The 144,179-nt window shown below is 34.0% G+C and overlaps 4 protein-coding genes across 10 annotated transcripts; 3 read left to right on the plus strand and 1 right to left on the minus strand.

The window, feature by feature from the left end:
• The first annotated feature begins 21,495 nt into the window (after positions 1-21,495).
• Positions 21,496-39,276, plus strand: LOC113500678 (cyclic nucleotide-gated cation channel subunit A-like). 3 transcript variants are annotated; one of them, XM_026881582.1, is made up of 9 exons: positions 21,496-22,388; positions 22,665-22,872; positions 30,209-30,448; positions 33,025-33,184; positions 35,384-35,529; positions 35,680-35,802; positions 35,875-36,780; positions 36,914-37,095; positions 37,390-39,276. In XM_026881582.1, the coding sequence occupies exons 1-9, from the start codon at positions 22,291-22,293 to the stop codon at positions 37,673-37,675; spliced, it is 2,349 nt and encodes a 782-aa protein (XP_026737383.1). In that variant the 5' UTR covers positions 21,496-22,290; the 3' UTR covers positions 37,676-39,276. The 3 variants fall into 3 exon arrangements, with proteins under 3 accessions (XP_026737383.1, XP_026737455.1, XP_026737524.1); XM_026881723.1 differs by lacking the exons at positions 21,496-22,388; positions 22,665-22,872 and adding an exon at positions 23,527-24,425; XM_026881654.1 differs by lacking the exons at positions 21,496-22,388; positions 22,665-22,872 and adding an exon at positions 23,526-24,425 and having other exon boundaries at positions 35,384-35,802.
• Positions 38,241-80,921, minus strand: LOC113500879 (forkhead box protein L2-like). Of its 3 annotated transcripts, none has more exons than XM_026881913.1 (11): positions 79,959-80,921; positions 75,973-76,148; positions 65,288-65,399; positions 53,578-53,731; positions 53,136-53,467; positions 52,611-52,830; positions 50,741-50,897; positions 49,223-49,295; positions 48,012-48,134; positions 39,963-40,082; positions 38,241-39,814 (listed from the first exon to the last, which is right to left on the minus strand). In XM_026881913.1, coding segments are annotated over exons 1-11 (1,539 nt in total). In that variant the 5' UTR covers positions 79,960-80,921; the 3' UTR covers positions 38,241-39,743. The 3 variants fall into 3 exon arrangements, with proteins under 3 accessions (XP_026737714.1, XP_026737634.1, XP_026737793.1); XM_026881833.1 differs by having other exon boundaries at positions 53,136-53,470; XM_026881992.1 differs by having other exon boundaries at positions 53,136-53,470; positions 79,955-80,921.
• Positions 80,922-89,968: 9,047 nt separating this feature from the next.
• On the plus strand, positions 89,969-101,847 carry LOC113501258 (major facilitator superfamily domain-containing protein 6). The gene is made up of 14 exons (XM_026882381.1): positions 89,969-90,258; positions 91,367-91,446; positions 91,896-92,034; positions 92,393-92,615; positions 93,002-93,176; positions 93,599-93,816; positions 94,187-94,412; positions 94,819-94,916; positions 95,056-95,212; positions 95,606-95,790; positions 96,113-96,368; positions 96,622-96,833; positions 97,009-97,201; positions 99,276-101,847. The coding sequence occupies exons 2-14, from the start codon at positions 91,374-91,376 to the stop codon at positions 99,341-99,343; spliced, it is 2,223 nt and encodes a 740-aa protein (XP_026738182.1). The 5' UTR covers positions 89,969-90,258; positions 91,367-91,373; the 3' UTR covers positions 99,344-101,847.
• Positions 101,848-105,690: 3,843 nt separating this feature from the next.
• LOC113501072 (DENN domain-containing protein 1A-like) lies at positions 105,691-120,039 on the plus strand. Of its 3 annotated transcripts, XM_026882112.1 has the most exons (14): positions 105,691-105,971; positions 106,899-107,054; positions 107,245-107,382; positions 108,426-108,609; positions 108,702-108,959; positions 109,077-109,178; positions 109,384-109,496; positions 109,780-109,888; positions 110,065-110,253; positions 112,164-112,196; positions 113,797-113,903; positions 114,480-114,690; positions 115,364-115,786; positions 118,113-120,039. In XM_026882112.1, exons 1-14 carry the CDS (start codon positions 105,955-105,957, stop codon positions 118,356-118,358), a joined length of 2,286 nt encoding a protein of 761 aa, XP_026737913.1. In that variant the 5' UTR covers positions 105,691-105,954; the 3' UTR covers positions 118,359-120,039. The 3 variants fall into 3 exon arrangements, with proteins under 3 accessions (XP_026737913.1, XP_026737988.1, XP_026738065.1); XM_026882187.1 differs by lacking the exon at positions 112,164-112,196; XM_026882264.1 differs by lacking the exon at positions 115,364-115,786 and having other exon boundaries at positions 105,693-105,971.
• Positions 120,040-144,179: the final 24,140 nt, after the last annotated feature.

A 144,179-nucleotide genomic window follows, 5' to 3' on the forward strand; every position in this document is an offset into this window, starting at 1 on the left:
AATAATTTATTTGAAACTTACTGCATTCCAATCCGTTCACACTAGTGACACGTATTTATGAAATAAATGTGATATTTTTAAATATTTACATCAGTATTCAATTTTTCATCAACAATTAAGTGCCTTAGAATAGTCTATTATCAATTAAATTAAAGTTAAGATAATAATTATTATGTATATATAGGTGCTTATGTTTTAATTCGATATTTTTGATTTGTACTGGAATTTCATTAAATCAACTGCTGTATTTTTTTTTGTTTACCTATTGTTTTACTTATTGTATTTTTTTAACATTAAAATATTGTAAATAACGGGTTTTAGTTTTATTCCTCTGCATAGGATTTAAAGTATTAAATTTCGCCTTTCGATACGAATTTGGATACCCTGTGGGTGTCCACTCTTGTCAGAAAGGGGTGGTGTACCAGTGAATTTTAACCCAGCCAATGCCCACATTTTTAATTAATTTGGCTGCCAAATTGAAGACTAAAGTTTTATAACTCGACAATAGTACCCTAGAGTGTCGCGTAGATGATAAATAAATTCTATTGTCCTTGTGAACTTAACTTCTCAAAACAATATTTTTCTGACAGTTCAGACCAACTACTACTAACAAAATTTAATGCTTGCTTGGTTTATATCTTTTCAATTCTACCGGCTTTTATTGGCCGAGACAAAGAAAGCCTAAAAATAATATTATTCAACCTGACCGTGCCCAAAGGCCAAACGAAACTCGCCTAAGGTTACGCTATCTACCAACCCTGCTGACCCATTGATGCGATCTTCAAAAGGAGTGCATGCGATTAGGTAGAGAGCATTGCTCAACACTCCTGTCCTAAGGCCGCTACTACCTCGCTATGGTACTAAAATACCCACACAACACAAAAACAAAATCGAACTTAAGGCCGCCTTGCCTTAAATTTGGTGCTCTCAAGATATTTCGAGAGGACTAAAGGCCTTTGTGACGCGCACTTGCTCTTGATTTCGGAAAAGCGGAAACACTCGCCCATGGGACAACCGTCAAAGCACTTTAACTTAAATTAAGAAAATTTAATGTTAAAAAAGAATCAGATCAGTATTTAACAATCTGAACAAGATAAAATTGATACTAGGCATATTTGTAAAGCGGGCGTTTTGTGTAAATGTTAATCTTTACTGCCCAAGTTACGGAGCGCATTGACTTAATCAAAAGGTTAATGGCTGGTCAAGCCTACTCGATGGTATAAGACTATGGTCATTCTATTCAACCAGAGCCGAATGTTTCAAACAGACTATAATTGGGTTTTCAGATCTTCTCCAAAGGCAAATTGAAAATAATTTGGCCCGAACGGACTGCATAACTTTTACCTGCCACGTACTTGGGTATGTCAAAGACGTTAAGCAGCAAAATTGCTGCCATAAAACAATCTGTCCGAAAAAGTTACTGAAAAGTTTCTTATCAGGCACTATAAGGTTCGCGTGCTTGCAATGGCTAGTTGTCAGCAATATTGTACTCGTTTGGTATACTCAACTCGACTCGAACTGGATTAGACGCTTGGATAGGAAAGTTCGTACACTGCTCTCGGTGAATCGAATGCATCGGGTCCACCCACCCTAGCAGAACTTTTACGTCATAATTTTATTTTGCATAGCAACGGATAGCATAAACCTCTTTTACCATACACCGAAACCCACAATTTTGTAAGACAATCATTTTTATAGGTATACATTTAATATACATGTAAACAAAGTGCATGACACTTTGTTTAGTATATGTACTGCCGAAGCAAGTACACACTTTGTTTAGTAATTTTGTATTTGACGCACATAGACTTTTACATAATTATTTTTAATCTATGGAGTGATGACTCGTGACATCGTATGAAAAGAGGATGTTTTAAGAAGCATAGGACAATCCGCAATATGGAAAGAGTATGTTTAATAATAAGTATGTTTGTGTACAAGTTCTGTTAACAATAATGTTTAAGTAAAAGCTCCACTCTTTTCAGAACAACTCAATTCGGATGTAGTTTTACTGTTCACTAATCATCATCACCATCATCATTCCCCTGGCCTTAGGTATCCCAATTATTATTTGGGGTCGGCGCAACATGGTCTTCTGCTTCCATACCTTTCTATCTGACGTCATCTCACAAGAAACATTCTTTGCAGCCATATCATCTTTCACACAATCCATCCATCGTTTCCTTGGTCGTCCTCTCCCTCTATATCCATCCACATCCATACTTATCCGTTTTACTGGTCACTAATATCCAAGGATAATTATAACGAAATATGTAGCCATTTCGCTACATTCACATAGACGTAAGGCGAAAAATTTGTTCACTGTTCATTACTTTTGGGTTATACAATAGTTCTTGTAGTAACGAACGGCCAAGCCACATATTTTGACAAAGGTGTAGAGTTTGTGAAGTTAGTACTTGTGCAGTTAGGACGTGTAGTGTTAGAAGCTTGGCTCTACATGAGATCTGATAACTTTTTGACAGTGCGACTCATATGGGCTTGTCTTGGCTACATTTTACATGAAAGTGTTTTGGTGGATTTCACTTCTTTTTGTAAGTTGTTTTTAAAAACAAAATTTTTCTTCTTTTACTGGGATTGCTATTTCTTGCACATTTTTTATTATCAAGTTTTCGATTAGATTAGACCTCTAGCGTCAAAATTGAATATTACTGGTCTCATAAAAACTCCCATCCTCTAGTTTAAACGGTTGGGAGATGTAAGTTACAAGTTTTATAATTTGTTTGTTGTTTGTGTGCTAATACTAGCTTACCTACATACAAAATTTCAGCTTTCTAGGACATTAGGAAATACCCTAAGAATTTTGATGATCAGTCAGTGACGAAATCGGCGTCTTTCGGATATAAATAAAATCTTAAGTATAAAAACTAGGGAGGTAATAAAAACTTTATATGTTCAATAAGTAAGCTATTGACAAATATCCCGAAAATTTTGTTGATCTAGCATAATCCAAACCCAAGTTATGAGTTTTCAAAAAAACGACGAAGCGCTTCGAGAAAAAGTAGGTAGTGCCCGTGCGCTTCGGTTGGCTCGTCTTGGCGGGGGCACTACCGTGTCCTCAGATGCCAAGTGAGTTATGCCAAATAGGTTTCGGAGCAATAAGTTTCTGCGAGATAGAGGGACAGATACCCGAAGGCATTGCCCATGATCATCTGTAATGAGCTTATTATATTTCGCGAAATCGTGGTGGGTTGTTACTTCGTCTTTACACCAGGAGTTTGGACCCTGACTCTAATAGATGTGAGTTTTTTTATGTTTAATTTGATTTGTAAAAAAATTACAATTTAGCTTTAACAGGTTTCGCTTCTGTAACTAATCGTAGGTATTTTTAGAATTAATTAGGTATAATTTTACTGGAACAAGGTGATCTGTTTTTTAGGTTAGCACTTATCTAAGCTCTAGAGCGTTTTCACCGCGGCTCATCTTTTGTAACAAAACGCCCACTTGGGTCTACGGCCGTATAGGAAAGAAACGCGATTGATTCAAACTTATTTCAGGAAGAAACGGTGGAAATGAATTTCTCTAGACTGAAAAATAAAAGGAAAGAAAAGAATGCGAGAAGATTTTTCCTCGGAGAATAACTAAAAAACGATCAGAAGACTCAAAGTAGGTCAAAAACCAGCACAAGCTTGGGAAGATGACAGCAAAAACAGTAAACCCAAAATTAAATTTATCTTGGCAAAACCATTTGGTTTAGAAATATGGTTACAGGAAAATAAGGAGCACATATTAATGATATTAATCAAGTTTATCTATAGGTAAATCGTATCATGTTAGTTACATTTAAAGGTGAATCTAGTGCAAATTGAATGAAGATTACCACAGTTTTGTTGAAGACTAGCTGTACCCCTGCAGTGTTACCCGCGTTTAAACTTAGAACTTTTATCATCAGTGATAACAATACCTACAGTCGAAATTTCATAAATAGTAATCTTGTCCACAGAATATTTTAATCGTACCTTCAAAATGTACTGACAATAACAACGGCATTCTGATAGTTGCTATGGTGTCAATTTTTGCTTATGTCTCGCTAAATGCCAAAATGTCTGTAGGCCCTCGTGCTGCAAATCGAACTATGACAACCCTTTCAGCTAAAAAGTAGGCTGTATCCTAAAATACTCCTTTAGAAGGATAGTCGTTTGGCATTATTAAAGATATTGATTGAGCTGGACTGGAACGAATAGTTGAAAAATAAAATTTCGTACGATTTTTACATTAAAGTCCTTAGTGTCGATTTGTATAAGATTTAAGGCAGTCAAATTAATCTTTTTTTTAAGTTCGATAGAGACTAATGCTAAAAGTTGGTATTGACAGTGTGCGGAAATCTAAAAAAATAAGCTAAAACATCTAAATAAAAAATGCCTCGAGGAGCTCGTAGCTGTGCTATAACCGCATAAGTGATTCGATCACAGGTTAAGCTATGCTTGACGCGGTTGGTCCGTAGATGGGTGACCATCTTTGTCATAGCGAGTTCCTCCGTGTTTCGGAAGGCACGTTAAATTGTGGGTCCCGGCTGTTATTCCTACATCTTTGATAGTCGTTACAGGTAGTCAGAAGCTTGAAAAAGTCTGACAGCCAGTCTAACCAAGGGGTGTCGTGTTGCCCAGGTTACTGGGTTGAGGAGGTCAGATAGGCAGTCGCTCCTTGTAAAACACTGGTACCCAGCTGAAACCGGTTGGACTGTTAGCCGACCCCAACATAGTTGGGAAAAGGCTAGGCCGATGATGAGTCATTAAATGCCTCAATTGTGGTCTCCTCGGACCCCTTAAGTTTTTGAACGACAAAAACGCGTCGGAGTTGCGACATTTATTAGGATTTTCTACAAACAGGCTAAATGGTCATTCATCAAATGTATGACAGTAAAAACCGAGGCTTAATCTCGATTTTTATTATTTCTCATAATAGCAGCAACGGTAATTAATTCATCTGTAAAACTGGAATAGAGCCTAGTGACCGACGAAAAAACAGCAGAGACTTTAATCGTTCCGTTTTGCTCTTCGGTATGGAACCCTATAAATGATAATTCCAAAGTGTCTGATTTCTCTTTCGTCTACTATACCAAAACGTCTACTGCCAAAACGATTATTATAATCAAGCGTTACAATGTTAACATCTCACATCTTCGTTAGTGTAAATCGATACATCGATAGTTCAATTATGTGTTTCATTTTTTTAATATTCTCGCGAGTAGCGGGATGCAGGGAGCGATATCGATCCACCCCATAGGCAGCCACCCGCTATGGCATGTGAGAGGGAGTTCAGCACGATACGGAGCCGCGCAGCTCAAATATCAACAGTAATACCATCAACGTCGTTATTTCTCGCCTTATCCAAAAGCCTTATTGGGAAGGACTTATAATAACTATAGTTACATACTCAACAGATACGAAACATTGGTTAAGAAGCTAAATGTATACATAACACATCAGTTTTTGCAGTAAAGCCCTCTTCCAACTAAAATTAAACTCTGTTTGCTGGGAAGCCCAGATTCTGATGATCGAAAGACAGCAAAAAAAAAAAATTGAATGTGAATGGAAAAATAAACCATTACTGGTTGAAATGGTTGTGTTAAATATTAAACAAGGAGTCATATGGGCCCCGCACGTAAAGTATAAGGTTATGCTGGGGAGTGTGCAAAAAACATTTTACTGCGCGGATAGCCGAGTGGCTGAGGTCACCACGCCAATCCCAATGAGCGCACCGTCTCCCGGGTTCGATCTCCGGATGGGGGCCTTTGTGCATATTTTAGATATTTGGAAAACCCCCGCGGCGCAATATATTTTATATAACATAATTGAACTCTTTTCACCTACTTTTTTTTTATAAACTGACGCACTTTATAAAAAAAAATAGATGCAAAGTATGTAGTAACAGGCTACATTATTTGATGTTGTTTAGTCAACGGAATTGGTTCCGCTACAAGAAATGACGAACAGAGGCAGCACATCATGTCTCATGCATGACATTTAGTTTCATATTTTTTTCCAATTTACGGAATGAAAGAATTTGTTTCAATCGGCGTGGTCTCTTCAGCATACACTGAAGCCTGCGGTCGGTGTATGAAGTGTTGCAACGCATTGCTATGCACAGGCACAAAAACCGCGGATGACGTAACACGGTGGTTCAGGTTTAGTCAGTAAGAGTCTGACACTACCCGGTCTCGCCCCCGAGTTGTCCATGAGGATTCCCCCGCTTTACTAAAAAAAACACTTTTATAGCCAATCAGATTGAACAGTAGTATAAAGGAATAATGATATATTCTTATTATTTAGGAGACAGATGTTTTTGCATATTCATTCCTTGCTTTGACTGGAAGGCAATATTTTCAGGTATTTTAAGAGTTATGCATGTGTAGATCGAAACTCATACAAAATCTGTTTGACGCCTTAAATAATTCATTCAGGTTTGTGTTTCTAAGTTTTGAGAAAAATAACAGAAACGAGAAAAGAATATAGTCACAAAATTACTTGCCGGTATTTGCTGGCTTATAAAATAAAACAATCGATGGTTTGCTACGCCGCCGGACCATATTCAGAGTACATAATGCGATGGGTGGATTGACGTTAAGTAACTCAAATTACAGCAAAGTGCTGAAAACACCCATCAGGGTGCTATTTTTCACTCATGAAAAGTGGTTCACGCCGATCGACATTAATGTCAACGAGTTTTAACGATGTTTGGCTAGTGAGAGCAAAATTTGGCGGTGCATTGAAAGGGTTAAAAGTTGATGTTGTTCACCGAATAATTAACGATAATTTAAATAACCAAAAACATGAAAACACAGAAACAGTAACTTTTAGCCCCTTTTTCGAAAACCAAATAATAATTCGGCTACAACAACAAACTATGCAATTTCTAATGATCGCGTTAAGATTTCGATACCAATTATGTTTTAAAAACTTTTTAAACATTATTTAAGTCCTTGTTTTTCAAGTTTAAACAATATAAGTCAATGTACCTACTCAAACATTTTAAAATTTATCATTACGTTATTCTTACAAATAAAGGTTATTTTTGCTACAGTGAGTCCGAAGTAGATTTACCTATCTCGTGGCCAAATAAACGGTATTTTTTGTACTTTATTTCTGTTTCCTTTTGTGTCATTTCTTCAGCTAACAGATTGAGGTAGTCTTCGTTAACCATCCAACAATTTAAAGATGACAACTTATTCGTCAATTAAAGTTGATTAGAATATTTATTACTATGACGATGACCGCCGCGTTGTATCAAGTTTATTTTCTGGGAATCACCGCCTTTAAACTTAGTGACAACAAAGACAGCATGTACCAAATGGGTATAAAATGGGAATGGCACCTGAATAAGGTTTGTCTACAGAGTCCTGGTATAAGTGCATCATGAACAGTAAGCCACCATCGATCACGACTGGTATTTGCTCGGGGGCCTAAGGATTAGACGTTAGAGGAATCAGTAGACTTATTCTTTACTATAAGTCTACCTCTTTTTGTATTCGATCACCGCCGTGAGAGATCGACGTCAATCATCGGTCTAGAGAAGAATATTTTCAGTGTTTTCGAGGAAGTCTTAGCTTATGGATGGATTCAGCAGCGATCGTTGTCCGGACATACAGCAGTCTTCTAAGGTCACTTAGCATTTCTACATTAGAGACATCATTGCAAACCATATTTTACGTTAGGTAGGATAGCATGCGGCAAAAATCGGAGTTATACGCGTTAATGCAGGGCCTCATTTAGAAGCCCAGGTTTAATGCACTCTGGACTGGCAATTATACTAAGATTTCGTCAGGATCGTGAGTTCAAAAAATTCGATGATTCTGGCAGGGTCCTCAGCTTTAGGCTCTAGGTTCTAATTTTGCTTTTAAATTATTGTCTGTTTAACGAATAAACCTCTATCATAACTAAAAACGACTGAAAAGCGAGTCCTAATCGTAATGTTCTCATTAATAATTAATTAATTGGCTAATCATGTAAAAATGCACTTTCTGTGTATCTCTGATAGTTGCCATCATTTGAGAAAATTGTATTAGAGTTGCAATAAGATCATCAATAATTAACAGATCGAATCTAAAAACATTACCGTCCGTACTCTGGAAATTCGCGTAACATATGACATAAAAAGGCTACTCGAACAGACGTGTAATAATCGACATTAAACATATAACTGCTGCTGCCGGTGAGTACGTTTGCGTCGGTATGATTTAGGTACATACATAGAAAAAAGTAGAAATTTTAAAAGTCAATCGAACAGCCGTTGTTGTTTGTTGCTGCCCAACAAAAAAATATGTTGGTGAGAAAGTATTTTCAAAGCAGTGATATCGCCAAAGATAGGTATAACCTAAAATAAAAGGCATTGGGCAAACGGGGGATATAAAAAGCCATCAAAACTAAACTTCTTTTTAAATCAATTTCCATAAAAATCGATATAGGGAGTCAACTTACAAAGATAGACATATGCTATTGCGGATTTCTAGAACTTTTTAAGACGAACAAAGACTTTATACATGATTTTACCCTAACTGTAGTAGTATTTTGGTCTGGTATTTGTTCAGTTTGGAGAAATTGCTGTCATATATAAGAGAAACAATGGCCGAAATTTTATACCCCCTAATGTACCATATTCCTACACGTATTGTATATTATAGCATCCATGCAGCGCATGCACAAAAGTAATAATTTCTCCCCGTTTTACACTCCTCATTGCTGCTCTGCTCCTATTGACTAAAGCGTGATAGTATATAGCCTCAATAAAGGGCTATCTAACATTGCAAGAATTTTTGAAATAAGACTTTTAGTACCTGAAGCTAGTACAAACAAAATCTTCAGCCCTGAAATCAAAGCGTTCAAAAACACAAATAAAATCTTCTGCTTTATTTACTTAGTAAGGATTAAACAGCGTAAATAACCGGTAGTAGTCCGTCATTTAATAAGACACGATTAAAATTCTTCAATTTTGGAATTATATTTACTTGTTGACCTATGGTAATTTCAGTTTAATACAATGGTCGTCTTCTTTTTCTTATTTAAAAGAGAATGCGAATGTCACCTCAAAAAATTCAACACGAAATTTTAGTGAATGAATAATTTTCAATCTGTAATAACCAAGTTCTATTGAATACGATGTCCAAAAGGTTTCACAATACTGATACAGACTTTACTTACATCAAACGCGTTTTTTATTTTTATTTACATCTGTACTGTAAATAAATAGCTATCTTCGTCCACCATATTTTACCAGAGTACCTACGTGGTTTTGCAGATTTTCATAGCGGGCTGTGACCTAACAAATCGATGACGTGGTGAAATCTAATTTGCCCATAATGTATTTATCTCAGGGCACGGCAGACGGCAGGGGGAACTGAAAAAAAAAACAGGCTGCTCACGCACACACCAAGCACTATTTACACGAACCGCTCTGAACGCTTTGACACCCCCCCAACACCCTCTCTACCTTCTCCCGTAACTGAAAGGTTCCTTATCTAATATCCTTATTTATAAAAGTTGCTCGAATTTATTTTAAATTCTGTTCCAGGACTTGACAGGATATGATTCAGACGCCACTTCAGGAAATAAACGGGTTTACAGTTTTTACTACAGCAATGAATAATTTGTTACAAGCTCTTCCTATTGATAATGAATAGGTACTGTGTTCTTTTATATATATAAATAATTTATTCAAGGCAAGTCAAATTCGCGGGAACCACGTGGCCGGAAATCGCAAAGGATAGAGTGGTCAGGAAGACAAAGGGGAAGGCCTTTGCCTAGCAGTGGGTTCTAAAACAGAAAAATATATATATTTTTAAATCCCAATAACAAAAAAAAGTTTATTTATAGGTCTCTTATAGTTTACATAATATATAATCTCAACGTTACTGGTCATAACAGATACAAATAAAAAATAGATAAAGACTATCGACTCTTTTCTCTAACAATTTTGTTTTGCTACGTACGTATTTTAAACCGTAAGTTAAATTGTATGCGAGTACTCACAACGCTACCGTTAAACGTTATTGTATATTTAAAGTAAAGATTTAAATAATGCACAAAATTAACTACTTGAGTTGTCCTTTAAACAAATTACCATAATCGAAAGCATAACAGAGACAGTTATCTTAAGACATTGAGTTCGGGGGTGGCGATGAGACGAGGCTTGCGACGTGGCCGCTCCGGCGAGCGCCGAGTGTACACATTAGAACACGGCAGAGCGGGCCAGATGACTCCCGCCCTTCATCCGGCACTGTCGCGCCGCCCGCCCGGCCGCCCGTCGCGACACACGCACTCGCCGGACATGTGCTCACTAATTACTTACTAACTCATCGCTTGATAAATTACTCCATCGCTCCGTGGGTGACTCAATATTTCGTGTTAAGGTGGAGTTTGGATTACAATATCGCTGCGGTAAGGACAATTCTATTTTTATTAATCTCAGATTGGAATTTAAGGTTTTAATGACGGATTGTTATCTATGTTTAATCGAGGCAAACAATATTTAACGTTTGTTCCTTGAAGCAACCATCGACTAAGAGAACAGCTGGGTTCGTGGTTGTGTTACTAGCACTCTTATGTTATCACAGAACTTTGCCCCATGGGTTTACTTGTATAGTAGTCTTTTCGTTCTATGAATACAGATTAAAAGAGTAAGCAAAATCCAATTGTTTTTAGTGAAGTAACAACATTCAAATGTATTAATTAAATAGTTCTATAATTTTGGTAACAAATATTGATGGAGCTACTCGTAGGTTTGAGGTATAATATCGTTCTGTTTTTCCTCTATCGGGAATAAAATTGTTTACCTTGACACGCAAAATAGATAAACTGTTCCCAGTGCGCAAATAGGAATACATTACCAAAAATATTAATTAAGTAGACATATTTTACTAAAACCCTTTTCATGTATGGGGTGATATCCATAAATTTTGTTTAATAGGTTAACTTACCACGTTTTATTTCCCACTAGGAATAACATTTTCAATTCAATGATCGAGTTTTGAAAAAGAACGCATACTTAATATTGTCGTACTTATTCTAAGGATTGAATCATTGAATAATAAACCTTTCGAATATTGTCCTCCTGTTTTTACATTTATGGTTTAGTTAAACCAAACTATTTATACTTTATCTTTATAATTAACTTAGGTTTTTTCAGAAAAAGTTACGGTATACAACAACAAAAGCCTTCCGTTAGAGCATTAAAAACAATAAACCCTTTGCAGTATCAATATTCTTATAATTTTTGACAGCAGCGAGGAATATTCAAAAAAGTACGATTATTTGTAGTTCACACTAAAACTATAATTATTACAACTAAATCAATAGAAATATCACTACATGATAATACACCGAACTACTTAAAATCATTAGTCGTTTTAACATTTAACTGTACCTAAATCATAGGTAAATACGAAAAATAGATACAGTCGTATGTATTTCCGGATTAGTGATCTCCATCAAAGTCCCTCTGCCTTATTCCCGTTCATGTTCAATCTTTAAATGATGTCCATCTTAAACCCCTAAGGGGTCGAACAAAGGACTTTTATTTTCGTACAGTTTAATCGAAAATGACAAGTAGATGGCAAAAGTCTTACTCCGAAGTGACCATGGAAAAAACACGAATGTTATTAAGCCTCTTACCTCCGTATTAAGGTTCATGATCAACAAGGTATCCTTCTTCATTAATAACCTACGCATAATCAAAACGTATTTCTGGTGAGCACGAAATCCTATTAATATTATTATTCTTCCACCCAAAAACACTGAACGAACCAAACCAGACAAACTTGGTTCAAGCTACTTTATAACCAGAATTAACACAAAGGAGGTTTTATCAAAATTTCGTGTTCCCGTGGGATCATTTTCCATTTCTACAGCTAGTTTACAATATGTCAAAGAAAATCTCCTAATGACGATTATAGGACTACGGAGATTACGCACGTCCGAATGTACCTACATTTACCATGTCCAAATAGTCTTAGTCTTGACATAGAGTAACCAGTAGCAAGATTAACAGAAAATACTTGAAAAACTTTTACTTTGATCTGCTGCGTGACCATCAGATGAAAAAAGGTTTTGGGTTGAGAGATTAATTCACATCACTTGAAAATTCCTACATTGCGGTAAACGACTTCGGGCTATTCACAAAAAGACTGACACGATCAGAAAATGTCGGTTAGTTTGACTGTAGAGACATTTATGACTCTTCTCAGGGTAGTCAGATAGGAAATGTCGACTCCAGCGTTCTCAAAAAAGACATGCAAAAGTGATGACATATTCTATTTGCAGAGTAAATGATTTCATTTTATTTCATTTCATAAAAAATCCATCTACGTTACCAACAAGTATGAGCCCATTTAGAAGATCCACTTGGAAGGTTACCAAGCGCCGAATTATTAATCTTCAGAGTCTAAAACAATTTGAAATACTATCACGTGGATTCTGTAATTACAATTGGTTGGTCAGTACACTTTGGGCAAATTACATGTTCGTAAGGGGTACTTACAACATAGGGTTGTGCTTTGTAATAAGAGTACCTTCACAATGATCTGCCCCTTTGGATGTTGTAAGTCAGTAGATTGATGGAAGACATAAAATCTTCTTATCCTGCAGCCCGTAATAGGAAAAAAAGCTTGATGTAGCACTGGAAGAGCATGAGTTTTTACATGTCAGATGTATTCAGGTAGTCAATTAGTCAGCTCAGTGAAACAAAAGGAGAAAAGCCAACAACTTAAATACCAACATTTAATTGAATAACGAGCACGAAATCAATTCCATACAATCAGTTTTTAGACAGTAACCTAGAAAATATGCAAATCGGGAAATATTCTCAAAAAACTTTTTTTTAAGTTTGTAAGCATTTGATAATACCACTAAATAGGTAATCGGGAAAATATTTTTGAAAATTGAGCTTCAATATGGTAATTTCTAAGGAGGAAGGATATACGCTAAACGTATTTTCAAACACATATACATATTATTTTCCATATTTGGAACCCTGTGTTCTAAACATTGCAACGTCACAGTTGAGGTATAAAAGAGAAAAATTCAACAAGACATCTATCTGTTAAAATATGACAAGGAAACCTGCACTGATAGCAGTTAATTAAATAACTACTTGACATAGACACACCTTCTCGACGATATTTCCAATTCAGAAGGAACAAACATTAATATACAAAAATTGACTACTGAAACTAAGAATAATCTAAGAACGATGTGTATGTTTGAGCGGCACTATTTGAACTCATCCTTTAAAACTGACTTATTAAAGCAACTACCAAAAAAAAAGGTATAAACCCTTTCTTTGATTCATACTTTTATCTCAATTATATATCTGGCATAGTAGTTGGCATTATGCGATGAAACGAATTTCGTTCCTTTTAATTAGTAGACAATCGAAGCTGTGCTTCACCCTCACCCTGAGAGATGAATTGAGCCGACAATTAAGGTAAATTACCTCAGCTGGAGGTTTCAACTGAATTAAATGGATTTTGCAATTTACCTTGTCTACAGGAATTCTAAAATCTAACACAACGTAAACAGATAAAGCAATTGAACTCTAATCCATGTGAGTAACGGCAACTATACTATGGATATTATTTTAGCCTCATCTAAAAACTATTAAATTGTTTGGCATAAAAGACTATTACAAAATTTGAGATTAAGATTCCTAATCTCATACCACTGCACCACATATTTACGAATCCAGACCCATTCTACTGTTATTTAATCCAGGTACACGAGTAAAGTAGAAACATGCATTACTAGTTTCTCTTTGACTATACTTCGCAAAAGCGAAATAGTTTAAAGGTACAAAATAAGCAATCTAATACCCGTTAGCGTTCCCCAGCATGCTCAAACAAAAAGACTCCTGCAATATAGAACCGACACCGCAAATCCCCTTTCCTTTTGACTCTCGTTTGGTCGTATCAATTATGCCATGTCAAACGACACAGGCGGATTTACGTGGACTCTGAAACAGAAGTTGTGGTGTGTGAAAAGCAAACTGCTATACAAAACCAGAGCGTAGCGTTCGCTCGCAGATTGAACGATCCGCGCCAGTGCCAATTAGCCCTGCGCGCCTAGTAAAAAGAGTCTATGTAACCAACTACGTACATGTGCCTAGCTAGCTGGTACCCTAGTGTAGATAACTATTTATTTTTATAAATCAATTTGTATTGCGTATTTTTTTTTAATATTCGATAATCTTGATAAACTACCAGATTTGAAGAAAACTTGAAAGTACTAAAAAAACCCATATCTTGAATAATATCAATACTTCTGGCACCAGACTACTGGTTTTTTAAAACAATCGGATGTTTCTTTACACCTCCCTTTATAATTTGTTTCATTGACCACTTGCGACAACTGCGCTGCAATCTTTTCCAATACTAACGAAAAGGTGGCTTTTTATTTTCGTCTTGAAGTGTTTTTAAAGATGCAGATAATTTTTTTAATCAGACGTTTGCTATTTTTTGTTATTTTCGTTTTTGTCTTGCATAAAATAACTGCGCAAAGCCCCCGTGCAGGTACCAATATTTTATACTGTTTTATTAATAACCGCGATTGTAAGCCTTTCATGATAACTGCACCATTTGTTCCATTTCTGCTTCTCGTAAGCAATTAGTAATTTACCTATCAAAGGGATTAAAGAGCTTTGTGAGATTTACTTATCGACATAAAAGCAAATTGCGCTCCAATTAATTTCTTGGTTGTCCTTTTATAGAATCCTTTTTCTATCGTTAATATTTCTCTTGCTGCTATTTCCTCGGATGTTCCATAAACGCGTTCCACTTATAAAAGGTTTCCAACGAATCACTCAGGTTTTGTAATAAACTTTGTGTTGCTATGTGTAACAATCGAGTGGCTGGTGGTTTTCCTATCTCGATAGTACAAACCATCACATGTCGATCACATGCTGTGTGTGACACAGGTGAAACAAGCCAATTCAATTACAATGCACTTGCTGAATTGAAATTGGCTTTGTAGCGTTTTAACATGACGTTTAATTTAAATTCTGCTATTTGTATAGCCTCATTTTGAAGCCTTTTCAATCATGATGAGATGTGGTGAACAGTTTTAATTATAATAGAAAATTACTAAACCACATTTATGGTTGCTGTTTACATACAAATTTGGAGTATGAAATGGTTTTTGATGGGTATGCGTAAAATTAAATGGTTTGAAATTTCAGGATTCAGATTTTAATATATTAAAAATACTAATGGTTGAGGTTTGATAAATATTATATTACAGTTAGGGAGAAGAATGAAGTTAACAACTACGGTTACTTTAATTTGTACATTGTGATGGGAAAAAGCCTCTCTTAACTCCCTCCCGTATGATTCATCTACTCGTATTTTGTCTGGAAAAAACAATTCTTATTGCAGCTGTTGGAGTTGTCGTTAGTGTTGTAGGTACTGTGTGGTGGTGGGATTTGTCAATCTCGAAACTCGATCTGAAGACAAGTTTGGTGTTTATTAAATAAAGTACTTGAAATTAAAAATAATATTGCCCATATACTGGCTTTGTCTAATTTCTGAACTTGAAGATAAGGAATGATACTTATAATAGTTAAATGAAAGTTATTTTCATTTAAAGCGAATTATAAATTACGAAGGGAAAAGAAACAATGAGTTGTTGAACACGTACACCGGTAATTGGAGGGAGACATTATCATGCGGTCCCTTGGTTCACTTAAAACGGTGTTTAAAATTCTAAGCAAACCTCAATTAGCATTAAGCACTACTCGGCACCTTTTCTATAAGAAGCAAAGATTTAGTTGCTTAGTAGATGCTCAACATCTGAATTTCCGTGGCAGGCAGGTGCATGTGACCTAAATGTTTGTGAAACCCGTCGCGATACAAAGATTAAATTCCTTACTTGTAAGTCGTTTTATTCAAAGAACAAAATAAGGATTTTATGCGACTTACTTTAATCTATCCTAATATTATTAAGATAATGTAGGTAGGTAGGATTTATACAACCTGGCTTAGAGACTGTTTTAACAAAAGTTCTAAAATTTAGATTAGTAAAAGTTTTTTTTATTAAGTGATAGCAAATTGGCCATTAAAAGATCACAAGCGACCAATACCTGATAACATCTTAACAATGGCCAATATAATAATTTACGGGAAATAAATAGTTTTCTATTAAGTTACAGATTTAAGTGATCAGAATAAAAACACTATTTCCATTTTACATTTTTAGAAAACCGGAAAATAAAACTTGATAATTGTAGGAAAGCGACTAGGTACATCCTACTATTGATGTTAAGTTTTAATACTGGGATAATTGTTAGCCTTCCCCTAATACTGTTTGGTGTATAGCACTCGGCATGCCGACGTTGACATGTAATTGGCCTTTGATATGAAACGCAGCGTCATTCCTAGCTCTTTGTGTTGGACAGAGCCATGAGGGACATAAATCCTGTGATGTTCAACTAGCGGCAATATAATGATTTAATTGGCAATTATATTTTCAACTACTACTTGATGTTGACTTGATACGAATATGCAACCTTGTTACACTTTTTTGTATTATTGATGTAGGTTTAGAGTTTTACTAGCTGACCCAGCAAACGTTGTTTTGACGAATATTTTTTTTTTCTATTTGTATGTATTTTTAATGCCACATTTAAAAAAAACCAAACAGTTTCGTCCAAAAATAAAATATTTTTTATGTGTGTTTACCCTTATCACTTAGGAGTATGAAAAATAGATGTTAGTCGATTCAATATTAGAGTACTCATATAAAATTTGGTAAAAATCAGTTGAGTCGTTTCGGAGGAGTACGGTAACTAACATCGTGACACGGGCATTTTATATACCAGATTTGAATTATTATTAATTGTTAAAACATATTACCATACATATAATTTGAAAAATCACACTTCAATTTTGTGTTTCTTATTAAATTATTGATAGGTGGCAATGTAACGGGTTAAAATATAATTGATAACAAATACAAATACATCAAAAACAAGGAAAAATCGCCAAGCGGAAAATTGTTTACAACAATCTGTAAGGAAGCATCGAAAGTAGGGCAAAGTGTTTAGATTGTTATAGTGGTGATCCTGAGTGACGTCATCGCAAACATATGAAACGCCTGTGAATATGCCAACATGGAAATTAATGAACTTCACATTTTCTTATGAAATTACTAGAAGCGTTTGGCCAGTATCTAAGTCAATTAGAAAATGAAACCTCTTTTAAAACTTTTATTTTATTTATATTAAAACGGTAGATATTCCAATCACATTAACATAGACGTGACATTTCAAATAGAAAAAAAAAACATGATATAAAATAGAAAAACCAACCAATTAAAGTATAAACATGAAAAACTTAGTTGCATTAAAGAATAAAATATTAATAAACAAAACAAAAGTAATATACAATTTATAACAATAACAAGATACAGATTAAACTATTCGCTCGCACAGGCTGAGACACAAACACATTATTATATAAAATCTTCAACAAATAGATCACAGTTCGGTTCAGCTTCCATGAGGTCATTGAGCATAGTTGTTAGGGACGTAAAGACGAATCAGCTCATTGTGCACATCAGGCACATCTGTTATCCCTCTAGATAATTTAAGCATGATGTTCAGCTGGTCAACTGGTCTGAAGTCTGGCAACATATTAAATCCTAGATGTCCAACAAGAAATTTGGTTGGATATAAATATGGATAATATCCAAACCGGAATTTATAAAGGAACCTCAAAAATGACTTTTGGACCTTCTCAAGTAAAAGTACATATTTAGCCTCATACGGATTCCAAACACAAGATCTTGACTCTAATTTGCTTCTGACAAGCGTGCCGTATAAAAGATGAGATTTTCAAAACGCGTATGTACTATACATGCGCGTTTTGAAAATCTCATGCTTTTCTTAGAACAAACCCTAGTCGCCTGAACGAGTCTTTAGCAACGGTAGAAAAACTTATCTACCATTATATCATTATCTATTCTTAATAAGGGATATTTCTATTTATATAATTTTGTCGAAATTACGAAAAAGCTATACGTACGTAAAAACACATCGCAATATCTATTTAGATTTACCTAGAACAAAGAATATTAGAAAAAAACCAGATAATTTAAATAAACAAAGGCAAGCATTATTATGACATGATCGGTTGATCTGCATTACAATATAAAAGGCAAACTCAAACATCTATTAATTAAAAAGTTTCTCTGTAGTCAACAACAACTCCCTGAAGGCCTCACGTTTTCTTATGCTAAGTAATTGATGTATTTGTTTTGGAGATTTCAAGTTATTTTTTGCCGTAGTCTGTAATAAACTCGCTGAGTCTAGCTCTCTCAGTTCCGTATTCTATAGCATATTTTTTTTTTACCTGAGAGCAAGATTAGATCATGAATAACGGAATAATGCCAGACAGTAACCAATTACCCTTTGATTACTTGAGCGGGTATGGTCCTCTTACAAAGTATACGAGTAATCTGAAGCCGCCTTTGTACCTAAGTGGCTTCAGTCTGTCTCGATTTTATGGAAATTGAAAAGAGACTTGAATGAAAGTTAACATTACGCAAGGCGTTATTACGTGTTTATTTACTATCATCGTATCTTTGCAATATATTTTCTGTTAGTATAATTTACAAAAAAGAAACGGTTTTATTAATTTAGCCGAAATAAACCATCATCATCATCAGTATCACCTTGCGACGATGATGTTGGGGTCTTCTAGTCTAACCGGAGTGTTTTATAAGGCGGCCTATCGGAGTTCCTCAACCGAGTTGCCTGAGCAACACGACGGCACTTAGTAACACTGGATGTGACTTTCTAGCATCTGATTACGGTGTGTTAATAACAGCCGGGACCCACAATTTAAGGTGCCTTCCGAAACCCGGAAGAACTCGTTACGAACATAAATGGTCACCCATCCACGGACCCACCGTATCCAATATCTAAATACGACACGACCAAATTTACTAAGAGACATTGTAAAAAGAAGCCAACATGTCAACCTGCTAATGATGAGATGAGAAAATTATTAAGAAAATTAAAAATTATTGGTCTCAAATCGAAGATTCCTTAGATCAGAAAATATTAATTATCATGAAAGAAATCAGCATGTTAACACAAGATACCAGTAATGAGCTGACCAACAAGTATTTAACGTTCGATTAAGTGGAGATGATATGTCCAACCCCTGGATGAATTGATATCTCTGTGTTTGTTAGGACCCAAGACTTGCATATACTTTAGCAAAGAATGCTAAAAACACTATTACTGAGATCGCCGTAGCATCATCTGACTTACAAACAATTACAGAATCTGCAATGGCTCAGCAAGAATCCTTTCAAAATTCTTTAGAACACCTTATATTGACTTGGAACAACATAATGTCAGGTATGTCATCATACATGGCCGAACTAGATAAGAAAACATTACATTTAAGCAATATTTCCACTAATTATAAATCCGAAACTCCGAAAGCTCCATCAACAACCTCCAGTCACACACCAGACGCTCAGATTGGCACTCGACTTTATATTACTCCTGACTTCACTTACAAATCCATGATGGGGAGTTTAAAATGCTCTAATGAGGGAAATATAGGATTAATTGCTTCCTCTCAAAGTGGAGTGTTGATCGGGAAACTAGTAGAAACCATTCGTAAACCTTAACCACTGGAAATTTTTAAAACATGGATTTGGAAGCTCATGTGGAATCTGAGCATGGAAACTGGAACCTTTCCCACAAGTTGGAAGACAGCTTACGCCTATTTACAAAAGTAGGACCAAAAACTCTCTTGATAGTTACAGGCCGATATCGCTGCTTTCTATGCTGTCTAAATTTTTAGAGAAACTGGTAAACAATCGTCTTGTAAACTTTCTAGAGAAGAACTCTTTACTTTCGGGGAGGCAGTTTGGATTTCGTCGAGTTAAGTCTACTGAGCAAGTCTACGGAAATTATTTCTGCAAACATAGACAGGGGCTTCCGCTCAGCTTGTGTGTCCCTACCCTCACCAAAGCCTTCAATACCGACTCAATTTGTACTTTACTTACAAAGCTTGAATCTTTTGGTGTCCGAGGCCTGTCTTTAGCTTGGTTCAACAGTAGCCTTTCAGGCAGACGTCAACTTGCTAAAATCGGGGATACCATCAGCGAGAGTCTCCCGGTAGCCTTCGGGATGCCACAGGGAAGCATATTCTGACCTACTCTCCTTATCATGTACATGGATGACATTTTGACAATTCTGAGGATTGACAGCGCTCAGTCAGACATCATCTGCTTTGCTGATGATACTGCTGTCATTTTCCACAGAGCCACTTGGGAAGTGGCTCCGTGGCACAATATATTTACACTCCTACACATGTACACCCCTCACTCACCTCAACTTTTATGTCTAATGTATTTGTATAATTTTTATTTTCATATTGTTTACATTCCATCAATCTTTATTAAGTCTGAATTAAGTAAGTGAAACTCAATCCTGTGCTAGCAGTACATGAAACCTGTTTCTACTATGTGCTCTGAATTGGGTCACCAAGATACAGGCTGTGCCTAGTTTGGGCCCCGCTGCTACATCTATCTTTGAACTGTCTTCTATTAGTTTAATATTATTGCATGTTACTGGTTCTGTAATCTTTGTGTATGCTAAATAAAGAATTTATTTATTACTAGCTTTTGCCCGCAACTTCTTCTACGTGGTTGATCTTGAAGCGCAGCGCAGCGCACGCAACGGAAGCCCTCAAAGATGAATAATTTTCCCTGTTTTTTATCATTTTCCATTGTATCTTCGCTCCTATTAGTAGCAGCGTTATGTTATATAGCCCTATAGCCTTCACTATAGCCTTCACTATAGCCTTCACTATAGCCTTCCTTGATAAATGGTCTATTCAACTCAAAAATATTTTTTCAATTTAAACCAGTAGTGGTGAGATTTGCGCGTTCAAACAAACAAACAATGAAACAAACTCTTCAGCTTTATATATTAGTATAGATATATAGTATAGATTTATAAGATAATCGAATGTATACAACTCAGTCGAGTGACACTCCCATAAAATGCAACACAATAAAATAGCGCTTTACGCGATAATCAATACCCGCAGCTCCTAAGCCCTCACCGTTACAAGTGGACGGGGCAGGAATACTAATAGACGTGAAATCTTCAAGTTTTACTTTTATCATATTTTGTATTTTGATGATGCTAAACAATAAAACGTTATCTGTAGAGTTATGTTCATTTGAGTACCTATATAGAGTCCCCCAATTAAAGAGGCGAGTGTTTTAATTTGTACAATCGTGCTGTAAAAAGCACTCGCAATTAGATTTGTATAAAAAATCTTCTTTATTAAAGATAAGTTTTATGCACACAGCTGGTAAGTCAAAGAATCTGTTATCTTAAAAAATAATGGTGAATGTAGATTATCAAGAATATTATAAATAACGTCACTCACCAATTTAAGGATATAAGAGCATAGAAATTCGAAAATTTTCAGTGGCATGAAACAAAATGTAAAATCAAATTAAATTCGTCCTGCCTCGATTCCTGAGCTGAAATCTGTTCAAATTATATTCTTCACGTACTTGCGACAAGAGGGTGGGTGTCATTGATATCTCTCCATAAGCTCAACCCACGCCAATTAATCGAGTACACGACTGATTGTAACTACTATTCGTTTACTATGGGAACTCGCAAGGCCCTAAGTTTTACAGCGGTCTCTTTTTAGGTCATGTTCGATCATGGATAAAAATCTGTTGGGCAATGTGTCAAAAATATAAAGCATTCAACTACCTTTGATATCAAAACATGCGCTCATACACACATTAGTTTATACCAGCTATGCTAGTCTTGTTTCGAAGGCCCAGATGTAAGAAGCTAACTTTTAAAATTGTACGAAGCAGCTGATACAAGTTTTATAGCAGTCGATGTTTTGTGTTTTTATAACAAATTCTTATCTGTTGATTCGGACTCGACTTTTCCTTAAAAGAGTTCCTTAATAACAGGCCTTGAAAAGCATTTAATTTGAATAGCACAAAATGTTAATGTACTCAAAAATTAACAGCTGACCGAAAATATATTTTTTTTCATTTTTGAATCTGAAGTATTCCTAAACTGATACATTTGAATCTACAGCAATCATTTATATAGAAAGCAGGGACAACAGAATATAGCACGAGACAAATCAGGCATTAAGTGTAAAGGCAAATATAGTGAATGTTTATAGGCACTTAAATGTGAAGAGACTTTCGGGCGAATTGCATTAAAGAAATACTTAATTCCAGATACTTTGGATGGTGGCAACCGCGCGTCAGAGCCTCTGCCATGTGGGCTTACATCATAGCAGCGGCTCGTGGCGACTCGCGACAAGCCATGCATAAACGAAATTCGTCAGATAACGCTTTAGACGATCATATTTACCCGTAAGTTATTTTTTTAAGCTACGATTTTAAATACTATAGAAAAATCGCACGCGGGAATAGTGTAAAGCAAGGCTATTCTGTCCAAAGATAGTGTCATAGTATAAAAAAAAATATATATAATATGTAGCAATTACAAAGATATTTATCATTTTTTAAGATTTTACGGGCAACGTTACGCCTAGTAAGGCTTGCTTAATTAATATCAATAGGAAATTTAAAGTGTAATACGTCATAATTACTACTTGACAGCAATTTTAACTAATCACTTATTTACAGATACCGCGACGGAAAACCGTTTACACTGACTGGGTCGAGTGGGCCTCACCCAGGACCTTCGGGATTGAGCAAACGAGACGCCATGCGTATATCCCCGCGATACTCGTACTCACGCTCAGAGAAATCATACTCACCGAAACAAATGAGCCCCATACATATGCGCCACTACAGACCAGGCATGGAGGAGGCTATCGAACCCTTTGACGAGGTAAGTCTGATGCTTGAACTTACATTCAAAGATAAATAATTGGAAGATCTAAAATCAAAGTAAGATTTGCAAATGTGGAACAGGGACGGGGCACTACAGGGAATAGAGTGCGGTCTCTCTTCTACAATTTCAACAGCCGTACTTTAAAGCTCCCTCTAAACATTTTACGAAAAACATGCACTGCTCGTTACAGGAGCCGTCCTTTGAACTACCCAACACAAAATACAAAACAGGAATTCGTTATAAGTTTAGATTGAAACTGTCAAAATTAGAAAATTTTAACTATGTGGCTGTGTAGTTGTTCATTCTGTAACAGTTGTACGAAGTTTCAAAAACGACAATAACAAGAGTGTTGTGTCAACGCGAGTTCCAGCTTGCATGTTGTGGTTCGAAACAATTGTTTCTATTTTCGACAGACGGAAACTCAACTAACTATTAATTAGCTTGCACGAATCGTTTGCACTACCATCCATGTTTACATATCAAATAAACAACTGTTGATCATTAAACCGAATTCGGATATTTTGTGTTTTTGTTATTGGTTTTTAAACAAATTTCAGCAATATTCTTTCTGCTATCTCAAATATTGTGTCAAAGTAGGTAAATTAATTCTGTGAGCTTTATACTTATCACACATCTTATTTTATTATCTATACAAAGTATAATTTATAAAGACCAAGTTGTCTCGAAATAATTACCGGCATGATAATGTAAATCTAAAAATACCGACCCATAGGTAACTTACCAGAGTTAGCTTAGATGATGGATGATGGTTGGCCACCTTAATTGAAGGTAAACGTTAAAATGACACTTTTACAAAGAAAATACAAACTCACTGGAAAAAGTATTAATTCACTTAAAACGTTTAGATCGCAAACACAGCCAGTGTAATTGTGATGAGGCATCGAAACATGATCAAGTTAATGCATTAACTTTTAAAGGGGCAATTAGAAGTATTACGTTCGGCGATGGTGGTCGGGCAATCAGTATTTACGACGGAGGCTACGGTGAACGCGTCATAAACGTGACATCGGGAAGTGGCTCGTGGTGTGGCGCGCTCCTCATGGCCTATTGTTTCGTTGCTGCTGCCTTGTACACGCACAGACTTCATATTAAATTTGGACTTAATGCTCATTCCCTTTTGAATTGTGGAAGCGGTGGACGTCTGAATTAACCCACCGCAAATTAATTGTAAATTAACAAATAAATAGACATTGTGTGGCCTAATCAAGTTCTTTTTACATGTGACCAAGGCATCTTTCTTAATTGAAGATACGTCGCCCCTCGTAACTATTAGTTGTGTTAACAAAATTTCTTTAATTGAAGTTCGTGTTAAGTCGGTATCGTGACCCAACCTTCTAACAATTACTTTGATACTGATCTACTATTTGTCCAGTCTTAATGACTCTATTTATTTTGAAGACATCGGTGTGGTGAATAAGAGTGGATGGTAAAATGAAATTACGTTTGTGACTGAAGTTGGGTGTGCCCCGCACCAAATCATGAGTCCTGTTTACACAATACATAAAATAGGTCTTAACAACATGGCCCCGGTAAGTAAACATTTCTTCATACTGATATCGCCTCGACTAACTTCTAAAAAATATTTTTTACACAAAAAAACGGCAAAAACGTTATTTAGTTAATTTTCTTTCAGGGACCTCGACTCTATTAGTTTTCTTTAAAATAATTTGGCATGGTGCTACCAATTATTCAAAACTCTACTAATTTAAAAGCCTGAAAAAACCTCCATTTAACTATAAATAGCTTGATTAATTAGAGATATGCAAGTCGTGATAATTTATTATTTACTTCCACGAAATTGTTTACTTTTTGTGCTCAATTATACCATAACAATTAATAAATATTATTGCGTGTGACATATAAAAAGTGCGACGCATACTCTTGTTTTATTACAATATTAACATTCAGTTATTTAGAAACAATATTTATTACCAATTATCTAAAATAATTTAAAGTATCATATGTTTACTATGTAAATTTCGAAGTTCATAATACGATACGGCCTTATGACCCAGTAAAGTCTACCTGAACAGAACTTTAATCAAAAATACTCTAGATTGTTTACAATTGTTTGTTTGAAGAACGTCTACCGCAGTACAGAATTTAATACTTGTGTCGTGGGGGTTGACTCCGAACAAGCATTCGTGGATCACACAAACGCTTGTCTAACGCGGGGTTCGAACCCGCGACACGTACACAGTGTATTTGGCGCGGTGACCTCAACCACTCGGCCATGCGTGAACTCAATTCACAATTATTAAAACTTTAATCTAGTTTTGAATAACGTCAAGCTTATTCTGTAGTAGTCTGTAGTTACTGTAGTCATTGACTAACTTAATGACTTACTAACAAATGAAAGGTTCGTGTCTAAGTTTCGTAGTTTACTGCCAGCGAAGCTATATTACGATCTAATGAACTTGACACTGTCTTTAAAGTCCTTTTAAGTACCTTGTGAGCAATTAAGTACAAAAAACAATAATAAAACCTGTTGTATATCATTTTTATTCCTTATATATTCATACTAGCTGACCTAGCAAACGTTTTGCCTGATAAATTATTTCTAGTTGTATTTTTTTTTAATGCTACATTAATTAAAACTAAAAATTTCATAAAAAAAATACTTTTTTCGAGTGTTCAAGTGAGCAACCCTTAGGGGTATGAAAAATAGATGTTCTATTCTCAGACCTACCCAATACGTATACCAAATTTCATAAAAATCGCTCGAACCGTTTCGGAGGAGTACGGTAACTAACATCGTGACACGGGATATTTCATTCTTTGTTAATTCTTCTGAATACTTTGGGCAGTATTCAGATAGTCGGAAACTTATGGTTCTTCTAATTCAGTCTCTCTTGGAGAGTACAACGACAAAGATAATAAAAAGACTTCACAGAAACGGAAAAACCTGACTTTTTATACTCGTACACAATCAGAACTTTAACAGGCGCCAGGCTTTTCATGAGCCAGTTTGACACTTTTCTTTGTTCCGAGATTTATTTTTATTGAGTGTCCTGTAAGGCACCGATGGTCTCTTTCTCTTTTTTTCTAAAACTTTTCAAAATCAGCGTCATATTTGAACTGCAAAATACGTCTTACAAGGGTATGTGCAACAGTTATCCGGCTGATCACTTAACCTATAGAGAAAAGTTAATTAATTAGTAGAGCGATTACGCTTAAAAGGAAATAAAATGTAAAACACTACGATCTTAAATCTTTACAATTCACTGAACTTAGGTACCTTATAATAACCTGGTGTTGTTTAAGGTATAGGCCGAGTTAATCGGTTTGTCGGTCGCATATATCAGTGAGTGTAATTTCATACGCAGCTTTTAGGATAACAGACTTGGACTATGTAGGTAAGTATTACATTAGCTTACCTTACCGACGTAAAACACTCAGACAGAAAACATCAAGTACCAACACGGATGATCGTCACCTACGGGTAAATGACGGACGAACGAACAATAGAAACCTTTCATATTGATCGGGCTGCAAATCGACGAGATACAATCGCGAGAGATTAATCTCACAGACCTGTACCTGCACATTATAACACACTTATTGCGTAGTGTTACTAGTAGATTATTATTTAAATTTTTAATGTCTGGAGTTCGACCATTTTTTGTTTCAAAAATTAAAGAATAACATCAAAACAAAAAAATAAGCCCGCGACTGTGCTCTCGAAAGTTATAATTAAATGTTACCATAAATGCATCACGTACGAAGTATAGCCGCCGTACCTGACGAAAGGCACATACGTAACTCTCAAATAACACTGCGTTAAATCATTCACGCGAAACCTTGTCATTTGGCGTTATTCCTCGTGGAATATTCAGCAACCCGGTTAGTAATCAATGTCACCGCATACCTATTGACAAGCATCATATATATTGGTCGAGATATCTATCATAAACACATTATCAAACAAAGTGATCTCAAATACTAAAAACGTTTATATTGTTCCAGTGATGATGATGATTTTGATCACAATTAATTAAGCAAGCATCTAGACCTGTAATCAAATTCAATAATTCTATGAAAAACAAGTTATTGTTAATGTTGTTATTGTTTATTTGATAAAAAAACTGTTAAACCTTATTAGTACCCTAAATATAAAATTCTCTTGTCGTTTGTTACCATACTCCCACAAAAAAGCTAGACTCATACTGATGAAATTTTATCTGCTTTAAACGGTCTGAGAATAGGCTACTGTCTATTTCAGTGTTTTCCATACCCTTGGTTATTCTCAATTCTCAATTCTTTCGTTCTTAAGTTTATCAAACTAACACGGGTAAACTGCAAAATGCGTTTGTCGTTACTGGTGACATTGAGAAAATGTACCGGCAAATTGAAGTGGACGAATCACAGCGACACTTGCAGTTAATAGTTTGGAGGGACAATGTAGATCAGCCACTAAAGGTTATGCAACTGAATACAATAACTTATGGAACAGCCTCGGCTCCATTACTAAGTACGCGATGTTTGTTAAAGTTGTCAGAAGAATGTAATAACCCGGATGTTGCGAATATTATTCAACACGATTTTTATATACATGACTTAAATACGGGTTTAAATTATCGAAAGGAGTTACAGCAGAACTTGAAAGAAGTGATCTGTAAACTTTCCGAAGCTAGCTTGCCGTTGCGCAAATTTCGTACTAATGTACCGGATATTTTCGATGATATGCCAATTACTAATCAAAGCCAGGATGTCTGTAAAGAATCTACGGTCTTAGGGTTAAAATGGTTTCCCCAAACTGATACTCTACGGTTTTGTTCTACACTTGAGGGTGATCCAAAGGTAACCAAACAGAAAATTCTGTCGACTTCGTCAAAATTATTTGATCCTCTCGGACTGTTGTCGGCCATTACATTCCTAAAGTGTTCTAGTAATGTCCACCCATAACTTATTTTTTCGTCGTAAGTAACGATTTTCTACGAATTTATACGGCACAACAACGCTTGCCGGTTCAGTTAATCCATATGAAAATAAGTAGCAGGTAAAAAAATTGCGCAACGACAGAAAAATTAACTGGGTCATATCTTTCTTCTTATCGACTTTTAATAACCAAATATTACGAAGTATAGGGAATTATTAATCAATAATCCCTATATTAATAGTCCCTATAATAATCCCTATAATAAACCCATCCCTATATAATACTTAGTATATCAATAATAATTTATTTTAGAAGAGCTGTTTTTCGTAATATTTGGTTATTAAAAGTTAAGTTAATTAATCAATAATTCCCTATCTTTTATTAATAAGTGAACTAGTTTTAAGATTTATTTAAACTTCAGTCCTCCATTAGATACAAACAGATGAACATCATAAAACTATCCAATTAAAATTGCTGACACTTGAGTCATTTTATGTCAATTGCTTTCATTAATCACGACTTTCTTTCACGAAAATAGCATTTTTGTAAAGCCATATTTGAATTTTCGCACACAACTCAATTAACAGCACAAACTCCACGTGACTGGCGTTATATATTTCGTAAATATTCCCTGACAATTGGAACCTTAATGACGGATCAATGAACTGTAAAATTTTAACAACGATTGCATCGTATCGCGAAAACGAATGTGCTTTTAAACGAATTCCCGACAAAGGTTAATTAAGCAAAATATGAATTGTACATTTCAATGATTCGTGCCCGTTGGTACATGACACTGACACATCACCTAGTAATGAGCCTGTTACTAATCACACAACGTAGATTCAATGGCTAAGTACATTGTTATAACCGATACAAACATCCATAGCACCCGATTCTGATGTCATAATTGCGAGTGTTTGCATTTTAATTACTAACTTAATAGTGGAAGTACTAAATATGAAACGATATGCTTTTATAACAATCTGTGTGTCAATATATCTCTATGAAAAGATAATAATATTAGCAGAGTCGCGTTTTGCAGGATACAAAACGTAATTTGATACTAAACCACAGATTAATTTAATCAAGTTCAGATTTAGACAAAGTGAATTAAAATTTCATCATTTTACCATGTATAGACAGTTTTCAATAACCTTGTCTTAAAACTGATTTTTTTTATCTAAGCATCTCCGTACGTTTAGAGAAAAAAAAAGCGCACCACTCCACTGCATGAAGCACGTCGCGTTCGTATTGGTGATTACGTTAGAGTACCCAATAAAATATTTTGATATGTACAACACTATGTTGTACGTATCAAAATATTTTCTTCGTATGTAGTCATACCAATTCAGTACTTCATCAAGACTCATCTCATAGGTGTGAACATTTTTAATCGTGTCAATCTATCCACATGCTTTGACTTGAAGAATATACACGATGTGTTGTCAAATGTGGAAGCTTCATGGACCAGTGAATTTGAAGTCTTTTTTTATTTCACTGTTATTGAAATGTGATACAAAATTTGTGTGGGTGAAGCGACAATTTGACGTTACTAGTATTGGTTCAATTAATAAAATAAAACTGTTTTCAAAACCAATTTCAAGTAAAGTTTCAAGTTACTTTTACAGAGTTAGACTAGTTTTAGAGTTTTTCACAATGACAAACCGATATAAACATATTATGTTTTTTAGATCTTCTGTCTTTGATGCTGTTACATCTTAATGCAAAAGAGACTGATCAAAGAGTGCAAGATTTCATTTCAAACCCCTTGATTAAAACTAGGTTAACAATGAAATATTAACCACACAACTTTTTACTGAAGCATGTTTACCGATCGCAAAAATAGGATAGCAGAGCCTATAAATAAATAAATGTAAAGCCTAACGAAACAACTTCCTAAATAGTTTTCAATGTCATGATACAGATTGACAAACACTAATTTAAATTCAACTGTCATTCTTCCACTGACACTTAGGTGCCTATGTCTACGGTACACGTAATGATGTAAGTGACCGATACTCGCGACAAATACTAAGCAGTGTCAATGTGTGGTTGATAAGGAAAGCCATTCTTTTAATAAGGAAGCTATTTTTAAATTATATCGTAATTGAACACACAAAGGTTATACCTACACAGACGGCCAAGGCACTAGTAACCTCTGAACTAAAATTTTATAAGAATAATAAGTTGGTATAATCTGAAAAAAAAATGTAATTTTACTAACCCAGTAATTCCTCTTGGATATACTTACACGTATTTTGAAGTGTTCATGCTTCCTAAATACAGTTATTTTGAATAATACTGTAATAACAACTTGTTTACTCTTTAAGTATATTGTACCTATTGATTTATTCTATGGATCCCACGATATTTGGAATAGCATAATTTCAAAAAATGCGCAAATAAATACCTACGCTTTTTTTCCAACAGGCCCCAAACGATGGAAATGGAAGCAACAGCTGGATGCAGAAACAATTCTCCAGATTAACTAGTAACTTGCGTTATCGAATCAGTGGGGAGGGTCATTCCAAGCCACCAGACTGGTTCCTGGACAAGTTCGCTGCGCAGACTTTTTCCGATCCTGAAGAACCTCTGTATCAAGCAAAGAGCTCCAAGCTGTTCTGTGGGCTGAAGCTTGCATTTGATCCTACGCTCCCAGCACATTACCACGTGAGTAGCTAATAATCCATCTGAAAAATACACATCGTCTTTTTTTAATCATTCCCTAGTACCTTAACTATTCATCGATTATCAAAACCCAAGAGAAAATACTTAAATTGTAGTAAGTTCTTAATAAATAAAACTGCTATTGTGCGTATCTTCTAGTTATATTAATGTCGTAACTCAAAGAAAAATTCTACTGATCAATAAAACTTACTATACGCTTAGTTACTTACGAAATATCGGGCTGAAGAAATGACGACAAAATCGCGAATATAAATACCTACGTTTTTAATCTAATGGTAAAAAAAAGCTTTTGAGGCGGGTAGGACCGAGATTTCATGTAGCCATATTTGTCATGATTGTATGAGACCAAGTTTTGTTTTCAATTTTCGAAACGTACACAAAGTTTCACATAACATTATAAAAATAGTTAACTGACTGACCATGAGTTTATGGGGATCATAATTGGTGCTATAAGCAAAAAAGTCAGCAAAGCCCTTGCCAAAGTAGTCGCCTACGTTGGTATTATCTGACTCTCTGACCGTACATACTCGTGATGTCTAACAGGGTTAAGGCCGACCTTCTAAAAGGTCCCATAGAATATTACTCATTCTCGACCGATGGCATTGATTACAAGGTGCCCATAGGTTTTCTTGCTGAGGACGTCCAAATGCTGGCAATATTGTTTCTAGTTAAAGGGAACAACTTGTTCAAGATCCTCAAGACAATTAGCAAAGAAACCAAAGTTGTGGTCTCAGCTAAGACATCAGGATATAAGATTAAAAGTGATGATGATTGGGAAGCAGCAGCCCGGAAGAGAAAAGAGAAGGTGATGCTGTCATCTAAAGATATTACTTTTACCATACATTATACTGACAGTAGCAAAGTCGTCAGGTATCCCTGGGAAAGCAGACTTGATTGCTATTAAGAAGCAGTTCTCCTTGATTTACCCAAAGGAGAAAGGATCAGTTACGCCTTCTGTCTTGCAGCATGGACTAATCCCTTTACTCTTGAAGAAATCTATGCCGAATGATGAGCCAAAACTCAGACAATTCTGCTACATGTTCAATTTAAAACAAACTAATTCCTCAGCTGCCTCATATCAAGAAAAAAATCATTAATGAACTGCTGGTGACACAAGTCATCATTGGCCTAGCCTTTTCCCAACTATGTTGGGGTCGGCTACCAGTCCAACCGGTTTCAGCTAAGTACCAGTGTTTTACAAGGAGCGACTGCCTATCTGACCTCCTTAACCCAGTTACCTGGGCAACACGATACCCCTTGGTTAGACTGGCTGTCAGACTTTTTCAAGCTTCTGACTACCTGTAACGACTGTCAAAGATGTAGGAATAACAGCCGGGACCCACAATTTAACGTGCCTTCCGAAACACGGAGGAACTCGTTATGACGAAGATGGTCACCCATCTACAGACCAACCGCGTCAAGCATAGCTTAACCTGTGATCGTATCACTTATGCGGTTATGGCATCAGTGAGCTCCTCAAGTAGAAAACAGTATTTATGAAGTTCGTTACTGCAGCTATGAATGCCCCACTAGGTTCTGATGAAGAGCGTTTTTCCTTCATAAGGGTCTGTTACCCTCAGATGAAGACGCCATCGGCAAATGGGTTAAAGATGGTGCTAAAGGCTGGACCCGAGCACACACAGCCACCACGTTTTATGGCGTAATGGCCAGCATTAGAGACGCTAAAGTCCTCACAGAACAGCAGGAAGAGAGAGACCTGGCCTATAACTGAGAGTGCGGAAGGTAGACTAGGTTATACGTTAGTTTTATGAGATTAAGTAGTTTAAGGTGTTGGGTAATTAATTAGGTTAAAGAAGATTATATTGGCCAATAAGTAGGTTACCAAAAACTGGCAGGGTTATGTCGTTCATTTTGGAACCGTTTAATAATAATAAACTATATTTCAAGAATATATATTCTGTATCTATAGGTATATATGTCATAACAGCTTTCGTCACAACCTTAAAACGCTTGATGGCCATTCTAGCTACGGTAATGGAATTCTTATATCAAATTTATTACTGCTGTGACAGACAACCATTAAACGACGTTAATAGTAAAAGATGCCAATAATATTAAGGCGAAATCACATTTATCTGCCTTTGAATAAGAGACATTTACTTCAGTAAATGTGAATATATTAAAATATACTTCACGCTACGTATTATTGTGTTCCCAAAAGAACATGTCAATAAAAGAAAAATGATGTAAAAATTGATGAATATTTGCATCATACATAAGAAAACGTGGACTGAAAAAAGGAAACTAATAAATATCACGGTTGATAGGGTAAAATTAAAAAAAATATATATAACTATCGATATAGACGGATGAGCATGTGTAAGAGGAAGATTTCGATTTTTAAGCTTAATCAATCACCTCGTTATCAGTAGCGTAAATTGAGCTTATTTGTCTAACCAATTATGCAAAATATAAATACAGTTTTTTTTACATAATACCACATTTGCTGCGTAAATCTGCAATCTCTTTTCAAAACGATGATTTAATACTTTTTAATATTCTATTGTATTTCTTAACAAGATTATGCTATTGTGTAGTGGCTGGCTGTGGTGTCCTTAGCGATTCTGTACAATGTGGTGTTCGTCATCGGCCGAGCTGTTTTCTGGAAATTGGACAACCTCACTCCGTTCTGGTTTGTGCTGGACTACCTATGTGATGCTATTTATCTCATCGACACCGTTGTACACGTCCACGAAGGTAAGTGTTGCAGAAGTATCACATTATGGAAGATTACAATTTCAATTTATGTTTTGGCAAAACTGGCTTCGCGAATTATAACTTAATATTGTTTAAGCGAATTACAGTGTACAGTCTGTGTGAATGTTGCAATTTATTTAGATGCGGATGCTTTTAACGTAATTATACCTATTTAAAATGTCCATTGGAAAAAAATGTACTACTGCTACTACTAAATAAAACACATACGTGTGCCCTAATAACATAACTTCTGAAACCCACAGAAAACAAACAAAACGACGCACCAATATTTCTTTACCTTATTTAAGTACCTCAAGAAGTAGAGTGTAGGAAATATGTTATTTTTATTATTGTAGATGATACAAATAAATATTTTTCCAAGCGTCACAAATTTTAACGTACAGTGCGGCGGAATCTGTCCGTTGCTCCGGAAATTAGGTAGGATTTTGTAATGGGACATGACTAACGTGACCATATATACCGTTTCGGGCCGGACAGTCTCGCTTTCAGACTGTCTACGAGTATTACTGTCGACAGCAACAGCGGAGCGAAGTTAAAAAAAATATTACGATTATCTCGTCACTGTTAGACAGACAAACGTTAAACCTTCTTTCCTTTTTAATATCTTATAACGGCTTACTTATTTGACAATATAATATATGGTCACGTAAGAAATGTCACACGTCGACACTGACGAAAACCTGGGGCTGCTCTGCTGGTGACGTCTACATGAAGAAAATACCTCCGCAATATCTGATAGGCCTTACAAAATTGTTCAAGGAAATGGTCTAGGTTCAATAATTCATAGATATTTTATTTAGAGTGCTGCAAAACACTCCGCGAATTGTTTCGCACACAATTGTTATTTTTGTACCAATTTTGTTCCAACAAAATCTCATAAATATGGAATAAAATGAACGGAACGATTCAATATTTAGTTTATAACAGGTATGACGATCATTAGAATTTGAACTTATTTTACAGATTGGTTTATGTTAACTGCAAAAATGGCAAGATCATTTCAAAAGGTTATTGTCCTAAGAATGAAGTCGTAAATAACAATAGGGTACTTTAAAACGGCACGTAACAACTAGACAAAACTATAAAACAGGTTGCTTCTAATTGCTATTTCGACTTTGAATATATTTTACGTAATACATACCCTCGGAAACAAGAATAAGTACCTCACAAAGCCCAACGCAATAGTCTAGTTTGTTTTTGCCAGATGGGATACTTACTTAGGCCCCAATTCAGGTACACGTTTATGCAATAGATTACCGAAAGTCTTTCTCAAGATCCGAAGCAAAAGAGGAAATATTTATTGGATGGATAAAGCCATGTGTGTGTGCAATCGCCCGGATCTTAGGCGCCATGACGTGTCCATGCAATCGTACGGAGCTACGAGGTTTACACGGTTTACACACTTGTAGCTGTATCTGTATAACCTATATTTTGAAAAGTTCCTTTTCTGGTATTTCATGTAGATTATTTTTTGAACAAATTCTCAGCACCTTCGTTACATATTACCGACTTTTTTAATACAAAATAGTTTTCTACACAAAAATATATTTAAGTATCTTTTAATTATTGGAAAAACAATCTGGACAGTTAAAAAAACTTTTTTTTTTATATTAGCTACTAAGAAGTTATTTTGCCATACAACACTTTAGTAATTTTATTGAAACTATTCATACTACATTTCACTTCCGACATTGTCAATGACAAGTATTATTTGGAGTGAACCGCAAATCAACAATTTGACACCCACACGCAGTGCCGCGCCTTGCGTCATCAAATTTAGCTAACGTGTGAACAAACATTCGACCCTGCCTAGTTGCTTTTTCCGCACAAATATTGCACTGCGCTTGTTCTGACACGATTTCGTGGGCATTGTGATTGATTGGGTATTTCCTTTAAGTTGTATTGAAAGACAAAGTACACCCTGATATGTAATACGACTTCAATTGGCCCTTGTTGATTTTTTAAGCATGTTAATTTGGTTAGTATGTTATCGTAATATTGGTATTAAATCTTCCCTGGCATTCCTAAACACATTTTCTTTTCTTGTTTAGCTATAGCTAAAGGCGAGTTTCCAAAACTTACTTTTCAACATATGTTGATGGTTTTCTTACAGATTAATAAAAATGATCTTCGCTGAGTCTTCATCGGTTGTTATTTATATTGGTTGTTATTTTACAGGCTATCTCGAACAAGGTCTTATGGTTAAGGATCCGAAAATGCTAAGACGGCATTATTTAAAATCAGTTTCATGGAGATATGATTTGATATCATCGATACCTACTGATATTGCTTACTATTGGTGGATTCCCGGAACTTGCGATCATGTTAGTATAAATACATATATCAAATACGTTAAGGTTATAAGGAAACCGCTTGCAAAATGCATCATAATCAAAACAGCAAATAGAAAATATTCCACTAAGACATTCCTTAACTCAGTTATTACCAAAGTGTCAATATTGGTTGTGTTCCAGAAATGTTTGCCATGCCCTGTTATTGTGCGACTCAATCGACTGTTTCGCCTGCCTCGAATGTGGGAGTGGTTTGATCGCACTGAAACCGCAACAAGTTATCCGAATGCTTTCCGGATATGCAAGGTTAGTAAAATAGGCAGTCAAAATAAATAGCTATTTAACTAACAACTAAAATGTATGAATTTTCTTTTTCAGGTTGTTATGGCGATACTCGTACTTATTCATTGGAACGCATGTCTTTATTTTGCTATAAGCTATGCTATTGGATTTGGAACAGATAATTGGGTTTACAATATTAATGGAACCCGCAATGAAACCTTGGCTCATCAGTACATTTATAGTTTTTATTGGTCCACTTTGACACTCACTACCATTGGAGAAACACCACAGCCAGAAATAGATTCTGAATACCTGTTTGTCGTCGCAGACTTTCTAGCTGGAGTATTAATATTTGCTACCATAGTGGGAAATATTGGATCTATGATTTCCAACATGAACGTTGCTAGAGTAGAATTCCAGAACAAAATGGACGGTGTGAAACAATACATGGCATTTAGAAAAGTAAGCGGTGAGCTTGAAGCCAGAGTTATTCGTTGGTTTGCTTACACTTGGGCGCAAAGCGGAGCACTAGACGAAGAGAACGTTTTATCTTCTCTGCCCGACAAATTAAAAGCTGAAATCGCTATTCGTGTTCATCTAGATACACTGCGCAAGGTACGAATATTTCAAGATTGTGAACCCGGCCTTCTTGAAGCTCTGGTATTGAAATTGAAACTACAAGTTTTTAGCCCTGGTGACTACATTTGTCGAAAAGGTGATGTTGGCAAAGAAATGTATATTGTGAAAAGAGGAAGACTTCAAGTCGTTGCTGATGACGGCAAAACTGTGTTGGCTACTCTGAGCGCTGGGTCTGTCTTTGGCGAAGTGAGTGTTCTGGAGATAGCTGGTAATCGTACCGGTAATAGAAGGACAGCTAATGTGCGAGCTTTGGGCTATTCAGACCTGTTTTGCTTGGCAAAAAGAGATCTTTGGGAAGCACTCGCTGATTATCCTGATGCAAGGGCTACACTAACTGAACGTGGCTGTCAATTATTGAGGAAGGTTTGTAAATAAATATGTCACAATAGAAGTGACACCAAACATCAATTATAAGTATAACATACATAAAGTAAACAATTACTCAAATAATATACCTACAAATATACACATATATACAATTCTTTTGAAACTACAGGATGGCTTGCTTGATGAAGCTGTTTTCGAAAATGCGCAAACTACTCAACAGAGCATGGAGGAAACTGTGCATAAATTGGAATCTACCGTTGATATGTTGAATAATCGCTTACAAGGACTACTTACCGACGTCGGTGAAGAACAGGCTAAAATAAAGCAAAGAATTTGCAAAATTGAATTGAGGTAACGTTGTCTTAGTTCAATTGTATCTTGATAGTCACAGGCGTGATTGGCGATGGTTTGATTAGTCAGGGTTCAAAGCTGTGTGCGTCAGGAGAATTGCAGTAATTTTAAGATTGTATTAATAACCAGACTTTGGCCTTTTCTGCAATTGATACATTGAGTTTTAATTATAAGATTAAATGCATATTAAAGCATTTGCGACCGTCGTTCCTAGTCCTAGCTGATGGCTCTGCGAATAAATTTTATATTTAGAGATTTATACTATTTGACAATTTAATGATGTGGAATTTTCAGGGTGTTGGATACGGACGAAGATACTGACTCCGACGATGTCACGTCGATAGGCGCTTCAGAACTACGAAGTGACATCGGGAGAGGTTGTGATGCCTCGGGCTATAGCGAACTACCGATGATCTCTGCTTACAATACATCAATGCATCTTCTTACGCACTCAGTACCAGTACGTGAACGTGGCCACTCGTTGAGCGTAGAGAGGTCGCCAGGACTCCTTCACCGTGCAGCGGAACCACGCAGTAAATCTCTTCGTTTAAAACGCATCCACAAGGATACATCAAAATAAAATGTTGGCTAAAGTAATTGAGTAGATAACTAAAAATGGAGGGGTTTTAACAACTTTAAGGAAATTTCAAAATTATACAGTGATTTTGAAATTTTTATATCCAACTTAAATTAAATATAAATTATTTTTGATACCTCATGGGAGTTTATAAAAATTTAATAATTGAATACGAAGAAAATGGGGTAAAATTACAGGAAAATTGATAGAATGGCGATTTAAAAATCCGAAAGTGGGACACTCAAAATTGTGTAGATATCGTTCGAACATATTTTTTTTATAGAAAATTAGTAGCTATTTTTTTAATAATTCTTAGATATATTTGCTTAAAATTCGATAACTTAAATATAATTTATTCGAAACCACGTAAACATAAACGAGTTTGATCAGTTTGGCTATAACTCAAAATCGAATACTTCGTTAATAAAATATTCTTAAAACGGTAAATGAATGAAAGTCTTGTCAATGGGAAGTCGCTTTAAAGTGTGAAAGCAAAATGTTTTTGTAAGGGAGAAACTAACGAGATTTTTAAGGTGCGGTGTTTATACGAAGAAATATGTTTAACATCAAAAGTTTAGTCTACATTTATTGTACCTATTTGTAACATAGGATTAAGACATTATGACAGTTTTCACATTCTCGATTGAGATTCACAGTATATCATGAAAAATTTACAATAAAAAAACATTTGTGACAGTATGCCATCCTCGTGTTTCAGATTTTAGTTGTGAGATCTAGAAGGATATATTTAAATCCTCTCAATATTAAGTAAATAGAATTGAAGTAGATTGACATATAAACATTAGCTATACTGTATTCTCTATATTAAATTTTTCATATCTAGTAGCATTTCTGATAACATATTAACATTATATCTAATATTGAATTATCATTATTATAACTCAAAAATGTATTGAATAGATGTAATAGTTGTAATAGTTGTACCTACATTGATAATATAATATTCCTGACATTTGACTTCAGACCCATAAGGTACAGAACGAGTGCAACACTGACTTGTAAGACTTTGGGAGACACTGACCGTGGTTAAAAAACGTCGCCTGTAAATGTGTTGTGCGGTACATACATATTTGTGGCCATACATTATCAAGTAAATGATGTTACAAATACGCAAACCCTTGCAACAAAATCACTGAACAACATTTTGTAAGTACTATCGTTTGCGATACACAACATTTTGGCAACTAAACACAGACAAGGCGTCACATGTTTTATCACAACTTTTGATTAACCCAATCGAGTGCCTCTCAAATGATATCACAATATTAGCATAGATTTGTTTTTATCATTGATTTCTCTCGTATATGTATTCAGTATATATATAAGCATGGTGAAAATACTATACATGTGACTTTAAAGGCACGCACTTTATTTCTCTGATGTTGTAGCTTTTTAATTAAATAAGACAATTTTGATGATATTATGAATACTTAGTTTTAATGAATTCGTGTACCAGTAAAGTTATATCGTTATTTTAAATCCGTAGCAGTGATGATAAGAATGTAAATAATTATTTCCACGATAAATATTTCAACAGTGTCCAAACTTGTTTCATGAACATTAAATCTTACTACTTACTTAAATCTGAGTTTTATTTGAAGGCCAATCCTAGCTTTCATTTTATTTAATGAGAAACCTACAGCTAGAACTACTAAATACAGAAACAAGATTCGAACAACACCTATTAACAAATATATTTTCACAATAATTGTACACTACAGATAATATTTACGCGAGTTCGTGTCGATACAATGTTTCTTGCTGTTGTTTATATAACTAAGAATAAAGAATTTCGTCTGAAACATTTCATGAGTAACCCAAGAACATGTTCAACTATCATTTATCATTGTGCATTTAATTTATTAAAAAATGTTTATACCATTGTCAAATAATTTAATGTGTAATAAAATTAAATGCACTTAAATCATACCTATAATTTGTGTACATTGATCACTACACGAACTTTTATATTACAGTCAATAATTCCATATAATTCACGCATGGTGCTTAAGATATTCTAGTCTTGTGTTTCCCTCCAACTTTGGCTTCTTTACATGAAACATTTCGAATAGGGTGCTGCATTAGATACGAGACTCGACGATGCTTCTTCCTTTACGCCAACTGCCAAAAATATTTTCTTTAAAGGTATAATAAAAAACTACATAGAAAAACGACCGTCCTGGCAATTTAGCTTTAGACGTATTTCAATTTTACAGAGCAAAATCATCAATCATATAATGATGTAGGTGAGTTTAAAATATTAATTTACCATCGGGCCAGAACGAAAAACGAGCACTTGTAGCATCTGACGAAGTGACAGCCTCATGGCGGCGAGTGGGTGAAAAACTGCTCGACGCCACATAATTCGGATTTGGACTTGGTGAACCACCTGCAATAAATAAACGACATACATAAATCTGAAAACCAATTTACCATGTTTCAATTTTCATAAGGGCTAACACAATACAGAAGAATTAAATAAACTGGCAAAGTTTCTGTTAAAGTCTTTAAAAGTGGCTAAAAATCCAATCCGGGCTTGACCAACTTTCTCGACTTTATAACGACTGAAACTGCTACATGACTCAGACCTCAAACCGAGAAAAAATAAAATTATCCGTCCGTTTTAGAGGTAAAGGAAAAAAAAATTAAAGCAAGTTGTGGCATTTTTTCCTTGAAAACAGTGAATGCTGAGAGACTTTTAAATATGTAAGTAATAAATAATATAAAATTAATGATATGTATAAAATAATTAAATAAAGTTATGTTAAAAAAGTAAAGTAATAACTTCATTTATAAATGCATATTCATTTCTAACAAGCTGTGCTGTGCGAAAGAGAAATAAATAATACAATAAAACAAACAAAAATAATAATTTTGTGCAGTCTAACGCACATAATTGCCGAGAACATAATATTGACGTCGCCTTCATGCCGCCCTTAAAAATTTGTTTTGCATTTTGCCTTTATCTACTAAAGATATACCAATTGGTCAATTTTTAAATAATTTCGCAAGAGTTTACTTTTGTGCCTAAAACCTTTTAATTGACTTAATAGAGTTTCTCGAATCAGGATTTTCTTCCAGTAAATGGTGTAACATTCGAGCATTCATGTGAGAAATCTAGACTCACCTAGACTATTATGGCAAGAAATTGAACATCTGAGATAACTTTAAAAACAAAAATCATTATTGGTATGTACTATATTCCTACTAATTTACCATTTAACCAAAGGCAGCAGATAGCAATGACTGAAAAGAGACGAACCGATCAGATAAATAAAAGAAAAGGAAGGTTAGGAAAATTTTTAACAGTGATTAAAATGTGCTTAAAGAAGCTATTTCCTGTAACATATCTGTTTTATTTTCTAATTAATTATCCTTAACGTGTTACAGACAAGTCACAAGCTAGTTTTTTAAAAAACTAATCCTCTACAAATAAAAAATAATCCCACAGGAACCTAAAATCGAGATAAAAATCCTATGTTTTAATGCAGGTTATAAACCATCTGGATACCAAGTTTCGTCTAAATCCGTTCAGGGTTTTTTGCATGAAAGATGTGCAAAGAAGAGCAAACTTTCAAGGTACTGTTTGACAGAATTAATCGAAAACAAAAAATACTTTTTATGAATTTATGATGCATGCAAATGTGTTTCAATATTGTATAAAATAATCATAACTTGCAAGTTATCTTAAAAATATATTATCAGTATGATAAAATCGGTAGGGTAATAAATGATAAGGCAATTGGATTTCGGCCATAAATTAAAATATGCACTGTGATATCAATCTCAGTAACGTTAACCTTTTATACTATAACATTTTTTTTATTTTAACAACCAAATAAGTCAGCTGCCAGTATTTCATTTGGTATTATTTACCCTTACTGTACCTATTTTGTAAACCACCTATCGAAAATCGCTCTATAAAGAAGAGAGCTCACGTAAATAAAAAAATAAAAGTAATTTAAATCCGACATAAGATACGCTGCACACAAGCAAACTCCCGTGTCCTTAAACATGTATATATCAACTTGTACAAATGTTGGTTAAAAGCATTGATTAGTTTCGTTAGTTACTAGCTTTTGTATACGCATGTGGGGAGCTTGGTCAGACAACGTGAATTGAAGCTTTTGATAAGCAACATAAAGTCGCTTGACATGCTTCTTTTCTTAAGGTTTGGTGTAAGAGATCCCAGTTCTGGGTTAGCTCGCCTTTGTACATGACTTTCCAAGAACATAATTGTTCAAGGTTGAATTTATGTGCAACAAAGTATAAATAAATAATAATAAGAACGGCAACTGAGTTGAACGTTGAACCTACATTGCCATCTATCGGTGTATCAAGAAACTAAATTTGGTGTAAATACTTTGTCCAACCGTAGAATGCACCCATGGAACTTAACTTTTACCACTGATCAAAGATGGCGGTATTGAATGTTTTTAAAGTCCAAGAATATAATTGCTTATCGTTGAATATATAAAAATTAATTAGGTACTGTTTGTTAGTCTCGCTAAAATTCGAGAACGGCTGAACCGATTTTGCTTATTTTAGTCTTGAAATATTCGTAGAGGTCCAGAGATGTTTTAAACGGTGATAAAATATTGAAATATTGCAAAAAGAAAAATATATTTTGTCTGCACTGTTATCATCAACTATTAGGGGATTTGTATTAGTTCGCGGGGACAGCTAGTCGTTAAATATTATTAACTTTTTCTTCAAATACATAAACTACATTTTTATACCTCTCTTCTTCGCAGTCTCATTGTCCTTGCATTGAAGTAACACTTATAATAGAATTTATTTTAAGAATAGTTAGAGGTTGGCAAGGAATTGTTACCTAAACAAGACTTTAACAGTGGAAGCGGTGTGATACGATTAAAGTTAAAGAGGAAAAGGCAAAAGAAGTCAGAATTATATCTATGAGTGAGAGCGGGCTAAGACACATGTACTAAAATGTTTCAGTTTGTGGGGCTAATACAATTAACCACATAACTTTAAAAATTCAGAATCGATTCAACATTTCATTCATTTTCACTTTTTTTTTACGGCTTGTTCAAAAACGTTATTCTTGCAAATTCTAATTTATCTACTAGATGCGCTTATTATCCGTCTTATACTAAAATATTTAATATGTATTACAGTAACCATAGCAGAATGAAAATATCTTACGCAAGTCGGCATTCCCTTCAAAACAGTCAAAAAGTAGAATTAAGTACCTACTCGAAAACTTATAAAGTGTCAATACTAAGTGTCTTCATCAATAGTTACCGGTCGACACAATACTGCAATCGGGAACAAATTAGTCACAGGTTATATTTCTATGTCAATAGGAGGTGATTTGTGGTCTTTGGCAGCGTTACGGTTTTTGAAATTCATAGGAAGGATAGAAATTTCCTCACTTCTAATAAAGCTGATTGAAGCACCCAACTTTCGTATGACCTATTGTGTTAGTTCGAAAAGGTCGAAAATGTTAGTTAAATTTCGTAAATACGGTTTTTACCAATTTGCACTACTTTCGGCTCATCGCCCACAACTCGGAGGACCAGAGAGCACTAGGAAATATAAAACATTCGTGTATCGCTATCAAGCATGTGGGGATGAAAGGACTAAGTGTCAAGGTAGTAAACTGAGTTAGAGCAGGGTAGTGTGAGAGAGAGGGGTAAATGGGAGAAATGGCGGAAGACGAATAAAAGAAAGACATATGAAGAAGTTAAGAAATTGTTTTATTACGAAAAGAAACGCATCTGCAAGACTAGACTTTTGATTTCCCACAAGCATATATAGATTATGCTCTAGGAACGAGCTCTAGATAACCTAAATGGAACTGTCGAAAACACAACAACCGAAAGAATTCTGAAAATTTAATTGCGAGAGACTGACACCAAGGTGTGGTGTCAGTGCTGTGGGTCCCGACGCCAATTCTTTTGTGAGCGTGGATTCGATCCTCCTTCCCTCTCCGATACCAAGGTTAAATTCCTTACTGCGGGAGTAGATTTTTTAAAGATAACCTTTTGGCGGACATATTTTACCATATAGAAAACAAGAAATTGCTCTAAGACAAACTTAAAATCTCGAGAAACCATGCCTCAGATATTGCTTAACGAATATGTAGTCTGGTTCGAGTGTGTAATCAGTAATTTCCTTTTCAGTAGCATTTACATGTTCCTATAATTTGTAAATCTTGTGCAAGTGAATTTTGTATTCGGTACAATGGGGTTGACGTATCCATGTAGAAAAAAAACCCTTAAGCCCTTAAATTTACAATCTCAGAACATCAATGATTGCTAAACCAATGTGATTACTTGTATAAAGATGGCAACGGTAAGTTGAAGTCAAGAGCAGGTGTCTTAATCTCACCTAATTACAATAGCATACAGCTTACATATAATAGCACTTATAATTCATTCAGAAACCTCCACTTGAATGCAGAAGGTCGAAAAGGAATAATTAATGCTATATATTTCTCCCAAAGCATTACATAAAATAATTGTAATTCTGATGACTTTTTTAGCATTAAGGCTAGAGGTGATTGAAACGCAAATCACGTACACTGACCCTCTAAACTTAAAAACGCAAAAGAGAGCAAGAGCTCATTAATGAGATCAAAGAAAAAAAAACAATGGCCAACAAGCCGCGTCAGTTTAAGAATAAGGACTGAGGTTGAGTCCGAAACTAGAAATATGCGTGAGTAAACCGTTACGTCATTTAATTAATAATAACCTGACTACCAACTTTCTTAAGAAATAAGACCTGCTTGGATCAAAATTTTGTTGTGTTTGTTGTGTTGTGATTGTAATCTTGAATATTGGTACTACTGTGTTGTCCACAACAATTGCACGGTCGAAATCAATATCAAATGTTATTATGATGAATGTTACTTTTATTTTAAGTAAGCCGTTTCCAGGTACTTAGAAACGTAAGAAAGAGGATTTTATATTGACTCTAAGAGCACGGGTCCAAAATGTAATTCCTATCGAGAAGAACCGGCATAAAACTCCATGTCTGAAATGTCTTTTAGGAAGCCTTCATGGAACCTTTAATTTGGTCTTGATTTCGTACTTCATAAAATCAAGTCGTACGTTGATCACAGACTATGTGATAACTAACGCCTACCATCCTAGAGAAGTAATGGGTTTATACAATGGAAGACAACTACCTCCTTCCTCCTCACAGCAAAACATTAACAAAACATTCTATCACATATAACAGAAGACAATCGAAAGAAGAAAATAGTTCTAGTATGGCAATCACACTATAAAAATAATTGAACAAGGCCATTAGAGATCTGAAAGGGTGGTAATGATTTTAATGATGCTGTCCAATCGTTACGGAAAGCCTGCTAAAATCGTGATAAATCGTTTAAAGACCAGTCAACACTTGAACGTACACATGATTGCAAAAGAATTATAATAGCTCGTGACAAAATGGATGCCTCCGCAAAACATTTCATTTGAGTATTTACCCCAAACGACTCTGCACTAAACGTGGATGAAACTTAGCGTCTCGAATTAGAATAAGGACTTATAACTAGATACCTCTGAAACTGCTGTCACCGAGAAAAGTAATTTAAAGCCTCAAGTCACTCAAAAATTATAAAGTAAAAGAAGGAATTTAAAAATGTTCAATGCTTTCGTGAGGATCAACAAGTCCGAGAAATCTGTTTACGAAGTCTCATGCCGATGATGTCCAAGCTGTTTGAGAAGTGACTCCTGCACGGAAAGATAAATTTAGATCCAATTTATTTTTAAGGATAGCACTTGCGGCAGTTAAACAAGTACATAGTGTGTACAGTAATTACGAAGGAAAAAAAGATTACTGTTCGGCAGTATTTTTTAACATCCAGCAAGACTTTGACCAGGTACAGTTGTACAAAAAACATAAGCGTTGCCATGTCTTCTTTATTTATTTTACAGGTTACGTATAACTGAAAAAAATTAGAACAAAAGTCTAAATTTCTTTGGCAAACATCTTTTCTTCGCAGACGATTCGCCTGAAAATGTGCAAATAAATGCCTTCTTTACAACGCTTGCCACTTATAATTAAGTAAACTACGATAATACGGTACTGCGACCAATGTAATTTGAACACAACACAACAACACAAATCAAACTTTTACAACTCAAAACAAATTATTTTCTTCTTAATAATATTTTTTTTTGAACGTTGATAAAGAAGTTGAAGAACTGTTGTCCTTATTGTTGGTGAAGGTGTCAGTTTGTTTCGTGCTTTCTCTCGTTTAATGTATGGAATTCAAGATAGAGCGATAGAGTTGCGTTCAGAAATCGTCAGATATGCGGTTAATAGAAAGTTTTCAATTACGACCCAGGATAGTTAAAGATAATAATTACGTAACACATAACGAATATTTCGCTGATAAAATGATAAATGTTACTTATCGCGGGTATATGTGAGTTAATAGTAGCAGGAATCAGGATATATATTTCAGTTTGAAGTTTATAAAAACGGTCTTATACATATATCCGGAACCTGGAAGTAAAGGCTATCCGGTAAGGTGTTTACGATTCAGACAAGTCTTGTCTAATGTCTTTTCATGCCTATCCTCCCGTTGCAGCACAGAAATTTACTCGGCCTCTTATGGAAGTAGCAGAAGAACATGATTCTGAAATTGATTCGCCTTTGCATAATAGGGTTGTCAGGAGGTACTTGTTTTAGAGCGTGAACATTCACCAATTGTATCTTGAAATAAATTATGTTTAAAATTTACTAATAAATTTATTATCTCAATCTGAATCTATGACATTAATAGAACACCATTGTACACCATTGTACCAACAAACCAATGTTTCCGAGAACCAATATATTTTTAAAATATTAATAGGGATTATGATTGGGTATAAAAAGAAAAAAATCTTATTAGTCCCTCAGATAATTGAAAAGTATGAGACACGTATTTTTCCTTTTTCAGAAAAACTAGAATTGACAAAGATTAACTGCTTTAAAGTTTAGGAGAGGGGGCTTATGACGTAACGATATGGTAAAATTTATACTCAATCGTGAAGTCACGCGTAAGTTTCATTCACTGTAATTTGGTCAATTTATACAAAAAACTACAAGTTGGACACTGCAAAAAAAAATCTCGTCATCCCTATTTACTTGCTAATTTCTGTGCGAATTCCAAATAAGAGTCCGTGAAACGGGCAATAATTAGAAACACACATGCACCATGGTTTTAAGGATCTGTTAAGTACTTGTTTGAAGCCCCTAAAAAGTAGACATATAAATAAAATGAGATTCAGTTTCAAACATGTGCCAAAATAAAAAGGGCGAAGAGTTCCTCCGCGCGGAAAAAGTGAAACTTCGTTATGCGAAAATGAATTCGAGGATATGAAAACTGCCCAGGAGCGTTGAACGTTTAACGCAATAGTGCTCATGGTAGCGTTAACGTTTAACGCTTCCATATTGGAAGTTTTTTTAGAATTTTCACTACAAAATGTATCTTAAGCCAGAAGCACCCAAAAACCTGGATTCATTATATAAACTTCGAATCACATCTTCCAAATTACCAATTAAAAAAACAAAATGCCAGTGCCGATTCGGGCTTAAACTTTGAAAACAAAAAGGAATTCTTAATTGAAAACTAAAAGGAAATCCACTAAACAAGGTTTTTAGTTGCTCGATATAGTTACAAAATACTTGTACATATTAACGTCAAAATGTAATTTCAACGAATGGTTGCTTCATCGTTTTGACAGTTGCTATGGTTACAACAACCTCTTTGAATTCAATGTTTTTACTAATTTACTACTCCTTATCTTTTAAAAATAGAGTTTGTCTTTTCTCAGACTCTAAAATATCTCTGTACTAAATTCCATTTCAAAAAGTTCAGTATTTTTTTGCGTTCAAGCATAACAGACATACAGACAACTTTGCGTTTATATCATTAGTAAGGACAAAGTCTTGACGAGTTACAGAGTTAGGCGCAAGTAGTAGAATCAGTAAGTACTGTGGGAGTGGAAGGTAAACGTTTATTATGATGAATATTATCACACAAGATTCAACTTTAACCAAAAAAAAACAAAGTTTTGAAAAAACATATTTTCTCCACACTGAAACGAAAAGGTTTTCAAGTCACTTTTTAATATTTTTTGTTAAGTGCGTTGATATATAGACAGAACTATGAGCTATTGATGAACAATGTTGAAATTTAATTAGATATACTTGCAATAATACTTTAAAGACTCGTCTCCTTTCCCCTTTTTTCACCTTTAACTTACTTTCTTCACGCACTAAACGATTGAACAACATCAAGGTGGTTAATTTATATTATTGTAATGGTTAATTAATAATTTACAATATTTACCTTCTGGCCAAAACGGGAATCGAGTAACCGCTGCATCCGATGACGTGACAATGTCGTGATGCCGGTTTGGTGAAAAGCCACCTGTAGAAGGAGCATAACCAGGACCAGGGCTCGGGGACCCGTCTGCAACAGAACAACAATAAATTATAAAATGTTTCTCGTTATCAAAAGTTAATCTGATCAAAGACTTTTTAGAAATTAATATGTTCTCGAGGAAAGTCATCATTTTCAATGCGAACATTTGCAACGGTGTCAAAAAGGTGAGCTCAATCTGGTCGTCTTCATAAGGATAGAAACACAACTATTAAGTAAAGACATAAGGGAAATATATTCGAAAAAAAAATTGGCCGGAGTAAAACTAAAAATAAAGTAAATGACAAATGGTATTAAGAAGGTAACAACGAGTAGAGATTGAGTATATTGCAATAAGGTTATGTCACGTGTGTTGTGGGCTAAGAAGGTCGTAGTGTATAAGCTTTTACTGATGGACAAATCTTTCTCATTCTGATCTCTACGGCCAACAACAAAATATTAAGAAGATAGTGCCTACAATAGGGATGTGACCAAGAATCAAAAATGGAAAAAAAGTTCGCCTTCGCAAAATCTACAAACAGTTGTGATGTTAGATTAGATGTAAGTTTTATTCCCTGCTATTTGAACAATTGATGTATCCGGGACAAATAAAAAATACGTATCCATTATTATTATTACTACAAGACGGAAATTAGAAAAAAATGTCATCATCCTTACGATAAAAGAATTATGCAACCACCGGATAGTCCTGACCTTGCAAACTCATATATATGTATGTAGGCCTATTTAAAATTTTTTGGGTTCAGTAAAAGCTACTTATGGCGCGCGTCGTTGGCCCGAACACTAGTTTTGTTTGTCACGGACGAAATTTTCTAAAACTTCGATTTTGTCACCTTAACGAAGACCCTCTTGAATTTGCATTGAAAATCGAAAAGCACCGTTTCCTCGCCGTATTATTTTTTAAAAGTTTCTTGTAACTATTTAAACACCTTTGTGCAACAATATTTGAGAGAACGACGACAAGGCAAAACAGAGTCAAAAATAAACCATCATATTTTATAGATTTACATTCTTGGCATTTTCTAATTTAAACCTTCAATCCGCCTTTCCTCTTCTGAGGGCGCGACTATGAATAAATTTGATATTAGAGTTATTTTAAAATGCAAACTAAATCTTACCCAAAGCACTGACTCCAATAGCATTATAGGTGTTCATCGACATGGATTGCATAGGCTGCAATGGACTCTGGAGCTAAAACCAAGAAGAATAACATTCAGACACTTTTCTTAAAAAAAATATCATTACACATAAATCAAGTTTATATGGTACTAGCTGTTGCCCGCGACTTCGTCCGCTTGGTTAGAAGATATAAGTTATAATTTATACCTGCCTTCTATCTATCTATCTGCCTTCTATTATCTTGTAGGATTCAGTCAGCGTTTGCAATGTAAGCGCAAAAAATGTGTTTTTTTACGACCTCACATTAGAAACCTCAAAAATTGTAGCTTATGTGTTATTCTGATGTATAAGCTATATTGTGGTAAAATTTCATTCAAATCCATTCAGTAGTTTTTACGTGAAAGAGTAACAAACATCCATACATCCATACTTACAAACTTTCGCCTTTATTTTAGTAGTAGGATGGCTCATTCTTAATTTTTGCTTAATTAACTAATTTTTAAGTATTCCGGTGAACTCCGATGCTAAGAAGAGGTTATCGTCAGGACGTACTTTTTACCCGTTCGCATACATTTTGGTTTTATGATTATCAACACAAAATTAAAGTTCTCCAACATTTTATATTATTGCCCTATAGTAAAATAAGTTATGCCTATTTTTATCTCACCAGTTCCCTGAGTTATTTCTTCGATAAAGTCGATTATTGAACAGTCATAGCGCCAATTGGCGAACATACAGTTTTACTGCTTTTTGATACGCTACTCAAATTTTAATCTCGATTTAATTACTGAAATGAAATTAGCCTCTTAACACGCCATCGGAGTTCATAGGAGCATTACAACACTTGTTTACTGTAATAATTTGTTTCATCATTCTAAATACAATAATTTTGTGGGAAACTTCAGGAAAAAAAAATGTAATAAATATTAACTAACGGTTGACGGGGATGGCTACTAAACAGTAGTATTTTATTTTGATCCGCACTTCATTTTAACTATGCATTATTGCACTGAAAGGGACTAAAATCTTCCAATCTATTTTTGTAATACCACCAACTTTTCTTGTTACGTGATACTTCTGTTGTGGGTGGCGGCTGCTACTTTACAAGTATTAGTTAAACGCATACATCTAATAATAAGTATATAAGTATCTTTTCATGTTATAAATTAAACATTTCATTTATGAGATATTCAAATCAAAATCATGTTTTTAAACTGAAACTTCGCAAACTATTATCTATTTCATATAGAAATAAAATAAAATTCTATTGCAGTGGACAATCAGAGTTTTTAATCAAGACCATTATATCAATCATCTATAATCTCTTTAATCATCGTTTGCATTACGGTTTAATTAAATATGAGATTACATTTAAAACTTTGGTAAACATTAAAACTTGTGAAATTAATTGTAAAGTATTGCATTTATATTTACTACATGTACCTACTTCTAAATCAATATTACGTATCATATTCGTGTGATAACGTGTGGTGTTATTTTTTTGTGATATTTGTTACCTGTCCTTGTATTTGATGTGTGGCAAATGGATTGACAGCGACTGGCGACGACTGGTGGGGCAGCGCGCTGTGTGGCGAACACCCGGGCGGACTGCGACCCATACTTCCGCACGCGCCCGCGTACCCTAGCCCGCTCGGCGACTGCGTTAGCCATGTACTGGAAACATTTAAATACAACTAAACACAAGCTTCTCTTAACACCACATGCGTTGAAGCGACAGCCACTTCTGAACATTACCGTTACGTTTGACTAAGTTTAGACAGATGTTTATTCTTAACGAGTGAAAAAGACATTTTTTTATTCACCATGTTGTTATAGTTATTCATCTATATCTCCAATTCAATCCTCGAGAATGTATGGTGATTACTTTTGGTGTGCATGTTGATTAAAATCAAAGGAAATGCAGACTTAAATAAAAACCTATATAACGAGGAAATGGATGTGAGACTTGCCTAAATTATTCAAAATATTTTTCAGACAATTGCCTAGCTTCCTTTCAGCGCGTTTCTAGGCAAATATCGCATGCAAGAAACCAACGAGGATGTCGTTAAAACAAAAACCTTGAACGGTCTCTTAAGTCGCCGTGGCATAGGCAGAGATAAAGCGCACAAACTCCGCCCATCTTACCTGCCTTCGACCAATAGCACATCAGTACCTTTTAACAATTGGTTTCCATTATTAGAACTCATGTCTTAACCAACGAGTTTATTACGTGATGTCCAACATGCGTTCCCATATATTCAAATAAATCAGAACAGCTTATTACGTATATGCCTCGAGTCATAAAACCTCATGCTATCTTAACTTATCAACCTAGTTTGTCGTTAGACTGTAGGACGTAGGTGCATTGTCATTAAGCTGATAGTCACGATTCTTTGCAAAGCCTTTCGAGGCAGATGGCGTAAAACAAGCATAAAGATTCAATTTTTACACCATTCGTCAGTCAAACCTATGAAATAAATCAACTAACTGATTTTCGATCAGCCAAATGAACGCTAACACAACCAGATACACTTTCGGCGACCATTATTAAACCCAATAACATTACAATATTATCTCTTGACCCTACTTACATATTTTGCATAATTGTATAATATTGTTAATTTAAACAAATGTAACGAAGATGCTTCGGTACAAAGTAACCGATATTAAATCGGGTAACACTAGAGATATCGCGTGAGTTATATAAGATAGGTGGTACCTTGCTTATCAAATAAACGACCACATTTGATAAACTTTCAAAAGTTCGAATTTTCAACCAATTAAATGTGTTATCGTTAAATTTGTATTTAGTTGTACGCATATTGTTTATTAAATTTGGAATAATTTGCCTTTATCGTCTTAGTTATTTAAGGTCAGACTTGACACCTGTTGAGCTCGTTACTTACTATGACATTCATTGATAATTGTGTAATTGAAAAGGTCACATAAATCGGAATTAAAATTCTTCAATAACGTATCAGCAAATTATTAGATTTTGTTTTGTAAACACTGGCAGAAAACGTAAATATTTATTATAATTAATATGTAATAATAATGTCTTAGTATTAAGAATCTTTGCTTGTCATTTAAACAGTATATAGCAGTTGATTGATCAATTTCTAATGATATTGATCGTCATTAAAGCGATCTAACATATAGTAAACATAGCTGTACTATTTTAAAACTAATTTGTTTTGATAATTTGGGCATTCCCTCGTAAACATGTTGACTTTCGACGTTAATTACGTTTTTTACGACACATTTTTCTAATTCTGTTTTATAAATATTCAACCTATTTAATAATCGTTAGGTCTGACTTTGAGTCCAATTTAAATTTCGTAACTATCAGAAAATATAGAGGGACTAAAAACTTGTAAACACACTCACGTGTCATATCGTGGGTATGAGGGTGGATGGTACGGGGAAGCCGGTCCGAAGTAATTCCTGGCTCCCAGCGGCAGTGGTTGCATGTGAGGCGGGACATGTTGCCCCACATGAGTCACGTGGTAACCGTACGGCTTGGAGTATGGGGTGGCTCGGAAAGGTCTCTTCATTCTCCGTCGCCGCCTGAAGTTCCCATTCTCGAACATTTCGCCGCATTGAGGATCTACAACAATACTACACTCACCACCCAAGAGTCTATGAACATGGGAGCAGCTTCATATCGCAAGCAATTCGCTTCTAAGGTATGCTATGTAAAATGATAGTGAATGATCGCATAGCTATCAGCGGGAATTCGCATGGCTTTAACAATAACACATATTATTATGCAACCCATTCAGAATTAACATCCTTGTAGGGCATTCAAGGGTAGTTGTAAAGATTTGACATCGATAATAAAATAAACATTATGTCGACTGCTACCATAAAATCACCATATACATTATTCAATGTGACTAAGTAGTAACTTACCAAGAGTCCAGTAATTGCCTTTACGCTCACCGCCTCCCTCTCTAGGTACTTTTATAAAACACTCGTTTAGACTTAAATTGTGCCGAATTGAATTTTGCCATCCTTTTTTATTCTTTTCGAAGAATGGGAATTCCTTGGTGATATAAGCGTAAATTTCACTTAGCGTAGCGCGTTTTGTTTCGCTGTTCTGTATAGCCATCGTTATGAGAGCTACGTAAGAGTATGGTGGTTTAGTTAGAGCCTGGGACGTCGGTGTGGTGGACTGCGGCTTCATTTCAGAATTTCCTGGGCTGGTTGGGGCCGATGACTTAGATTTACTCTTTGTTTCATTGCTGCTGGATTGACAAACCATTTCTTTAAAATACGTGACAAAAGCAAGAAAATTTCTGAAGAAGGATTAATTGCAGTTGTATTAAATAATTGAATAATAATAAGTACGCACTTGTTGTTTGAATTGCTATCATCCCTCGGAAGAGCAGGTAACGATAAAGTCTGGTAGACTCTTGACAATTCTTCTTCCCCTTTTACAGCTTGGGAATTAGACGCGTCCGTGTTGCTTTCTTGAAGACAAATTCGGCTGTCGTAGGGCGATGCACCTGCACGCAAAACATTACAATTTAAACATGTATACTTGGCACTCAACAATTGATATTGTCTATAACTATTGTAACTATCAGATTTGGTCATTGATAATTATGATTCTTAAATTTAAGTATCTGAGACTACATGATACATTTCAATAAAAAAAACTTTTAAAAAGGCGTCCGCTTTCATGACACGTAATATATAGCAAAGTCGGCAAGATCATACAAAAACTAACGAAACGCATTTTCATAACTGCGCGTTCCTGTAAGTTTCGCATAGTCGTATAGTTTAACACATTGTCTCTAACACAAACAAATTTACACAAATATGTTTGTTTAAATCCAATAAAAAGGGTGAACAGTTTTACACATCGTTTTTTTTTAACTGCGATCAGATCATTCGGTTCAAACGCGAATTGAAGTATAATAATCATTCATATAGAAACAAATAACAAAATTAACTACAAAAACTGAGATAATTTTAAATTTATTACGTTCCTAAAAACCGGTAAAATGCTCTATAAGAAGAATTGTATATTGTCCTTTCATTTTCTATAAAGATAGATAAACAACAATACAACTATAGATAATTCTCTAAAACCGTTTTAAACAACTTCCTGTTGTGTCAAATGATAATCGTGGTTCCAAATAAATACAAATACTGTAGAAAATTCTTATTTCGCAAGTAATTTGAGTTGATTTTCAGCCATAATTACTTTGATTTAATTGCTGTAACCTCTCATGAAGATAAAGTTAGTGACTTAGATTTAGCTTTAGGACAGGTTTAATTGAACATTACGAAATAAAACTGACGGCATAAATAGTCGCAGTATCTCTTTAAATTGATAACTTCAACGAACGTCTGTTACCGTCGCGTTGTTCGGAGGGCTTCATATCATATTTCACCTAGTTGTAGTTTAGTTAGTACTTTAAGTAACTAAAGTACGACATTGGCATTTTGAGTTTTTCTCGATATTTTACGTTCGGAGCTTTTAGTCATGACATCATCGTTACACTTTTTGTGCGTTAATGCCGAGGATAGCGCAGCATTGAGAATTAATTTGCAGCTAACGGCCATTATATACATTTCCTAATTGCTATTTACAAAAGCAGCGTGCTAGTGTATAAGTAACAGGAGTTCTGTTTAAAGTACCTACAATATACATTATTGTTATTATGTTGTAACATTTAACACTTGAGATTTAGCCAATCTTACGCGTACGTGCCTCCCGATACGGGTTTCTTGGAATTCGTCGCTTAACGTTGTAGGTAGCTAAACATGCTCGCTACATACTTTTATAGGTACCTACCCATGTGGCCATGGTAACTGAGCTACTACTATTTGAACGCAGATTTAGATGAAAATATTCATTATTCACATGTTATTACGTAGATATTTTCTGATTTCTAATTGGCATTGCAGACACATAGCGTCGACGTCTAAAAGAATGATTTATAGTAAACCATAATACTTCTGCAGTAATTATCAATATGGCATAAAGAGTATTAAGTTAACTCTAAAGGAGGCAAAGCAAAGAGGTATATTTCCACAATTTGTGTGTGTAGAAGAATGCGTCAGACAGACGCCGCAGGCCGATGTAGTTGCATATCGGATTCGAGCCGAGCCGCGAACACCGCAAGGTATTGTGTCGCTTATAGAACAATGCGTCGTATTTATAAAACATTAAAAGCCGGCGTATCGTTCGTGAAATTAATAACAAATAACAATTGTGAAACGTTAGTTCGGGAGCAGTGCGAATTACCCATGCCGTTGAATAACTGGCTTCTGAATGTTCACCGAGTTGTGGGACTTATCTCGTACACAAAGCAATAAAAACAGGCCGAGCGATGAGCGAGTTAATAACGAATATCTATTAAAACTTAATGATAATTATAGATAATTGAACTAATGATAATTATATGCATATTTTCAGATGCTATGAATCTGTAATTTTCATTTCTAAACTACGACGCCATTTTCAGGTTTTCACGACCGCTACTACTTCTAATCGAAACTGAAAGGTCAAAATGTGAGAAAATAGATAAAATGGACGGAATTTCGTATTAACAGTTGTACATTTGTGTCGTTCACAGCCATCAAACTGTATCGATAAGAGTTATCAAAGCTAGTAAAAAAAAAACAAGTTATGCACCTGTCGAGGTGTTGCATAATATTGATTGATATAGGTATTTTTACGCTAAATCTAACGAATGAATTAATCAAAGATACCACTCTTTTACACATAATTATCTAAGTTTGATTAAAACTGGAATAGATGTTTGCACTGTAATCAAATGAGTTTTGCAATCATGCTTTAAATGATGTATTTTTATCTATTTAGATATTCAGAATATGCTTCGCGACTCCTAGCCCTAACCAAAACTAATGTTCATAAAATCGGTGACAGATTTGAGCCCAAACACTACATTTCTGTTATAAAAAACATACTCTCAGCGTAAATGGTATTTTTTTGTAGATGATGATGGAGATGACGACAAGAGTTTAGCTTTAGGTAGCACCTACAAAGCAAAATTTGTAATTAAAAATACTATTGTGATAACTAGTCGAAAACATGATAATAATAGTTCTGGATCCATCATCATGAGCGCAGTATTCTCGGGTAAATCTTATCGTCAGTTGATAATATTTTGAAGCCTAAATAAAGATCGTAACAATCAATATTTTTCTTCCGCGAGAGAGAATAACGTGTCTGAGCTCATTCCATGATTTAATAGCTGAGGAAACTAATATTGACGTCGCACACGGAGAATGCGACCGTCTCACATTGCCTTTTCTTGTTATAATACAAATATGTAGCCTGTAACGTCTTGTGAGAAATAGATTTCAAAGACAATCTTACAACACAGAAATGATTGAAGATACGAGCGATTTCAACAATTTTAATACATGTTTTACGTACGTAAATTACATAATTTGCCATCAGGGTGCCTAATAAGACTTATAAAGGTGTTGAATGTGTCCGTTTTTGAAGCCACCTTTTGACAGATCCTCAAGTTATCCAGAAGGCAACCCAGGTGCCCAAAAGGTAGTGTAACTTGGGCAACACTTTACCGATTCGAAGTTTTAACCACCGGCACAGATTTAAAGTGAAATTCGATTTTATGCTGGATCATGTTTCAATTGATTTAATGCATTGAAATAATTTCAGTTATAATAAAATACTGTTTGTTTTTGTTATTTTGAATAAAACACTAAGGCGGGCGCCGCCATTTTGCGGCCGCTGGTTTACGTGTCTTGCGAGGGATCCTTAGTTTTTCCTTCGTGCACGGTTTATTAATTATCCCTTACTTTTGGAGTCCACCTTAATTGCAATATTTTATTACTCTCTATCTATCTTATTTAGGCTAAGATAGTTTACAAGCGCAATAAAACGCATTTTTATTCATGTCATGAACATTTGTAAGATTTGAAGTATTAATAATATGACTCAGTTAGATTTTATGTAAAATATTTTATCTAAATACCAACTTTAAAACCGGAACTTTCCAAAAGGTTGCCCATAAAACAGACTGAATAAAAGAAGCATTTATATTTTCATTAATTAGATATCATTTTCATGATTTTTCTATTAATGTTTTAACTGAACCTAACTTAATAAAAAATTAAGAAAATGGGATAATTCTTTAACAACTTAAAAAAACCGCTTGAGTTTATTTTCCAATGACTTATACAGTAAATAAATTCTTCTAAAAGTCCTTTTAAGAACATCCACCAGCAAGCATCGATTAGGTACTTTGGTTCATACCTGGAGGCAAGAAACATAATACTCCCATCATTAGCGACCTATTAGTCTCCATGGGGTGAAAAACCTTCGGGCCATGGATTATCAAACACCTGGTTACGAACGAAAAAGAAGTCGGGTTTATTTGGAAATAAAACGTAACAAGCCATTAATGTCTACTAAGATGTTAGGAATTGTTAAAAAGAGTTTCGACAATGTTTGTAAATAACGCTAGTTTCATTTGTAAACGAACACTTTTGGATAATTTGAACGATTGAGTTATGTTCGCGATCACTTAAAACAGAATTTAACCACTTTTGATATATTTAAATCAGGTATCAACAATAAGCTACAGGATTTTAAAGGATTCTTAGACGTTACAGGTATTTAACTGAGATTTTTGTGTATAAGGACAGACAGCGTTACTGACTATATTTTTTATATGATATTATAACTAGTAAATATTCAGCTTGTTCGCATGTTTTCAAAGAAAACCAAACAAAGCCATATTAAAAAGGCGGTAATGTTAGCTTTTGCGACTTACGCTAAATAGTAGAACTTGAGCCTCCGGCGTTACTTAACGCGTCTACTGATAATGGCGTCGATACCCAACTCGTACAAAAGGTAATTGTTCTCTCAAACAATAAAGTTTAATAACGTAAGGTTCTAGGTAAGGTGCGCACACGCATTGTGGGCCGCAGTTACACCCTGATGACGGCCAATCGGTGTTATAGTTAGATAACGCCATGAACACTTCTTAAGTAACTTTATCAACAACACTTATACTTAAATTACCACCTAAAGGTTTTCTGATATTGCCTGTTTATGGGATCAAATTTATGAAAAGTTTAAAATTATGTTTGACAAATAATGAATATGTTGGTCGTAGTAAACATGTTTAAACATATAAAATTTACTTGAAATCATAGTGCGTTTTATATTTTTATTGTAATCGGATTGTATTATGAGCAGTTTGCAACAAGAGCATAGAGGTTAAGGGGACGCGACCCGAGCTGACGTCAGGGGCTCGAAGAGATCGGTGCGCGCTCGCGCCCGCTAGATACGAACAGCGTCGTTCTTTTAGATAAGCCCAGTGCTTGACTTAATCATGTTCTTATTTTACTAATACATAAATAGCTTTTCAATAAATAATCATAATCACGAGCACAAATAGCAATGTTAAAATAATTGCAGTAATTCTTATTATTTTTATCTAGATAACGTGTAAGAGAACTCTCTATTGATTTAAGAAAAATGATTTTTACAAATAAAACGTTAAACCCGTTTAATTAGCTGTAGATACCTATATTTTAAAGCATAGATGTTGAAACGCAAGAACTGCAATGATAAAGCCTATCGTAAATGAATTATCAGAACAACTGTAATCGATTTCTCTCGATGTCTAATCGATTTAGGTGTAAACTGTGTTAAAGGTGGCTCAACGCGACACATAAAAGCAAGAAGTACACGCTCATATTTGTACTGGATTCGATGCGGGCTACTTTACGATCACAATCAATGCTTCTGGATAGGGTTGCCAACAGTTAATTTCAAGACGCCTTTTTCAGCTTAATTAAAACTAGTTTGAGGCACCTACCATCAAATTCTAATTCCGTTACCAATCAGTAAGGTATCATTCGATTCTCGAATAATTGTTAATGTACACGTTTAATATTATTTTTCAACATGCTACTTTGAGAAACAACAACCAATAGTCAAGCAAATACTCCATGTAAACGAAAATAGCAATTCTAAAAGAAAAATATTTGTTTTAAATATCGGCAGTATGCAGGAACGACACTAAGCTAAGTGACATTTTAAAAAGTCTTTTTGTCTCTACATATTAATTGACAGTGACAAAGACGGTATAACATTTAAGACCGAGATTTTACAGGACATCTTTCGTCGGCTGTAAGGCATTTAGAATGCGTTCCATATGGCTATCATTGTTGTGCTAAAACCTCATTCCATGCACCTATAACATTTAGGAAAAAGATTCCAAATAATTATTATAAGAAAACAAACTGACCGCTAATAAATAGGCTTTTTCTCTTAATCAAAGTTAATATAGTAATTATTAATTGTTTGGAGGCTTTTCAGAAATTCACTATCCGAAAAGCAATTGTTTTGCCAAATATGAAATAAAATTACAATTATGGAAAATTTTCTTTATCATAAACCTTCATTATTTTTCTTTATTTATCAATTTCTTTTCTCATTAAGCATCCTATTTAGTAGTAATAAAGTAGTAGTAAAAATTGTTAAGACACCGAAATTACACATTAATTTAAGAACTAACATCATTCTCTCTCCTCGCTCTCCATACTCGCCTCTTAATAATAACTATTGTAGTATGCTGCTAATCCTGCGTCTAGAAATACTGGCAGGTGGCATACGAGTTTCCACTTAGGTACCTAATATTGCGAGCTTAGAAAAGCTAGCATTTACAGCATGAGCAAAAATTTTTTAATTTTGCTTTAATATTGCTCTATCAGCTGAAGACTCGAATGAAGCAGTGAAAAGGGCAATTATAGTTTAAAATTCTAAAAGACAATTTTAAATTGATTAGGGAAAACAAAATTCATTATATACGGCTATGTCTAAAACCCTTTGATTGGTTGGAAAGTGACGAAAGAAAACTGTAATGTACATACCTAACGAATACGGAAAACTTCGACATGAAACTAATTGTAATCGTATAACGTTTAATGCTACATTACAAATACGCGTTGTATCTCCCATTAATTTAGATTAAAATGGAAATCAATGCGCTAATTCAATTGTACGGTAAATCGTGTTCAAGTAATACAAATGTATTTTAAATAAATATGTTTGTCGTGGAGTTTTATTGGTTCGTATTGCTACGGATTTAACATCGGTAACTACGTATTTAATCCACGTTCGAAATCGTGAAACTAAAATGTGTGAACGGGATAATATGATCATACATATGTTCAAAATGTCAAAAACGCACGAGACGTTAAAAAATATTAGAAGTTAGTGAGCCTTTTTTCACACGTCACCTTCTTAAATCTACGCCTCAGTCCAAATAAAACTTGAGTCAATGTATCGTTCTAGCGGGATGACTGAAAGGGTCTCCGCAACCTCGGTAGGTATACGAAGAGTAAAGGAAGGAACGTGGTTGTATTTTAGTCCGTAAAAGTCTAAAGTGGAAGGAACACAACCACAAAAGTAATGCTGACGAAATATAATGTTAGTCTTAAGTTTTCCTATTTTCATAGAAGGCGTTTCAGAACTTTATGGCAATGATTTATACCGTTCGGTGTTTTTAGATGACTTTAACAAAAAAATGACAATACATCAATCTTAAGTACTCAATTTCGGATTGTTTGTTATCCAATTAAAGTAGGATTTAGAGCTCTACTGCGTTTAGAACTCAGTTTTCGTTGGAGTGCCAATGTAATGTTCAGCGCTTTGGCAGTTTAAGACCGTCGCCGCTTTCCTTAAACAAATACGGTACAAACTAAATAAAAACCACAAACGAAAAGCGAATCTCAACACTGAGAAAATGCAATGAAAAAGATGACTGTATGTTATTAAAAACTGGTTGGAGATTTACACTGAGGACAGTTATTAAAAAAAAACTGGACTTTATACACGTCGTTTAAAATATCGATAGGAGATAAACGATATTTCCAATCACGAATTTCATTTATAATAATTGTCGTTTTACTTATTCAATAAATACTTCGTAGAATAATTTCTATAGACGGATTTTCCAGCTAGTCCCACGGCAGTATTTTGTTTTAATTTTAACTGCGTATTGGTAAAATCATGGAATGCAATTTGCACAAGTATTATTATATTCGTAAAACAGTCTTTATACACAAATTGATAAGGATCAAGAAAATATTTTCTGTACCGTGAATGTTTTTAACTTGCGAGATGTTTTGACATTTTTAGATTTGGCGACGAATACTCTAAAATATATAGCAAAAGATGGTTTAGCTGTAGATTTAGCTAATAAGAGTGCAAAATTGAATTGTTGTCTATATTTTGATATAGATTATTATTAGATATTTTGGTAAGCAACGACGTTACACATGCAGCTTAGCTAGATCTTAGGACCGCCCCTTAGAAAGTACTCAGAGACACTTACAACCTACAAAAATGATATAAAACCTCAAATAAGTAGCTATAAATGAACTGAATCTAACTTGACAGTTTAGTAATACGAGCATAACCCGTAGCAAGACTCCGCTTTGCTTGCACACATTCAACTGTCCACGTGATATGTACCTACATAACGACGCGAGCATACTAGGTTGAAACACAATGATCTCATAGAATATAGCAAGGAGCAGAACGGTGTGATTATAATGTAAACATATTTTGTACCTACTTACATATCATAAACATGACTACTTAAGCATGACGTGGAATTATGTAACTTAGTACGAAGCATATGATTGGAAACCAAGAAACTGAATTGTTGTAGGTTATAACGGCTGCATACCTAGTTATACATCATAGATCTTTGTTTCGAGTATTATTATTTCGTAAGCTTTCACAGAATTTTAGAATCTTCAATGCTCTTCATAACACAACCAACATCAGAATAGTTCGAAAAATTTCGGCACCTCAAGTTATGCACCCATTTGTTTAATACCGGTAAATACATTATGTTTTGTTAAACTGAAACGAACTGGTAACTTAAATGATTCGGGAAACTGTCAAATAAACAAAACATAACTTAAAAGTCGTATTATTGGTCTAAACTAGTCCAGTCTTGAGGACAACATATTCCTGATTAGCAAATTTATAAGTCCTATAGCCTAAATTATCCATGCTCTTACTTACACTAAAAGTTACCTAATTCATGTTACATGAGGCCTAAATCTCAAAGAGTACCTTACTCATGAGGTTCTTCTTCGTGTAAAAACTACTAATTAATAATAACAATTTATATAAAGATGCCAATGTCGATATCATCGTTGCTATTGCAAACCGTATTTCCTGTCTCACATTTGTCCATACCTGCAGAAAAAGATTTAAATGCTTAAACAGAAAACCCATAGTGAATATCTGACGTTATTATTAGTTAGAAAGAACCGTTAACTGGTTAAAGCTGAACTTGATACCTCTGATTAGTCAGATATAACGTAGGTATCCCTGTAACTGTCATGTGCATTTTTATAGAAACTTTCGTAAGGATGACTCATACTTAAGAGATACGGTTTGTATCTTGCAAGTGTGTATGCGACTTGTACTTTTAATATGTACTTTTATTTATTATATAGATTTTTGAATTTTCATTACGTATTTAATTTAATTTATATATTAAGTGTCTTTAAAGACAAACCCTTGAATACCATGACGAGGAAAGTACCATATACCGGAATTTTTATACCTTACTCAAAATAATATCCCGTATAAAAGCTGTATACTAAGTTAAATTAACGTTTCAAATTGTAATTTTTGCTTTGAGGCCTGTGTGAACCTGCAGGGAACTATTTTTGTACTATTGACGATGCTTCCATAACTATAATACTATCTAGTTGTAGTTAACATTTTGCTAACAACAATTTTTAGTATGGTTTGGCTTGAACAGCATGACACTATCAGATTTTCAGAATTTACTGTTTAATATAAATTAAGTAGAAGTTTTAGGAAGCACGAGTAGACTGAAGATCTATATATCTGATGGATTCTTTTTATATAACGATTTCGTATTTAAAATTCTCAATTGAAGGAACCGGGATAAAAAACTAAAACCTTGTCAAGTATAAAAACTAATCTTAAAAGGTAGGCCTGCAAATTTAAATAATAGCTATATATCCAACTACCTAAGCAGTTCTAGTCTGTTTAATTAAAAATAAGTATAATTTTCTTTTAATTCTGCCTCCTACAAATCATGAGTAAAAACCATTAAGTTCGACATTGCCAAACATTTCCCGTAGACCCAAGCCATTTTCTAAACAATACCTGCAGCAACAGGCGGGTGACTTCTGACGCAAGTCGACTTTAATTCCAAACTTCAAGGATCCCTGTTAGCTCCCTGAAAATAGCTCGAGTTTTTAGTGCGGAGAGCTGCGCCGACCGGACGGCATTAATGACTTAGCAATTTACTCCTCAAATCAAATCCTACTGCGTCGTACGTTATTTCAGTGCAAGGCGATTAAATCTATCAATGAATTTCCGGCAGCGGGCGCTTGACACTTTTAATATCGCCAATCAACCCGAGACCGTTCTGAATGAACAATACTGGTTAGGTCGTAAATTAAATATTCCTAAGTTCGTACCAACACAACAAACGTTTGATATGGTACGACGTTAAGTCACAGTCGGTAAGTTGAAACGCAAAGTGGTGCTTACAGCAACAATAAGAGCATTATGTAAAAACGAACGAAACATGATAGTTAGGTACTATTTGACATTGGTCCCTATACACCAAAAATTCAGTAACAATGTCTTTGTAAAGTTACTGTTTTAATGAGAGAACTTGTATTAATAGCGAAAGTAGTAATACCTCTAATAAGTTTACTGATGATGAGTACTTGCCCTTGCCAACTAATTAAAATATGATATGCGATTCATTAAGCGACGCAAGGATAGATATCGGGTGCGTAGCCGGAGGTGAGGTGTATCAAATGACTTCCCTTTGTTTAATAAATTGATCTCTGTAATTAACCCCAAAAACTTAATACGACTTGATAAGCTGTATTTGTATTGTTAATTATGGATAGAACAAAATACAATTGGTAAATATTTAAGACACATATTATTATTATTATGACCGGCTTCTAAAATTTTTAAGTCAATTAATTTACTTTTTCGAGCTGAGATTTTTTTTAGTTATAATTTATATCTTTTTATCTGTTAAGTGACTTTGTACTAACAGAGATTAGATATTCTTATAGTTATGTTCCTTTTACTTACTTAGTACCGTCAAACAAGCCAACTTTGCCAATCAAGGTATCTTTGCCCCAATTTATAAACAAATCGTCTTATCAATTCAATATCAATTTTAGTTTTATGGTAACATTTATAATCAACTTTCCACTCAAATAATAAATATTGCCATAAAACTAAAATTGTTTCTTATATTAGAGGATTTGCTTATAAATTGCTTTTGGGGCAAAGATACCTTGATTGGCAAAGTTGGCTCGTTTGACCGGTACCTACATTCCGCACTCCGTTTACAGCAATACAACATCTATACTAAAAATTGGTGACAAGTTTATTGGACTTTACAAACTTTTTATACGAAAACAATAGATTAATAGGGATTAAATTTTTGCCCATCAGCACCTAACAAAGGATTCGCATAGTACCGAATTCTACATGATTTAAACACACGCCACCAAACCACAATGAAAAAATTGATTCAACGTCACTGGACAGAAACGGACCGGAATGATTTTTAACAAAAAGGTATGACCAATAGTCATGTGAATAATATATATATGTGGGTACCTTAGGCCCAAAATTATCTACAGTATGTATCTCTAGAACATGAATATCTACAGTCCATTTCTATTTTATTGCCTGCTGGGTATAGAAAGAACATCAAATATTATATACAATTCTCGTGTGTGTACGGTGTACGTATTTGAAGTCCTTCAAAACGGCTCGACCGATGCTCATATTTTGAGTGCATATTTGGATAGGTCTGAGAATAGGACATCTATTTTTCACATTTTTTCTCTTGAATTAATTATGTAGTATGGCAAAACAACATTTTCTGGGACAACTACTCATTTCTAGTTACAAGCAACCTACGCTTACTTGATGCGTCGTATCAAAAGCATATTTGGAGATTCGAATCAGCCGCTTATTGAAAATGTTTCTTTTTTATACTAACCTGCATGGTGTAGGCTAACCGAGCAAAGATTCGATGAAGCGGCCAACGAATATGAAGGTTCGTCTTTGGGCTTCAGCAACTCATGTGTAGACACCGCATGAATCGACAGCTCCTGATAAAAATAAAATATTATTAGCATTACAGCGGTACAACAACTTCAGCATGAAATTAAATAGTGAAAAAAAAACATGTGTGTTCCCAATCCCCCAATTCCAAAAGTAAATAACTAATTTTGTTTTTTTTTTGTTTTTTTTTTTTAATAAATCGGCAAATATCATTCAGCATTTTTAAGGAATACCTAAGCAAAATCGATACCTCGTATTTTTTTTATTTAATATGTTATTTACTTTTCATTAATCTATTAAAATTATTTAAAAGAATGGAACCACTAAGCAAAGCGCACTATGGAAAACATCTGATTATAAAATGTTAGAAATTGACTAACTGACAAAAATATTGCGAAATTATATTTTTTTGTTTTTATTTTATTATGCAACCACAATTCAGTTCGTAGAGCTAAGCTTAGATATCTATAGAAACCAGTAATGTCAACGAACAAATTAGCGTCTATCGCATAAACACGTGCGTACTATATTTTTCTAATCTAAATATTAAATCGAATCCCGAAGAGATGGCCAATAAATATTCTACAATATCTATTTTTAAATACGTAGGATGCTTTCTCCGATCTTGAATGAACGAGTCGACCCTCCTCGTAATGTCTTTGCTTGTTACGTCGCGATGTAAGTCATGAGCGACAAGCGGGCTACATCAAAATATTCATCTTTGAATTCATTTCCAAAAACTTTTACATGTTTAAAGGATTTGTGTGAATGTCCATTACTTTATTAGACGTGGCATGTTACTGGAATGAAAAGATTTTATATGGTTTTTTTCCTTAAAATTAAATATGTAGCTAGAATTAATAGGTTTATTTAAAAATTTAAAACAGACAACACAATTTTACATACTTTAAAATTTAAGATACAAATTCAGACTTGTATCAAAAGACAAGTCATATTAATACAAAACTACGAGATACCGTTATGACAGTCAGGGCGTGGGGAATGCTTACCGCTCAGCGCCTGTATCATACACTGAGCCGTTAGCTTTTTGACAGTGTCAGCTATATCCGAGCTGATTTGTTCGCAACAGCTGCGTGAGCGCACCTATTAACCGCTGATACATGTTTGTCAGCCGGCTATTAGGGTGAAAGAGATAAAATTTCGGAATCATCTATATAAGAGCGAGATCGATTCATTTCTCCAATTCACGACCAATATTTATTTGCTGCATCGTGACACTCGAGAAAAATTCCTGTACCAAAAAATTAGAATTGGAATATAAATGCGAGATCTCTGTTGGCAGGTCATTTTTCTTGTTACTATATAAAGAAATATTGGTCAAGGAATAAAAAAAACTGCTCAACCAACAGCTACTATCTCATTTAGGTTAGCGAAGCATCAAACTAGGCACACAATAATGTCATTTAATGATGGAGCAAGCAGAAACATTTGTAAAGTGTGGTAAAAGTTTTACTACACCACAAAATTTATAGAACTCTAACATCGAGCACAATATCAGAATGACATTTATTGCGTGTTCACTGTTTTAAGAAAAAATATATTCTTGGCTGCATATCAACTAAAAATATGTCTTCAATGTTCATCAACATTGGTTTGTTAACATCAGAATGAAATAGCAAACGTATTTAACGTTGTTAACAGATTCCTTCATCACTACAAACATCCATATGATCATAATAAATGCGAAAATCTGTCCGTCTCAGTCTTAAGCTTTCACAGCTTAACGCGCTGAACTAATTTGGATGAAACTTGGTAAAAATTAATACGGGATCCAAAAAAACGGCGTATGCTACTTTTTATCATGAGTTCCTAATAACCTGGCGCGCTATGGCGCGGCCAAAAGCTCGTGATTGAAAAACGAGCATGAGGACTTTACAAGACTGGGTTATGGAGATAGGAATATAGAAAAAAATCAATGGCCTGTCTAATTAAAACAAAACATACAATCTTTACTTTATTACTCATTGATTTTGACATCTATGACACACGTAGATAGATACCTAGTTATGAAATTCTTTGGTTTTTTTTTATACCACTTAATTTAAAAAGTATCTACTAACTTCAACGATAGTGACAAAACGACACAGTGGATCGCAGGGTGTTAAACGAAAATAGCACTGTAATTAATGGGCGTTTTCAAGTCCACAAACTCAAAACGACTCGCTTTATGAGAATGCTACATCTAATCATAATACGATTAAATAATTATAACAGTTTCATTTAACGTATCATACAAAGTGTCACAGGCACTCGTACGTCAAAGCTATTGAATTTACGGAAAAACTGCAGATTTTGTTGCTACTGTCACTTTGTGCATATCAATATTTTCCTCGTAAAATGGTTCGGAAGGCTATCGTAATTTTTCAATTTGTCGGCCCGAGCAGCGAATATACGAAAAGAGCACCTCAAAATATATAATATAAAATCACTCAACTATCAAAACTCCCGGAAAACATTCCAGGTAAAACTACCAAAAAACTGGATTAATATACGCGCGTGGCAATGGTTTTTTACCAAATGAATACAAATAATTCGTCGAAACGTGTTCTCAAAAAAATGTCAACACACCCTTTGTTTCTGTGATGCGTTAACATAGACACTTAAAAATGCAGGTATATTGATGCAGAAAAATTTCTGCCATGTCCAAAGCATACACGTTCTAACCGAGACATGAAGTATCAGTTAGCGCCATAAGAATCTTTCATCTATATTCCAATTTTTGTAAGACCAAGCTTTACAAATCGTATAATAATATACAGTACCTTTACCTTTAGTCAAAGTTCACACTATTTTTTTAATCCTTATACCTAGTTTAAAACATGTACAAACTCAGTAGGTAGGTACTATTTAGATATTGATGTGTCTTAGAAAAATGTCTTCAAATTCGTACTATGAGAAGCGTGTTTTATGCCATTATTCCAAACCATTTTTTTATTAAATGCCACACATATATTTTTTTTTATCTCTAATGATCTCGTAGCATAGTCTATATGTTTTTATAATGCACAAAAAACCCAGACTCAGAACAAACATTTGTGGATCACACTGTAACTTTATTATTTTAAATGTACTTATTTAAAGTGTTTACCTACGAGTTACTGTAACTGCTTGTAAAATGAATGCAATGAAAAAATATTAATTCGCCCCGTTTTTTGTAAAATATTTCACTGCTCCTCCATGCTGAATACGTGGACAAAAATACTTTTAGTATTATATAATACGGACAATATTTACAAATCAAACAATTAATTCCTTTGATAAGCGTTCAATCTAACAATCTTTATAGTTATAGCATTAATTTTGATGAAACTTGTTTGCAGAATAACTTATGTAGGGATATTTATTATTTATCTTCCTTATACTTTTTAACACCTTAATACCTTTTGCATTTGATTTAGCAATCACAAATTGTCTAGAATAACTCCTTGAATTTATCTTTACACCAATGTAAATCAACCCCGATAAATTACCACTGAATTATATATAAATAAATTCACGTGTGAATAAAACATAACAACGTGCGATAAACCAAAATACTTGGTGAGCAAAGTCACACTACATTTGTGCAATACCTACACCTAAGGACATAGAGACATTGCAGAGCATGACAAACCTACGTCAAAGTTTTTGGTCAAGCAATCTACATAGTAACTAGCCATTTAGTTGGACATATCAACTTAAGATAATAGGCAGCATAAATACTACCAATAACAATGACATGTTCGAAAGAAAAACGCAAATAACAAACCTGTCTTATCACACGTGACACTGAATGTAATAAGTATACAGTTTATTTTCATACTGTCATAAGTGATCTCTACGCAAGTTGTTACATTCAATCCGTTAAAATATCTGCGTAGGAACCAGTCAAAAAAAACTAGAACTTTTGTTTCATCATAAATACCTCGACGAAAGGGCAGAGCTTTACATACGCCTTTAAAAAAACAAAAATTAAATACCGATAGATTTTATAAATTCCACTTTGCACAATAATAATATACACCATAATATTTCTTTATTAACATTCAATGTAAGTGTAGGTAACTTATACTTCTATATCAACATATCTGGGTAGATCACAGATTCTAATGAAAAAAGTTTGTGAATTCTTCGACCAAAAGAAAATCAAAATCACCTGGTTTTTCGCTTCTATTGAAGTAAGGTAACAATTAAAAGACTACTAAGACAATCTTATCATCATAATCTTTGGCATTTTAGCCCTTTTTTGTACGAATTTGAATACAACGACTGCGTTTCCTCGCCCTACAACAATGATATCAAAAGTGTTCAAAAATCAGTTCCAATATCCTAACCACAAAATGCTTCATAGGTTAAAAATGATGAATACCCAAGGAAACAAAATAAAAAAGAAAATGACAACGGACTAGGAACAAATTTTCATCGACGGCACAAAACAATAATCAACCTCTGACACGACAACCAAATTAAAAACCTTCAAGAACGGCGTTTGCTGCCCTGTCTAAGAATGTAATATATAATAGGCATTTGAATATTTTTCCAAAAAAATCCTTCTTTCACGACTCTCTTTTTAACTTTTCAAACAAAACTTCTGGCCCAAACAACACATTGTCTGAGGCAAACGATCTAACAAAAATCGTCATGTTTAAATTGGACATCAACATTATTATTTCTATAAATTAAAAACATCAAATTGAATAAAACATTAATGATAGTGTACGATATTTCGTATTTATGACAGGCTGACATAATTGTCAACACTTACATGATTTTCATTTTGAAAAAAAATAAAGTTGTTTACATTTAATCCAGCCAGAGCGTTTATAATAATTTTAATAAATTTTTAATTTTAATTTAATATATTATTTTTTTAATCTTTGTTTATTCTATTGAGTTTGCTTCAGTGTGTTTCCATTAAATCATTAAAATAGAAGGAAATTCTAAAAAAAGAACGCATCTAAACTTTTTTAATCCTGTTACTTTTTCATTAAAATAGAATATAGATTACTTAAAAATGTTACATCACTATCGTTTTATGGATGTGTATTTATCGTGTATGTTTATTAAGTTATTAAAGAACCTATTAGCGTTAAAATCAAAACATCATTTATGAACAGAACGAGTAGCAAATAAAAGTTTCGTATTAATGACTTTCTTAATTATTTATCGGCAAGGCCTGGCGAAAGCAAGTTTTAAGTGAAAGAGAAAAATAGGTATCTGAAAATGAAAACCGCGCCGTGGTATGTAGGTATTTTTTTTAAAATCCTTGTTAAACCTACGTATAAGTGTATATTCCAGGAATTCGGAAAGGCGGGCTGCGTCATCATTAAAAAAAATAGAAATATGTCTCAGCGCATGCACTATCTATTGATACTAATATTACAAAGATGTAGTGTTTGTTTGTTTGAACTTGCATATACCAGGCACAAGTGCTAAGGTTTGAAAAATTATTTAATTGTTAAATAGCCCATTTATTGAGAAAGGCTATCGTATAGGTACCATCATATGATTATTAGGAGCAGTATCTTATATAAATTGTTACAAAAACGGTTAGATGATTCGTGCACTCAAAAAACTTATATCTTCATAGCTAAGCGTAACAGCTACTCAATAATCAATTATTAAAACACAGCGTACCTACTAACTCGGAGATAGATCCTGCGAGTTTTAATAATAATAATATTTATATTTTAAAAATAATTATACCATATTTCCGACATAAATAAAATAAATAAATGCTGTCTTCAAATTCAAGTTGTGGTCACGTATATAAGCACACGAGTAGCATCTTCTAGTAAAAAAAATATAATTGCATTAAAGAAGTAAGATCGCTTGGGCTTTTATAAGTTTCCAGAATAGGGACGCAATTTTTGAAATTAAATCTATCTGTCAAAAGACATTCGATACAAGTAAAATAAAAAGGAGTAAAAATGCTACAAAGTTAATTGGCTCGTGAAATAGGCCCATTGTATGTTGTACACGACCGAATTAGCTGTATGGCTTAGCAATATTTCCGATAAGCTACTTTTTAGCTTTATCAGCTTATTTAGTTCTTTACATCCCTTATTTAAGATCGAATTTCGGTTGAAGGTGCGTTCCCAATGAAAGTTGACGCTCAAGTAAAATATACATATGTAAAAAAGTAGTGCAGGGCCACCCACGATCACTGAACAAAGCACTGAACATTCTGTTGCACGTGCAAGTTACTTGGACTAGCGTTGCGTTTTCTTACACAATGAGAATGCGACCAGTACTCGCTGCCTTTGGATTATTTAACTTCTGTACCGCATTTTTAGCCCCGGCTTTATGCTTGTAAACTCTATAAAATAACATATTTAAAAATCGTCTCTTTTTTGTAACAAAATTAAACACATGTAAAACTTAAGTCAAAGTTTTAAATAGTTATTTAATAATTTAGTAAGTATATTTTTATGAATGGAATACTTTTTATTATTTTCATTTTTACATCCATTTTCTCTCCTTCGTTAAACTTAGCTTCAAATCTTTTTTTTCCAAAAGTTATGTTTATTCTGTGGATTACTCACACCATTCTTAGCATAAGCCACTAGGTTGCCCAAGTTTCAAACCTGTCTTTAGTAATCAATCGATCTTCAACATCATCATTATCATCGGCCCATATTCGTGCACCGCTGGACATGGGCCTCCAAGATCTATCTTAGAAGTCACCAAACTATCGCGTCGTGTATATCCATAAAAGAGTATTCAGCGAGTGTTATATTAACACAAAGTCACATTTTCTTATGACGTGTGATTTATAATAAATATCAAACAACTAATTACTCCGGTATGGTTAAAGGCAATTCTTTTTTTCAGTCCATTTTCCTTCAAACTGTGTTATTATAATCTTAGTCCTGGTCACAGGGATATATTAATTAAAATACAGTAGCTCAGTGAAAGATAAACTCAAATATATGGGAATATACCTATTGCTTACTCCAGTAAAAAAATGATTACTGTCACAATAATTCTATACTATACCTTCACACGTAGGTTACTGTTTTGCTACCTCATGCAATTCAAGGTACCTATACTTGTGTACTCTAGCGAATACCACGTGATATTTAATTACTACTTTCAAGCATTTCTGGCTCAACATGACCTTGCACAATCATCATGCAGTTACAAATGTACGTTGCGATAGCCTAAGTTAGAAATTAACGTTTTATGTTGTATAGACCAAGATGCGATAGAATTTTATTACTTTAAAATATAATTAACACTTTCAGAGGCCTGAACAGATCAGTAAATTTCTTTGTGATCATTCTTTCAGTATGAAATCCACTGTCTTATCATTTCCATAGTTTAAGAGTGACCGCTTGTTAGCAAGTAGACATTGAACGGTGAACACGTTTTCAAGGAACCGCTGTTTCCGTTGTGTTAGCACAATATTTATAATAATGCCAGCTAAGCTGTACAGCGAACGATCTTCACCGTCATCATTATAACATTGACATCATTTATTTACTATTACGCTTTATTTGAATGGGGTCAGTTGCGACACAGACGTTTGAAATATTTTCACATTATTCTAAAGTTTCGAAGCTCTAGTTGGAATGTCCTCGTACATACTCAAAGAAATTTGGATACCGTATAGACATCTGCCTGGTAAGATGTTTTATTCCACCTTTTACTAGTACTGTTTGAAACGTTACGAGTTTATAAGTCACAACTGATTCATCAAGTACCTAGGTTAAAGGTATTTGTAAAGAGTAAACTAGGAACTACTTGATAAAAATATATTAAATAATGTATATTAACACCAAAGATTGGTGAAAAATACGACATAACAGCCATGGCTTACTGAAATTCTGACCAAAGGGCTGTAGCTCGCTATAGTCGGAACCAATTTTATTATAGGTTTTTTTTTAATCTGTATGGATGATATATTATGTATCATAACTTTCACACTAGCGTGTGGATTTGCAACGCGTAGTGTTTTCAGGAAAATTGGCCCGGCCATTTAAAAAAACAGACGCCTGATACGAAATAAAATTAGGGATTTATTTATTTTTATTTTATGTCTAAAAGGACAGTAAATTCTTATTTATGATTGTTTAATGAAATCCAAAAAGGAAAAATCCTTCATATTTAGAAAACTAAGAAGTTGGTAATAAAGGTTGACAAAGTCACAGGTAATTTGCAAGTAAGTACTAACATATATTTAATATGAGTCGAATCGAAAGAACTTTGGCCGGTGGCAAGAGTACACGGGCGCACTTTAAAAACGTAATACATTTCACATTTGTCACAGGGTCCGATCGAATTACAGCGGAGTCATTCGACGCGCCGCGTGCCGAAGCAGCTGAGTCGACGTCATCGCTCACCGGCCGCGCTTGCGCACCCAGTAAACATAAAGCCACTACTCAACTCATGAAATATGTTTCAAACACCTTACAATTATGAACAACTTCTTTCATCCACTTACAAAATGAGAATTATTCTAAGTATTTATTCAGTCTTAAGAAATTACACATTTTTTTGCTTGATGACAAATAAATGAATTATAGCACCTAAGACCTGTTAAAATTATTGGGAGCAACACGGCGTGTAACTACTAACCATAAAATATTCAAGTTGATGGGGGCGTGCTTCGAGCGAGAATTGAAAGTGGCTTTTACAAGGTTAAAAATAATATAATAATATTTACGTTTTGCCCTTACACTATGTTCAGTTTTTGTTTTTAATATCTGAATTTGAATCTGGTTAAATTCACAGAACACCTTTCGTAGCCTAAGTGGAACTTCATTTGTTTGAAATATTTAGTGGTGAGGGAATAATCCTCTCTTTGTGTAACAAAGGCTTTTCCAGTAATTTAATCTAACTGAATAACACCTGACCAAACGTATGGTTTTTTTTTGTTAGGTCCAATGCACTTTTTTGCTGCTAAAAGTTATCGATATATTGCGTACATTCGTTACTTTTAGCTTTTAGGAAGGTTTTTGTGAACGGAGAACGGATCATTTTCGTCACTAAAATCTGTAACTGATTATATATTTTCTTTGTAAAACCTTTGTCGTAACACTTAATGTTAGCATAAGAGCATGTATTAATCAACTTTTTCTATGGAATATATTTATATAGGTATGTATAATATATATATTTTTAAACTGTTTTCATTATAAGACCCATAAAAGTATTTTTTTATCCCCGCTCTGACGGGTGTCGAAATTTTCTCAATATTATGTATTTTTATAAGTACTATGTGGTACGATATACCTACCTACTGAATCTTATTGACAATCTGTTGTTCGGTTCGCGATGAACTTATGTCAGGGACGATTGATAATACTCTGCTCCGATCGTAATTAGGTACCTACTTTAATTTTCATAAAATTGTGCCACTAGACCTATCTGTTGTGATTCTGGTTCATAGAAATTCGCTCTGTTTCTAAAGTCCTAATTATGGAATTATTACGCAATACCGTTTTCAACCCTTAATAAAATTTAGGAAGTGATGAATGAGGTATGTCAAAGGGAATAACTACATTAAAGTACACTATCCGTGGTTATAAACAAACTCCATATATACAGATCTTAGTAATATTATCTGCTGAGGCAAATGATATCGGAGTTATATTAAAAAAAAATAGAAAAATCGGTTATTTTAATACAAAGATAATAAAGCAAGTAAGTCAAACAAACAAGGTCGGTGATGTAATGGATGGTGACGAAGACATCTTTGATAACACGAGTTCAGTGTTGCGATAGTGCGGAGCCTGGTGGCTAAACGTCATGACCAACACTGCTTATTATGAAAGTAATTATATTATTAAATAAATTAATTATGTGAGGACACATGATTTATTTACAAATCATCTGTGTCTCATTGTTTATTTATAACAATATAACAAATTAGCTCTGCAAACATTTAAATTATACTTGCTTATTTTATTGCCTTAACTTGATATTCATAAAATCCAACCAAATTCTTAAGTTCAATTCAAAAGTTTTGCAGGTTACGTGCCGTTTGTTTATATTTATGATTTTACATCATAATATATAAATAAATCGAGGTAAGTTAGTATGACTCAGAAAAAAGAACGAGTTCGTGTGAACTGGTAGAGGTAGAGGCGAGTCGAATGGCCACTTGCAGAGTGGAAACCCTACGCTCGGCCGGTACTACACCCTCAAATTATTCTTATTTTCGCGCCTTGCAACGCATTTCATCTTTTCAACGTTATGCTTTTGTTTTTATTGTTGACGTTTTTATGGTTTAAAGACGGATTTGTTTTGCCTCAGTTTATACGAATCGTATTAGTTTAAAAGTTCTTTTTCATATTTTTACTTGACACGTTGATAATGTTTCGTTCCGTGGCGCTAACCCTTAATGTTTTGTATGAACAAAACAGATTAGCAACGAACCTTTGACCTTTTCTTGTTTTCAATTCAATCAATAGATGAAATCAAGACGTCACAAGAGTGCTACTACATACGCCTACTTCTATCGTCATGTGTGGATAAACAACTGGTTCTTTTTATATCTTGATTCACCTACCTACAACTTTTCCAGTTGGTTCGCTAGGGAAAGTTCTAGGCGAATGATTCGTTTGTATCGGTTTAATGTCACCGGAGGTCCCTGAAACAAAGGTGTTGACTCACCGTGGGATGGACGTGTGGGTGCGGGTATAGTTGCATTCTGCGCGTGTCCAATGTGTAGCTGTTCGACGGCAGATCGTTCATGTCGAAGGTTGTTTCTGGATGCAGGCCTGGAGTCAGCCGCGAGACGTCGTCTTCGCAGCCTCCATCGAGGCCTGCCCCATCGGTACTTCGGGCCACTGCACAAAATAAATTATAATCCGTCAATCATTTTATAGTATTTCAATATTAACATACTTTATGTATCAATGGAGACCATACCACATTACCATACCACCATACCATACATTTACTAAATTACTGTAGACTTTGAAAAAAACAGCAGTCCGATTAAATACTATTTTAGATGTTGCAACTGCTGTTCCTATTTACCTATTATAAATTAAAATTAAATCGATTCATCGCAACGCATAAAACTAAATACCTTTCTTTTCACTAAAATACATGTTTAAATTCTATTTGTAAATAAACTAATGTTGCTGTGTGTAGTTGTTTTTACTTGTAGTAATTGTATCTGGGGGCAGAAAAGGTATTGGCGTTTTCAGTTTTACTACGCTCCTTAAGGCCGTGGCTACAGTGGATTATGATTCATAATAGGACTGGGAGAACGAATCGAGATCAATATGGTATAGCTTCATACGAATACATTTCTTTTCTAAGACAGCAATCAAATCATCAGTTGTCGTTGACAAAACGCGTAATGTAGCCACAGGCATTTTCGTAGCATTATTGAACATATGAAATATGGCTGATATATTTAATATTTTTATGGCTAATTGGACATAAACGAAAATTTTATTAATTTTGTTTTAATCGTTCATTTATTGCAGGTCGCTTCGTGATCTACTGTAGCCTCAGCTTAAGTTTTCACGCGCTACACTCTACGCGCAATTCCATAAAACAAATACTAGATTGAAAAAGGTTTTGTTTTCGTTAATAACTAATTAGATTATAATATGTAAAATTAAATTATATAGAAACACTTCAAAATGACATACCCACTACTTTTTTAATCGTTTTTAATCGTGTCCATTTTATAACATATAATTGTCAGTATTTTTACTGATAAACATCTTTGGTGTATTGGCTATTACTACAAGACTATTAGTCCCTATCCTATTAATAAATATTCATAATATTAAAACAAAATAAAACATGGTCTTTTATTTTACGACAAAAATATAAAAATCGAAAGTACAAAAGCTAAAAAGAACCAACGATTTCTTATATTCTCAAGGCAAATAATTTCAAAGAAATAGTTTTAAAAAAAAATACATTTAAACAAAAACATAAAATGCCGTTTTAAACTAAACTTCAGATTGCATGAAACATGTTACACCCATAACTGGGATGCAACTAAGCGAATAGGGATCGGCATCTTGTCGGATTATCAAAATGGTAGCCGTCACATTTTGCGACATCAGTGCCATGCTACAGTCCACCAATTTTGGAAAAGGCTGCGATTTTTTTGGACTTATTTTCGGTACTAGCCTTACGTGTTCCACTGCTGATTAACGGCTACCATACCGCACTACTTTTTTTAGCTAGTTCGACACGTCATGTCCTCAATGAATATGGCTGGACTCAATTTTTAATCCAATTTCAAATTAATCAATCTCGCAGCCATCAAGGTAAGTTTTTATTTTCCTTTATTTACTTAATGAATAATATTCCACCAAAATGTAATTATAATCCTATTATAGCCTACTTGATTAAACCTCTATTCAAAAGTATTTATTTCAAACGCGTGTTTATAACAGCAGTAGAGAAATGATTGTACACAGTAAAAATACTCGGTTTCCCATAATATTAGACTTCGAATTGCAAATCTCTCTCAGCATGTATAAACAAAAATATATTATCAGAGAGGTGGAATACTATTGAAGGAACTGTTTTGATATTTTTACTTTTAAAATATATCATAAAAGAATTACATGTTGTTACGTGGCCGGAACTGTAACAACCTAGTTAAAAGTTATATTTTCATCGTTTGCGGTGTAAAATGCTTGGAGGGTGAACCCGGGCGCACGCATCTTGTTAATTTTTGCTATTTTATTGACACCTCTCATAAAACAAAGACTTTTTTACTGCAAATGAATAGATTGTTCACCGGTAAGCGATGTGAATGAATTTTCGACTGTGCTTTAGACAAAAGTCCATGATTAAATACTGTTAGGTTTGAGATATCTTAAAATTAAAATTGATAATCAAAGTATCTTAAAATATCCTGAAAACTGCAACACCTTTTACTGAAATTTTAAGTATGATACAATTAACTGTAAAAAAACGAATCGACAATTAATTTTGGTTGATCAAGCTTTGTATCAGAAAAGGAACTTCACAAAATAATTTGCGTTGCATTAACTTTAAATAAATACGCTAACATTTAATACAAATATTAATTATAGAACGTTTGACGAGCTGTTTACGTATAGTAAATTATTTGCTTAAAATTTGTTTAATATTAATACCTTGATATAAAAAGCGCAACTGAAAATGTTATGACATAATGCTGATAATGAGGGTAACTCACTTTTGGATTAATGTAGCCTGCATTAATACTGTACCACTTAATACTGTGCTAAAACCTCTTTTGTAATGTTTTAATATAAATTATAGCAATTCTACTCACTCTGTTTTTAAATACTTAGTTTTTTTTTCGGTAGTGTCAGAAGAAGTCTAGTTTGCTTTAGGTATTAATTGATTTATCTTGAATATATTTTTAATTGTCATGCACAGTAACAGCATTTAATATGTAACCAGGCTCCATATAAACACGTTGTTTTTTATAGCATTGATAACAGACATTTTTCTTGGACAATCGATCAATGAATAAATCATCATATAAAATAAAGTATTTACAATATTTTCAGGGCCAGTTTTAATGCCTGAACATTACCGTACTATACCCACTGATAAGTGCAAAAAGTGGAATCAAGGAAATAATGCAGTTGGAATAATTAGCTAGCTACCTAAAAAATAAACTTCTAGTTAATAAAATCGGTATAAAACTAAACTACCTTAACCTATAAACGCTTTTTATGCAAGATCTGCAAATAATGTCAAAAATAATAACTGGATTTTTATATTTACCCATCGTTGGTAAACCATAATTATTGATAAAAGATAATCTTGTAGCTCATCATGTGAATGCTAATTCAGATTTCACTTATTAAATTAGTAGGTAACTAGAGAGAACAATACCACGACTTTTTTTTAATATATATCTTTTTTGTTTAGTACTGTCTGCGGATGGATAAAAAACAGAATTACCAGCTTAAGAAATTGATTATAGGCTGCGATTATAAGTACAAACTACCTGTGAATAGTATTACTCTTTATGCTTCAGACAGACGATCCCCTAGACGACTAAACCGATTTCGGAATGTTATTATGGTTATAGAACAGTGAATCTCTAGTGAGTCTATAAAGGTTCAAAGTATTTTATAGCATAAGGCAGCTTGTCCGAGATAGGAGTTTTATGTAGTCTTCTCTTTATGAGCGTAAGGAGCAAACGAATACTAAACGACATTAAATAAATAATCTAGGCTACAAAATACTATATCAAAATGTCAAGTGTTACAAATTAAAAAAAATTAGTAAATATCTCAGGAATAAAATAGATGTTGAAAAAACAACCATTGGTTTTTTAAACGTAGACTTGTAATTTTAATTTTAAGGTGCTTATAATTAAATTAAAATCTTAAATACAATGTAAAAGGAAAGGTTCATACAAACATTTGAAACAGTAATTATATGAAAAAGCAACATAATATTGACCAAATTATTGCCACACGCCACAGCAACCTTTTTTTCAATTTAAAATTAATAAAAGCACATAATTATATATAAAGCAACTGAACATAAACGAATAAGGAGAACTAAAAATAATTTGGAAAATTTAAAGAATATTTTTAATCATCTTTTTTGAATTTATAATATAATCTCTTACAAACATATCTTTCCAATTCTATTTATTACTCACCCACTTTTTCTAATTCAGGGCGAAGTAAATTATCCACCGCCGTCTTGAAATCCAAAGGCCTCTTTATAATGTTAAATCGGCAGCATTGCAAACATCCTTAATAAATCACTATAATAAGTTTATAAGAGTTTTTCGCTAAGTTTCACTTTTATTAACTTTTTCGTTTGTTGATAAACACTTGCGTGAGTCTTGAACTAAACCGATAACTTTGTACAAACAATAATAGTGAATATTATTGCGATTTATTTTTAAAATAACGTTATAGACGCGCTCTGGGCGGGCGGGCGCAGTTTCGCTTTCGGTCGACGGACGGTTGACGCAAGCGGAGCGCGATGCGAGTGACGCGCGCCGTGCCCGAGCAGCGGACTGAATCAAATGCTCTCACGAATCTCGCGGTTGAAACACATCAACGTAAAGCTCGACGCCCGCCGCCGTGTAGGCGTCCTCACACTTTACCATTTACCTGAATATGTGGTTGATTATTCAAAGTCCACTCACAAAACGCGCTTCATATAACTTTAAAAAATCTTCGCTTCTCTGCTCTCCGCGTGGTACTGATGGCACGCCGTGTCGCTACGCATATCAAATTTTGACGGTACATTAGTAACATAATTATTGAAAACTTGGCATTTTTCTTAATCAAGGAAAACGTAATCTTAGTAATATGAAATGGCAGCGAGTGGGGCTAAGCGCGGTCTCATTGGCGGAGCTGAGCCGCCCAACGCCAATAGCACGGGAAGGAGGAGCCGCATCGCAATCGCTTCGAAGTTCGGCGAGACACGACGCTAACCTCCCTAATTTACTTCTTTTTAGCGTAAAGGATTCGACGAAAATAGGCTTCCATTTAAGACGTAGCACGACTCGCGGCGCCCTCTCGGTCCCGACCGCCGTGCTGCGGCCCGACGTGCGTTTAGTTTACTTAACGTTCGGTAGCAAATTACTGGACAGTAACTTCAGTATTCAGTTTTTCATATCATCCTTGCGATACTTCAACTTAACGTACTGTTGAACGTTTATACAATTTTTATTAATCGCAATTTCTATTTAATTTGCCATTGTTATCTACCGAAATAGTTTATTAGGTTTCTATGTCAGAGTACATTTAATTTAGTTAAGTGAATTCACAATCACGAAAGCAAACAAAAGATATTAAATTCGTACGTAATTTTACTGAGACCATTACAAAGAGGTTGGTTTCAAGCAAGTACCAAACAAAGTGTTTGTGCTTTATGACTACTATTTGACGCAAAGCAATATTTTGTGTGCATAAACGTGGGTAGGTACTGAGAGATACCTTTACCTCATGACTAGTACTCAAAACGAACTCAAATTAATTAAGGATGAATTTCGGAGTTCTTATCAGGGTTATAACTGCTCTATCACCTTTTTGGTACTTCACACTTTCAAAAAAGCCGGTTGGTGGTTATCCCTATTTTAGCGTTTTCAAACTGAACGAGACAATAAGGGGTGAACATTTTATTGAAACGCTTGAAAGTGCTCGAGTCTGTTTTGCCGTAGTAATAACTTGTTGCATGGTGATAAATCTATCCATTTGGTAAATCTAGGCATTATTGGTTAGTTAGTTGGTTTTTAGGCGATATTAAGGATTTTTTTCTTGCGTCCGGTTTTACAAGCATTCAAATCATACTCAGCAAGTATAATATTCTCACTTATCCTACGCAGAGATCGTACTCATGACACGTCGCGTCCAGTGGTCATGGATGTAGTAAACTATCATGCCACTTGGCTAGCCTTGCAGTGATTTTTTGACCTAAGTTTATAATGATTCCCAAATCAAGGACACAAAATTACATGGAATCCCCACAAGCTTTCTTGTACAATTCTTCATTAGCGAGACAATGAGTAAATCATTAATATTAAAATAACATAGAGATATGTATCTTGTCAGTTTACAAATAACATGATTTTCAAACTTCTTTGAGTCAGGTGAAATGGAAAAATATGTTTAAAAAAACAAACTCTACAGCTATTTCAGGAAAACAAACAAGCAAAAATTATTAATGTTATTCGAAAATACTGGTTCTGGGAAAATGAAAATAAGGTAAATCGTCGATATTGTAGCTCAGTCAACAATATTGGGCATTATGCAAATATTACAATTTTGCAGATTGAAAATCTTTTCGCTTTATGAAGCCCAGCATTTACTCAACGTAAGAAAAAAACCATGTCAAACGGAAAGCCGAATTATGAAAAAGGAACCTTTAAAATGGGATAAATCATGGAATATTAACGTTGTTGCACACCAGAAAAATGAAGGGGAAGCTCAAATTGAAATAATACTGTTAGGTAAATGCTATTGCACGGTAATTGTAGTGGTTACAAATTCATGAATTAATTTTGGAGTACATTACTATCGTGATTAAGGCATGCCTTAAGGTGGCCGAGAGTCATGGCCATACAATAGCGATTGATCCGTATTTTTTTTAGGGGGTATTTGGCAATTTTTTTTCTTATAAGCCCACCAATAACACACCTATTCTTCGTACACCCACAGCATTCAAATATTGCTTAGTATGCAGTTCCCCATTAGTTCGGTTTTTCCTGAAATATTGTTTGAAGAATTTAGACAGTCCATTTTCTTCCTGCCTCCGAAGGATTAATTTTAATCTATTTGGCCACAGGCACGCTGATCATCACAGCCTTTTGTGTATTTTTGATAAACAACTGTAGATTATTTTAAGTTTATACATAAATTATTATTATTTTGTTATCTCTTTCGATGGCGCGGGTGAAACAGTCACCTTAGGAACATTAAAGCATCTTCCTATTTAAACCGTCGTAACTCTAATCTTGGGAAAACTTTTTTCATAGTCCATAGACATTGCCGATTTATTAACATTAAAAAACTATTTCACTCCGGGTGTACTTTACCGCCTCTACACATTTGTATAATTAGATCATCCTAAGATGATTAGCTGACTTCATACGTTTCTGTTTTGGCTATTTCATCATAATATCTACTCTAAACAATTATGTAGTATTCACACAGTGTCTTAGTTTTAAGCCACTTAATGAAAAAAACGTCTACCTACCAGACGTGTTTAAGTAGTATAGATCTATATTCAAAAGTATTTTAGAGACAACGCTGTTTTCTGTTTGAACCGATCGTAGAATTGCCATATAATTTATCAATACCCTGAAGTTCATTTTTTCCATTGTCCGCTGTCTATTTATCCTTCCACTGCAAAGTGCAATATCTCTTTGTCATGAGCCTTTTATATCTTCTCAAGTGCATGCCCTGGAAGATGCAACCATTTGCCTTACCTATTAACTTTTCATTTTCAATGTAGCACTGTTACTACTTTCAAACTTCTTCTGTTATTAAAAACCTTTTTTTAATCCAACAGCGTTCTTCCAACTCTCCATTTTCAACCACCAAAATATTCCGAACCATATTTAAATACTGATCTTGTTGCCAATTCATACATTTTCCTTTCATTCGCGGTAGAGGTATTAAATTAGTGACGAATATAGCCGTACCGATAGGTATATGATAGTAAACGCTGTTACTGTCTGGGTTGATTGATTCTTTCGTTCCCCCTCCCGGAGAGTATAGGGACACGGTCACGCACGCACGCATGGACGCATGGACGTAGGACGCAGGGTGAAGTGCGCAAGGACGCAATGCGCTCACTAGGACCCAGGACGAACACGAGGGCACTAGGCGTGCAGTTGCGGTCGGCCCATGTTTCACAAAATGAATTCACCATGACTGAATACTTTGATTGGTTAATTATTAATGTGACAAATGAACTTTGTCAAAATAATATTTTACACACACCAATTGTACACATGACTCAGCATTAATAGATAGATCTTTGTACGGTAATAGCCTACGAAAAGTAAAAGCTTTGAAGGATTTTGAAGAAGGCTTTGCATGCATAAATTCAATAGATTTGTCATTTTTTTAATTTTAAGCATCTATAGAACTATGAGAATAGAAAAAAATGAAATAGAAATTAACGTGTTCAAACCTGTGCTCACTACTCGATATTGAATGCAACACATGCGAGTACCTTTTCCAACGATATGTATGTCAGTCAATGTGTGGTAAAGTGGTTGAATGCTTACACACTCAACAGAGTTACTGGAAATTTAGTACAGAGTTGTGAAATTAATAGAATATTATCTACTATAGCTTTATATAGCTCTAATATTGTAAAAGGGTGAAACGTTATAAATTAAAACGGTCTGTGATTGGCCTAATCAAGTATTTTTTATTAAAAAGAGCTAAAGATTGTAACAGCTGATAATTAATATTTTTAGAGGGCACCTTCTATTATGTATGTGTTAGAGCTTTAAAAAATCAATAAAAATATAGAAATAAGGCTAGTGTTGACTCTCAACAGCTAGCTGAAATGAATGTGTTTTTTTTTTTCTTTTGTGTTGACTTTTTCGAAGTAAGTCTATTGTTTTGACAAAAATTATAATATGAACCAAAAATTTATTTACTCAATTCAACCATTTTAGGGGTAATGTAGGGTTATAGTGCTAGTATGTTTTAAGTTCATATTTGTATCCAATAAACTTTAGGTAATTCAAAATACACCAAACTGTCAATCAAATAATAAATACATTTGTGTAGAGACGAAAACGGTGGATTCATTTGCGTAAGTATCAAAATATCGTATTCAGAAATTTAATGTATCTACTACGTTGTCAGTACCTTCACATTAAATTTGCCGTTCGTGTGAGTTCGGTATTAACACAAGGCTGAATACGCGATGATGCCAGTAAGCATGCAACAGACTTAGAAAACGAGTAAGCCTCCTTTAATTTTGCTCACTGGACGACGGTGAGATGGACAACGCCTTAAAAGAAAAATAAATGGTTTTAAGAGTTAACTGGTTTAATTAGTATATTTGGTATTAATATTAAATACATCTGCACTTTTTGTCTTATTTATATCTACCTTAATTACTGTTAGTTGCGATGATGCCTAAAATATTATAGATAGATAAGTTCTGGGAATGTAACCCACGCAATCACCATCCCCCACACACGATTCGTAGGCGTAATTTACTCCAGTACCCCTATTCATTTCATTCATTCCTATTTTTGTTCTCTTCCGTATTGAATTTTTATAAAAATCTATTGGATATTCAATTACATTATTTTCTCTTGCATATTTATTGCTACACAACATTTCTGCGCTAATTGAGTGTGTAGCGATGAAAAACTTAATACTTTTTAATGAAGACCATTAAAATAGAATATAGACAGGGAATTATGAGGAAATTGACAAAACAATTGTAACATATTCATTGCTTTAAATCATAAATTCATAATTATTTATTTACTACGACAATTTTGGTCAATTCGTGATAAAGGACTCCTATTAGGTCCGAATAAATACGCGTGAGTAAACCAACCGGTTTACTAATGATCATATAATTTTCTTAAATTGACTCATTAGTTATTATAAAAAAATCCCCTCAAGAAGTATTATTTGATGTTTTGCTTCTAAAATATCCTCTTAAAAAGTAAATATATAAATATGTAAATATCTTCTAAAAAAATAAGCAGCGATATAACACTAGAATTCGTATTTGCACCTATTTGGTAACAATGATTTACGACAAAATGGCTTTACAAATACCCATTATACTAAACAAATTAATGCCGTTCAAATGGTTAACATGATGACAAACTGGTATTAATTCAAATTCCAATATCTAAATCGGTCATGAAAGTTACATACACATTGAGTAGAGAGGCCCAGGATTGCACACGTTTAAGTACATGCGGTTTGCCCAAATATGTTTGTGTATCTGTTACCTATGCATTTAACATAAATTCAATTCTGTAAACGCAGATACACAGTGTCACGTGTCGTTCATAAATTAATTTATTTTGTATAGGTATTCCATTCATTCCATAATTTAATTTACTTTACTTCAATTTACCTTGTGTTGATGAGATTGAAATGAAGAGGCACTATTGTATGTTATTATATAAACATGAGATTTTACTAACGGTTTGCGCTTTGTAAATCACTCACTGTACATGTTATCGATAATATGTAGGTACTTAATTTCGAACTTCCTTATTTTTGTTTGCTTTCTCGAAAGAATCAGAATAGGTATCTATATGGTGTCTAATGTAACCAATACTTAGCTGTTTGCGATAAGACCGCCTATTGTATACGACTATTTTTATAATAATGTATCGTACTTGTTTCTGGTGTACACTATGGAGTATTGTTTAGTATTGTGTTGATACCTAACTGCGAGTGGCCATCAATCAGTCCGTGCGGGTTTTAACAACTCTAACGAGTGACGATGCGGCGATGGGCGCTAATTGTTTGATGATTTTCCCTTGTAGCTATGGGATTTAAGTCTCGATCCGTTAGTCGGGATTTGACAAAATAGACATTATCGTTACATAGTAAAAAAACTCATTTTTTACGTTAATACGATTATATATTCATTGCTACGGATCGTAGCATTCGTAGAACTAACTCACGGGCCGTAGGTTGTAGGTAAACCAAATGGAAAGTGAACATCAAATAACCGGTAGAAACTATCTCAGTTACAAATAAATTTTGTTTCAAAATACATTTTCGAATTGTTACTCTACTTCTATAGTAACGAAATGGGTAACGGGCTCTTTCGTGAAACCAAATGCAACAGGCGTTTATGATTGTTTGAAATATTATTTCTGAAATATAAACAATGCTAGTTTTATCTTATGAATTCACCAACCTCAAAAGGAGGAGGTTCTGGATTCTATTTTTATATTGTACGCCGATTATTCATACATTTTAGATCCGCTTTACCGATTTATTTATTTTGGTACGATAAAATAATCATTAGAGTATTTTAGGCAGTGTTGTGGCCAGATCGACACTCCCTCTTTTTAGACATAGTTTAAACTTATTTTGGCCCTTGTACTTGCACTCAGCACTCCGATAGTTAAGCCACTGCTTGAGACCGAATGAAGAACTTCCCCTTTTTCCCCTCCACAAAGATCAAAACTTCAAAAATTACAATCTATGTTGAGATTGTGACGTTTTTCTAACTCAAAAATGTAGGTAATGCATGTCATAATTACAAATACGTGAATGTCCTTTAAAATATGGACGGAAATGCCATTATGTTTTAGTCGAATAAATAAAGTATTAAAAGGCAAATAAGGTAAAGCGATCGGCATTCATTTGCAATACTTAATTCTCTAGAGCTGAACAGTGAAATAACACACCGCACACACATATGATTGCAGGTACCACATAGCAAGCTAGTGTATATCTACCTATAGGAACTTAATAACTCAATACGCAATAATAAATATGTTGAGACTAGTCTTTTTGTAGTATTTGATTCGCCCGAAAACTTTGCGTGCTGAAACACAGTTAATTTAATACGACTTTGGGCAGCTAACAGTCTTGGAAAAGATAATCATATAAACTAAATTTCAAGTTTAGAACTTATAGATACAATCATTGCAGATTCATATTGTCCTTTAAGATTTAAACATTTATCCGCGCACTCTGAGTGTGTTTTACATAATGAATTAGTGCTTTAACAATTCATTTTTCCGTGCGTTATGCAATGCGACGGTCGCCGACGCGATGCGGACGGTGAGAAAAGTTTGCATCACATAATACGTGTGACGTAAAATGGGTGGTCTTGGAGCCATTGTAAAGAGATTCAATACCTACTAACATTATAAAGAGTTAACATTTACGACGTTATTTGTTTTATTGTTCGCACTAATATCTAGAACTATTGAGGATTGTCTGGATTCTTTTACTGTTAGATAGTCACGTCATTACTGAGTGCCAATAAGCCATTGGCAACATTTTATACAATAAAATTATGGAGGTTTTATTGCTGAATTTTGTATGAACAGTCAGATAAAGTGGCTACCTACCGACCTATTTGGATGTTTTCATATCATAACCTGGAGAATCGAAATGCATCGAAGCGTCAAATCATTCTACTAATTAAAATATCAATAAAATCCGCCAACAATAAATAACCTACTAGACAAATCAATGCAATCACTGAGATGTAGTAATTTATTCTCTCCATTGACAATCGGTTTCCATATCCGATTTTCCCACTAGATAGCAATTTTCATATCGAAACGTTCATTTCAAACGAAGAACTCACTCATTTCAGTGCGTTTTCATTTGACCCCCTACTTGAGTGGTAGATACTCAGTCATTCTTCCCCCTATCACCCCCACTTTTAATCGTCTCAATACAAACGAAATCGCTCAATCCGTTCAGGAGCTACGATTCCACAAATAGACAGGTAAACAACAATAAGTGTGAAAAAATCAACCTTAACGTAACGAAGTAAAGCTCTCTTTTTAAGTTTTTAATTGAATATTAATAGTTTTTACCTAGGTAGGTACTCGATTACAAAAGTATTGTTCCAAATGTTATTAAATTGAATAAATCGAAATCTATGACCTCTCAAAAGGTTCTTCTCATAACGGCCAACATATAATCAGCTTCCCAATGTATGCTGGCTTGCTCAAGATTATACGAAAAGACAAAAATTACTATCCTTTTACAGTTTCTACGTTTTCAGTTCTGGTTTAAAGTAGCTTGGCAGTTTGCCAATTGGATGGGGTTAAGGGTCGGTGTTACCTGTGTTCTCCTGACTTCTGTAAAATGTACTTTCCCTAAAGATAGAAAGTTTGATTGTTCGAACATAACCATTATGTCGGTAATATTTTTTAAAATGGTAAAGAAATAAAACACGCACAAATGGTTCACCTGTTGGCATGGAAAAATCATTTGGAAAAAATAACAGGCTTTAGCGATTTTCGTGAGAAGAGAAGGGGGAAGCATTTGCCCAGCTATGGGTTCTGACACTATCTATAAAAAATATAATGGTTCCTGAGGTACAGCCTAACGAACGGGCATAGAGCGGGATCTAAGCAATAATTTTTGTGTACCATACGTTCGAATGGGAAGAATAGCGACATCCATGAGCGTCTTTTTGAGAGATATTGGCAGATTGCCTTTCCGTAGGTAAATAAGATTTTCCTCGGACCAAAATTTTGTTCCAGTTGCTTCCCATGTTTCCACACAGACACAGTTGGCCATGGTAGATATACTTCTGGACGTACGCAATCCGTATTTTCTTAAACCGCTCTATCTTTGAGTCATTGGCGGCTTGGTTTGTCCAATTCGTTGATCATAAAGCTCAGTATGGATGCTGCTGAGGACAGTAGAACAATGTCATCAGCAGAAATAAAATTAGTAAATTTTGCAGGTATTTACCAAAGTTCTGAAAATATCTTCGAGGGTTGTAGAAACAGTTTCGGAGATCCTTGTTTTATGCCTCGTTATATGTGGAATTACTTATAGTCCAGAGACCAGAACATGATTAATAAAAATCCAGTTAAACATGATTACACTTCTGCATTATACAAGTATGTCGCATGCTACGGTACGTATTTTTTGGTCTTTTTTAATTTTGCCTTTAAAGGAGAAGCCAGCTTTTAACAATGAAGAATTTAAGTAAAAATATTAAAATATTTTAAATTAAATCATTTTTACTCTTGGCAATCATTATGACATCGTCAGTGTTGCCGAGAGACAAGTGACAAATATACAGTATGAATTTTGCAGAATTTCCCATAGCTGTGACGCCAACGCAAAACTTCGAACTGTGCTTTGTCCAAGTTATATAAAGATTTTCAAGTAGACTTTTGTAAAAAGCCTTTTAAATTCATAGACATCTCTATAAAATGAAACGATAGCATCGTTTCATTTTATAAGTATTGTAAGAATTTTGAGTCACAATAAAACTATTTCTTATCGCTTCTTTTACTGTGTACCGTGTTACTTAGTTTCACCTCATAAGATTTTTTATACTTTTAATAAAAAAAATAGTGAAATAAAAAAAACACATGCTTCTGATTTCGGATGAATATTCTACCAATACCTACGCTTTAAATTAATCGACAACACTCGTGCTAAAGTTTGATATTTTTGGTACGCTGTCATCACAGCAGCCGTCACGGTTTGACATTTACATTGTCAGTGGTCAATCAGTTGTCAATTTTTCTTATTACATTCCGTTTCATTTCATTCATTGCACGTGTATTTCATCAATTTATAATCTTTCTCAAAAACGAAGTCCATCTTCGGTATTTAGTAATTGTGTAAACGTCAGAAATAAATAGGTCAATAAATTTAGTTCTGTGGATATCATTATCACAGATAACTGTATAAAGTCTATACACCGCGTCCAAACTGGTTTAGTGTTTACATGATTTCTAATTGGTTTTACTTAAGTTCATGGAAATAAATTAATAATTAGGTAAGTTTGTATTCACCTCATTGACTTAATTCCTATTTTAATCATGAATAAGGAACCACAAAAGATCAATTCCAGTACTTAAATATAACTTTTCATCTCAACTTTATTAGATTTTGCCAAATTTAAGAAAGAAAATACAAAGCAGGAATATGTCCAGTTACATACAAAACTACTTTGAAGTTTCTATTGATTGTACACATGTTTATTTGTTTGTGACTTGAACATTGCATTTACAACTTGAGTCTATAATCTTAAATTAAAACAGTATTTACTAAGTACTTTAACTAACACAGAAGCACAATAAACATTATTATTGGAGCAACAAAAATAGCAGTAAATTAGAAATTATCAATATTGTAAATTAAACAGCTTAATTTTGTTATTTAACTATTATGTGTTTATCCTCCATCTTATCTCCATCTAAAATAAAAACTTAATAAGTAATATTTGAGCGCAATACTTAAAACTACTGTACAATGTACTGTATTGATTAAACTCATTTGGCTGTTTTCTGTTATTTTTAAGAACTTATTTAAGACAGTAGCTGGAAGGTCAATATTATTATGATGTACACAATCAACTTTCATAATTCTAAAAACTATCTTTGATTATTCACAAGACATTTTAGTAGATTCGCTGTAGCTTTGTGGTACTATATGGTAAAACTAGCACATAATTATGAGTAACACCATGATTGCCGATTATTAGTAAAGCCTTCATTGAAACTTTTAGCCTTACTATCCTTACTTCCTTACTAATATTATTAATGCGAAAGTAACTCTGTCTGTCTGTTATGCTTTCACGTCTAAACCACTGAACCGATTTTAATGAAATTTGGTACAGGGATAGAGTTGACCTTGAGAAGGAACATAGGATAGTTTTTATCCCAGACTTTTGACGAGTTCTCTTGGAAACTCGATATAACCGACCTCGACGCGGGCGAAGCCGCTTTCGAAAAGCTAGTAAAAAATATAATACAATAAAAATGTAGAACATGTGGATATGCTTCAAAACTAAAATGTGTCTTATTAATTACCTTGACTCATGCCAAATAATAGGTTATTTGCAATTGCAATCGTAATAACAACTGTTATGCCTTTTGTTACAGAACCAAAATGCTGCCTTCAAAGATGCAAATAAATAAAAAATTACTGCCCATTAAAGGGCACTTCTTCTTCTTCAATGCTGGTAAGTTTATTTTATTAAAATCAACCAGTATGTTAACAACAAAATAAACCAGTTCTGTTTCACAATTAAAACCTCCTTTATGGCATTTGCACTACTATTTTTACATTAACTCTAAATAATATGTGTCTCAAGAAGACATAGCACTTTGCATTAGTTTGAACCCAGTAGCTTTATATATCTTATATTTACAATACACATGTATTCATCACAATAATAAACCAATAATAATGCATAATTATAATACATTGGAACAACTATAAATTATTTTGGTTGAAGTAATACATTTGATGAGGACTGATTATGGATGGCTCTAATCAGACTAAGAAGTTACAAATGTAGGTCACTGTAATAAATTTGGTCTTTGCTCAAATAAATCATTGGTCGTAAATCGTTGGAGTAATTTTAATAAATTTAATTATTAGGTTAGCTCACATTCTACTTTGTTTTAGGGACGGCGCCGTTGGTACCATATTTGTCTACCTATGCTCGTCAATTAGGATTTTCATCTGCCACTGTAGGACTGATATACACAGTTTTACCAATATTTGGCCTTATTGCAAAACCACTGTTTGGTGTGATTGCCGACAGGTATGTACCAATATCATGCTTTATTGACATGCTAATTCTTTTATATGGCTGCTCAGACAACGTAATCAACTTATCTTAATCTATCTTTAGCATTAAGTAAATCTTAAATATTATAAGCCTTTAAAGGTTGTTTCTAGGTTGTTATGTGTGTAAGAGATACAGCTTTTCATGTTATAAGAGCTTGTTATACAAAAAAACCAAAAACTCTTTTTTTGTAGCCTTTTATTTAAGGTAATAGGAATGCTGTGTGTCATGATTCTAAACAATTGAAAAGAAACATGAAATCTCTTAAAGATGATATTACCACACAAAACATAGAGTGTAGTAGTTGTTCCATAATATTTTTTTTGTATTACAGGTATAAAAAACAAAAAGTTATATTTATTTTATTTCAAATATTGACTATAGTTGGTTTTTGGTGTATATACGCGATACCGGAAAGTCGAAATTTGAGCGTTGAATTAGACTGTGATGGCGGGGTCACTATGCTACAAAGTTGTTACAAGGACAAAGCGTCAGTGGACATGTGTAAAGTCAACTCTTTAAGTAATCTGAGTTCAAACGCCAGTACCTATTGTCAGGTGAGTGTTATCTATCTCGGCCATCGTGCATGCCAGATATCATTTTCAAGGACACGCCGGATTTCATAAAAATGTTGCGATTATACCACTCATATCCATGATAGTAAACTTACTGGCGTTTATTTTGTCTTCCTCTTAACTACAAACTTGTTACGTAATAGTTCTGTATTTCGTTTCGAGACTTTATTTAGCTGACATGTCTTATAAGCCTGCGTCATGGAATTTTTACATCGTAAATTGGCACTAATTTAGTGGTGTACTAAAGTAGCATTCATCAAAACGTTATTAAATTACAATCACTGCTTAATCTGATACGACAATCAAACAACGCGATTCTGTTCCAGCACTTATTGTAATGGCTTATGATAACCTTGAACAATTTGCAGATGAACTGTGACATGACCTCTCCTAAAATGTGGCAGACAGTTTGTGAACATTGGCATATACCACAATACTGCTACAGTCATACGGATAATATAAAATATACATCTTCTGTCAGTAATGTTACTGTAAAAGAAGATAATTGCGCATATATTGCTGCGAACAACGTGACCTTGGATGGTGAGATATTAGTGTTTTTGTTAATGGACATTGCATTTTAATTAAATTGTCATAGTTACGCGCCTCTAAACACCGCTAGAATTGACATCGTCAAACGTTGAACGGAATTTAATTAAAAGTCTGTTTCTAAGTACTCGCCCGAGAATAAGTTCCTATTGATATGTAAGATTTTTTGCGGACGATGTGCATTTATGAAGAATAATAATATATAGATAACAATTATATGACATAATAAATTAACCTGTTTATATGTCTTATTTTTTATTCTTGTAAATATCCCGCCATGCGAATGTGTTATAAGGAAAATGAAACCATTGCTTTGGCGAATTCCTTGCGTGCATTGCCCTTTAACTCAGCAACTTTTTTTATGTCATATAGGTATTATTGATTCATCAAATCACATTAAAATTGTCTCCTTATAGGTAATATATTCAGTCCTAGTTGTCGTCTCGGAAGTGGATACGTTGATGTCAATGAACCTTGCTCTTTGAAGTGTAAAAACGCAAATCTGTCGGCTGCTATAGCAAACCAAAAACCTAATATGACATGTATTGATAAAAATTTAAATTACAAACTATGTACAAACGACACAGCTGAATTTACCAAACTCGCCAATGAGACCATAAGCACTGATTGTGAGGTATGTAATGTCAATTAAATGTATCCCCAGTATATTTTCATCCCGAAACTTATTTTCTTAAAAAAACAATATACTTACGTAGGTAAATACTTTGGTCAGTTTTAGGTTTAGTGCAGATAAATTTACCTTTTCCAACAAGTTTCGGCCATTAATTATATCAAAATTATTTTATCAAAATTACCAGTGATATCTAAAAACCATAAATATTTTGCACCTATTTAGATAGGTACTTCGTTTGTTGTTTTGTAATAAAATTACACCTAATAGTCGCATTAACAATCACTTTATTTCGAAACTATAAAACTGTTTTAACGAAGTAATTTGCTGCTCATTTAAACGACAGATGACTAACAAGTTTTTTGTTAAACAGGCGTCATGCGACCTTGACGTAAACACACCATGGCGTCTTATGGAGATTTGCGAATGGTGGAAAGCCGACACAGCTAGTTACTGCCAGCCAAAGACCGCGAAAAATGAACAATTCCCTTCGAACCTGTCATTTACAGGAGTCTTACTCTTATCGAAGACGATGGCTGAACACGAGTGTGTTTATATGCGGCTTAACCACATTGAGGTGCCCGACGGGAAAGGCGGAGGTAAGACAGATCCCAAACACGTTGTATCCCATATCTACTTGTAAAAAACTAAAGTATTATTCTTTTAAAATTAATTCTTGCACCTCAAGTCACAGGTACTTTATGCATGAGAGACGTCAAGTGATTTTCCTCAAGTGGCATCTTTGTTTTATATCGATACTGATAATAATAATACCTTCACAAGATACTATGATATACCAGAATTTCCCTTCATAACGTCATTCTTTACGACAAATATCTGCAATGTTCAATCATTTGCTGTTTTGTGTGTTCATAAATGATTGAACAAATTACTGTACATAGTGTACCTACTTTGCTATTTTTTGCAGCTGGCACAATAACTACGAAGTAAAAATTCAGCCAGCACAATGACTTATTTTTTTGCAGCTTAATTTTTTTGTTTCAGTGACCATACATTATCCAAACTGTGTATCACAAGCTACATATCAACTCAAGTCTGAACTTTTTCAGTCTTCCTGTGATATACATTGTGAGAATACCGTGGTACGTTCTTTGTATTAAATAATGTCTTAGGTACTAAGTATAATCAAATGTGCTGCCTAAATTCAATTGATGATTAATAATTTTGATCTTTTTTGTTTTTATGTGTTATATTACATTGTTTGTTTCCTTACATCAATAGGTAAATGAGTTAATAGAGGGAGCCGCAGAAAGCAGACAAGAGGGTACTAAGGAGTATACGTCACAGTTCTGGTTGTTCTTCTTCCTAATGATAGTCAGTTGGGTTGGCCAAGCCGTGGTTGTTACCTTCGCTGATGCCATCTGCTTCGATCTTCTTGGTACGCATTGAAATTATTCCTATCTTAATGAATGTAGTATGAGAACAATATATTCTTAGACCCCTACTATGAACCTGGGCCCCTCTGCTATTTACAATGGCCTATGAATGATTGAAAAATGGCTTAAAATTACATTTTTGTATTCTCTTAAGCATTTTTCTTACATAATAATTGGGAATTCAGTATGGGACGCCAGTCGTCACACTCGAGGTCAATACAATGAATTTCCAATTATTGTGTTGGCAAAATGCTTAAGAGAACAGGACTAATTTCAAATTTAATCTAATTGTCATTCATTCATCGGCCATTGTAAATAGCAGAATCGGGGCATTGATTTTACAATTGTAGCTTTTTAATTATGGCATAAATTTAATATTTTTGTTAACATTACAGGTCCCAAAGTGTCACAATACGGCAAACAGAGATTATGGGGGTCCGTAGGTTGGGGGGTCTTCTCCCTGTTGACCGGTGTCCTTATAGATTTGTTCAGTGACGGCGCATACAAAGACTACACGGTGGCATTTGTACTTATGTTCGTGTTTATGTTGGGAGATGTCGTCGTATCATGTTTCTTAGAGGTACGTGCTTTGTCATTAATATCTTAATCTTTGGAAATTATGCAACCAGTATTCAGTAGTAAAAATAGTAATGTTCGCTCATATAATATTTTGTACCCAGCAATGGTCTTAATAGATTTTTTTTTTGATTTAACTAATTTTCACATGGCAATCCGATAAATCTGGTTTGGTTAATTGTCTTGAAGCAGAATAATAATAATATTTTTTTAGTTTTTGAATAGTAAAGTTCATACAGCTCATTTTTGCTTTATTAAAAGACTTTAGAAAAAAATTTTTTAGAGCAAAATTAGTTTACTATTTTAGTTGAAATTTATAATTTCAGACTGACACAACTAAAATGTCAATGAACATATTAGCTGATGTGGGCACCTTGTTATCGTCTTTACCCACATTCTTGTTCCTGATGTGGACAGTAGCGGTGGGCATGTGCACTGGCCTCATATGGCAGTTCCTGTTCTGGCTCCTCGAAGACATGTCTGGCCTGACCTGCGATGGAGCCACTTATATCAAAACTCTACAAGGATTAGTGAGCGCTATACAAACTTTTGGCGGTGAAATTCCCTTCCTTTTTGTGTCTGGTAAGTATTGAGTACATGTACAACTTGTGTTCATAATTTTTTTACAACTGGCTTTTGACCCCAGGGCTTGGGCTGGTTCTGACATTTTAAATGAAACAAATCAATAAGCTCACTCAGTATAATCAAGTATTTATATGCACTTTCTGTGGTCGTTTTCCATGGTCTTCAATATTTCATTTGTACATTCACTTACCTTTTTCTTATCAAAAATGGTCACGTATTACATATACTATCTAGATTTTCTTTGTTACAGGTTACATACTTAAAAAAGTTGGTCACATTAACATGATGAGTATAGTCCTATTGGCATTCGGTGTCAGGTTCATACTCTACTCGCTTCTGTCCGATCCCTGGTGGGCGCTGCCCATAGAGTTATTCCAAGGGATTACATTCGGCATGTTCTATCCTACCATGACGTCATATGCCAATATTGTTTCTCTACCAGGGACTGAGACAACAGTACAGGTACTTACATAATTATTTTTTGTCTCTTTTTTTGTAATTTAATAATGCTTTTTCTCTGTCTTTTTATATAGGTAATAAGTTTTTTAAGAGAATATAAGTTGTTTTCTTCTCTTCATATTAAAATCACCTCTATAGTAAAGACTTAAAGTTCAATTTTGTAATTGTATTGTTTCAGGGTTTAGTTGGAGCTGTATTTGAGGGCGTGGGTACTTCGTTAGGCAGTTTCGTGGGCGGTCGATTATATGGTACTTATGGTGGCTGGGTTACCTTCCGTGCCTTTGGAATTGGTGCCCTGGTGTGCTGTGCTCTCAACTCCTTAGCTTTCTACATCATCAAGGATAAGCTCGGCGAAGCGAGAGTGCCTTCAGGTAATAAAAAAGAAACTGAATAAACTAATTAAGTTCGAACGCTCGCCTACTAAGTATATTTCCATTGAATAATTTAATTCCATTTCCAAATGAAGTCTCCAGTGAGTTCTCTCTGATAACTGTATTTAAGTTAAATTTGTGGTTATGAACCATATACTATTAATAAATATTTGCTCCAAATATGACTGAAATATTTTTGCCTTTTGTCTTGTACGAGAATCGAAAGCTGACACAACTTAAAATGACATACACATATGTTTAAATTTGTCATTGCAGTTCATTCCCTTGCATTTATTTATAAAAAAGTGAATAAAAAGTATTGTATTTTTGTACTCTGTACCTTTAGACAACTAACACTAAATGTTATTCACAAAAATTATGTTTAATATTTTGACTCCCAATGACATTACTTAGCTGAACATTCAACCGTGAACCAAGTGAAATTGAAACGTACATTTATTAGTATACAAACCTTATTATGTTGTAATATTCTGGTTAAGGGTAGTTTTAATTTATAAAATATCGAATATTTTATATAAAAAAAATAGTTTTTAAGATAAATATAATTTTGACGACGACGGCGACCACTGACTACTTTTTCTGACCAAACCAGTGATAACACGTTTAGTTTATTCTACTACTTTAATATTTTGAAGCAGAATATTTACTACTTTACTGATAACTTTAATATCAATAAAAAAATATTTTTATCGTTCAAATAACTCAGTTGTATAATCCCAGTAGTAGTAAGTACAAGTGTTTGTGAAGAACTGTCGCCGTCGTATACAACCATTGGTATTCCTTAAGTTATAGATGTCGTACGCATCACATCTAAATTATTAGGTAAATTGATTCGGCTGTGTATGAGGTGTGTTTATAGAATAAACTAGTGAAATAACAAACAATTAGCAATCTTTTACGTTCCTAAAGTGATATTTAATACTCTTTTGTCGAATTTATTTACAAAATTAGTAATAAAATTTGGAATATACTTACTTAAAGTATGGGTTACTGAGATTATTTAGTATTTTACTATAAGTCCATTTTATTTATTTTCCTATCGCAATAACTTCTTGTGTGCCATATTTCTATTAAATCAACTTAAAATACAATTGAATTTTTTACCTGAAAGCAATATTTATGTTGTTACTTTTTCATTACTTTTTTATGTTAATTACTTTTATTTAATTCCTCAAAATAGATTGGTACATTTATTTATCAAATTATTCAGATAATGTTGTTAGTGTGTTTTTCCTGTGGTTATTTCGGTACAGTTTTAATACAGTATCTTTAATAATATCTTTTATTTGCCTTCACATATTTGTATAATGGGCATTCAATTATTAAAAATGATAAGCCTGATTTCAAAAAAGTATATTTTCTAAATTAAATACATGAAAATGTCGTCGAAGAAATATTTCTTGCCAGAATGTAAGCAATCTTGTTAGATATATTTTAGTTGATCTTAGTGTAGTGTAAACTTTGTAATCTATTTACAACGATGATGATCATCGTATACAAATTATAATTGATATTAAATAATTATTTGTGTTTATTTTCTCTATGACCTGCATGCTTGCAACCTGTTAATTATATAAACTTAACACGAGTAGATATTAGATGATAATTTGCTAGGCAGTGTTTCTTGTGATTTGCGTTTAGTGGGTGCAAGTGGTGACGACGATATTGGACGTTCTTCAAAGCAGTAAGGCACATTCTATCAATACGAGATAGAAGCAAGTAAATTCCAAATTTTTATCCATAGACTGTTACAGAAAGATGTTATGATATTTTTCAGACATTACCTTTGTGCTGTTTTGTTTCAATTAATTTATCACGTGTTTCTGTTACATTATAAATACCTACTAATATCTAAGCTATCAGTATTGCATAGCCTTCCGATGTTGTTCATGTTTGTTATGTAGCTTCATGTAGAAACTCCTTGGTTGCAGGACTAACATTTGTATACTTACTTCTGTTATCTATATTGTGTATTGTTTGTTATCTTACGACTACTTTGTCCATGTTTTTTTTTTATTATTGTTCGATATTGATAACTCGATTTTACTTACAGGATATCGCTATGAACATCCCAACGATATGGTGTATATGTTGGAAGATATGACCGACGGAAGATCGTGAGGATTTACAGATGAATTGTTAAAATATATAATCGTTCTGGTATATTATAGGAATAGTTAAGTATCATTTTCTTAATTTCCATCGGCACTACTCAGTTGCGTAGAAAACAACCTAACATCGGCCATAGCCAGTTAATGGAATACAGACCTTATTACTTTGCGTTATGGTTTTTAATAAAGAATGACATATTAATACTTTGCGGCTCGAAAAATACTTTCATGATACTTACATAGTATGTCGGTGGAACTTATAAATGTGATACTACTATAATACACTACCGGTTCGAATAATTTTCCCATTAGCAGCACACTTGTAGAAACTTGTATAAGTTAAAATGTACTTTTTTTATACTTGCGGTAGGCACTGCCGATGGGCAAGTTATAAAATAGTAATATATTCTAGTGTATAAATAAGTTCTGTGATGAGATAGGTTTAATAATATGTTTGTAAAGAGTGTGCTGTTTAGCACAAAATATTGTAAAACACAATGTATAAATTTGATACAAATTATACAGCCGTTGTTGAAATGTTAAATTCTTACAGACACAACAACTTTTGATCGTTTGTTTCAAAGGGTCTTTCAGATTTTTATTTATTCGTTTTGAAATCAAAAATTTTACATTTATTTGAGATTATAAAAAAAATACCTTAAAATCCGTATTACCCTTGACTAATCTATGTAGGTATATAATGCATATGTTTTAATGAGTCATATCTATAGTTCCTTATTTACAACTTTTTTCTGTATATATTTATATTACCTGAGCCAGTATTTACAAGGCCAAATAGATAACAGTTTTAACTAACATATTTATATAATCCATGCATATCTAGGAAGACAAAGTAGGTTTTTTTTCAATATTAAATAGAAATGTGATATAAAAAGACTAGAAATTTGCCCTTGATTGTATGTAGGCCGCACTTTATTCTGCGGGGCTGCGTTTTAGCAATAACTTATTATGCTTGCCTTGCTATGTAAATTTAGAGTATTAGAAGCTGTACTTAATTTTTTAACAGTCATATTATTTAGTGTTATGTTACTAAAGTCAATAACTGCTCAAAACCCTCGTCAGTAATAATTTTCTCCGTCCTGTTTATTAATGATAATATTTTTATGTGATATCACTGTCATTTTATTTATTTTTGTTTGCTCAATTTTGTGAAGATCATTTTGATCTTAGTATGTTATTTATTGATGAATATTAAAGTATCCACTGCCAACGGAGGGGATTTTGAATGATGGCAACAAAACATTTGTCTGCGTCACTTCAAACCGGTTGTGCGCTAGATCTAAGTAACGTTTTCAAATATCCATTTATTCTACAAATTAGTCACATGATAGTCAAATGTCATGAAAGTATGACATTTAAGAAGGATTTTTAATCAGTATCGATCTTCAAACTAATGTCCCTGAATGATACTAATACTTATCAGCACGATTACTCCTTAAAGTTTTCTTTAAGGTCTCTTTTATGTTTTGTTCGGTTTCTGCAAACAATCTATTCAACATACCGAAATACATATCACTAGTGTACTTACTTGCTTAATTTATAATTTAAATAATAATAATAATATGTATTTAAGGTGCGATTGCATTAAGCATTCATTTTAGATTTTTGAAAGGTTATGGTTATGAGATATGTGTTTAAAACTAGTACAATAGTAAAATAAACAAATTTATGTGTTTTTAACGTTATTGCAACTATGTCATTTATAATAAGCTTCATAGTTTCAATAAGCTCTTAACTTATTTACATAATTACATAACCAATCATTTTACTATATAACAATTGTTAAATTCCAATAAATGTGTTTTTTTTTTGACAATTATAAAGATTATGTAGGTATTTGTCCCCCCGTTTTTATTGTTAGTCAGTCGACACTAGAGAAAAATTGATAAAGTTTTAAATGTCGGTAAATAGATGGTACCTTTTAAAAACAAATACATATTATTAATTTTAATAATATTAATTTGTTTTTTGGGGTCGATCAGCTGTAAGATATATTTAGAATATACATAGTTTTATATTGGGTTTGTTCGCATGCTTATTTATTGGCGACATGGCAATAGCAATTTATTGGCATTTATTAATTTGTCCCGTTCTTCGATCAAATATATCACTTGAATCATTGCTCGTTGAACGGCGTCTGCTCATTAACATTGTTCGCAACTCAGAATGATTTATCACTTATTGTTGCCGTGACATTTAATTGTGTTGTATGTTTGATGTAACAAGTATTGTTGTGAATGTTGAATGGATCGATTTCATTTTTAAATCTTCTTATTTGTTTCCGCTTATTTTATGTGATTTTATTCTATATCTGTAACGGTACTGTTTCGAAGTTATAACAGTTTTTGCTAGTTAAAAACAAAGTTTAACAACAAATCAGCTGTTAATTTCAAAGATATATGTATTTCCTGGGCATCGATTCTGCTATTTACAACGGCCGATGAATGAATGGCAATTGGATTAAATTTGGAACTATTCATATTCTCTTAAGCATTTTACCGACAGAATAATTTCAAAATATTGTATTGACCGTGAATGTTCCGCCCTTTACTGAATTTCCAATTATTGAGTTGTAAAAATTCTTACAATAATGCGAATAGTGCTAATTTAAATCAAATAACCATTTATTCTTCGGCCATTGTAAACAGCAGAATTGGGGCCCTGATGTGTTATCAGGCTATCTTATGGGAAATCATCTAATTCGTAGCTTAATGTAACCGTGTATACTTGTTATAGACATTAATATTATAAACAAAACGATAGCACTACTTATAGGTCCACCCTTTGTAGGACCATAGACGACGGCGACTTTTTGGTTGGTAATCGTCGCGGGTTAAAATAGATGAATGTACATAATATATTGTCCGTTTGCTCCTCAATTTTTTGTTCAAATTATTTATTTAATAATCCAGATTATACTACTCACTACTAAGGAAGCATAAATGAAGTACTTAAAAATATTTCGAGCGAGGATAAATGTATTGATATTGATATTCTTATCTGACACTGACAAAAAATCTGTCTAGTTTTTAAGCGCATTTGTTTATTATGTATATGGGTAAAAATGGGAACTATACAATTGTTTAGTTATTATAAGGAACATGTTAAAACAAACTATGAAACGCTGAGCAGACGACTGACATATTTTTTGCTTTATTGATATTGAAATATCGCTGACGGCAAATTCATTAGACTATCAATAGATTTATGAGACTACGACCAATATACCTACATAATTATTGGCCGTGACCGTTAATTTACATACGCGGCAAATTGACAACCGTCTACTTAGCGCTTTGTAGTAAACAAAAAATGCAAAAACTAGGTTAAATATTGTAATATTTCTGAGGTATTTTTATGTTAAATGTTGAAATAGGTAAGAACTAGGTAACACTCAGTTCGGTTGTATGCTGACATCATTACCTGCTACCTACTAACCTACTTAAAGTGGTTGTAAGCTTGTCAAAAAATAATGAAGACACTGGCGAAATAGACACGTAGTTTTAGAAATATATCAATTTGTACAGGGTCTATTAATACTTGTTTTATTCATTTCCTAGCCTTCACCCTGACAGCCAAATCGGTCTTCAATTAATGGTATACCAAGTTTTGTTCCTGTAGCACTTTACAGGAAAACATAACTATCCCTCTCAATAATTAGTAGGATACAAGGAGAGTCCGTTTCCATACCGTGCTTTTAGGTCGGTTAAGCCTGATTTTGAGAAACTGTATGTGAGGCGTCTTGGCGAAGAAGAGGCGGCGCGTACACCCCGGTGGGCAGTGCCTACAGCGCTCTAGCACAAGTCTACGCGTATCTGCGTTGCAGAAGAGCGGCGCGAGGTACAGAGTGGGTGAAGAGGCTAACACGTCTGTAGCAGCACCATCTCGCAACGTAGAAGTATCGTTAGAATAATCTATAATATTTAAATGTCTGTACTTGATAAAATACTAGAAAATAATTGTTGTTTAGGGAGACGCGGTGGCATGCGGAACCTTAACCGCCGCGTTGCCAGCCGCGTTGCCCGTCGTGTTGCGCGCAACGTGCGCCGGCGCTACTCCAGCCGCGGCAGCCGCGTGCCTCGTCGTGTCGCTCAGTGGGTCGATACTACTACTTACGAAAAAGAAATTTTTTTTTAGAAATGTTCCATTTCTTACTTTCCTTTTTATATCTGTTCTTAGTAAGTACTCCTTGTACCTACTTGAAACCTTTAAGATTCCCACGACATTCCTATAATACTGTTTTTATAGGACAAAAGATGAATTCAAAACTACAGACCATTGTTACTGGTAGTTCAAAAACGGCAGGATCACGTAGTTAAAACTAATGTAAGTAGGTAAGTATTGTTAATCTATAGAGTTTAAGGAATCTCCGGTTTATATCGAAAATTAGTACCAAGCTACCATTTTTAAAAATGAAAGGAGTACCTACTTATTGTATTGTAATAAGTATTTTTATGTATTTCATTACTTTGTACAATTAGAGCTATACCAACCTAATTAAAGTACAAATAACCACATCAGAATATTTTTGTTCTATATAAAAACACGGAGAAATAGTTATTTTTATCACTTATCACTTGAACAGATTCTGACTGTTTAAAAAAAGCAAGTCTTGTATCCTCCATGCAAATTTTTGCCAAATGGTAAGTACCGATTATAAAAAGAGAGGACATAAAATTAAATATACGTCCCTTCTGGCTGCCACTGCCTTTTGCCTCCCACTGCCTTCTGCCTCTGCCGCGCTAAGCCCTCGTCTCACTAAACGAGTCCTAAAACTGAATGACTTGTGGATCCTTGCTAGTTTATGATTAAGGGCTGTACTAAAGTATCAAAAGTATGCAACCATCAGATTCCGAAAGCATCAGGTTAGTAATAGGTACCCAAGTCTAAGGACCTACCTAGTAAGTGAGTTTAGTTATAAAATGTGGGAATTAGACCGGACTTATAAACAAACATTGTCAGTGGAAGTATAAAAACCGGTGAAAATATAATAAAATTCATTTTTAACACAGTTCAAGTAAGCAAAGATGCTCATTATTGTTCTTTAATATTAAGTAACGTACCTTCCTACTACCACTAATACCGCTAGCGCCTAACTATCGCTGCACGAACTATTGCTTGTTACTCCCCGAATGGGAAAAATATTTGTACTATCTACTTATGCTAGTTTACTGCTTAATTATCAAATCAAACTTTTAAAATATGGTCCAGAAGGATGTCTACCTTCTGGATCATATTTTAGCATTGAGGTACTAGCGTTTTACCTACGAAAATGCTTATAGCATTAGGAACACCTATTTGTGTCTTCGTAATTGGGTAAATCAAGAGAACCTTCCTCACTTTTTTTGGTAGCGAACAGAGCTTGAATAATCTCTTACTAGAAGTGTTTTCTGAGATCTATCTACATCTTAGGTATATGTGTCGAGGTAAGTACCTTAGCGTGGCTACGTGGATGTAATAATAAAAAGACCCTCCGCATTCAATAGATATAAATTGCCTGCGCACTACACATGGTAGCGAGTATGTGCGTCATATGAGTGCGAGCTGCACAGCTATATACAAGTAAATGGCAGTATTATACCTACAAGTGGAAAATAGGGAGAAAAACTATTGAAACATTGGCATGAATAATAGGCCTACCTACTTTTTGAAATTGCGTAACAGTAATGGAACCTGTGCTTAGTATGGTAGTCTTTATAAGTATAAGTGTATCTACTGCTTATTTAAAGATGTGTTTTCTTGCATGAAACTGTTTGTGTCTTTTTCATACTTTTCACTTTAAATTCACCTCCATTTCGTATATTATTTCTTTTGAAAAGCTATCTATTGATGTCAAACAATAACTGTTACCGCCGTAGTTTAAAAGTGGGCTCGGAATGATGCTTGATACATTTCAAACTTCATTCATCATTATCATCCTCAGCCCTTGTCCACCTACTGCTGCCTCCTACTACATTTAAACGTCATTATTTAGCATTAAACACATTTTTAAAAACACGATACCTGTATGCAAATATAAATAATGAAGTAAAATGTTATAGAATGTTCTTAGAAATACAAAATTTTAACGCTTTTAAGTTTGATGGAAGAAGTTTGTTTAAAACCATTACGAATACAATGAAATATTTTAACAGATAGTACCAGTATGTAGTGTACAATGTATGGATAATATAATTATAATTATTATCGATCGCAATGTCAAAATCGATCTTCGTATTTCTGCGTAAAACGGAACGTGGTAGTCGTCTGTCGACGTGTGATGTTCCATAGTCAAAGCAAAGTCGGAGTGTCTACATTTTTAGCATTAACTATGTATCGTTGGTTGTCCTCTTCCTGTATTAGTAACAGAGATAGTGTGATCTCATGTTGTAATTAGTCAATTAATAATATTGCTGGGTCTGGAAAGAGGCAGTAACATCGTCCGTCTTTCGTAATAGTTTGGAAATAGAGAGGTAAAATTCTCAAAAAATGTTTTACACCATTCGAAGGTAGTTTTCTATGGCTTGTGATGTTTCCTGAAAAGTGTATTTTTTAATACTATACTGGCGCTGGGGTAGTGTGGAAGATGTAATCAAAATTTCATATGCTCCACGTCGAGACATGGGTTCCAGAATAAGGTAATTATTAACATTTTGACAACTTTTTTACTATATTGCACTATTGTCTTTTTCATTCTTAAGTTGCATACATTCAGGACAGAATACGCTTAACCTCTTGAACTTGGTATTTTGAAGCAGAACATCATGTAACTCCATCTTGCTTTTTAGTATTATTTACCTTTCAGTATTGTATGAACGATTGCTCTCAACGCTTGATAAGAGTCTCAATCCGTGTCGTCCGTTGATATTGTTCGTTTCCTGTAATGGGGTCCAGCTAAAATATTTTTTATTCCCAAGCAAAGTTTGTTTTGATTTATTACATTAAAACAATGAGAAATAGTTCTAACCCTTGTTCTTATTTACCAAATACGTTTCACAATCGATTTTTTAGTATAATATATTATTAGACCAGACAAACTTGATTAAGATAATTTATTCTTTAGTAAATTTATTGAAAATCACAATTATTTGAGTATACATTTTAATTTGACTTATTATTTTTTATTGTGAGATAGAAAATAATAAAACTAATAAAAATGAGGTGTGTGAAATGAGAGCATCTTTATTTAATTGCGAAACATTTGCTTAAAAAACATATTCAACAACTATGATATAAAATATTACAAGCATTTTATCTATAATAACATGAATCTGTCACACATGTTAAGAATATAGTTCAAGCATTATACTGTATACACTGTTGAAAGATACTTATTCCAGTATATCCTCGGTTAACTACAGTGAGTGTATCCAACTGTGACTGATCTTGGCTCATTTGACACATGATCGCGAGGCAGTATGACTAATATGTGAGATAATATATTTAATGTACTGTACAACCATGATAGAATGAACTGCCGAAGGTCATAAGTATTTTAGATAAACTAAATCATGAACAATTATGGCAATTAGTCATAAGGTTTATCAACTATTTTCTGATTTCAGAGACACGGTACGCTTCTTATTTGAATTATTTTGTGAAGTATCACCAGGTGATAATCAAAGGGAACCTTATATTACTCGAAAATATCCAGAATCATATAGAAATGAAGAGGAGTTGAAAAATATACCAAAATTTACATTTCCATGTCAGCTAGAAAAGTAAGTAGTTTTTTGTTAATTATTTCTTCATAAAACAGTAATGACGTAGTGGTTTCTTAGGTTTACGCGAATGTTAGACATTGAAATGAAACTACTTTTATGGATTTTATCGCCAGTTATGACTTACTTTGAAAATATATTCTAGGAATGTAAATATTTGATTAACATCTACATTATTTCTTATTTTCAGTTCATTTGCACAACACTATTCGTTTGTGTTGACCTCAGAGGATTCCAAGTACACGTTTTGTTTTTGCCGATATGACCCCAAAGCGAACACAGCTCAAGTGTTGTTATCACATTTACCATGGCATGACATATTTTACAAGTAAGTATGGCTTATAAGCATTTCTTTTCTACTCTAAAAATATTAATTCTCTGTTGAAACTTAATGCCTGGGTATCTTTGTTCTGTTTTTGAGCCATATTGATAGTGTGATTTAAATTAGTTCTTTTATCATTCAAAGTTTGGCAAAGTTAAATATTATATTTCTTTAAGGAAAGTTTCACCATAATCATAAGTCTATTATTATAAAAAAATACTTTAGTTGTGTTGTATATCAAGACCATTTTATGAATGCAAGAGTTGATTGTCAAATAAAAACTCAAGTCATGATGTATTTGTGTTTTGAATATTTATAAGCTGTGCCAATTATGTGACTATTTTCAATGCAGTTGCGAAATCTTTAAAAAAGACAATGCTTGCTGATTTAATATCTTGTGGCTAGTGCTTACTTATGTTTGTTGTTTGCTAAAGGTATATTATACCAATCTATAGCTTAAATATTGGTCATTTATTTCTGTGATCTGACATCATTTCACTTATTAATGACACACCCATATTAATGCTGTTCTGAGTGACAACAAAGGAAATATGCCGATGAGCTTTGAAACCTTCTATTCAACCTTAAATATCTCATAACAATAAAGGTCAGAAGTGAAATCTCTTAACAATGAATTGAATCATTTGCTGTACACCTATCTATGTATGCGTATAATGTTTTATCCCGCACTTTGTAATTATACCATGGCGAAAGTTTAGTTTACTATAACTTCTCTATAAGATTTTTTTTAATATCCGATTTTTGATCCCTTTGCTGGGCAAAGGCCTCCCATTTTTCGTCCAGACCTCTATCAAGTCTCTATCCCTATCTTTTGCGATTTCTGGCCAGGTGCGCCCCGCATATTTGACTAGAACACTAGGGTAATGATACTTCGCGGCGGACGACCTCGGCGACCATATTATGCGAATGAGTATTCAAAAAGAGCTTACCATCATATTTGCGAATTATTTAAATTGAGTTATGAATAACAGCCATGTTCCAGTTAATATAATTAGGAGTATTATTACAGAAATCCTTTTCCTTTTCAGGTTACTCAATTGTATTGCAAATTTAATAAATAGTCCAGAAAGAGGGGAATTGACTTCATTTCTAGAAGCATGTCGTATAAGGCCGCCTATGCCCGGGCACACGCTCAAAGTGACCTACAATGCAGGTCACAGCGTTTTCACATGCCAGTGTCCTGACAATAAACTACCAAGTATTCCAGAAAATGTGAGTATGGTTTTCATCTGCTAGTGTAATAATTTTATCAGTACTGGTGCTTTAAAATGTTGCTCGTAAAATGTTTAATTTGTTGTTTACAGTGCAACTTAACGGAATACTTCAGTGCCATGGACACGAAGTGCATGGCTGGGTTGTGGGCAGCGTTACTCCATGAGCGAAGAGTGGCGATAGTCGCTACGAAGCCTTCGAGATTGTCAGCGTGCGTGCAGGCCGCGAACGCTACGCTCTTCCCAATGTCATGGCAACATATATTCATTCCTATTCTGCCGAAACATCTTGTTGATTACTTGTTGGCGCCAATGCCATTTCTTATTGGAGTTCCTAGGAGTGTGATGGAGGTAAAATTCAATCTGTATATATGTGATCTTGATCACTAAATTTTTTTGCCTCAATATCAACCAAGATGCACATGTATTTTGTTGAACCTAAATATATATTTTTCTATTGTATTTCAGAGTGTGAGAATGTCAGAAATTGGTGATGTGGTTATATTAGATGTAGATGCGAACGAGCTGAGAACCCCCTTCAATGATTTGGAAAGTCTTCCCTCTGATCTGGTAAGTTAACTAAACTTCCAACACAAAATAAATGTTAAAAACTGGGTGACTTTCTAATAGAACCGAAATTCATCAAAATTTTAACATTTAGAGAACTGACTTTTAGTAATGTTATTTTACTTAAAAAAAAATATATAAAATTTAATTTAATATTAATGAATTTTATGGGGTTTTGTTTATTAACAATAATTATTGTTACTTTCAGGTGTCAAGTTTGAAAAAAGCTTTAAGTGATAAGAATGCTCTGGGTGATGCTGTGTCCCGTGCGTTTCTGCGCGCGCTTGTGTGTTTGATAGGTGGATATCGTGATGCTATTAAGTAAGCTATTTGTGTGAATCGTTATAAATACCATAAGCTTGTATAAATGTAGTAACAATTAACATTGTTTTTGCTAGAATGTTTTGTATGATCGTAATGTGTGTATGTGTTATATATTTCTATTTACCGTAGTTTAATAATCTAAATCCATCAAAACCAATAAATGTCCTTTGAATAAATATATAAGACTAGATGGTTTAATATCAATTTTTCAATCAATCAATTCAAAATATTACTACGATGTAAAAAATATTATTAAATTAGTACTTATTGTTTGTCTTAGGATTGAGAATGGTCAGCTGATAACTTTTAATCCAGAAGCTTTTATTAGGACGAGAAAAAACATGCAACCATTCCTTAAAAAAATATTACAATCACAAATATTTCGCCAGGTAAGTGTATTATATGATTTTCATTACCATTTATCTCAAATCATACATTTATTTTAATACCAATGTAAAATATGCAAACACTGTATGAGCTTTTATATTTGGAACCTAAATATGATCGATATTAGGTTCAATATTCCATAACATACGCATTAGCAAACGAAATATACCTTTGACAGTTTATTGACGAGAGATTGGATCTGCTTAACTCTGGGCGCGGTTTCAATGACGAGTTCGAAGTGGAGTGCAACCATTATGCCGACAAGCTGAATACTGGTAGCGGGCAGAAGCTGAAACAGCAGTACAGAGACTGGGCTAAAACTGTCAAAAAAGAAGGCGGGGCCTTCTTCAAAAATATGAAAGACAAGGTAATTTAAACATCTGCCTTTTATTTTGCTGCTTGGTATGTTTTTTTTAGTTTTGTTGTAAAATATTTTTTTAACTTTACTGCTTTTAACAAAATGCTTGTGATCATTACGTTAATACGCTGTGATAATATATATATATACTAGCTGTTGCCCGCGACTTCGTCCGCGTGGTTAGAAGATATAATTTATACCTGCCTTCTATCTATCTATCTGCCTTCTATCTATCTTGTAGGATTCAGTCAGCGTTTGCAATGTAAGCGCAAAATTGTGTTTTTTTACGACCTCACACTAGAAACCTCAAAAATTGTAGCCTATGTGTTATTCTGATGTATAAGCTATATTGTGGTAAAGTTTCATTCAAATCCATTCAGTAGTTTTTACGTAAAAGAGTAACAAACATCCATACATCCATACTTACAAACTTTCGCCTTTATAATAGTAGTAGGATTATTCTTACCCTGCTTCAAAGCAATCAAAAAAAATAACTGGCCATTTTTTATAGTTTTAATTGTTCCAATTTTGTCGTTTAAACGCAGAACTTTATACTTTATGTCGTCTGTCAATCGATTATAATTGATCGATAATTCAAATCAACAATATTAAAAACTCAAAATGATACACGTAATGCGTGCTTACTCGTCGTGTAAAAATCATTTATATAATACGAAATAATAGAAAGTAGATCAACGTATGTATTTTATTATTAATTTTGCGTGAGACTTGCTGGCTGTTTTATCATCGACATAATTGATGGTAGTCACGAGCGAATACGGAATACCATTGTTGCAAATACACGTCTGATATGACAATCTTTTTTTCTATTAAACAGATTATCTATATTTGTATATTAACAGCTTTTATAATTTCTAAAAAACTTCATGTGTATATATATATCTATAGTATATATATCTATTTTTAATATATCATCTTCTTGTGTGTTGTGTTTTCATCGCACGTTTTGTAACAATAGGTTTTCAATCTGTGTACATTTTCACCCGCCATGTAGATTAATGGATAATATTAGCTTTTTCCAAATTACGTTTCTACTAAAATACGTTTTTCATTTTGCGACTGCGCTCTCACTTCTCTGTTTGATTACACTTTCAATAACTGTCGTATTTGGTATCAAATGACGGATGAAATAAAATTTTGCTGTGTTATCGTTAATGTCAGGATATATCTACTAAACAATTAACAACACGTAACTAAAGTTTTAAAATAAGAGTCTAAACTTAGGACGTAAACATTTTCTTAACTTTCTTCATGAAATTAATGGATAGAAATAAAACATTATTTTTAATTCGTTTAAATAGTATATGAACATCTTCTCTACGATACAACATTGCAAGTAACTTGTTAACGTGTCCAAAATAGGTGCAACTTTTTATGATGGAATGAAATGAAAATGGTTAACTCTTTATATTATACATCCTTATCTTCAGCATACATCTTAACGGAAAACCAACGAAAAGCTTTTCCTCACATATTTCTATGAATTTATGCTGTAATATTGCCATCATGTGTACTTACTCGTAATTATATAAATAGATTGAAATAAAAGATACTCGAAAAGTGTATGCAGACATATTTCTGTAACTACCAAAATCAGAGGTTAGCCAGTGAAATATGATTATCACAGTTCACTTCTATTGACTCTGATCTATATTAATGTTGTCTAGCTAAAACGTATTATGTAAAATATACTTTATATAAATATTAAATAACATAAGTCTATACTCAATTCTTTACAAACACTCCACATTGCATAAAAAATATTAAAAAATAAACGTCAACAATTGTGGAAACTATCGTTGTGTAATAACCTTAAAAGACTAACCTCTATGCATGCATGCTGTAAGTACCCTTTGGAGCGAGATTTTCTTTTAGCTTTAAAATATGACTATTTACAGGCAAACCCAGCAATGCAATCGGCGGTCAAAACGGTGAGTCCTAGTGAACGTTGTATCTGTCTGATGTTACTGCACTGTTATACATAACTTGGTGGAGAATACTTTTAATGTAAATTATGTAGACATTATGTTTTTTTTTTCAAGGTGATGGTATTACGGTGTACAGCCTGTGTATATGTATTAATTTGTATTCCTTTTTAATCGGCTCTGTCTTGTATATTTATAATGTATATATATTAACAATGTATATTGTCATTTTCAAGCTTATGTATTGCATTTATTTCTTATGTATATGGTTTTGGTCTCAATTTATTATTGTATTTATATTAAAAAAATATTATTATCGTAAGTTTATTGAAATATTTATGATTGTTATTTAATGCATGATATATAAGACAAAATGTGTGTTGCTTGATCGATATTTCTATGATATGATATGTTTTACACGAAGAAATATACAAAAAAGCACATTTTTATATAATTTTCATTATACATATATTTCTCCTGTTATATAGTTTAGAAGTGTAAATATTTTATTTGTTCATATTGTAAATATTTTAAGCTATGTATAAATTAGAGTCACTATAAACCATCTGTAGATAAAAAAATTGGGAGGACGCAACGGTTATTGTTAAGGTGAAAAAGTAAAAACAGAATTAATTCTTATACGAACTGTCTTACGTCTGATTTTACATTGACACTAAACATTTAAGAAGTTGGACGCATTATTCTGTGTTTAAAGTCCTTAACAGAATCCGTTGCTTTCTTGAGTAGCTCACAACGTAGACGCCTATTGTAAGAATAAAGTATAAACTCCACGAAGTTACGAATAGCAGATGCTTTCAAAATTTAAATTTAATATATCCTGCACTGGGTCCCGTTCTCTTCTGGCTATATACGACACTGTTTATTGCATGCAATCGCGTATCACGTTAAGAATTACAATGCACTCGTTCCACAAACGTATTATGCGTAATTGTTATACCGTTTCGACCATACTTTCCGTACATATATAACTATATAACTGATAAAAAGGCAAATATAGTACTTGTTTATTAATAATGTTATTCTGAAATCCTTTCAAACAGACGATTCTCTTCACTAAAATGATAGTAAAACGGTTTGTACATTAAATAAGGGTTTAGAAAGTGGCTGCTAAAACTTAAAGAATGCTACATTAGTTAATGTAAAATTAATCGAGGAAAACCAATGATATATATTGGTTGTGTAAGGTTTGCACAAAACTTTAAAGTTATCAAAGATTGTTGTGTCGTTTATGTTAAAATTTTAATATATAATTACCAGTCCTGCTGGTTGCCACAGTTCGTTGTAATTTTAGGTTTGAAAGCAAAAAGTATGAATTCACTATTATTAATCTGAGATCTAAAAATGCTTTGTAAGTTTTTTTTTCATTTGAAAAAATACCTACAAAAAAGCATTTTCATTTTAAAAACGTCAGTAGTTGTTAGTTATTACATTTATTGTTCTATTTAGTGCCGTAAACGAATCGTTATTTCAGATTTCTTATGCACAATAAAGTACTTAATTAAATAATCGAATTATCGCATGTTATTCGTTTCAGATTTTGTTACATGTAATTTATGATTCTAATGTAAAGTTACTGTTGATTTAGGTCCGTCAAGGTGGTAAGAATATGAAATCGGCGGTTAAAGGCCTGAAGAATAAAATACCTAGGACAGGGTCGCGTCCGTCATCTATAAACACTACGGACGATAGCAGGTAAATATAACGAGATTAAAAACAAAAAGCTTTATTTCCAGTATTTTTTACGTAACATAAGTAAGAAATACCATAAGTTACTCAAAAGTTTATTTGACTCTACAATGTATTTCGGTCTTAAATGTAACTAAGTAGCAATTGTGGACCCTGTTGGGCTTGAAAAATAATCCACGCCACATTACGTTGACATTATATTAAAGGATGCAACAACAAAGAAAAATGGAAAAATGTAATAAAATTGTCTTTAAAATAGTATCTAATCATGAAACAGCGAATAGTAAGTTTCTTCTTCATGACGAAAAGAACGCACAACTAGACTAGTAGTTATTAAACTGACTTTATAATTGTACAACTTTGAAGCTGGGATAGCCTAGCAGTATCACAAAGCACGAATTGAGTTTTCGAATGTTGTGTGCTTTTTAAAATTAAATGTGTATTGGGAAGCACATCGGGTTCTGTGCACCTGCGCTTGCGCACACGTTTATGCACTTTTTCCCTGCATCGCCGGCTGGTATCTTGCTATCTAGCTAGAATGATGTCAGGACAAATTGTAACAATAGTTTTGTGCTTGTGCAGGTTTTCGTGCGGGTCCGCAACGCCGGTGTCGTCGGACTCGTCGGACTCGACGCCCGCGCACGACGCGCCGCCGCCGCGGGGCGCCCCGCCCGCGCTCCCGCTCGATCTCCTCACCGAGATGGAGTACCTCTTCGCCAACAAGAACGCACAACGCCGCGACAGCTTCCCCAACAGTTCGCACAACTCTGAAATCAGTCTTCCAGACAAAGCAGTAAGTGACAAGCGACTTTGCACTCTATTACTGTGAATGTAGATGTCGTCCTTGTAGCCACTTGTTAGACGCTTGTGTTCTCCTGTCAGTTCGTCATGCTTGTTAGTATAGAATCACGACTTTCGATACGCCACTTTGCATATGTAAATTTCGTATGGCAGTCATCTCTCGTTTAGAATCTTCATGTAAGTTATTAGATTAGTGGGTTATTATGATTACAGTTGGTACAAGCTCTCATCTGAGTGATTCAAATTGAGTTACGCCGTTAGAATAAATTTGCAATTGGTTTTCTTAGTATGTATCGTTTGGGGTAAAGCAATTTTATAAATATGCTTTTTGAACTCGTATCGAAAGAGTGATTACATTTTTTCATAAATAGCTGTGTCATATTAGATACCTTTTTGAAATTATGGTTTCGATTTTTGTTCTCATTTGATATTGTAGTTTGTTACATTAGTGATGTTGGCTTACTTTATTTTAAAAAGGTATCGCATCCATATCTGTCGTATGAAATCTTGTTATGCTTATTTATTGACATACCTATGTAACAGGCTTCCGTACACCCGATGCTTAGTTATTAGTTCTGTCCATATTGTTCAGTATCATGTGAATGCGTTACTAGCATGTACGCTCCTAGGAGCACCGTGGCACATTATTTAATTTTATTTTGCAGAAAACACTGTCACCATGTCTCCCACCCCGGTTACCGGAACGTCCCCAACTCCCAGTCCGTTACCCAATAATTTCCACGAGGAAACTAATTGATTTGTCTGATGCGCCCAAGCCGCCACCGCGCGCGACGCCAGCCGCGACGCTTCAAAATCTACACTTTGTCAGTAAAATCACAAAAAACGATGTGAAAACTACGCCAGACTTCCATACCAGCACGATACGCTTCACAGAAGGCAATGACAAGGCAAAATTAAAATTGACCCTGTCGACAAATCAGAGAAAAATGTCTCAAACGAGCGCGCCACCGCCATGTAACGGCACCGCGCGGCAGCTCGCGGCCCCCGCAGTAGGTAGGCCCAGCCTAGAGGGCGCGCGGCCGCGGCTCGCCGCACACCTACCTTCCTTCAAGGGGAAAGTTCAAGAGGTAATTCTGATATGCACATTTGTAATCATATCGATTTTGTACCTTGTTATAAAACAGAAAATGATAGCGTACGTGCCTTGAGCTCCAAGAGTGAAATGTTTGCACTAACTCACGAAGTTTGACTATATATTTACTTAAACATTAATATAAAATATATAATCTACTGTTCATGATTAAGAAATAATAATATTTATCTAACACGCAAGATCCCCCTATTCCTCACTACATTTATCTACCACTTCTGTGAACTTATTTGCCTTTTTAATATTAAGCATGGTGGAAAGGTGTTGTGAAGTACAAGACTATACATTGATTGTACATTAGTAATCAAATCCGCAAAGTTACCGCTGTGCATGATATATACATGATTGAAGAGAGTAACGAAATATTATTCTACATTGTGCAATCGTTTGCCAGATGACACGAAATCATTGTGACTTCACTTAAGTCGTTGAGAAGCTACGACAATAGTCGTTCGTTTCTTTTTAAAAGGTAAATATGGAATTGAAATTTGTGTAAAAAGTGATAAGTGCTAAGCGATCCTTGTGTCCAACTCAGTTAACAATTCGGTATAAAAGCTCCCGAATAATCGTGACGTGTGCTGACTAATGCCAAATTTTAAATCTGTTACGTTTAGATCTTGACCAGTACTTAAACATAATTAGCTAATTATAATGAGAATGTTAAATAATTATATTTTCACCTTGCTTTCTACTTAAAAGCTTAAGTTAAATGCTTAAGTTTTTACTAAGACACTATTTTCTAGAACTATTTTGTTACCGCTGACATTTATATAGAAACGTTCCTACTAGTTCTATTGAACATGTTTTTTTATAAATTTTTACTTTATTGTCACTAATAATTATCATAAATATACTTTGAATTATCACTCAAAATGCGTTAGACGCTGTAGCGTATTATAATAAATAAGGCTAAGCTTTATATTTTTGTACGTGGTTGAGTACTAAGTCGATATTGCCTATTGGCGTTTTGACCATGGACTATGATGTATAAGTATAATTATAAATGATCTCATATTGTGATGCTAGATTGTTTAAGGTTAGATTAACAAGTACTGAAAAGTAAAATGAAATGTGGACGTTGCGATCTGCATGAAATATTTTGATGTCACTTAAACAATATAACTAGTGGGAAGAAGAACGGTACGTCTCTGTATTTTGTATTCTTATCATATATTTATATAAATATATTATGGCACGAGCACTTGTATATAATTCACTATCTGTCGTCCTATAGCAAGATCATGCTTACATAGAACTTGCAAATGCATGTTACTAAATATACCTAAGTATGCATAAATTATGGATTTTTATTTTATAGCAGTAGATATACATTGAAGCGATTACAAGGCTGTGGTAATACTTTACTGAGGACAGTCTTTATATTACAAAGAGGCGTTGAGCGACTGCACTGAAACAAAAGAAAAATCAAGGACTGATTTGCTAAAAGTTTTCTGTTATTACCAGTTTATGCAAAATTAGGACGATGATAGTCTCAACGTCTCTAAACCTTGGGTCCATATTCTACCTCGCACTTTTATTTCAATTACTCAAATAAAAAAGACATTTACTTATAAAGTTTGCACCTGTGATCTTACTTGTTTTGTCCAAATCACCAATATTTAATTAATTAACACGGGCAAACTAATTTGACTAATTAAGTTTGATGTCGTTGCACTAAAGGAAGTTTACTAACATAAAAATATTTCTGCTGCACTAATTAATGACTAAATCGTTGTAACTTATTTAAGAAATCATGTGGCGTTGCACATGATATATTAAAAAGTATAAAACAGATAGGATATTAAAAAACGTTTTAATCAGTAACCTTTAAAGTCTAGTAATCCAGGGATATAATTTATTCTGGTCCAATTTGGTTTGATATAGAAATATTTTATAAAATTGTCCATTTCGAACAGCCGGAATGCTGAATTTTCTATTTTATTACACATACAACCATTGTATTGTATTATGTATCTGCATGCTATGAATATTACCAGATTGCTGTTGTCCGCTTGTTTGTTTTTCATATTATTGTTTAGAATTGTAAAAGATAACGCGCATGCTGTGACTATATATTTTTTGAATAATCCCTTATTTACATTTTTGTTCTACGGTGAATTGGAAATAAGCAAATGAAACGAGCTCCACTAACGAGAATAAGTCATCAGAGCGAGAAATGTCCTTAAATTAACTTCGCCTACTTTGACATCTAATTTTTGACTACCCTCATTGAAATAGGTACAGAAGCCTACTCGGGATGTGTCTCGCTTTGTGCTTGTTTAACTCACATATTTCTTTTTCAGTCGTGTGGCTCTGATTCTGATCTCATTAAACTGGATGATTCGCCGACAGACCTAGAAGATTTCGATCCACTCAAGTGTCGTGACAAAAGTCAGAAAGTCGAACAAATCAAGTCTACAGATAGTGCTCTCTTACACGAATACGGACTAGATTTTAGCCAATTCGGTTTGTTAGACTATTCGGCAGGCTCGAGCGCTCGGCCGGACCCCGCCAACACTGTCCCCAAAGGCTGGACCACCTTTAATTAGTACATGTGTTTTTACAACTTCTTTACTTGATGTATATTTGTATAAATTGCATTAGATATTGTATTTAATATAGTGCTTCTTTTTGTTTGTATACAGCATTTTTATTTATTACAGAGAAAGTGATTTATATTATTACAGTAATGCATACTTGAAAATATTGTATATAGTGTTACATATCAATGAGTTGTAAATTAATGCATAAATTGTAATCCGTAACAATGATATTTGTATATGTGTTGTAGATCAATTAGTAAGTTCCAGGTGTACGATAGACGTTTTGTTTAGTGATGGGTGAACAAAGAGATCAAACCTTTTGGAACGTTCTCAGTGCTTCTAGTTTTTCGAATGTAAAGCTTTATTTATGTTAATTGTATTGTTCCTAAATTGTGACTTCGCAGAAATTATTGTCTTACAATAATATGTATTGAAATTATTTGCAGTTACGTTTTTGTTATTAGATTTTGTTTTAACAATTTTATAGCCATTTAAAGTGATAGACAGATTCTCAATATTTTGTATTGCAATATTTATGACATGAGACATTCAGTTATATATTTACAACATCGTATTTAACACAGTATAATTATGTAATTAAAAGTACAACTAGCTGTTTATAAGATATTGGAATTATTTTGTCTAAATCTATATTTGTTTATATATTGGAAATTATTTCTTAAGGTGCTTTGTAAGAAATAGGACTCGTATTATGCGAATGAACTTGTGGTGCGGGTACGGGCAGTGTCTCGATTCCATACCAAATGTCATAATACAAATAATAAAGTGAATTTTCAATTTGAAATCGCGTTTACAATTTAATGATTTTATAGGTAACAATTTGTTATTGAATTTTATTTTATATATATGCATTTTAATTGACTATTTGTCATTGAATAATTATGAATTGATTGCGGAGTGAATTGAGGACGCTGTTGTACCCACCCTATTACGAGTTCGAGGTTTAATAAGAAAAATATGATTGTAGTCTATCTCGTACCTACAAAGTGACAGTTAATAAAAATGCGACTGATATTACTGTACCTATAATAAAAAATGATTTTATAGAAAATAGTTATTGCTTGCAGATTTCGCTGAGTGTCTAGTTTCAGATAATCTAAAGTTCATAATTTGGATGATAGTTCGACCATATTTGTAGAAGCAACTTGAAATTGTGAGACTGAGCTTTGTTCGTGTCAACATGTGTAGGTAGGTAGCCAAATCGTTAATTATGGAACCAGCGTACCTATGTGAATAAGTCGGGCCCTCGCTTGTACCTGATGTAACTAACTGTTCTTACCGACGCTGGTACAGTCTTATGCCTGCATAATACTTGATGGGTATGGAGATATTATTTATAAAGCAGGATGTGCTTAAAGCCTCAAGAAGAATCACAAGAACTTAGCACTTATGAGACTGTAGCAGCATCAAAGAGAAGTAGTTAGAAAGAACTTATGATACGTAATGAAACTAAGTGTGTTACAACGCTTAGTGATCAAACGAAACATACACTGAACTTGTTTGTTTGAATAACAAATTGATTAATGGGTCTGGCTTAAGATAAGCTACGTATCTGTGTGTAGCCGTTATCGACATGATAACTACGCTAACGACACTTAAAATATTGTAGTTACACAATGTGATCCGGGATATATTCCCAATAACCAATAAAAGGATTTACAAAAAATATTCGAGTATTGTTTTTGCTTGATGTAAGTTTTACCATCAGCATATTTCTTAACCTTTTTTGTTGTCTTCTGGGAAAAATAACAGTAGCATTTCTTTTACCAGTGAAAAGAAAAAAAATGCGGAACAGGAGCTTTATTCTGCGGGTATTCCATTTTTTTGGTATCTTTAAAATATTCTTACTATCTTTATATTTTCTTTAAGCGTCTCCAGAACCAAGAAGTTCGGACCTTTTGTGGAGAGGATTTTCTAGAACATTTAAATGACATATGTTATGTGGATGACAAGTTGAGGCTTCAAAAAAGTACTTACGATAAGTATCAAATCCGGAATGCGGCGTTGGAGACTTTATCTTGGTTTGTAACATCCAACGATGTGTGACGGCTTAACGAATACTGAGCTGACTAGATGGCATATTGGAGTATTATTGATGAATAGTTGGAAGCAAATTGCAAGCACAAAGCATCTTAATGTAATGTGTTCATCTAAATAAGTGTTTTGTGTCATAATGATAACCCAAAATATGTCATTTTCTGTAAAACATCCACTTCAAATAATTCGTATGGACAGGGTAACTCTGTCAACGACTCACTCATATAATAGTCTGTATAATAGGTAGGTATCTACTTTAGTTGTAGTGGTAGTAGGCAGGTACAGCCCTACCAAGTTAGAAAAAGTCAACATAGTATGCAGGTAAAAAGACAGTGGTTCCCGTGTGTAAATAATCTACAGAAAAACCTTCTTAAAGCTCTAGCCTCTTTGATATCAACCACAAACTCGGAGCAACTATTCATAAAAAGAATCTGCACTGAAACGTACTTGCATGACATGACAATGTAAAATTCTTGTTATGACGAAATAATTGATTAAACTTCTTGTTCCGAAGCCCCGTAACGCTATACAATGTATTATTTCAAAGTAAGGTTCATTAACGCACAATAAAAATGTGCGAAAAACGTGAAATTGGTACATTAACAATAATTAATGGTGACAACTGTTCGTTACGGCATGAAACTGTGGAAGATCGATACAGGAAATGTGGGCTTCTGAACACAATACAACATATAGATATTTGCGGGAACTACAGATCGACTTACTGTGAGTCTCGATCAAAACGATACCGTAATGAAAATGATGCACAAATCACATCAATTACATTGTCAGCAAGAACGATACCCGATCTTACATTGAAAAAAATCAGTGACCCCTCCGTGAAAAATATAGAGTCCAAACTGAGCAGATTTTCTATTACTACAAAAGTTTCTGGTCTCTACCCTGGACACGATATTCTATCAAAGCGATCAAAGAAGAACAGGCTTAGTGGTAAAAATTACACTTTTAGCGCTTTTGTTCCTAGATGAAAATATGTGAAAATATCGTCTACGTAAATAAAACGTACCTCAGTGAAATCTGATTTGATTGTTTGAAATTACAAGGCAGGTATCAACACTCCTACCTACTTCCTAACAAGTAGAAATGTACTGTGAGTAATAAAATAATCACCAAAGAACAATATAATTATGTTACCTTCACTGCGGATTACGGAAGGTATCGTGCCTCACCCCTTAAAACTTAACACGGTTAATGTAAATTGTGCTTTAATTGTGAGATAAGTGCGTTACCAAGTGAATCTTCTATGTAATCTAAAATTATCTTAACAGATAGGCAAATTATGTAGCTGTCCATGAAGCTAATTTATCTAAGCGAGAGATGATTTTTTCACTTATATTTAGTAATATTAATTAAACGCCTCCTTTTTTTATTTGTTCCTGTTTTCCCTTGATTTATTTCTAGTCTTCTTAGCCATCCTATCCATCAACTACAATCTACAATCTCTAAATACCTATCTCAAGCAGCGGAAACTGATGACTCTTAAACAGAAGGTCTATCTACTAATGTTGTAGTAATCAGTTAGTATTTAGGCGAAACATTTGTATTGGTAAGGTTCTATCTACGCTTATAATCTACGATAAGCTTATTGTTTTGCCAATTGGTAGGTGGGAAAGCGGATAGCCTGTTCCTATGATTTTGGTTAAATGCTTTTTATAATGGTAAAAACCTGCCTTCTTACAGGGTGAATCCACACAAGCACACGGCCATCTAAACTGGTGCTCTGTTTTCATTTTCCTCTAAGAGGGTTCAACGTAAATGAAAATTTACTGATCGTTACTAACCGTAATTCACGAAAAATTCGTAGATAATGCTAGTAAGTTATTATGGAAAAGTAAGGTTTTATAGATGCACAATTCTTTCGATTTAATTCTTATTACCTACTTTAATCTTATGACTTTAAGATAACTACGTATGTGGTAACACTTTTCATATTTCTTGCAAAAATCAAGCAATCAATATCTAAAAATAGGTATTGCATGTGGCCTTTGTATTAATTTTATTAAAATAAGATCTCGAGGTGAAGAAATCGCTCAATATTCATTGCAAAGGTCAACTTTATAAATAATATTGGCTGCTACATCAACTTGCATCTATAAACGGTACTAGGTTTAGGTGTAGATAATTAAAATAGAGAAAATTTAAAACCAGGGTTAGGTAAGCTAATATTTATTTCGCTAAAATTACGTAATTTACACATATAAAGAAATAAGCCTAACTCTCACTAGAAATTTGGTAAACGTCTATTGTATAAATTTCCGTAGTTGTTGTAAGGTGCGTTGTTCTTCGAGCTCTTGTCATCGGCCTGGTATTGGGCCAGCAGCATGGGCCAACCTTTTTCACTGTCCTGTATACCCGGGTTGGCTTCCATCCGCTGTCGAATCTTCGCTGCTTTGGCCACGACCTCGGCGTTCAACATGTTTTCCAGATACCGAAGTTTGTGTGGCAAAACTATCTTGCATTGCTGAAAAGTGAAAGGATATATCAGGTTTTCGATAAAATTAGGAGCTTGACTTTGAGAAATCCCATCTTACTAGTTACTAACAAAGAACCGATAAGTAGGTACAATAGGTACGTTAGGTAGGTAGGTACTGCTAGTTTTGTCGCCAAAAAACCTACTTATTTAAAAAAATACTACTTGCTCTACTTAACCATTTTCCTGTACCGAGAGTCATATGTGAACATTTTTATTAACTGTTGTGTCTATGGCGGGACTGCGAAGTACTTAGTTAAAATGAGCAGTCGTTTTTAATATTTTAGCATTGTCTATACTTAAAAAAAAAAACAAAACAATCGATGTCAAAATTAAAATGATGAAATGTAGCTAAATTATAACTGGTCAACTCGACACCAATTTTAACTTGGTCTGTATTTTTATTATAACTGTCTGTTTGCTTAACAAATACGGCAGCGAAGTAGCACTTATTTGTTTTAATTGGATTGAATTCGGATGTTTGAAACAACACGTAACAAACTCAATAATTTAATTGTGTGATTCTAAATTAAAAATACAGCCCTGTCGGTTTTAATAAACCTTGTTTTATTTTTGGAAAGGTACGTACTAAAATTAATAGAAATGAATGTTAGGCATAGGTGATTCATAGGTTGATAATTCCTCAATTAATTATTACACAGTGGCCTCTTCATCGTCTCGTGCACAGAAATCAGGGAATAAAATAAAATAACCCATTATTATTTCATAACCAACCATACTCGGAAAATAAAGAATATTTTAACCAAAATAATCTATAACAATGCTACGTAATTAAACAGATGCCTTAATGTGTTCCAAAACGGCGCGAAATGAGCAAAAGGTTTGTTAGCAATAACGGCTGGCAAAAATATCAGGCACTCGAATGTGCGAAATCTGTCATAACGGAACAAATAGAGCTTGTGGCCCGTGAGCCACTCATTCCTGACACTAATGGGGTGGAACTGCGATATTGATCCCTTCCCTATCACTCCGCTCCACTGCACTCGAACTTACTAACGCGCACGGTTCTCATTTTTCAATTACTCGCTTACATAAAGATGAAACGGTTTGCACTGAACTGAAAGTTATGGCTAGCATTCATGTCGTATTTACGTTTAGGTTTACAAGCTTTTCGAGATTTATCTTAACTTAGTGAACACGTAATGTTTTTTTTTTTAATTTAAATTTTTACATATCCATTTTAACTATCCAAAATAAGAGTATTTTGACTTTTTTATTTGCCTATCTTGAATAGTAAAAAGCTACGATAAAAATCAAGTATCTACTTGCAGCATTTTTTATGTATTTGATTACGACGTCGAATATAATTTTTTCTACGGTAAAAGATTGATAACATATTACGACTGATAACGAATACTCATGTCAACTGTCTCCATAATTCTGGTTACATTAGGCTTTCGAGCACTATTTATTGAATCGCTTAAAAACGGGTAAAAGATTTGCTAATGTTTTTTCGTTACATATTTTCCTTAATCGCCCATTTTCTTTAGTGCTACAGTGGTCTCACGACTACCGTAGCACGTAGCTTGTGGCCTGACTACGAGTGCTACGAGTCACTTTATTTGACGGCTTGAGTTATTTATGTTGTATTGCCGTTTTGTATACTCGACAGAAGCTTATATTTATGTTTACTGCTACTTTAAGCCATTACCCACTTTAATTCTGGGAAACGGAATAAATATGCTGACTGTCTAAATTGATCAATTAATATTAAGACATGGCAGTTTTAGACTACTCTTGTTTTGGTTGTTTTAATATTTGTGATGCAGGGGTGTTCCAAAACATTTACATCTCATGCAAAAAGGCACCCATTAAAATTGTGAGCGCGGAAAATTTTGAATTGACGAAACTTGATCCTGCTAATCCGGTGTTAGTTTCTCGGAGCGCTGGTATCTGAAGTTTACTTTATTAATTAAATTAAAATTATTTATTTATAACGAGTACATATATTCTTCTCGACATTCTATTACGTGTATCGTATCTATCGTATCGTACTATTTCTTACCATTCATCTGAAATTGAGTGACGACAGTATATATATTTTTTGCAATGTAAATGTAAATTTTAATTCATCTTCAATGAAGTTGAAATATGTAGTTGTCTCATTTCAAAAGCTTGGTCGAGTTTTTCGTGTCTCTATTTATTTTCTATTACCTAATTGATTTATCGTTTTCTACTCTAAGTAGGGATACATGGGTGTATCGTGAAACTCTCTTTCATGATATATTTATACTAATTTGAGGCTATATTTTAATGATATTTATTTTAAAATATTAAGCTCTGAAGTGATTGAAGGAAACAGAAAATTCTCGAACTTTATAATAATTAAAAGTCGCGAGAAAATCAAATGGGCTTCTATGAATTTCTACTGGTCCACAGGTTGCACAATTGCAGCTTTCGAAAAAAATATGGTACCTTACTGACGATAATACCGTTCACAATTGGCCTAAACCTTGTATCATAATCGTACCTAAAGGGAAACGCATTCATGGGAATTATGCAACTTATGCTTTTACAGTTTCACTTATAAGAACTAGAACCAGGTAAGTTTTATTAATTTATTTAGGTTGGCAAAATATCTGTAGGAATAGGATGGTTTTAATGTTCCTCCAAGAATCAAAAGATAACGTTGCTAACAATAATTTACTTACACAGTTCGCTGAGAAGTATAATATAAAAAGCGTGAACAGCAGAAACCGTAGAAACGCCATGGCGGGCAACAAACTGATCGGTTAGAAAACTAATGCAGTTATGTTTAGCACTTGTTATCGTGTTTCATATCAAACACGGCTGTTTACAAAACTAACTGAGAGTTTTGTTTACTAAATCACTAATAACAATGTACTCGCGGTAACTCCGGTAAGGTTTTACATACGAACACAATTAGCTCACCCTACCGCTACTTCAATTGATTGAATAATGCTACTTGATACATTAACACCGAGGATTGTACTTAAACCTGCGCTTGTTTAGTTTAAACAAAGCTTAACAATAACTTTCTTTTTTGGTTTTATCGAAGAGAACTGTATGTCAAGCGCGAATCCAATAAGAACGGGTTCTTTACTTTTTTTTAAAACGTTTCGATTATTTTATTCCTGATCCAGGACAACTTTCAGGAAGGTTTATCTAAAAGTCTACTAAAGAGACAACTAAAAAGGAATTCTTTCAGTACTTACGGTTCAAAAATGTTGGTACATATTTGTCTGATTGAAATTTCATGATTAAAGTAAGTTAATTGATCTTATTCTATCGTGAGTGTGAAGGTTATTAAGTTTTAAGCTTACACAGTTTAATCTTCCATTCTCCGAAATTGGGCATTCCGGATTCAGAATAGTAAATTCAGTTTAGCACATGAAAAGATTTTAGGCTTATTCTCATCACTTTAGTTTACTAAAGTACTAGATCTTAATAGAACCAAAGGCGAGTCTAAAAACAGCTTTTTTTGTAAAGCAGCTTGCCCTCTTTGATGTATCTGTCAGCGGCAACGGCAAACCTTGTTAACTCTGGTCACAGGTGCGGAAGTGACTGCCAAAGCTAAGTTTACTATTGAAAATACTACGGGATGTTGCTGTGAAACTGACCGACGCTCGACGGGTTGAAACCGATTCGCTGATTAGTTTCGACGTTGAAGACTTTTGTTTCAACATCAACAAAGGGTTTAGTAGATCCAGTTTCATTGTCATTTGATACCTAGGGGTCTAGTTCTTGAGTTGGAAGTAAAAGAGGAAGTCACTGTTTCATTGTTCGCGTGAAAAGTTGTAGATTCGCACATTTACGCACACTTAATATATAAAGCTGAAGAGTTTGTTTGTTTGTTTGTTTGAACGCGCTAATCTCAGGAACTACTGGTCCAAATCAAAAAATTATTTTGTGTTGAATAGACCATTCATCGAGGAAGGCTTTAGTTTATAAACCATCACGCTGCGACTAATAGGAGCTAAGATACAATGGAAAATGTGAAAAAATCCGGGCAGGTATACCTAAATTATAACTTATATCTTCTACCCACGGGGACGAAATCGCGGGCAACAGCTAGTATCTTATAAACGTGCTGCCGTCATGTAGATAAACGTATTGGGTTTAAATTAAATTGCCGATTAGTCATAAGTATTTGAAGGCTGTGAGTTGCTGAACCCTAATCTTGTTTTTTTTAAACGCAGTCGCAAATGGCCCCAGCTTGGGTAAGATTACCTACATCATTACCTTATTTAACGACTCGTTTTATACCCATTTTACACTGTTGACATTATAGTGTAGATAAGTACTGGAGTCACCTTACTGTTACCGTGATATGGGGATATTTCCTTTGTTACGCGAAACATATTTGTTTAATAACGTTTTACTACCGCGCATTTTAATTTCGCTAGACTTTTTTCGGAACCAACCGGAGTCTTTGCCTGAGGCCTAATTTTTTAAATGTTTTAACTTCTATTCAGTGATATCATTGATACATTACATGATATGCATAATGAAGAAGCGTTTGATTTCTTCACAATAGCTGATAAATTTTCTTGATAAAAACAGTCCGGTTGTTGACAAATTTCCGAGTAGAGAAAAAGAAAATTACTAAAACATTATTTAAATTATATGTAGGTATTTTTAATTATAGATTTAAATCAAGTGGAAAACATCACTGATAAGGAAATTATATACCTAAGCGTGACCCACAGGATTAGATTGTAGATACTGATGGTGCGTGAACGAAATAGATTACAAATAGTTTAAGCCTTTCATCATTGGCCTAGCCTTTTCCCAACTATGTTGGGGTCGGCTACCAGTCTAACCGGTTTCAGCTAAGTACTAGTGTTTTACAAGGAGCGATTGCCTATCTGACCTCAACCCAATTACCTGGGCGACACGATTCCCCTTGGTTAGACTGGTTGTCAGACTTTTCAAGCTTCTGACTACCTGTAACGACTGTCAAAGATGTAAGAATAACAGCCGGGACCCACAATTCAATGTGCCTTCCGAAACACGGACGAACTCCTCATGACAAAGACGGTCACCCATCCACGGACCAACCGCGTCAAGCATAGCTTAACCTGTGATCGTTTCAGTTATGCTGTTATAGCTTAGCCACGAGCTCCTCAAATAGTTTAAGCCTTTACACATAGAAAAGTAGTAGTTAGCAGCATTTTGACTGTTTGTTTCAAAATAGCCAGTAACTGTGTAGCCTTCAACAAAATAAATGTATTTGAAATCAAACTGCAGTTGGAAAATAAATCGGTTTGGTCCTCAAAAATTTGGTCACAAAAATGCCCATAAAATTCAATTATTTTTTTGCCGGACCAGAGTGCAATTATTCCGCAGTTAACAAAAAGCAGGCCGTTTATTAAAAAAAAAGACTTGGAGTGAGCCTTCGTTTTGAAGTCATAGGCAATCATTTATATTTGTTCCCGATTGATCAAATAGTTATCTATGTTGGTCAAACCATCTGCATGTATCAGATTAAACTAATATGTATATGAATACTTGCAGAAGATTTTTCCGTAAGTAACACGGATATTCGTGTGGATAAAGTTTGATATAGATTCGAGGATCGGTTGCCACTTGACTAGAGATTGGCAGGGAGAACCGGTACCCCCTCGAGTATGGATAACCTTGTTTAGTGCCCGCCAAGCGTATTTATCTATTTATTTTGCAATCTCTGCCGAGATCGGTCATTGATAGAATGTAGGGGATTATTACTGTATAAGTAAACTTACAGAATATTTTTACTGTACGGTCTATATTTAGAAGTGGATATTTTAGATAAGACGCCAGTATCATTGGTATCAATAACTAAATTAAATTTTTGCGGACAACATCACATACATTGTTATGAACCCAAAGTAAGTTGCTAATGCACTTGTGTTATGGAATTCAGATACAACGAAGGTACCACAAACACCCAGACCCGAGACAATGTAGAAATAAGAATTTTTACATTGACCCGACCGGGGATCGACCCGGGACCTCAGAGCTAGCGACACCTTGAAACCGGTCCGTATGCCACTTGACCACGGAGGTCGTCACTCGTCACATCATCCCGAAAGCCTTGTTATATATTCGAGAGAAGCTCTAAAATTGGGATAAAATTGTTTAATGTACTTGTAGTACAGGTCTAGTTGTGGGAACGTAGATTTGTGTTTTTTTAAACCGTTCCGTTTCATTATAATATTTTGTCCTAATAATGTTTTTAGAATGGACTGTTATGAAAACAAATATTTTATTTAACTTCCTTCTAGTTTTACCTACGCAGTTCATCGTATCATATCAATATAGTTAAAAACTTACGTTAGAACTTGAAACAATTTTCCTATTTACTCAGACAGTAACAAGCGCTTATCTATACTAATATATAAAGCTGAAGAGTTTGTTTGCTTGTTTGAACGCGCTAATCTCAGAAACTACTGGTCCAAATTGAAAAATTATTTTTGTGTTGAATAGATCATTCATCGAGGAAGGCTTTAGGCTATAAACCATCACGCTGTGACTAATAGGAGCGAAGATACAATGGAAAATGTGGAAATAACAGGGCAGGTATAAATCATAACTTATATCTTCTACCCACGGGGACGAAGTCGCGGGCAACAGCTAGTTTTAAAATAAATAATTGCGAATCTGATCCTTTTGTCCATAGTATTATAGTTATTATAATATAGTCCTCGGACTGATACGCTGAAATTCGGTTAATACTGTTAACAAAAGCGTCAGATTTGCATATTAACAAACATCATGGTCGCCGTAGACAAAATAGCTGTTTAGGGTCAAATAAATTCACGAAAATGATTTGTGCTGTAGTATTTTTTAAAGATCTGCATCTAACAATAATAATATAATAATAATAATATTTATTTATTTCTCTCATAAACGTACATTAAACACAAGTCTATTTATAATATTTGCCAACAGTCTTATTCATGTTTTTTTAAGTTGGTCCGTTGCATTTTGTGCGAAGATTGCAGAGTCGTTCCGAAAAAAGCCGATCGGTTGTTTTTTTAATTGGTTGTCTGCTTGTAGAGGTAAAATTGACGATACTTGACAATTTTACAAATGGCTTAAGAAATGAAATGAAATGAAACTATTATTATTAGTCAAACATAAATCTTGATATATATAAATCTCGTGTCACAATGTTTGTCCTCAATGGACTCCTAAACCACTTGACCGATTATAATAAAATTCGCACACCATGTGCAGTTCGATCCAACTTGAGAGATAGGATAGTTTAAATCTCAAGTTATAGTCGCAATTTTTTCTAACCACGCGGACGAAGTCGCGGGCAACAGCTAGTATGATATATGAATGCGGATGCAAAAAGTTGAAGTTCCTTATATGAATGTTCAGCTCGCTACCCCAACCACGCGCTGGCCCTTGCTCAAGAGATCAGCCAATGTGTGACATAATGACGGCGAACAGAGCAAAAAAACAGAGCGATCACCGTTCTAAGTAAGGATACAGACAGAAACGTATGGGAGCTGCTACAAGCATCGCTTAAAAATGAAGCGTAAATCAATAGATACTAAATTAGTGAGTACTCCTCGTATACTTACATAGTGGTTACTTAGGTTTATGCGAATATTAGAAATTGAAATAATACTAATTTTTCGGATTTTATCATTATATTTAACGGGCAGACTGCCCGTGACCATGATACCTGTAAAGGTGTCGAAACGTCGGGTACTAAAATCTAAAATTAAACCGCGATAAAATCCGTAAAAGTAGTTTTATTCCTTGTATACATGTTTTATTATTGAAACAAATAATAAAATTTGTAGGAAATACAATTATTGAAAATCAGTACAAAAATAACTGAATATACAAAGAATTTCATGTAAAAAAATACTAGGCCAAACTCATTGTAAATATTTTCGGGACCCTAGGCATTTTCACCACAAATGAAAGAATAATCACCAAAATCGTTCCAAACACTTAGTTGGTTTGAGGTTACCAACAAAAAATATAGATTATGCATATTATAAAATGAGTTTTGCTAATTTTTATAGCATTGAACGAATTTTGCATATGGGAAGTCCTGTAAATTAGTCGTAAGTCAGTTCATAGCAATAAATCAAAAAACTTTCTTTGAGTTTGTAAAGCTCTAACTTAATAGTAAAAGACACTTTCATTACTGCCAACCTTACCACGGAAATATTTACCCAGACAATACTATGACCTAGAAAATACAGCCACAGATTATACCTACTGGAATAGGTACGGGAATGACCTTACAAAGGTTGCTAGACAATGTGCCATGAACTTGATATTAACCATGTTGTATTTACCATTTAGGTACCATATCCATTGGCTATCGATCCGCACCCTGCCCTCGTAATTTTATGCGTTGTGTAATGTTCAGCCACGGTCCAATGGCAACGTTGCCTTGGAAGCGTACAATTTTGTTTCAAGGTTTGCGAATCAATATACAGTGCAAATTGTTAATATATTATCTTTTTTTTTTCTGCCAAGCCGCTTGTATCACCTTCGACCTGAAATTTTAAGTAAAATAAACTTATTTTTTCATTATACTTGATAAGGTATAATAATAAAAATTGCTGCTTAAAAGAACGCAGAAACCGTAAGATGAAAAGATTTTTGTTCTTGTTTAATCTTATCTTGATAGCAAAATAATACGCATTTTTATTTAACGGCCGGGTACATACTATAGGTCCGCCGATTTCGGCATCATGCACCTATTTATTTGTATCGAATCCCGTATTTTTGTGGTGTTCAGTAAAGAATATTCTATCATCTAGTTTTATCTAATCGAAACTAGGAAATAAATACTGGGAATTCTGCAACAGCAAACTATGCAACTAAAACGAAGGAAAATTTGGTTCCAAGTCAACGCATACATTAATAAATGAAAATATTTGTTTATTATACACAGTATAGTCCAAAATTGTACAACGGACAATATTATTTCACTCAATATAACCCAAGCGATGCTAATACAACGGTCGTGCCTCTCGACCAATCGCAAAGATTATAAACTAATACTGAATGTAGGTTAAGATAGAAATCCTACAAATTGTTTATCATTAGGAATCGCAATTTATCCAAGCGAATACGTCATATAATTCCGTCGACAAAAAACTGTTTTGTTTGTTGTTAGATGATATGTGGGATAGTAAGTATGGACGTACTTTAATTTGACGTTCTAATGTTTTTCAACAGCTTGTGCCGACATTATATTAAGCGTAAGTTTTAATGAACAAAATCTAACGAGTACGAGAAATTAGTGACTGATGTCATAATTGCGCTTGACCCGGACTCTGCGTACGATTTCAACAACTGTTTAGCGATAATGAGAGTGTATGACAAGAGGCGCGCGGCTTTTGTTCCATATTCCCGGTACGCATATTTCCCATATCAGACTGGCCATACTGTACAAAATATTTGTTTAAACAGTAGTAATAATGTCTACGCAAACGTGTGTGCGGTTACAAGGGAATGGAAATTGCATTTCCCATGTTCACTTCTATATTTATTTTCTTACAGTATGTCATACAGGTTCTTCGTGCAAGACCTGAGTAAATTTGTTCAGACCCGATTTTTTAGTATTAATTATGTAGTAGATTGGATAAAAAAATAATAGATTAAAAAAAAACGAAATAACCACGTCTTTAATTCTCACTCCATTCAAATTTTATCACAATCGGTCCAGCCGTTTTAATAGTTGTAAATTGCATTGTCATTGAGTTTCGAACTACCTTGAAAATTTCAGCCTGCTAGCATCGGAAGTGCCTTAAAATTGATTTACAAAAATCCAACCGGAACGGCAAGGAAACATACAAACAAGAAAGTGAGTTAATAAAAACGTGGGAAAATACAATTCGTAACTGTCAGCTTAATTATAATACATTAAAATATTTCATATGAATATCAAGTGCAGAACAGAGAGCTGCACTTAACTACTTCACAGTTTCAATTTAACCCGAGGTCAAACCTTTAAAACCACTTAATAAAGAACTCCTGGAATCACCTTATTTGATACTAACATGATAAAACACTGTCTACTAAAATAGTACCTCCTACGAATTCAAAATTATATCCAGATCAAAATATGAGATAACATATTAAAAAAGACTAAGAAGACTGTTTTATTAACAACTATGTATCTAAAATAGTACAATATATTTTGGCACATTATCCGAAATAATGACTGGCTGGCTATGTACACGTTAGCTGTATTATTACACGCTTGAACGGGGATAAAATACTTACTCAGGTGTATGCCCCTAATACTGCAATTTACGACACCTATGCTTTCACTTATATGTAAGATAAGTATCACAGGAGAAAAAATATAGATAAATATTGAGTTTCTAAACGTACATGTCATAGAAACAATGTAAACCATTTTACGAGTGTTAAAAGCTTCGACTATGCGGGATTGTTTTACTCAATATTCTGCGACAGACAGCGACGCTCGATTTCAAAACGAATTTTGTTTTTGTACCTTGAATATATTTTACACTAGCTGTTGCCCGCGGATCCGCCCGATATATATAGAAAACGGGCTCATGGGAACATAAAATCGGGATGAAGCTATCCTATTTGTTAATCCTGGTTATAAACTATCTGTGTACCAAGTTTCGTCTGAATCTGTTTAGTAGTTTTTGGGTGAAAGAGGAACAGGCCTAAACACATCCATACATACAAAACTCTCTCCATTATAATACTAGTGGGATTCGCACCTGCTGTCTACGGCGCTCGGCTTTATATTGGGTTTTTATTAAAAGTTGGTTTGCTCTCCCGTTGCTGTTAATTCCTGAGGCACACATCGTAAAACAAACGGTATTTAGCATATTTTAGCAACTAGACCGGATAATATGTTTAACTATATGGTTTTAAGTGTTACATGTGACTATCTGTATAGTGACAGGCAAGGTTTAAAAAATCCTTTGCTATTACAATTTGGTCATCTTTTTTTGTAACAAATCATGTAATAGAAAATAATATTTGGATATTCGAAAGAGTTAGTAAGTCCAGTTAGTCTATTTTTAGATTTGGCTCGGACAACTTAACCAGAAAGGTACTGATATCCAATGTAACAAACCTATGAATAGCTATTTTGATCAATTCAAAATAAACAGACCCACATATAAGTTAAAGAATTACTACGTAATGAAAAGAGGAGTTCGACTGTAGTAAGACCTAAGGTCTATAAAAGATCGGTACCTATGGACTCGCAATTAATCTTTTTTTAGAATAGAATAGAATAGAATAGAATAAACGTTTATTGTTTCCAGTATTACAGCTAATAGTAGTACACATACAAAAACTATAATACCGGAAGCAAAAGGTTCAAGCGTCAGCATTATGCTTAGGTCCCCCCCAAGAGGGTAGCTAAGCGCTGGTTTTCAGCTTTAACCCTTTGGCTCCTGTTTACAATGATGATAACAAAGGGAGTATTTAAAAAAAAGGATTTTTCGGTATATTTATTTCTATTCCAAACTTAGCGTTTTGTAAACGACATTCCCATATTTTTAGTTGATAAATAAACTCTACATTTTTCAGAACGTTTTATTTTATGATGTGTACTTGACTGTCATCATCTATGTTAATAGTTGTTTTGTATTATAGTAGAAGATTTTCTTAAAAAAAAGTATTTTGAAATAAGAATTTGAGACTAGACTCGAAACTTCCGGAAAACGGAAAGTTTTAAAAATGTAGACTAAAACCAATATTAAAATAATTCAGCTACAAAAGAGGATGCAATAAATATAAAACATTTTATACATTTACAATTATGTTATTCCCAGCGCTTTTGGTCGGAGGACGTGCTTTACGAACATTACACAGTTCTGTATGGACTTGACATTAAAACTGACTACATTAACATGTGCTCTTTTGCAATCTTCAGTTTTAAATCCTTTTCCTTCACGGCCGGGGTCGAAAGTAAATAAAATCCGCCTACTTAGTATGTTTCCTGTGTAGCATTTGCAATTCCCGTTTATGCTTTGTTCTGAAAAATTGGAACGTGCATTCATTAGCAAGAGGAATAGCAACCATGATTATTAAAACACGAGTTTCTCTCGAGGAAGATTAGGTTCTAACCTTCATCTCTTTTTCAGAGTATGTTAATTGGGACCCGCTGCTTTAGTTTCGTGTAATCGGATTACAAGCCACATTACGTTGGGTTTAAGCTTTTTAAACTAATCAACAGATACCCTTACGTGAAAGCTTTTGGGTTAGAATATGTTCCAAATATGTTTTTTTAGAATAACCAAAAGATTTGAAGAATTGAAAATTAATTTATGATGAAATTTAAGTTCGAAATATTTGTACCTAGTCCATAAAATTGAACAATAATTCAACAGTAAATACCTAGGTCAGTGAAAAAAAAAATGCTATCAATTTAGTTTTGGAATGGAGTGATGATCTACATAATTTAGATTAAAAACCTGGCGCCTTTTCCTTAAATTTACAAAAAAAAAACTCTTTCACAGAAGAAGTTAAATCTTATTATATATATATTTATCTACGAACTGGAGCAACATTTGCATAGGCCCAGCATCGTCTGACAGTTCCCAAACTTTCTCCCAAGCTTTTGTCTGTCGTACTCACAGTTGTAATACATATGAATAATTTAATGTTCAGACAGCATCATCGTTGTTCTTCAACTTGGCTGAGTTTTTGCTTAACCTATGAACTTAATTGTCACACATGCGTGTGTATGTGTGCTACTTATACACACTAATGTATCGTCCGCACGTGTTGCCGTTGTAAAATAAAATGACAGAAATCGCAGAACCTTGAAGGAATTGCTATATCTTATGGATTATGTTACGAATGTGGTGATTTTTATCATGTTTAAGCTAAATGTTAAATCAAAAGGGCTTTGTATTCTTCGAAAAAAAAATAGTATTTTTTTTAACTATTACTTTTTCTTGAATTTGAATAGAAAAAGCTTGTTGCATTTAGTGTAGTTATAGTATTACATTTTAATATATACACGGTTTTATTAACTATGTATAAATCGAAGAATTTGCCCTAAGCATTATTTCCTCAAATGTTTGCGAACTTGACAAGACAAGATTCTTTTGAAAAAATACACAAGACCTTCTTTCGTCTGGAATTCATAAACCCATTTTTAGCGCATTTTCGCTGATGCTTATATCTAAAGCCCAGTACTTCAATATCGAGTAGTATCTCCAAAGTATATACTATCCAGCTTAGCTTAGTTTAAACCTCTTCAGTATTTAGATATTTTCCTTAAGTTTTGAATGCACGTGTGGTTGAAGTCACAATGCCAAACCCACTACGCGCGACGTCTCGCAGGTTCGGTCCACGAATGCTTACCCTGAGTTTAGATGTCTTCGTGCAAGGAACTTCTATGTGTGTGTAATTCCCGCGACACAAGAAAAAAAACCTTAAGTGGGAGTCGAAAATACTGTAGGAATAAGTCGAGTCGAAATCATTAGATATCGACGTGGCGTCTGATAAAATCGTATTTCGTCAAATACTGTTTACCCGCCATCCCCATATTATTATAGGTATGTTAAATAAGGGAACATGGATATTTATGGCGGCAACTTACTTTTCCTTTTATTAATCTATATTGTGAACGTAACGGAATATTATTTATGATCGTTTGTGTTAGGGTTCTGTACCCAAAGGGCCCCAACGTAATCCTACAACTAAGCCTTCGCTGTCCGTCTGTCTATCCGACATTCAAATAACTAGTTATCAAAAATAGTGGGTATGGGTTTTTATGGATGATTTACAAAACAAAATGGTCATTCAAAATGATGTCAAACGAACCTAGTTAATAAAGCATAAGCTCAAACATTGACATACATACTCAATGAATATATTTATAAAAAATGCACTGTTATAAAAAATATGGAACCATCATTGCGCGTTTGGCATAGATATAAAACGAGAAGCAATTTTAGAGGCACAATTTATGATTCATTTAATGGCACCCGCCAAGTGTTCGCTGTTATTTCAAATTCATTTATAATTAAAAGCTAATTATATATTTGATTCATTCTCCAGTTATCAATGTTGGTTATTTATGTGTTAGCTCACTGCGGCGGGAGATAAGTTAGGGCAATCCGTTGCATAATGTACTGTTATACCTATAGCAAGCGCGGTCTCAAGAGGCAAGAAGATCCGATAGAGCGCGAAAGAAACTTTTAAGTATCCTGATTTTATTTTTTCGTACAAAAATGAGATTTTAACTGTTGTGTTCTTTAGCAAACTTAATATAGTAGCATATTTAATAATAAATAACTTTAAGTCAATTCAAACATTGCTTGACTACACCTATACACGTGTGTCTACTATATTTATTATTTCGCTTAAAACTGCTTTTCATACATCATAAAGAAATTTATAAATAAGGGATTGTCGTCGTGAGTATGGTAATTATTCAGACTTTTGGAAAGCGAGTGTGTGATGACGTCACGGAAGGGGCACATTATCTGCCGCCGCCCAACGTCAGCCTGCTTACGAAATACTCGTAAATACACGCGACACGCGATTCTGTAAATGACAAATGTTTTGAAGTTCACGAATTTTCGCCAAATGCGACACATTTGTTAGTTAAGTCCATTTTCCTCACGACTGCAAGTTACAATATTTACGTTTATATTTATTTACTTCATGTTTGTTTTCCCACGACCATGACATTGCAAGCTATGTAATATACACGATAAGATACAATTAGCTAATGGCAGCTCGCTCGCTATTAAATTCTTGGAAGACGACACCTGTTATACTGCGTCGTTCATTCTAAATGACTATCTTTTTTCAGTTTATTGATGAGATCTCCGAGCCTTTCGTGTTTATGTATAAGCTATTCGTGGAATACGAGAAAGTGATTTTTTCGGAGGCATTTGTGTGATTTCTTTGGGAGCGGCGATATCTAAGACGTGTCGGGGTACAGGAATGTTGGGCAGCGGTTGGCGAGGGGCGGGCGGCCCAACTCTTACCTAGAGATGGGACACGAGATAATCCCGGACACGATTCGATTTAATGAGAAGACATTTCGTCAAACTTGTAAACAAAATGTTACTTCTTCTTTTTACTTTAAAATCATTATTGTATATTTATTTTGTAACTTAATAATACTCTATGACGCTGTTTGACTGTGCAACAAAAACAAACAACAACAACATAATAATTTAAAGTCATTTGAGGGTTAGTTCATATGGTCACGAAAACGATGATATTGAAACTAATAAGTATGCGATATACCGACATCACTGTTTTGTATTCAAATTATTTACTTTCATCCTCCGAATATCTGTTCTTAGAATAGGTCCAGATAAGAAAATCAAAATAAAATAGTGTTAAAAACTTTAGAAAAACTAGAAAATATCTCAGCCTCTTGGCTTACGATTGGCAAGGTGTTTGGCATAGGCAGTAATATGTGCGGCGGAAGTGCGCACGTCACTAGCGGTTAGCTGGCGAGTCGTGAGCTGCCGAGACTAACAGTCGGCCCGCGCTGCTTGGCTTGAGTGCCCGCGTTGACTCCGCTCCGCGCCACATCGCGCGTCAAGCTCGCGATACGATGCTGCCTTTCAATTAAATACTTTCTAAAAAAAAAAACAAATAACAACTATAAGATCTACACAGTAAAGAACACCTTAGAAAAAGACAATTTGCAATTTAAAAAGTTTATTCAGCCTAAAAATTGAAATAGCTAATAAACTTGGTAATTACTCCCAAACATTTTCGGCGCGAGGCATGGTCTAAACATTTCATCCAGAGCAGCAGACTGTCCTTCACTGTCTTTATTAAAGAAGGTAAGATTTTCAGTTACTTAATTAAAACTTCAGAGAGCGCATTAGGTTTGCTTGAGGTTTTACATACTTTTGTTGTTTTAACTAAAATTATACAGAGACCTTTCTACCATTATATTATTGTTACGTTTTTATTTTTGTATCGTTTTATTGTCTTTAATTTTAATTTTATGATACGATATTTCGCTTCTAAAATAAAGTTGTTTGGACGTATGGGAGTTACCGAAAGCTATTTGCCACAGCAAGCGCTTAAAATTTATTATCCAAGGCAATTTGTTATTTCTAAACTTTTTTATGAACAGAGCATTTTTGTGATTTGGCTGCGCGTCTGTTTTACGATATTCCTCTTTAGGACAAAGTTTCAAAACACTTTTAAGCTTTTCGTAACTCATTTTTTTGGATATTAGAAAGTTACTCTTTTCAAAGTTAAAATAATAATTACCTGATGCCTTGCGAATTTAGTAGACTAAAGTATAAAGCCGGAGCAATTTTTTATTTTGCGTGATTAATTTCCGTCTTTCATTAAACTTTTTTTTTTAAACCGATGCGCAGATTTTTGGATTTTGAAGAAAACTTTGAACAAGAGTCTTGTTTATGGTTGATTAAATATTGGGTGATAGTTGGAAAATATTTTTTCTGGAAAATAATTCGTTTTTGGAGCTATTTGCCAAGTTTATAAATGGGGTTTTGAACATTTGAAGTTTAATGTTGTTGTTTATTTCACTTAGAAATTACTCCTATGTTTTCCTACTATGCTATAAAGTATGGATTTGGTGATAATTATTAGAATATATTTAATTGATATATTCTAACTAAGAAGTTAAATATAAAGATGAATTATCACTATTAGTTTAAGTTATTACATCTACATTTACCTGGCAGTTAATTAATTCGGCTATTAAGGTGATTTGACTACGGTACACCTAATGATACCCGGGGGTCATAATTAAGTTACAATTTACGGATTATCAGGAGATATCTAAATAGATAGAAAACTAGGCCTTAACTACCAATCCTCAAAGTTATTTAGATCAAATTAAAACAGACTATCTTCATATTATCTTGTCAGAACTTACGAAAAGTAATGAAAAACTCAGTCTCATTATTACCGAAATATTTTAACGGATTTCCTTCCTGTGTCATTTCTAAAGTAATGGCTAAAAGACTTTTACGGTTACCGTAAAAATTAAATTAAGGGCCTCATCTAAGATACCTATTATGCAAACTTGGTAACGAACTAATTTGTAACAAACGAACTTCAATATATACCTTTCAGTTAATATTTTTGAAAGCGATAAGTACCTTTCTTCGCATTTTGTGGTCATTTAACCTTTGTTTCAAAATATATATAAGAAAACAACTTAAACTGAAAACATAAAAGGGCGAAAACAAAAACCTGCATGACAAAAAATGATGGTACTTAAAATGTCGAGTCAGTCTGAATTAAAACAAAGGTTAATATATTCTATTCGTTTCGAAACGTTGAAGACGTTGTGTGATTCGTGTGATTAATCACCAGAGCTATTAATATCCATCATACGTACAGGTGTACGGAAACCATAATAAATGCAGAAAAAGATTGAGGTATCCTTCGTTTGCCTGAGATTCGATCACAAAATGTAAAAGATCGTAGAAGAAAACGCTACTTAAGCTTCTTACATATAAAAATACAATATAAAAAAACTAAATACATTCATATTGATAAACGGCCTCCATTCAGCGATTAAGAACTCATTACTTTTATAAAGTTTTAAAGGCTTTTATCGGAACAAAGTATGTATTGTAAACCACTGTCATTTTATTATCGACTACAAATAAAAGAGGCCGAAATTACGACGAAGCGCACACAATACAGTTTAATGAAATTCTTATTCAGCAATTAATACGATAGGAAAAGTTTCGGAACGAAAATTCTGCTCAACCTGATACTACCTTATTTGCATGAATAAAAAAGCCTACTTAAATATCTAAAATTCCTGAAGGAAAATTTAATAAGTGTCTTGTTAACAATGTTCTCATATTGTCCAATGTAAACGAATTAAAATAAAAACGATTGAACGTAGGTCTACATTCAGGTAGTACATTTCGTCTGGCAATTTTATGAAAAAAAACCTGCATCTGCATTGTCTAAATGACTGCCAGAAATTTCCGGACGCTTGCCCTCTTTGTGACAAAACTGATGGCCGCTAAACGATGGACTAGAATCAACAATAGTGCAGCCATTCACTGTATGTAAGATTGACTGACGTGGACCGAGTTAGGATAACAGCCTTTAGCCCACTCAGATAGGTGGCTATTGTTTGTCGATATCTGTAGGTCTACAAAACTGGTCACTGTAAATGGTCGCGTATCTCGCTTCCAACGAGGTCAGTTCTAAAATGTCAACTATTTAAATATCTATAGACGTACTAAATAAGTTAAAAGTCCGGTACCTAAACCATCCTTTTATCAGACGTAATTTGAAGGGCAAAATGTGCAAAAGTGCTTATTCTTCAAATATCAAATAGAGTACAGAAGCGGAATCAGTAGTATTCATCAGAAAGCGGTGTTAATTTAATTTATGCAATATTAATTTGTAATCTTAGTTTGGAGCACGTGAATGGTGTCTTAGATAATGGGTAGTTTGAGGGAATTAATGGGAAGAGCAAACTCTAGCGGTTGTGGAAGTCTATACGCTCCATAAATATCGTGACGTAGTTTCCAAGCTATAGCGATATCGTTTGATGGATCGCGGTCGATTGTAGCCGTTCAATACGGATTGCGTACATTATTACTTACCTATAGCCAAAATGGCCTTAGTTTCGTTCAAGCTTTGTCAACTTTGGATCGCTTTAAATTAAATCTACCTAGTAGAAAACCCAGAAAAAGCAGCAGTGTATGTCAGGAAAATTGGAAAGGAATTTTCCTGACAAAATGCAAAATGTATGTATTTTTTAACGTCAGTATATTGACGATAATACACATATTTATTGACAAACTAAAAATGTTATCAATGATAGGATCAACGTATGCAATACAGAATCGACAATTCAGGAGGATTTGCATTTTCCAATGCAGTGGGCGCAACGAATCAAAATATTTATCAAAAATCAAATCATTTCAATAAAGCTTACACATGAAATAGGTGATTCGTAGCGAAGGTCAGAAAGTCGGTTCGGGAGGTAAATTTTTTTACAATCTGTCTGTTTCAACGTACCTATAGGCGTCGTAAAGTATAAATTCTGATGACGTAGTTGCAACAGCAGCTTTAAATAGCAATTCGAACTACAAGCGGGCTGCTACTTTGGCTTTAAATGAAGCCGCACACACTTAACGACTTTAATAACTGAAAGTTAAGTCATTTCAGTGAGGCATGTTTATTTTAAATATTTTGTTTACAAATCTATAGCTACTAAAATGAAGTATTCTGAACTTTAGTTAGTTAACATGCCTATAGCATATTTAGTTATATTGCATATTTAGTTGATGTGACAAGCGTTTTCGAATTGCTAGTAATTTTAAGGATTGAAAGTAAACCCTGCGTTTAGTAGACACTACCAACGGATTCCTATATCGCCCTAACCACAGCGTTATCACGGTCTGTACCCGGCTATGAAACTATAAAATAAATTTATGATGCCCCGATTACACATAAAATCTCGTGTTACCCTGTATAGACTTGTGTGGAAAATGCGATTTTAATTACGAACAGTAAATTATAATGTCAATTTTATGTCTTTATCATAACTTTTACGAGATTTTTATTTCTATAGCCCTCGCAGGTAAATAAGATGGTTAATAAAATGAGACACAGAAGCGATTGCGTCACATATTTTGATGGTTATTGAACAACGGTATTAATAATTACGTTTATCAGTAATTATCCGTTTTTGTGGTGGGTAATCTTTTGAGTCCGTAATAAGATGAATGTGTCATAGTAATTAAACAAAAAAGAATAAAAACATGCCTAATTTATCGAGTATCTTATAGCGAAAAGTTTGAAATACAAATGTTACTTATAGTAAAAACATTTCTTAACATTTTCAGGACTTAAACTCTAGAACTTGTTAATAAATAATTTTACAGAAATAGTTTCGCTGGTTCAGTATTTTTGCGGTATCCAAATTTTGTCATTACTTAGATGAAGTCGTAAGATTATGTTCGCAAATTAGTTCGGCACTTTCAGAATAATGTAGTCGAGACAATGCGAGCATTTAGAGTGTAACTTGACGAATATTTTAACTTAACACAGCGAGAGGGATTCGGGCTTAAAGCTGTAATATAATCAAAACAACTCGCAAAACAAGTTAATTTTCTACGAACAATGGCTGTCACACACAATGCGTACTTTGACCTACACTTCATACAAATAACAAAACCCACACGACATTAAAAGTTTTTGATAATAATATTTCTAATAGATTATTTTTTAATTGCTTTTGGCATTATTTCTTATCAATCTGAGTACACCGTGCATTTACAAGGATATAAACATTAAGAAGAACCTCCAACACTCAGGCCCCCAAGATACAAGCTTCAGCTTAGTTTGGGGATCACTGTTGATGAATGTATGAAAATTTTAACTGTGAAACAATAAATTATTCTTATTCTTATTATAGAAGTATATAAGTAAGCTGCAAATTAAATAAAAAAAAGTTTTGCTTGTACGGCATGCTTGTTATTTGTTGGTTGAATATGTTTTGTATTTGTATATGTATTAACAGCGTAAACTAAGGTAAAATTTACATGATTGTTTCTTTTCTCTTCCATGATTGGTTATTTTAATCGTAGTTCTTGCATTAGTTTATTTTCCAAAGAGTAACTTACCTGCCTTTGACATTTTGGAACCGTTCTTATCTAGATTCATAACTAAAGTTTTAAAAGAGTCTGGAAAACGGCGTACACTTGACATAACAACTTGATTTAGATTTAAAAAGACTAGAAATTATTTGGCTGACTTCAATCTAAGATGGCACCTTTACTACAAATTAGACTAAGCAAAGTTCACAGCTGAACAGAGATTTCAATTACCTCGAAAGGCTTGAGAATGTACCGAACGCCTATTTACATTGATTCAACTTCCGCAAGTGGAATTGAAAACGAGTGACTCAATTGTCGCGTGGAGGCGGTACCTACGTTCCAACGCTGAAGATTAGTTAACATTTCTATGTAGTAATAGGTTGTACTTATCTGTACTTACTAATATATAAAGCTGAAGAGTTTGTTTGTTTGTTTGGACGCAATAATCTCGAGGACTACTGTTTCAAATTGAAAAAATCTTTTTGTGTTCAATAGACTATTAATCGAGGCAGGTATTAGGCTATATAACATCACACTGCAACTAATAGGAGCATTACAATGGAAAATGAGGCAAAAACAGGGAAAATGATTCATCTTCGAGTTATTCCATTAAAAAATTCCTAACTTATATCTTATATATAAATCCGCATAAGTGAATCGATCACAGGTTAAGCTATGCTTGACGCGGTTGGTCTGTAGATGGGTGACCATCTTTGTCATAACGAGTTACTCCGTGTT

The sequence above is a fragment of the Trichoplusia ni genome, chromosome 1 (assembly GCF_003590095.1).
Source record: "Trichoplusia ni isolate ovarian cell line Hi5 chromosome 1, tn1, whole genome shotgun sequence".
Taxonomy (NCBI): Eukaryota; Metazoa; Arthropoda; class Insecta; order Lepidoptera; family Noctuidae; genus Trichoplusia; species Trichoplusia ni.

What these genes read in the sequence shown, in the direction of transcription:
- LOC113500879 (XM_026881833.1), bottom strand. An exon ending in GATAGCAATTCAAACAACAA is followed by an intron (nt 53,471 to 53,577) that starts GTGCGTACTTAT and finishes TTGTCAATCCAG; the next exon opens with CAGCAATGAAACAAAGAGTA. An exon ending in CACATCAAATACAAGGACAG is followed by an intron (nt 49,296 to 50,740) that starts GTAACAAATATC and finishes TCTTGGTTTTAG; the next exon opens with CTCCAGAGTCCATTGCAGCC.
- LOC113501258 (XM_026882381.1), top strand. Translation starts at nt 91,374, where the DNA reads ATGCTGCCTTCAAAGATGCAAATAAATAAAAAATTACTGCCCATTAAA. An exon ending in ACGCCAGTACCTATTGTCAG is followed by an intron (nt 92,616 to 93,001) that starts GTGAGTGTTATC and finishes AACAATTTGCAG; the next exon opens with ATGAACTGTGACATGACCTC. An exon ending in TCCCTTCCTTTTTGTGTCTG is followed by an intron (nt 96,369 to 96,621) that starts GTAAGTATTGAG and finishes TCTTTGTTACAG; the next exon opens with GTTACATACTTAAAAAAGTT.
- LOC113500678 (XM_026881582.1), top strand. Translation starts at nt 22,291, where the DNA reads ATGTGGGCTTACATCATAGCAGCGGCTCGTGGCGACTCGCGACAAGCC. An exon ending in TTAGACGATCATATTTACCC is followed by an intron (nt 22,389 to 22,664) that starts GTAAGTTATTTT and finishes ACTTATTTACAG; the next exon opens with ATACCGCGACGGAAAACCGT. An exon ending in CTATCGAACCCTTTGACGAG is followed by an intron (nt 22,873 to 30,208) that starts GTAAGTCTGATG and finishes TTTTTCCAACAG; the next exon opens with GCCCCAAACGATGGAAATGG.
- LOC113501072 (XM_026882112.1), top strand. An exon ending in TTTCCATGTCAGCTAGAAAA is followed by an intron (nt 107,055 to 107,244) that starts GTAAGTAGTTTT and finishes TCTTATTTTCAG; the next exon opens with TTCATTTGCACAACACTATT. An exon ending in TGCAATCGGCGGTCAAAACG is followed by an intron (nt 112,197 to 113,796) that starts GTGAGTCCTAGT and finishes CTGTTGATTTAG; the next exon opens with GTCCGTCAAGGTGGTAAGAA.